This window comes from Hyaena hyaena, unplaced genomic scaffold, assembly GCF_003009895.1.
Source record: "Hyaena hyaena isolate Hyena2069 unplaced genomic scaffold, ASM300989v1 scaffold_589, whole genome shotgun sequence".
NCBI lineage: Eukaryota > Metazoa > Chordata > Mammalia > Carnivora > Hyaenidae > Hyaena > Hyaena hyaena.
Window position 1 is genome coordinate 374,033 of NW_024081220.1, and position 137,278 is coordinate 511,310.

The following is a 137,278-nucleotide window of genomic DNA, read 5'->3' on the forward strand; positions in this document are numbered from 1 at the left end:
GTCCCCTCAGTGACAGGATCTTGCCTTCCTAAAGGCTGTAACAAAGGGACAAATGCGGTGTAGGACTTAATGTAATCCTCAGGCCCCTGGGAGGTATACAAAAGTGCTTTATCCAGGGAATGGGTTGATAGTATTACAGAGTTCAGTGACTAAGACACTTGGAGAAACTGAAAATGTCAGGCCATACCTTGACCAAGGACAATGAATATGTGGAAGTCTCTTATTGGGGACTTTTTTTATTTTTTTGAGAGGCAGTGCCCACCTCAGCAGAGGCAGGACAGAGAATCCCAATCAGGGCTCTGCTGCCAGCCAGGAGTCCCTTGCCCCAGAGCTGATACCATGACCTGAACAGAAACAATACCGATGCCCATGGAGGTGCCCCTGGGGCCACTAATTCTATTAAAACTCCCAGCACGTGGATCGTGAATGGATACCAATTTCAGATTATAAAACACAGGTTTCAAACCACTGAGTAGTCATGAAGAAACCACACTTCTATCGCTAGCCTCTTGTAAATAAAAGGTCGGCCTTGTGAGTCTGTATAGAGGCCAACCTAGAATAAGGTGTGTCGGGGAGGCTAAAGACTGAGCCAGTGGCAGCTGCCCTGAAAATAGGATTTTAATCTGGGAGGTAGAGGGTCATAGCACGGTCCTATAAAACTCCTGTGCTCAGCGCGCCCGAACTTAACCAGTTGGCACAGAATACAGTGGCATTGTTAGAAACATTTTGAGTGATACTTTTTTTTTAATGTTTATTTTTGAGAGAGATTATGAGCAGGGGATGGACAGAGGGAGAGGGAGACCATCACAAGCAGGCTCCAGACCTGATGTGTGGTTCGAACTCCTGAACCAGGAGATCATGGGCTGAGCCACCCAGGCACCGCTTGAGTGACAGTTTTAAATCCGTAAGATTTCACTGTAGAGCGAAGGGCTAGTCAGAAAATTCTAGAAGCAGCCCTGGAGGCCAACTTGCAGAAGACCACAGTCAGGATAAAACAGAATCATGCTGTAGTTTGCTGCGCAGGTCCTGTGTGAGGCTGTTGAGCTATATTTTGCCTTTTAAGGACTTCAGCATTCTAGAATGAGATTATCGGGAGTTAACTAGCAACATCAGTAATCTACCATCCGTAGAACCAGTCAAAACGATTATCCGATTATCCGTGACCATGACAGGAGGCTTGAGAACACTCTTAACTCAGTATCTCAGGCCTGAGATACAAGCATAGTTGTGTCTGTTTCATGGTTGGAGATTTGCAAGGCTGATCAGTGGGAGGGTTTTATCCAGAACCCCAGCTCCCTGTCCATCCTTGCTCTTCCCACCAGGCGACTGTACATTTCCAATCTCAATAGCTCATTTTACCATGATCGGTATATGCAGCGTGGAGTGTGGGAGACCATGGGGCACACAACAGTCATCAGGAAGACATTCTGTGCTGGGGAAGCTGGTGGCCTGATAAGAGTGGAAGACCAGCACATGGCCTTGACGTGAGGCAGAAAGGAGCCAAGCCACCCGTGGCTTGGCCGAAGAGTCACAGGTTTTAGGGACTGGCAAATCTCCCCTACCCCACCCACATCCACGGGGGTCAGAGAAGGCTTCGTAATGGAGGTGGCATCTGAAGCAGGGTGTTCTAGTCAGACAGGAGTCAAGACCCAGAGGTGGGAGCACCCGGAGTATATGGCAGTCCTGAGGTAGGACCACTTGTCTGGAACAGAGGCCTTGTAAGGAGCCGGAATCAGTACCGTCTCACTCTGTGCCAGGCCTGTAAGGTGTGCAGTGGCCTGTTCGTGTAACAGGAGGGACTCAGCCCCCATGCAGAACATTCAGAGAAGTGGTAGAGCTGAGCCAGCAAGTAGGTGAGAAGAAGGAGCAGAGGGGAAGGAGGGCTGGAAGGTGTGAGGTCAGAGTGGGCTGAGCCGCGAGCCGAACCATTTAGATGTCAGCCTGCAAGAAGTCACCGGAAGATGAGAAGATGAGAAATGTCTCCAGCTCTGTGCTCTTGGCTTCTCTCCCGGGCCCCACCCCCAGTCTCCTCTCTGCCTCCTCACTCTGTCTGTCTGTCCTTCCCTTCCCTCTCCCGTTTCCTCCCTTCTCACCTCACTCTCCTGGCCCCAACCACAGGGACGAGCCGACACAAACCCAATGTTCCTTACAATTGTGTTAGCAAGACAAAATGAATACTGGTCAGCTAACACTGCACAGGAATCCACAAAAACTGCTTTAAAGCCTATTCAAAGTTTACCTATAACTAGGACAAAGAAAGATGGTGTATTTGGGAACCGAACATTTCTACCAGCTAGCTCTGGAATTGACCAGCTTCCTTGTTTAGCAGCCTGGGTGCTGCCCCCTTGTGGCATGACTGTCAAAACACAGTTTACTGTTAAACTGGCTTCGGAGCGAAGAGCTAGGTCCCTAACTTTTCGGGAGATGCACGTTGTTTCAGGATTAGCAAATTGTGTGAGGCTCTGGCCAGTTCTTCTCTTGGACTCTCTTCAATCCTCCTAGCTTAAATATTCATAAAACGTGCTGTTCTTGGGAAGCTTGTTAAAAATTCAGATTCCAGGGATGGCTCAGTTAAGTGTCTGACTTCAGCCCGGGTCATGATCTCAAGGCTCATGGTCTCAAGTCCTGTTCAAACTGTGCTGACATCTCAGGGCCTGGAGCCTGCTTCAGAGTCTGTGTCTCCTTCTCTCTCTGCCCTTCCCTCAATTGTATTTTCTCTCTCTCTCAAAAATAAATGCTTTTTAAAAGTTCAAATTCTAAGGGTGGCTGAGTGGCTCAGTTAAGTTTCCAACTCTTTATATTTTTTTAGCACTTATTTATTTTTGAGAGAGTGCTCGCTTCGGCAGCACATATACTAAAAATATTTATTTTTGAGAGAGACAGAGCACAAGCAGGGGAGGGGCACAGAGAGAGAGGGGCAGAGTATCTGAAGCAGGATCCAGGCTCCGAGCTCTCAGCACAGAGCCCAGTGTGGGACTTGAACTCATGAACTGCGAGATCATGACCTGAGCTGAAGTCAGATGCTTGACTGACTGAGACACCCAGGCACCCCATCTGAAGGTTGATCTCAGCTCAGGTCTTGATCTCAGGATCATGGCTAAAAAAAAAAACACTGAGATTAGAGGCCCCACCCAGGACAGCTAAGCATTTCTGGGTGTTAGCTGAACAACCTCCTGCTTTTCAAGGGCCTCCAAAAATGTCTAGAAACTGAAAGAAATTCATCATTTCCCAAATTTGACCCCAAAACTGCAAAACTCAGAACGAGTAAGTGTTTAACACTACAGAAGGTAACACCGGCTGTAACTGTAATATAATTCTCATAGAACTATATACGTAAATGTAATAAACAGTTCTAGAAAAGGAACAATATTATTTGTAACAAAACTTGGATTTGTAAGATTTATAAACACCTTTCTAAAAATACTAAAGAAGACATCTATTTAGCCTGTGGGTGCATTTTATTCACTTGGTTTGAGGAACCACAAAGCCCCTGTGGTCAGCAGGTCTGGCCCACAACCTCCAGGAAATGGCTCTGTCTCTAGAGCCAGAGCCTCTCATCCAGAGATTCTGATGTGGGGCCCAGGAACCTGCCTTTTTAACATCAACCAATTCATCTGGGAGTGCCATCAACCACACTGGAGAAACACTGCTGTGGCTAATGGGGAGCTATTGAGGAAACATGAGCAGGAGAGAAGCATTACCAGAGCTAAGCTTCAGGGAAAGAAATCAAGAGTATTCTATTTAAGGGGCTCCTGGCTGGCTTAGCAGTTGGAGCGCACGACTCTTGATCTCAGGATTATGAGTTCCAGACCCACGTTAGATGCAAAGATTTCTTAAAAATAAAATCTTTAGGGGGCGCCTGGGTGGCTCAGTCGGTTGAGCGTCTGACTTCGGCTCAGGTCATGATCTCATGGTTCGTGGATTCAAGCTCCATGTCAGGCTCTGTGCTGAAAGCTAGCTCAGAGCCTGGAGCCTGCTTCGGAGTCTGTATCTTCCTCTCTCTCTCAGGAATAAATAAAACACATTAAAAATTTTTTATAAATAAAAATAAAATCTTTAGGGGCACATGAGTGGCTCAATCAGTTAAGGGTCTGACTCTGGATTTCAGCTCAGGTTGTGATCTCATGGTGCGTGAATTTGAACCCTGTGTCGGGCTCTGCACTGACAGCATGGAGCCTGGTTAGGATTCTCTCTCTCTCTCTCTCTCTCTCTCTCTCTCTCTCTCTCTCTCCCCCCACCCCTTTCTGGTCATGTTCTCTCTCTCTCAAAGCTTAAAAAAATTTTTTTATCTTTAAAAAAAAAAGGACTATTTAAGATGGATTGAAAAGGCGGTGGCCAAGGGTTAGAACTTGGTTACCAGCATCTGGGAACCCCTGAGATTTTGGCATTTTCACATACGTGAAAATGTGCATATTTCTTGCAAGACTGCCCAGAGGTTTTATCAGAGTCCACAAGCGGGGGAGGGGCAGAGAGAGAGGGACACAGAAGATCCAAAGCAGGCTTTGCAGGGCTTAAACTCATGAACCATAAGATCATGACCTGAGCCGAAGTCAGAGGCTCAACAGACTGAGCCACCCAATTCCCTCCCTTTTATCAGATTCTTAAAAGAGCCCATTACCCAAAACAGGGGCACCTGGGTGGCTCATTCAGTTGAGCCTCCTACTTCGGCTCAGGTCATGATCTCACGGTTGGTGAGTTTGAACCCCGCATCGGGCTCTCTGCTGTCAGCACAGAGCCCACTTCAGATCCTCTGCCCCTCTCTCTCTCTGCCCCTCTCCCTCTCAGGTTCACCCTCTCTCTCTCTCAAAAATGAATAAACATTAAAAAAAAAAGAGCCCATTACCCCAAACACCTAAGAACCACTGGCCTGTGGTTTCCTCCCCAGGCTTATGAAGCCCCAGGGACTAACAAAGCTTTTCCAGGCACAGCATCACAAGCAGCAACGTGCCTCTTCCCGTATCGACTTTCAAAATTAATAACTATTTAAAAATATTTCTAAACAGCTCCCCGACCGAGCGAGCACCAGGCAGAAGGCACACGCGCCACTGCCGGGCTTCACGGCCTCGGCTGCCCTGAGTGTGACTCACTCACTCCTGAGCCGCTGTCGCCAGCCATCGCCCAGCCTCGGCTGTCTGGCTGGTTGCGCAGTTTAAATTGTCTTTAATCTTAGCCCTTGATGGTCAATTTATACTCAGAATGGACAAGTGGTTAAAAACAGGAAGCACGGGGAACGAAGAAGTCGAACATGTTAACGTGGAGCATAAAACACGACAGTCTTTTGCATGCAAGTCACTGGCTCTCCGTTTCTGAGGAACAGTAGAAAACAAGCACAAGGGCAAAGTCAGTGCAGAGAGATTGACTTAGCTAGGCTCCATGGTCCACTTGGGAGGCAGAACTGCAGCCTCTTGCTGCTCAGTATCCCCTGTGAGCTTGTTAGAATTTTAAGCCAGGTCCCAGACCTCCCAAACCCATCCTCATTTTAACAATCTGCACTTAGGGGTGCCTGGCTAGCTCGGTCGGTCATGCGTCTGACTCTTGGTTTCGGCTCAGGTGATGATCTTACAATCAGTGAGATGAGCCCCCTGTCAGGCTCTGGGCTGATAGCAGGCCAGGACAGCGTGAAGCCTGCTTGGGATTTGCTCTCTCCCTCCCTCTCTCTCTCTGCTGCTCCACTGCTTGCATGCATGCACTCTCTCTCTCTCAAAACTAATTTTATTTTTAAAAAAGGAAAAATAATCAACTCTTTAAAACAATCTGCATTTAACAAAGCTGATGAAGCACCCGTTTGCACCATAAAATTAGCAGACCTCAAACTGTAACTGTAAACTGGTTTTAAAAAGACAGTAACATTATGACTTTTAATATTTATAAGTACATTTTCCATTATGGTTTTATTTTTTTAATGTTTGTTTTTGAGAGAGAGAGAGAGTACACACGCAAGTGGGAGAGGGGCAGAGAGGGAGGGAGACACAGATTCTGAAACAGGCTCCAGGCTCTGATCTGTCAGCACAGAGCCCGACGCCAACGAGGTGCTTGAACACACAAGCCATGAGATCATGACCTCAGCTGAAGTCAGACACTTCACCAACTGAGCCACCCAGGCGCCCCTCCATTATGGTTTTAGATGTGCATTTAAAACCCACAAAAATAGTCAAAGTACAGAAAGCAACAATTATGAGCTGAATATGGCCTGAGTTCACTGCACCAGCTAAGAGGTGCAGAAGCCTGGCCATCACAGGGGATCAGCTGGGAAGTCCTTCAGTGAGTGGTACAGAGCCTGGGCTTAGCCCCCAGAACCTCAGGCCAGAACCACTGTGGGGGGGGCGGTCCATGAGTGATGATTATCTACCATACACCCCCATGGAACCCCATCAGACTCGCGGTTCCCATCCATCTAACTAAGAGGTCTCCAGAATGACAAAAACAAAGCTGAAGAAGAAAATATAGTGTTGGCTTGATCTAACTGGACTTTTCCTTCATTGGAGCCAAAGACAGCCTACATCTCTCATGTGCAATTTGCACAGAGCTTATATGTGAGTAGCCTGAAACTCTTCTATCACCCCCTAGGAAAAATAATACGAAAGCTAGAACAAATAGAAGGGGACCCCAATGAACGTTAGATTTGTTTAAATACACAATGAAATCTAAATCTGCATTTTAACATACATTTGTTCTCAGAACTGAACACGATGCAATGTCACTTTTTAATTGGTCTAAAGTCATGCTTTTTCTTCTAATTAAATCTAAACAGCGTTTTTGTCACTTTTTTACTGGGGAATGTCAAAATTTGTCTTTGAGGGGGTGCCTGGGTGGCTCAGTCATTTAAGCGTCCGACTTCAGCTCAAGTCATGATCTCGCGATTTGTGGGCTCGAGCCCCGCATCAGGTTCTGTGCTGACAGAGCCTGGAGCCTGTTTCAGATTCTGTATCTCCCTCTCTCTCCGCCCCTCCCCCTCTCATGCTCTGTCTCTCTCTGTCTCAAAAATAAATAAACATTAAAAAAATTGGCTTTGAATGGTATGATTATTACAGATTATATTTTAAATTGAACTTTAAAGAGAACCGATCATAATTTACCAACCTCAAATTATCTTTTACTTAAAATGCTGGGCATATGCATTTTCATATCGATGAAAAAGATCTAAAGTCCCCAAGCGGGTCATCTAGAACATTGATATGACAAGGAAAAGGATTTTGAGTCCAAAAAAGTGGAGACTCACTGAGCGAGAACTCAGCTGCTTAGCAGCTGGTTGCAGGACAGAAGACATTCATGTGGACGCCTTCGTGAAGAACTTGCCTGGGATTCTGACAATTCCCAATGGATTCATGTAACTGGGGGCCTCACATAACTCAGCACCATTCATACGTGGGCCCAGAGAATTATTTGTTGGGGAGGAGGGGGCTGACCTGTGTATCATAGGTCACTCACTCACCCACTACTCCTTCCCAGGCACGCTGGACAACCAAAAGTATCTCCAGATATTGTCAAATGGCCCTGGGGAGGGAGCGGTGGGCAAAACCACTTACCCCTTCTGAGAACCACAGGTTTAGTTCACCCTTTCCCTCCTGCTCTGCCAAATAGAAATGCAAAGGAAGGAGAGCAGATCATGATATCATAGAAGATAACTCTGCTAATTTTAAACTTCTTATAGGATGAACCATTCATTTATCCATCCAGTAAACATTTATTCAGCACCTTGTATGTGCCCAACACCCTTTGAAGCACTGGGGTAACAGCACTGAACAAAGGTCCCTGTCCATATGGAAGTTACATCCCAGCAGGGGAGAATGGACTGGTCTTGTATCTCCTTGTCCCCAACAATTGTTTCCTGCAGCATTTGGCACTGTGCACCAGCCCTCTTTGCTCTCTGATGGGGTCTCCTACCAGCTCCCCCGTCACCTCTCTACCTGCTTGAACCTTCCATCCCATCACTGACCAGTGCAGAAGTTCCAAAGAGACTAGGGCCATCTGGGTTTTCCTTTCTCTCCCTTGTGATCTCCCCCCCGCCCCCCGCAGTCGTGACTGATTAGGCCTTCAGGGTTCACCATCCTAACACTCTGTTTGCAGCTTCAACTTCTCTTTCAAGTGCAGAGGCCACTGCCAACTCTCTGCTGTGTTCATTCATTCATTCATTCACTCATTCATTCACACGTATGGAATACTCACTCGGTACGGGTGCCCACAAGGCATGTGGGTTCAGCAACGAACAAGGCAAAGCACACCTTCTTTCTCACGGAATCTATATTCTAGCTGGGGAGTCAGGTGCTAAACCAACCGCTGTACAAACAGCTGAACTATTTCAGTCACGTTTAGGCAAGGGGTCACATTCAGCCTGTGACAGGGAAAGGCACTCTTTGTCTGCTCTTTTTTTTTTTTAACATTTATTTATTTTTGACAGAGAGACAGAGTGCAAGCGGCAAAGGGACAGAGAGAGAGGGACATACAGAATCGGAAGCAAGCTCCAGGCTCTGAGCTAGCTGTCAGCACAGAGTCCGATGCAAGGCTCAAACCCACGAACCATGAGATCATGACCTGAGCAGAAGTTGGACACTTAACCAATTGAGCCACCCAGGCACCCCCTCTTTCTCCACTCTTTTTTTCCATAGCACTTATCATGGGACGCCTGGGTGGCTCAGTCAGTTAAGTATCCGACTTCGACTCAGGTCATGAACTCACAGTTTGTGGGTTCGAGCCCCACATCGGGCTCTGTGCTGACAGCTCAGAGCCTGGAGCCTGCTTCAGATTCTGTGTCCCCCTCTCTCTGCCCCTCCCCTGCTTGTGCTCTCTCTCTCTCTCTGTCTCTCAATAATAAATAAGTGTTTAAAAAAAAAAAAAGAGGTGAATGAATGAATGAGAAGTGAAGACATTAAGTCTCTGAGCTGCCAGGAGGGTCTGGGATGAAGGGCCACCATGGGGGCACTGAACTTGACAAGGCTGAATCCCCTCCAGTGACGGAGGAAAGCTAAAGAGGAGAAGGTGGACTCAGACAGCTGTGGTCACACAGGGAGAAGGAGGCTGAGGTCAGATGGCCTTGGGAGGGAAGGGAACGAGACTCACAAGGTTGCCAGGCAACCACGCAGCTGCAGACCATTAAGTTGCAACAGAATCAACTGGCCGCTGTCAAGAACTATCCTCTTTGAAGGGACGGGGAGACAGGAGCTGAGGAAGGGGTGGTGGCTGGAGGCAAGCCTGGCCGGTTCTGAAGCAGGACAGGGGCAGCACCCCGGGTGCACTGCCCATAAATGAAGCGAAACACCGTGGGGTCAGGTCGGGAGGGAGGAAAGTGAGCCCAGAGGGGGCAGGTGGGTGGTGAGAACGAAGGCAGGTGGACTGGCAGTCACGGCAAAATCAGATTCAGCGGGAGCTGGACTTCTGGAGAGAGGGTGGGCCACAGGCTGTGGCCCAGGAGAGGCAGCAGCACAGGCAGCCCAGAGAGTTCTGGCCGGGGGCCCAGCTCCGTGCCCTCCCCCGTCCGGTGTCAGGCAGCTTCACCTGGCCAACCCTTAACCCGAAAATGCACCTGAGGGCGCCTGGGTGGCTCAGTCTGTTGAGCGTCTGAGTCTTGATTTCTGCTCAGGTCATGATCCCAGGGTCATGTGAGGCTCTGCGTTGAGCGTGGAGCCTGATTAAGAGTCTCTCTCTCGGGGCACCTGGCTGGCTCAGTCAGTGAAGCATCTAACTTCAGCTCAGGTCATGATCTTGTGGCCCATGGGTTTGAGCCCCATGTTGGACGCTCTGCTGACAGCGCTGAGCCAGGAGCCTGCTTCAGATTCTCTGTCTCCCTCTCTCTCTGCCCCCTCTACCCCTTTCATGTTCTGTCTCTTTCTCTCTCAAAAATAAATAAAAACATTTTAACAATAAAAAATAATTCTCTCTCTCTCCTCTGCCCCTTTCCCTCACTCATGCTCTCTCTCTAAAACGAATAAGATAAAAAAACACCTGAGTAAAGATTCTTCTCACACTGGTGCTTTTAGCATTTGTTTCCCATTTTAAAACCACTGATAGTGCTAAACAAAATACTTTCTAATATTTTATTATAAAAATATTCAAATGAACCAGAACGTTTAATTTTAATGTAAAGACTCCTAGACCCACCACTGAGATTCCATAATTTATATTTTATTATTATTGATCTCATATCTATCCATCTTAATTTACATGCATTTCAAACTAACTGTACAATAATATGCTTTGACCTAAATACTTCCTTAACTAGACTTCAACTTTATTAGTTTTTTTTTAATAAAATATATGTACAATGGAGTGCACAGTCCCAAATGTGCTCTGCAAACAGAGTTCTGGTCTTGATTTTGATTGTTAAGCAAGACAATAGGCCCTGTCAGCACCTCATCCAACAGTGGAAGGTGTCATTATTAAGATATGGGAGGCAAAACAGACCCCAGAGGGAAGAGTAGAGAGAAAAATAATCAAGGAAAAGGGGATAGAGCATTCTGGAAGTCAGCAGGATGCAACAGCACAGATGAGGTGCAGGTAAGGCTGTGGTGATGAAAATACCAGTAATAGGGGTGCCTGTGTGTCTCAGTTTATCATCTGACTCTTGATTTTGGAACAGGGCATGATCTCACGGTTTATGAGTTCGAGCCCCACGTCAGGCTTTGCACTCACAGTGCAGAGCCTGTCTGGCATTCTCTCTCTCGTCTCTCTCTCTGCCCCTGCCTTGCCCGCATGCTCTCTCTCTCTCTCTCAAAATAAAAAAGTAAAAACTTTTAAAAATATACCAATAATAATAGCAGACCCTTACATAGAACTTACCATGCATCAGAGACCAAGTGAAGGCTACAGGTGTCTCATTCATTTCTCACCTTGACCCGCCCAGGTAGGTACGGGTAGCATCCTAAGTCTGCAACTCGCCTTAGATCACAGGTAGGAAGTGGCAAAACTAGGACTCAGCCCGGGGTTGCAAAGCCTCCTCGTTCTGCCCTTCCACACACACAAACACCAGTCCCGCACACAGATGCCAGCCACCGCCTGCGTCTCACCCCGGCTTCTGATTTGAGAAGACTTCTCATTAGCGCCCTGGGCATGGGGCTGGGTTTGGAGCTCTGCAGGCGATCCTAATGTGGGGTACAGGCTGAGAGCCACCGCTCCAAAGATACAAGTGGGCATCAGATGGGAAGGAGAGGGGGGCCAGGGAGAGGAGGCCAAGCCTGGAGTGTGAGGGTGCCCTCTGCTCTCCCCTCTAGGCAGCTGGGCAGCCACCTGGCCCCTGAGCTCATCCCAGGGCGGGGGGAGCGAGCACCTCTCCAGCTCAGCCTTAGAGCAGCCTGGTCCTGGGACAGCAGGTAAGGCCAGACATCATGACGCCACTTGCTCCTCCCCAGCCCCCCACCCCAGGAGGGACCACGCATGCCCATGCTACCTCCCGGGGGTCACTGTCTCAGCACCGTCACCCCCCCAAAGCCCCCTTGCCTGAGACAGAGTGACTAAGGCATCCCCAGTCTCTCTCTCGCCTACCATCAATAACCCAGGAGGAACCCCGGGTGACTGGTGGCTGCTGACAGCGGTCTGCAGCTGCCTGGTACTGCTATTTCCCAGGGCTGGCCCTGGCAGGGGGGAGTGGGGTCAGGCATGCAGAGTGGCCCCCAGGGAGTCTTCCCTCCCCTGGGAAAGTCCTCCTCACTGTTGTTACTATGTCTATTTTTTATGGGCCCCCCTGCCCTGGAATCTAAATGCCGCGAGGCCCTGACAGGGCCGATCACATCCACCTGTTACCCCCGGGGCCTGTCCCGGCCGTGGCTTACACAGGTGCTCACCACCTGGAAGGGAAGTGGGACAGAAGCATGGCCCGCTACTTTAACAAATGTCGCCTGTAACTGTATTTGAAAAATCACATGCAAATTCACACAGGGCCAGTTCTTTTACTTGATGATTTCTACAGAAAATTTCATGGGGCCGGAGCCCCTAGTACTGGTGGGCTGCTGCAGCCCCAGTAAATCACCACAAACTGTAGAAGCCAGTTCCTTCTCTGACAGTTCAGGAGGTCAGAAGCCCCAGGGGCGCGGGGCTCACTGGGCGGAGATGAAGGCGTCACCAGGGCTGCTCCGGGGATGAACCCAGTTCCAAGCTCATCCAGATTGTTGGCTGAATTCAGTCCTTTGTGGTCCTAGGGCCTCTGCTGGGGGCCTCTCCCAGCTCCTTAAGGCCACCTGAGCTCCTCAGCCCTCCCCCTCCGTCCCCAAACCAGCAAGGGAGGGTAGAATTCTCCTCGTTCCTCAAATCTCCGATTCATTCTTCAGCCACATCACTTCTGCCTTTAGGCAAAGGGCATTCGAGCCAAAGAACATTTTTTTATGATTATCTATTTTGAGAGAGTGTGTGTGAGTGGGGGAGGGGCAGAAGAACAGAGAATCCCAAGCAGGCTCCTCACTCAGATCCAGGAGCCCGACCCAGAGTTGGACCTCGCAATCATGAGATCATGACCTGAGCCGAAATCTAGAGACGGATGGACGTTTAACCCTCAGGTGCCCCCAGCCAAAGAACATTTTAACAGCGTATCTGATTAAGCTGGGCCCACTCAGGGGCGCCTGGGGGGCTCAGTCGGTTGAGCGTCCGACTTCAGCTGAGGTCATGATCTCACAGTTCACAGGTTTGAGCCCCTCCCCCCCTTTCAGGCTCTGTGCTGACAGCTCAGAGCCTGGAGCCTGCTTCAAATTCTGTCTCCCTCTCTCTCTGCCCCTCCCCTGCTCGCACTCTGTCTCTCTCTCTCAAAATAATAAACAAACAAACATTTTAAAAATAAATTTAAAACATTTTAATTTTAAAAAACTTGGGCCCACTCATACAATCCAGGATAAGCTCCCTACTTCAAAGTCTACAATTACATCTGCAAAGTCTCTTTTGCCACATAACCTTGTATATTCACTTGTCCCAGGAATCGGGCTGTGGGCGTCTTTGGGGGATGATCATTCTGCCCTCCACACCCCTCCTGGGAGGAGAAAGATCCTAGAACTAGGAGTTTCAGCCCAGGTCTCCTTGGTCCTCGAAACTCAGGACAGGGATCGCTTCACCTGCCTGAGCCTCAGTTTCTTCATCTGTGGAATAGGGACACACTAGTACTTACATGCAAGGACCATGGTGAAGAGCAACTACGTTTATTCATGCAAAGAGCTTATCAGTGCCCAGCACACAGCATTGTCAGTCTGGTGAGAATAAGGGCAGGGTCCCCGGGGGCGGGGGGGGGGCGGGTGCTGACTTTCAATATGGTCTCAGCAACTGGATTTTCTGGGCATCCAGCTAGTCAAAGTTTGGAGCCAGGAGTCCCCTCTGGCCTCACGGTTCCAAAATCTTCTGTACACCAGTTAGTGCTGGCCTCTGAGAGGTCCAGCTTCCGCAGGCTCCATCTCGGCCACCTCCTGCAGGGGAAGCCCAGGACAAGTCTCCCTCTGAGTCACGGCCAGCGGGAGAGAAAACCTTAGATTCACACATGATGCTTTTTAGGGAATCACCCTCCTTACGCCTTGGGAAAGGAGAAGCTCTCTGACATGTGCGAAGTGTGTGCATGGACCTTGTGATACCTCCCCGTCACAGCAGCCCTCTGAGGTAGGAATGAATGATTCCCATTTCACAGATGAGGCTACCTGAGGCCCGAAGAAGATAAGGAGAAGGAATAAGGTGCAAAGTCACTGTGCCCGGTGCTTTCCATACATCACCTTCACAAGACTCCTCCCACCCACTCCTGCACCCAAGTTATTTTCCCCATTTCTTGGAGAAGAAAATAGCTCTGAGAGGAGGAGAGATCTGCCCAAAGCGCAACATCTGGAAAAGGGCAGAACCAGGAAACCCTTTGCTTCCCCACTGGACACGGTTCCCTTGAAGGCAGAATATACAGTCTGGTGACTGTGAGCACCTTGGGGAGGATGTCGTCTCTCCACTCGGGACAGAGCCTGCCCTGCTTGCCCGCCAGTGTCCGCAGTTGCCTGTTGGGTGGGATACACAAATCCGTTTGGTGCTGTCCCCGCCCGGTGTGACCAGCCTGTGAACAGCCAGGAGGTGGGCGGAGGGGGGAGGCATAACCTCCCTCCACCCGAGCAGAAGTCTTGGGTTCTGGTGCAACCAAGGCTCTGCGGAAAGCTTCTAGTTTCCAGTCACCATGGCAACACGTTGCCATCCCTCTCTCATGTGAACAGAGCAGCTCCTCCCGCCACCCTGTCTCCCAAGCCCCCTCAAAGGCCCTTCCACCTCTAAGATCCTGGATTCGATCAATTGCCACCAATGCCTGTACTGGTTTTGTCATTTTCACTTATTCCGTCTGCAGAGTCACTGAGCCCTGCTCTGGATCGGAGTGGTTATTCACCAGAACATTCGGCCGCTGGTTGCCATGGACACCTCTGAGCCTGCTTCATCACTCGTTAATTTCTTAGCAAGGCTGGCTGTGAGCGTGGGTACCACTGCCCTTATCCAGGTCCCAACAGGCATCAAACTCCCCCGGACAAGCAGGGGCTGTGATGACGCATGAACAAGAGCCAGCACTCTAATACCAACTGTGGGAAAGTCAAGAACAGCCTAGAGCTAGTTACCTCTGTCCAAACCAGGTCAAGGCGGCAATTCATCACATAAGTCAACAAGCACGCTATTTAGTTTTCTGGCACATCTTGGGCAAACTCTTTAGTCTCTTTGCCAACCACTTTAAGATGTATTTCTATGGGCGCCTGGGTGGGCTCAGTCGGTTAGGCATCCGACTTCGGCTCAGGCCATGATTTCATGGTTTGTGGGTTCGTGCCCCACATTGGGCTCTCTGCTGACAGCTCAGAGCCTGGAGCCTGCTTCAGATTCTGTGTCTCCCTCTCTCTCTCTACCCCACCCCCTCCCCTGCTCATGCTCTCTTTGTCTCTCTCAAAAATAAACATTAAAAAAAATTTTTTAAGATATATTTTTATATTGAAAAGTGCCAAGTGCATTGTGCAAATTGCTATCTCCCCTTGAAAACAAAAATGAGCCTCCAAGTGCAGGAACCTGAGGGAACCAGCCCCAGGGGGGCGGGGGTCCAAGAGGCAGGGGATAAAGAGCAGACCCGGGATGGAGAGGAGGGGCAAGCTGAATCCAGCCAGCACAGAGGACACAAGATGGGGGCGGGGGGTACACTGGGGGTTTTCCAGGCAAAGGAGGTGAAGAGGCAACAGGATGCAGCCCCCAGGCAGAGAGCGGGGCCATCAGCCCACGGCCCATTGCCCCTGATAACTACCTCATGTCCTGTTTGCAGAGTCCACCGGAGGGGACAGGAGATCAATACATCACTCCACATGGACACACTCCCTGCTCTCCAAACACCAGCGTAGGGTGAAATATGCTTCCCCTGAATCTGAGGTCCCTGGGGGCATCTACCCCATCTGCCCCCCAATGGGACAAAGGGAGGGATGATGTCACCAGCGCTCTGAAGGACTGGGTGGGGGGCACTCTTCCCAACCCCAGGGAGCCTGTCTCCTGCCTGCCCCCGTGCCCAGCTGAGGAACTGCCCGCACCCTGCACCCGCCCCCACTGCTACGAGGTCCACTCCCCTCCCTTCCCCCATGCACTGACCTGTTGAATGACAGGGTAAGGCAGGGGTGATGTACCTGGGCCCACCCCCTTGTGTCTTACTGCGGGGGAGGCTGACCTCATGGGGGTTTGGGAGGGGCCTCAAGGGCTTTAAAAGGCAGGGCTGGAGCACCAAGCAGAGCAGAGCACCAAAAGGAACCAGGCCGGCTGCAGCATCACCAACCTCCGGGCTCTGCAGGTGAGAGCACCCAGGTAGGGGTGTGGAGAGGTGGGGAGAGGGCTGTTGAGACATCTCCCTGCACCAAGGGACCTTGGTGCTCTAGAGCCCACCCTGGAGTTCCCAGACCTTTCCTCTCCTGCTGCTTCCACCAGGGCCCTGACCTGCCCCTCTGCCTCCATGCTCACCCCGGTCCTGCAAGGAGAGAAGGACAAAGGCTATTCTCCCATCTCTGGGTGAAAAACTGAAGCCCAGGAGGGGCTGTGACTCGCCAAAGTCACACCAATCATGGAGCAGGGTTGGAACTGGAGCCCAGGCTTCTGGATTCCGTCTCAAGCTCTTTTCCACACCGGCACTGTCTGAAAGAACTTTCCATGATGCTGGGGACTAAATCTGCACCACCCAATATGGTACCCATGAGCCAAAGGTGCACCGGAAAGGTGGCTAGTTCAGAGGGGGAGCTTTTAATTTTAATTAATTTAAATGTAAATAGCTGTATGTGGCTAGCAGCCGCCATGTTGGACAATAAACGAGGCTAAGCTTGCTTCCTTAGCAGCAAGAACCCTTTCTCCTCCAAAGGAAACCTAACAGCGAGCTCCACTATGAAAAACAGATAGACACAGTATTTTATTCACATACATGTGTTCCTCCAAGGTAACATTTTTATAATTTACTTCTGATGAAGCCAGTCAGAACAAGGAGGCAGAAAAAACGTGAGTGCTAAGAATAGAATTTTAGATTTGAATTTTAGACTCGTTTGAGGATCCAGTTTATTTCTGTATGATGGTTTGTTTCCCCAAACTCAGCTCACGCTGACACAGAGGTGAAGTGGCAACAATTTAATTTTTTTTCATTTCTTTAAGTTTATTAATTTTTGAGACAGAGGCAGAGGACAAGTGGGGGAGGGGCAGAGAGAGAGGAGACAGAGAATCCCACGCAGGCTCTGTGCTGGTAGCAGGGCTCAAACCCATGAGCCACGATACCATGAAAAATCAAGAGTCAGATGTTCGACCAACTGAGCCACCCAGGTGCCCCTATAACAGCTTAATTTTTAACTGCTTAATTACAATCACAGGATTTTCCTCTTAAGCAAAAATGTCAAGAGAACCTTCTTTCTGAGAGCTGCACAGATTCGACGTGACCGACCACACAGCGAATATGCTGGTGGTCTCCAGACAGATCCCATACCATGCAGTCTGTAACGTGCCCTTGGGTATTACCATTTAACAGGGGCACAACCTCAGTCGGTTGAGCATCTGACTCTGGATTTTGGCTCAGATCATGATCCCAGAGTTGGGATCAGCATGGAGCCTGCTAAAGATTCTCTCTCCCACCCCCCGCCTCTCAAATTAAAAACAACAACAAAAACCTTTTGGTGGCACCTAGGTGGCTCAGTCGGTTAAGCATCTGACTTCAGCTCAGGTTATGATCTCACGGTTCATGAGTTCGAGCCCCACGTTGGGCTCTGTGCTGACAGCTCAGAGCCTGCAGCCTGCTTCAGATTCTGTGTCTCCCTCTCTCTCTGCCGCTTCCCCACTCTGTGTGTGTGTTTGTGTGTGTGTGTGTGTGTCTCAAAAATAAACATTTTTTTAAAACTTTTAATAAAAAATAAAAGTTCACTTTAAATTACAAGATGTAAACATCTACAGAGCCACTCACAGGGCCTCACATTCTGCACAAGTTTGGAGATCATTGCTCTAAGTTGTGAGAGAAGCCACTGCTGTGATTCGGCTAGGTGAGGAGGAAAGGGGCTGGGTTTGGGAGCTGCGGGGAGGTGGAGAGAGCCGGCAGGACTGGAGGAGCGAACTGAGGAGCAGCCCACACCCCCACATGGCACTGCACCTGCCAGCACGGAGGTACCTTGAGCCTATCTGGTCCAGGCCCCTGCCTTTGGGTGCCTGGTCGGCCCCGCCTTTCAACTCCACCCCTCTTTCCTTTGCAGACAAGATGCAGCGACTGTGTGTGTGCCTGCTGATCCTGGCACTGGCTCTGGCCACCTTCTCTGAAGCTTCTTGGAAGCCCCACTCCCAGCTGCAGGATGTACCCTCGGGTCCGATGGCCAGTAGGGGCCTGGAGCCACACTGGGTGGACCGGCAGGGCCCAGCCTCTCACCACCGACGGCAGCTGGGGCTCCAGGGTCCCCCACAACCGGTGGCAGGTAGGAGATGTGACGGCCGTCCCTGCTTGCCTCACCCAGCCAGTGTTGGCCCTGGCCTTCGTTTCTAGTGGCTGGACATCCTTCTCATATGCTCACATCCTGTCCCCTCTGACCCTCAGACCTGTCCAAGAAGCAGGGACCGTGGCTGGAGGAAGAAGAAGCAGCATACGGATGGATGGACTTCGGCCGCCGCAGTGCAGAGGACGGCGACGAACATCCCTAGAGCGGAGCTTCGGAGCCCAGCCCAGCCCCACGCAAAACCAATTAAAATAAACTAGCTTCCGACAGATTGCGTTGTGTCCAGTGTGGGGCGGGTGAGGGGAGCTGGTGGGGACACGGTTGAGGCAGCAGAGAGAACTGAGAACCCTCTTAGGGGCGGGGACCCGTGACTCATGCTTCTCGGTATCCCCAGAGCCTAACATTGAATGCGAATCTACTTGTGCAGGTAGAAGATGGTGGAAAGGTGGCAACCAGAGGCAGCTTTCTAAGAGAGAAATCAAACTGCGCCACTCCAGGTTTTCACCCTCTGATGCCTCTTTTTTTTTTTAATTTTTATTTTAACTTTTATTTATTTCTGAGAGAGAGAGAGACAGCGTGAGCAGGGGAGGGTCAGAGAGAGAGGGAGACACAGAATCTGAAGCAGCCTCCAGGCTCTGAGCTAGCTGCCAGCACAGAGCCTGACGTGGGGCTTGAACCCACAAACTGTGAGATCATGACCTGAGCTGAAGTCGGAAACTCAACCAATTGAGCCACCCAGGCGCCCCGCCCTCTGATGCCTCTTGTTGCACTTAGAATAAAATCTAAACTCCTTGCCGAAGCCCTAAGTCAGCCCCCGGTCCCCAAGGCAGGTGCCAAGTGCCTTCCGCTTCTCTCCCTTTCCCTAATGCAACGTGCCAAGCTCGATCCTGCTCAGAACTTTTGTCCTTGCTGTTCCCTGTGCCCCGAAGGCTTTTCCCAGGTGTAAACGCTGCTGGCTCCCCTTTTCCTCCCTAGATCACACCCTGTCACTGTTTCATGTGTTAGTTTATTGTCTGCCTCCCCCAGTTAGAAGGGAGACTGTAAGAGTAGGGACCCCGCGTCCCTCCTCCCTGCTGTCTCCCCAGTCCCAAGAACAGGGGGTATCCAATAAATATCTGTCAGCGAGGCAGGTGCATGGCTAACACAGGTGTTGGTGTTTCACCCATATTCCCTCGCTGTTCTGAGCCTGTCAGCAGCACCCTTCCACAAGCACCCTCGATTGGAAGATAAATACCCTAGTTTCCTCACCCCTTGGACAGGACCATTCTGTCTCCCAGAATTCCCTTGTAGGACTGAGCCCCTCCCTTCCCCCCAGCAGGAATGTGCTCCATGATATCCTTTGTTCACTTGCCTCCCTTCCCCATCTCACACCCTCATGGTCCCACTTGAGATCACCACCCAAATAAACCACTCACGCAAATCCGTATCTCCTAGTCTGGCTCGGGGCAGGGCAGGGTGTGTGAGGGGCACTCATCTGAAAACAGAAGAGTTTGGAAAACGACACTCTCACGGGCGCTTGGGTGGCTCAGTCGGTTAAGCATCCGACTTTGGCTCAGGTCATGATCTCACAGTCCGTGGGTTCAAGCCCCGCATCGGGCTCTGTGCTGACAGCTAGCTTGGGAGTCTGGAATGTGATCCCTCATGAGCCCACCTTTGCAGGGTGTTGATACCCGCTGGAGTGTTGGGGCAACCCTATGACTGAGATTCGCATCCTGGTGAATTAGGAGGGGGTACAAGTGGAAGAAGGCACACTGGCTTATGCAGTTGCTCCAGTGTTGGAGAGAGAAGAGAGGTGATGCTTTTGGCTGTGGCGTCAATTGGCTTCTGTTAATCCCCAGAGAATCTCCAGAGGAAGAAAATATTAGGCTCAGGTTAGCCAACCATTCACTCAAGCCCGAGGTCTGAATGTAAGAGCGCAGATAACAAAGGAAGCTGGAATTGGAACCCCAGCAAGTCTCCCCCCGTTAAAGTCTTAGAATGAGGGGCGTCTAGGAGGCTCAGTCGGTCAAGTGTCCAACTCTTGGTTTCGGCTCCGGTCATGATCTCACGGTTCGTGGGTTTGAGCCCCGCGTCGGGCTCTATGCTGACAGCTCAGAGCCTGGAGGCTGCTTCAGATTCTGTGTCTCCCTCTCTCTCTGACTCTCCCCTGCTCACGCTGTCTCTCTCTCAGAAATAAATTTTTTAAAAAAATACATTAAATTTCTTTTAAATAATTTTTTTTAAATTTTGAATTCCTGGGGCACCTGGGTGTCTCATTCAGTTAAGCATCTAACTCTTGACTTCCGCTCAGGTAATGATCTCATAGTCCGTGAGTTCAAGCCCCGCATCGAGCTCTCTGCTGACAGCGTGGAGCCTGCTTGGGATTCTCTGTCTCCCTCTCTCTCTGCCCTTTCCCTTCTCATGCTGTCTCTCTCAAAAATAAATAAATAAACATTAAAAAATTTTTTTGAGCTCCCATGTTTCTGAGAACCTTCTGGGCTGGAGGGAGTGCCTCCACCCTGTCCGAGGAAAGCAGGTTCCCTTTGCCTGGAGACCATGCAAAGGCCTCCTTCAGGAAGATCGCTTACAAACTGATGTTTCTCAAGATCCCTCCTGCCTCCCTTCAGGGCTTCCAAACCAAAAACTAGGGTCAAGTCTTAGGATGTAGAGAAGCACTGTCCCAAGTATGAGGGGGAAAGAATTGATTATTCAACCCAAATACTTAAGAAGCTGGATAATGTGTAGCAGCAGGGACCGGGAGAGCACGCACCGGAGGGGGTTTGGGAAGCAGGTGGACCAAGGAGGTGGGCTGGAGACTGGCACAGTGCCTGGGTAGGGGGAGCGTGTTGATACGGGAGAGGAGAGCAGTCTCCCATCTCCTGACAAGGACACACGAGCCCGTCCTAACACCTTGCTGGAAACGACTCCCTCAAGCTTGGACAAAGCAGTGGCCTATAGCAACGGAGCTGAAGTGCCCGAATTGTCCCAGCAGAGGACCGAGGAAGGAGTCAGAAGACGGCTAGGCATGCTGGAATGAGTTGTTATGGACGACAAGAGCACCCACCACATATTATGGTCCTGCAAGGGCACAGAGAATAGTCGTTTCTCCAAGGACATGAGGAACGAGTTAGCGAGGACACATAAGCACTGTTGAGAAGTTCGGTGGGGGGTGGCCTCTGCCAGCCGGGGCTGATGTAGGAGATGCTACCGCGGACGGGGCTACTTAACGTCAATGGGGATGACAGGATTGCAGGACAGGAGGGACAAGGCGGCAGCACTTAACCATCAGAGGCAAGGTGGGTGTAATTCCCATGAGTAGCAACACCGGGAGGCCTTAACCCACAGGATCTTCAGTGGCAGCTGACTGACCGCGGTGCCCCTAAACCTGAGATACATGGGTGGCCAAGAGGAACAGACCAAGAGCAAATAAGCTGATGTCACGGGCCAAAACACACGAAAATCATAATCCGCAGTCTGGTTGACGAATCTGCATTGGTTCTCAGAAGCAGCCATTAATCAGTGTCATTGTACACTGGCGGAGGAGGCACACTCAGATACTTCCAAAGCCGTTGTGTACAGGGCTGAGCTGACCCACCAGAGGACTCCAAATGTGGTCATGTCTCCATCCACGTCAAAGAGAGAGCGCAAGGAGGCCAGGTGACATGTGGTGGAGCCTGTCTCACAGCGATCCAAAGGGTCCTCCGACACAACCGTGGTCATCCTCTGGTTCCCGAGTGCACAATAGGGACGGATATAATTAGCAGCTCGCATTAATTCCCTGTCATGGGGAGCAAGTGTGACCACGGCGGGGAAGGCCAACTGAAGCTGCCCACCTACTCACCACACATTTTAGGTGGAACGGCAGAGGTCAGTGCCATCCTTCAAGACTGCAAGGGTGATGGACTCCATCACAAGACCCTTTGATTCCTAGGCATGACCCCTGAGGAGGCCAGATGGCCTATTGCCGTCACGGTTAACACTACAACTTAGCCAGTGATCACCTGATCGCAGCAGCGGCACCAGGCCGGGCGGCTTTACTAGGAGAGATGAGCACAACCTGTGCCACCTGACATGCTGCTGCTGCTGTGATGAACACGTTATTGCCAGTCTGAGTGCCTGGAACAGACGGGGGTGCACATTCGTGGTCTTGCCCAGCTCCGTGCTGACTCCCCAGCTCTCTGTCACAATCTGATCCGATCCAACGTAATCATCTAGACATTCTGCAGAGTGTCACTCCAGCCTGACTTAATGATGTCATCGTGACAATCAGAGCTAGAGAGCAGGAAGTGGCCAGCACGCTGGCTGTCCTGCTAAGATACATGTGCGCCAAAAGTCGGGGCATAAGGTCTGCAGAAAATTAGGAATCCTGGTTAAGTGTTTAGGGACTCAGTAGTTCAGGGCAAACCTCACCTCTACTACTGAAAAAAAGAGGCACAAGGCTTGCTAGGATTCTCTGGGTTTTTTGTTTTGTTTTTTTTTTTATTTTTTTTTTAATGTTTTATTTATTTCTAGGAGAGAGAGAGAGAGACAGCATGAGCAGGGGAGGGTCAGAGAGACAGGGAGTCACAGACTGAAACAGGCTCCAGGCTCTGAGCTGGCAGTCAGCACAGAGCCCGACGCGGGGCTCGAACCCACGAACCGCGAGATCATGACCTGAGTGAAAGTCGGACGCTTAACCGACTAAGCCACCCAGGCGCCCCGGATTCTCTGGGTTTTGAAATCAACACTGCCATACTTGGAAATACTGCTCCGACCCAATTATCAAGTGAATCAGGAGGCCGCCAGTGGAGCCCAAATCAAGAAAGAATTCCCAGGGGATGCCTGGGTGGCTTAGTTGGTTACGTGTCTGACTTCAGCTCAGGTCATGATTTCATAGCTCATGGGTTCAAGTCCCATGTCAGGCTCTGTGCTGACAGCTCAGATTCAGATTCTGTGATTCCCTCTCTCTCTTTTTCTCTTTCTGCCCCTCCCCTGTTCACACTGTCTCTCAAAAAAAAAAAAAAAAAAAAAAAGATACACAGTAAAAAAAACTTTTTTAAAGAAAGAATTCTCAGGCCAGTCCAGGCAGCCCTGCTGACTTAACCATACAACCTGGCGGACCCCACAGCTCTAGAAGTATCCGTGGTGGACAAGGGTACCATACAAAGTCTCTGACAAGTCCCGATAAAAGAGCTACAGTGCAGACCCCTAGGCCTGGCAAACTTTCTCTGAAAGAGCCAGATAGGAAATATTTTAGGCTTTGCAGGCCAAGAGGCAAAATCACGGATATGGTGTAGGCCTTCAAATAACCATGTAAAGTGTAGCCATTTAGGGGCACCTGGCCAGTTCATTTTACATGTGACTCTTGATCTCGGGGTCATGAGTTTGAGCCCCATGTTGAGTATTGAGATTACTTTTTGAAAAATTAAAAAATAAAATGTAGCCATTTAAAAATATCCATTACAGGGGCACCTGGGTGGCTCAGTTGGTTAAGCATCCAACTCTTGATTTCAGCTCAGGTCATGACCTCAAGGTTCATTGAGTTTGAGCCCCACGTTGGGCTCTGCATTGACAGTGCAGAGCCTGCTTGGGATTCTCTCTCCCTCTCTGTGCCCCTCTCCCCCTCATGATCTTTCTCAAAATAAATAAACTTTAAAATATATATATACATTCCAGCATGTGCTATCCATATTCCATTGGAAGCATTGGGATTCTGTGCCAGGCGGCTTGTCCTCACCCATGCACAGGGCACAGAGTGCAATATATCAATGCCCCCAAACTGCCAGTGACAAATGTGCATCGCCCAGCTTCCTCAGCCTTTGAGTAGGGTCCATCTTGGTGCGTCCCAAACTTCAATATACATGTGCCTTCCCCGGGGTCCTTGTTACCATGTAGATTCTGACTCATAGGTCTTAGGTGGGACCTGAGAATCTGTATTTCTGACAAACTCCCAGGAGATGTGGGTGACGCTGGTCCACAGACCACACCTGAGTTGCAAAAGGCTACACTTCTTCCCAGAGTTCCCTGCAGGATTAAGCATCGGTGCCTAGCACTCCCTTTCATTAGCTTCCTTCCGTTCTCAACTCTCCACTATCCCCAAGAGCAATTCCTAGATCATCTTCCAAACAAACTACTTGTTTTCACATGCTGTTCCAGGTCTGACTCCAGATCTGAGGGACATCTACCTAAAACAGTGGGTGATTCTCACCCATGCCTTTCCCCTCGCATTTATGGCACTGGGCCAGAATCCCTGGAGCAGAAAAATAGGGAAAGGAGCCTGTCTGAGCATGAGCTCCAGAGGCCTGAGGGTTTGGGTTCGCATCCCCGTTCTGCAACTAGCGGATAGACTGCCTGGACCTGTCTGTTTCTTCCTCTAACAACCATTTACCAGATCACCCACCACCCCACAGGGGTCATTGATGTGACTAAGTAATGTATGTAATAAAAGTCCGCGGCACAGGATTCAGCGTTGGAGCCCATCCTCTTTCCATGACTTTGCCCCAGCAAAGCCGCGTGCATGAACACACACATGTGCACACATGCTCCCAGAGAAAGACGCTGGAGTCCAGGCCAGGTTGTGCACAGGTCCTTTATTTCCTGCACCAGCAGGTGCACAGCCTGACATGCAACAGGAGAGTGAGCAGCACAGCAGGGAACAGGGCCAGACTGAAGTGGGGGCAGAAACACTCCAGCTGTTTAGATGTAGAGTGGGAAAGGGCAGAACATCTGGAATGTTCCGGCACCTGAACTAGCTTTTGCACCAGCAGCAGAACGAGGGCCCCCTATCTCTGCAAAGGGTCGAGGCTTGGGTCCTCAAGCCCCAGCCCAGGTTCATCAGGACAGAAGGCAGGCTGGTGACAGACAGAGGGGGTCCTGTTTGGGAGGATGGGAAGGAGGGTCTGGGGTAGGTGGGACTTGGCCAGGCAGCTGAGGGAGGGGCCTCAGGCTTCTGCAGGCTGCTGGGAAAGAGCAAAGCCTGAAAGAGAAGAGGAGTGGATGGTAACTGAGGGCTTGGCCAGCAGGCAGGGGCCGAGGCCTTGTCGCTGTATCAGAAAAGCAGCCAAAACTGATAGTTTTGCGAGCTGCCCACTGGCCGGCCAAGAGGTCACTGTTCAGTTTACAAACTACACAACCTTACATGGCCACCCTGATGAGGCTGCCCAGCAGTGACCAAACGGCCATTGGAGTGGGGGAAGTCCACGTATAATGGTAAGGCAACAAATTTCACAGCTGATAAACAGGCCAGGCAGGCGCCAGGACAGGGTCAGAGGGGAGGGACAGGCCAGGAAAAATTCTAGCAGAGTAGTGAGCAGAACAGGCTCAGACCCACGCTAGCTATGTGACCTTAAATGAGTTGCTTTAGCTCTCTGAACCTCAGTTTTCTCACCTGACAAAGGGGGCTGGTAACAGCTCGCTACAGGAGTGCGAGAACTAAAGGAAACAGTGCCAGTCATGAAATCACCTTTGGTGTGTCTGTGAGCTCCTTGAAAGCAGGGCTTGGGTCCTCAAGCCCCAGCCCAGGTTCATTGGGACAGAAGGCAGATGCAGCTCCCAAACCTTGGGGCTTCCAGCTGGGGAGAGGAGACCCTGACGCACCCCCCCAGCACCCTGGAGGAGACCCAGCCTATCTTCAGACTCACCCAGGGGACTGGTCCACCTGTGATCCTTGCTGGCAGAGGCCTTTGTCCCAGTGGCCTGGGTGGCCCCAGAACACCCCTCTTTCTCCCAAGCCCTGGGAGGGTGGTTGGCCCAGTCCTCCCCTAGCCTCTGAAAGGGCTGGATCAGCACCCGAGCTGCTGCTCTGAGCCTGCTCCCTATACCTACTGCAGGGCTGAGGAGCCTTGGGGATCCGGTGGCAGAGTGGGAGACAGGGAGAAGGGGGAAGCAGAGACCGGGAGGTGAGGCACAGTGGGGGACTGCAGTCCCTGGTCTTAACCTTCAGCCTTCATACCCTGGGAGAAAAAGGGGTAGAGATCTGGAATCCTATGCAAATTCTACAGAAATGAGTCCTGGGGCCATAGTTCCCACTGAAGGAACCTGGAGACGCCTATGCAAATAATATGCAAATTTCATGCAAATCACCACACTCGTGAGGCCAAGCTGGGGTAAGTGAGCACTTGGGGTGCTCACCTACCCTCACCTTTCATTGCTGATCTGTAGCTCTTCAGGCTGGCTGGAGGGCGGCCCCTGCGGGAGCACTCACCTTTCTGGAGCATCTTCTGCCTCAGCTGCCGACCATACCGTGCCTGCCGCCAGTTAGCCAGCTGCTGGAGGACACGTTTCATGTTTAGATGAGAGGGTCCCAAGCCGCTGGCCTGCAAGGCTGAGGTCACCATGGTCCTCTGCATTGCCTCATCCAGCTCCGGCTCCACCTCCTCCCAGGCCTCAGCCTCCTCAGACACCAGTTCTGCCTCTTCTGTCGCCCCCTCCTCAGCTGACGCCACCTCTTCTGTGGTCCCCAGCTCCTCCTCAGACACACAATCTTCCGCCACAAAATCCTCTGCTGTCGGCAACCCCTTCTTAGCCTCGAACCCCCGGTCCTGCTCCCTCAGGGAGCCTCACTGCAGCACAGCCTGTATCTGAGCAGGGAGACGGGAAAGTCTTTCTGTGCCTGCTGAGAGCCAACCCCAGGCAGAGTCCCCAGCCCCCCTCCTCCACCCTCCCCTAGGACATCTCCAGCCACCAGGCTTGAGGAGCTCTCCTGCTCTCTGTCCCAGTCTACACATAGATCTGATGGCTACTCCCCAGTTCTGTCCCAGCCAGGAGAAAAGGGAACTGGGTACCAGCCTCAAGGCTTCAAACACCCAGCCCAGACACCGGGTAGGGAGGACGGTCACCCCGCCTTCACCCTACTGCACAGAACAGACCAGCAAGAATAATATTCCTTCTGCTCCCCTCCATGATTTAACTGTTACAGCCCATCCCACAGCCAGTTGCCATAGGAACAAATCCATCTTAGTAAGGCTCAGACAGTTCAAGCCACTTGCCCAAGGACACACAGCCAATAAAGGGACCACGTTGGGACTCAGTCCCAAATGTTTCCAGCTCCTAGGCCAGTGCTCCTTTACTCTCAGCCTCTGTCAAGGTGAAGGAAAGGCTTCGGTCCCCACTTGGAACAGCCTAAATCACGTGGCCACCTATGGAGCAAGATCTGAAGGAAAAGGGAGCAGCCCCTTCCAGAACAACTCAGCCCAGCGGGCCCAGAGCACAAGGCCTTCTCTAGGGCAGCAGGACTGCAGGTGGTTGTCTGACTGCTGAAAAGTGAGGGCAGCTGACGGGGGGGCCCCTAGCCAGCTTACCCCAGCTGTGACATGTCCTCCTCCTCAGCTGTGACATGCCCTCCTCCTCAGTCGTTCCAGGATTCTTTCAACAGAGATAAGGGCCTTCACTGTCCCAAAGCAACATTAGCTAAAACCCCAAAGTCCCTGGGGCCCCAACATGTGAAAAACTCCTGGGAAGAAATGACGGGCCCAGACATGTGGACAGAGAAAAGGGGGGGAGGGGGAGGGGCTCGGGCTGCAAACAAGGGGCTCCAGGAGTGAATGAAGGTCAGAAGCAAACCCCCTCCCCAATCTGGGAAAGTGAGTGTGGGTCAGGCAAGGGCCCGGGGGCCCCAGCAGTGCACCTTTCCATAAAAAAACACCTGGTCTGAGATAATCCTCCTTACAGACCTCCTGGGCTCCCCAGCCAGGGTGTCCCGAAAACCAGGAAGGGTCTCCGTGGTGGAGAGAGGGGATTACCAGGGGATCCCCACAGAGCTCCAGCCCCCTACTTCCAGGCACAGAAAGGGACTAAGGCTGGAAATCAGCCAGCGGGGCTAAGGCACAAGCACACAGAGGCAAAAGGCGGGTGGCCGGGGGTCCTTACTAAAGGTACAGTGTATGTGCTTGGGTGACAGGGCTAGTGGACACCGGCGCTTGCTGGCGGAGGGTCTCCACCTCCTCCTGAGCCTGGGTCAGCATGTCCCCGTGCTCCGGGCACTTCTCCCGCAGGGCGTGCAGCTAGGAAGCCACATACAGGTTCCGCTGAGACCCAGGCCCACCCTTTCCCAAGGGGCTAAGAAGCGAGAGACCCAGACCCTGATGCGCATAATGACAAGCAGGGTGCCCCCAGGTAGGTCCCTGGACTCTACTCCACTCAGATGCCACCTGCCAAGTCCCGTGCCTGACGCTGAGAGTGTGCAAAGGGACAGACCCAGTCCCCCCCTTCCAGAAAGTCAGGCAGCTGACCAAGGGCCCCGAGCTCATCCCTGCGCTGGGCCAGGGTCTCTCAAGGGCCGGGGCAGGAGTCAAAGGGAGCCCCACCTCATCCTGGAGCTGCATCTGGATGACTTTCTCCGAAGCCAGCTGCTGCTGCCTTCTCGGTCTCAGCCCCATACTGGAAAGAGCCAAGCCTGGTGAGCACCGTACCCCCAAGCACCCCCTCACGTCTGGCAGGTCTTCCCAGGCACATGGGTCAGACTTTGGCAGCCCTTTAAGTGCGAAGTCACATAGAATGAGGCCACATAAGGGGCACCTGGGTGGTTCAGTCGGTTAAGTGTCCGGCTTCAGCTCAGGTCATGATCTCACAGTTTGTGGGTTCGAGCCCCGCGTCGGGCTCTGTGCTGACAGCTCAGAGCCTGGAGCCTGTTTCAGATTCTGTGTCTCCCTCTCTCTCTGACCCTCCCCTGCTCATGCCGTCTCTCTCTCTCTCTCTAAAAAATAAATAAAACATTAAAAATAAAAATAAAAAAAACCCTGCTGTTTATTTTTTTTAATTTTTTTTAATGTTTTATTTATATCTAGGAGAGAGAGAGAGACAGCGTGAGCAGGGGAGGGTCAGAGAGACAGGGAGACACAGACTGAAACAGGCTCCAGGCTCTGAGCTGGCAGTCAGCACAGAGCCCAACGCGGGGCTCGAACCCACGAACCGCGAGATCATGACCTAAGCGAAAGTCGGACGCTTAACTGACTAAGCCACCCAGGCGCCCCCAAAAAAAACCCTGCCGTTTAAAAAAAAAAAAAAAAAAAGAATGAGGGCACACAAGGCAGGAGAGTCACGTGGTCTGGTTTCTGGAACATCCCGTGACCCTCTCTGGGACCTGGTCTCCTCCCTGGGACAAGGGGGCAGAATGAGGACTCTCTGAGACCCCTCCAACTCAGACTCTGACGCAGAGATGGGTCTGGGGCCTGGCCTGAGCTCAAGAGCCCCAGGAGGCGGGGACAGGGAGGAGGGGGCTTGGGTGTTGCGGGGCCATGACAGGAGGGAGCCCTGGGCACACCCCGATGCACCGACCGGCAGCGTTGCTGCCGCTTCGGGACCCAGGCCTGCAGCTGGGTGACTTCCCTCTGCTGCTGGTCCTGGTTCTCCATCCTGAGCGCCAGCACCTCTGACAGCTCAGCCATCTGCTGGCTGGCCTCAGCTGGGGACAAGCGGGGACAGAAGGTCAGCGCCGGCTCCCTTGGCCTTCGGGGACCAGTCCGGCCCTCCCGACGCCTCTGTCCACCCCACCCCTCAGCTCCTGCGGAGGGCTCTGGGTTTGCAGGACTCACCTTCCTCACTCGGTCTTCTTTTCAGTAAATGTTTGTTGACTGACACAGAGCAAGGCCCTGGGTGATCAGTCTGCAGGACCTGGTTCCAGCACACACGGGGCTCAAGTCCAGTGGGGAAAGTGATGGGCAAGGAGACCCCGCCGGTGCGTAGCTGGGCTCTGAGGGAGCGAGTATAATGGGCGCCCTGGGGGTCGCAGCTGCGGCGCCCGGTCCAGCCTTACCAGGGCTGCAAAGCTAGGACCCCTGCAGGGCGAGCGGGCCTCGGCCAGGCACAGAAGGGCAAACAAGGCCCAGACGGGGTGTGGAGAGGCTTAGGGACAATCACAGGACACTGGGAGGGAGGGCTCGGACACTGGGCAGGGCCCAGATCGTTGGGGCTGTTGGGGGGGGGGGTGTGGTCTGAGGCTACCCTATGGCCAATGGGAAGCTTGGCGTTTTAAGCAGGTCAGGTGTGGTTTTAGAAAACTTATTTGGGCTTGTGCAGAATGACCCAGAAGGGCAGCAATCCAGGCTGGGAGACCAGGCAAGAAGGGGCCTGAGCTAGAGGCAGGGAGGTGAGGAGGAGGAAGGACACTTGAGCCTCTCTGAGGAGGCGGAAGCAACAGAACTTAGGAACCAGTTCCTATGTCAGGGGCCTGGGGACCCGTGGGGCCAAGGGGGGAGCTGAGGAGCCAGGGGGAAGGAAGGTCAGGCCTGGGGAGAGGGGAGCAGCATGAGTTCAGCCGTTGCCCTCTGTTGTCTGCATCTCACAGCCAGACCTGAGCTCCTCAGGGACAACACTGTGCCTCCCTCTTCTTCAGAAACTCCCGGTGGCAGCAGAGCCCTGGTCCGGCCCCAGGGCCTCAGTGCCTGGTCTCTGGCAGCTCCTGGTTTTCTTGCTTCCAGGCCACTCCTTCCCGTGCCCTAAATAACAAAAGGCCATAAGCTTGGAGGGGCCCCAGGGCCTCTGTAGAGCTTTTTACAGTGTACTCAATGCACTTTCTCAGCTGTGTCCCCGGAGAGGTCCACACTGAGAACGTACCTCCCCCTGCTAAAGATGAAGGTTCAGGGAGGTCAAGGAACGCGTCCAAGCTCACACAGCTAAGAAGTTCAGAGTGGGGACTCGAACTCAGACCTCCAAACTCTGAGCTCTGAGTTCTTCCCTCTTCCTCAAGGTACAACTTCACGGACAAAACCGCTCCACACAGTCCAGGATGAGCATCTGCTCCTCCTCCTCGAGGGTGTCGAGTTGAGAGGCCTGGAGGGAGGGAGAGAGGAAGGGGCAGGGGAGTCAAGGGCCCCTGGCCGTGGATGCGCCCTCTTCCCATATGCTCACCTCCTCTTTCAGCTGCTCATTCTCCTCCTCCTGCGGGGCTGCCCGCTGAGGGCAGTAGGGCAGCGACCCTGTCGCTGAGAAGTCCTAGGGGTGACAGCGATGGGAGTCAGGGTTCAAGGGGTGCGGGACCCAGGTCCCAGGCCACCCAGGGTCTGCCCACCCGGGCTCAGCGTGGTGCTCTCCATCAGCCTCAGCGATCCTGCCAGCAGATACACCGTCAGCGTTCCTGTTTGCAAACAGGGAAACTGAGGTACGGAGAAGGGGCTGCCCAGGTGACAAGGCAGGACACTCACGACTCAGGGGCTCCATAGGAATGATCATGCTGTGCTCTTCCTCTTCCTCCTCTTCTTCCTCCTCCTCCTGCTCCTCCTCAGAGTCAGAGTAGAGCTGAAGGAGGTCATCTCGCAAGCTCACCTGGTGTCGAGGCGTAAAATCTGGCAGTGGGGGAGAGGGACTCCGTTGGAACCAAGGTGGGGGCGAGCACAGGTCCAGGGACGGCGTGGGGGGCTAGGGGGGACTGTAAGTAGGTCTGAGATGACACCCCCTCCCCTCCTCCCCACTGGCTACCTCCTCCCTGGCTGAGCCGAGCACGGCTTCCAGTTTGCTGTTCTCCTCCATCAGAACACTGTTCCATCTCACCAGAGACCGGCCAATGCAAGCCGCTGTATTTAGGACCCACTCTCTCTGCAGAGGACCCCCCATCCATGGGGAATACTTTCCTGTTTTATGAGGTCCCCCAGACAGGTGGGAGAAGCTAGGGAGTACACAGGGGGCAAAGGGAAGCCAGGCCACTAGGGGAAACCCTCCCCACACCCTAGTTTTCCAGGGTACTAGAAAAGGACCCGCCATTGGCCCTCTGCGGGGCCTGACTCAGCTTCCCCTTCTGGAAAAGAGCAGATCAGACCAGATGGCTCTAAGAGCAGTTCCAGCCTGGACATCCTCCATATACCTGCCTTCCATAAGAGGGACCCCCAGCTTGGCCCCGAGAGAAATAATCAAGCAGAAAAAAAGATAAGACTCCTACCCCTCCAGGGCGGAATTAAAACAGAGGCCTGGCTCAGGCCGGCGGGACAGGGAAGTCAGTCCATGCCTCCTCTAGCAAATTTAACATCACTTTGACATCTTCTTGGGTGATCTTGACTGGCGGGGGTCGGTGGGGACACAGCTCTGCAAAAGCGGGAGTGGAGGGGGCGCCTGGGTGGCTTAGTCGGTTAAGCGTCCGACTTTCGCTTGGATCATGATTTCACAGCTCGTGGGTTCGAGCCCCGCGTCGGGCTCTGTGCTGACTGCCAGCTCAGAGCCTGGAGCCTGTTTCAGAGTCTGNCCCGCGTCGGGCTCTGTGCTGACTGCCAGCTCAGAGCCTGGAGCCTGTTTCAGAGTCTGTGACTCCCTCTCTCTCTGACCCTCCCCTGCTCACGCTGTCTCTCTCTCTCTCCTAGAAATAAATAAAACATTAAAAAAAAATTTTTTTTTAAAAATGGGAGTGGAGACCAAGTTGGGAAAAGGGGGGCATATGCTACCCCACATCCCACTGTTTCCTGCCTTGTCTCAGTTCTCCCTCAACAACAAGAGTCGGGGACAAGATAGCTCCCTTCCTGCCCCCGATATTCTCTCCAGACACCCCAGTACTCAGCAGCCGTTCCCTGCTCCCAGGGCCAAACGGACTCTTGTGCTCTGGAGGGGCCTGGGTGAGGTAAAGGGATCGCAGTCCTCCAAGCTCGGGTGGAAATGAGTTCTCAGGACGCCTGGGTCCCTGGCACTAGGGGAATGTGGCGGCTAGTGGAAGAACAGCCGCGGACTCATCTCCCCTCAGCCAGAGGGCCTCCTGGGTCACACAACAGACGCAGTCACCCACCCTGCACTTGTTGCGTGTAGTGACGAGGAAGGGACTCCTCCGGCACTGCATAGGGGTTCCTGAGCCTCTAGCCCTAATCCAGGGTCTCCCGAGACCCCGGAGAGCACACCAGGGGAAGAAAGCGGAGGCCCCGCCCACCCCTAGGCTGGGACTTGCGAGGCTCGGACACCCGCAGCCAAAAGGTCGACAAAGCCTTCCCTCCGCCCGCCCACCTCCCCAGCGTGGCGCAGGGGGCCAGCGCAGGCTCAGAGCGCACCGGGCAGCGCCCTCCCGCACCCCCGGCCCCCCAGGCACTGCGGCTGACTGAGGAGGGGGTCCTGAGAGCGCGCAGATCTGCGGAGCAACAGGCGCGCAAAACGGGGAAGCCAAGCCGGCGGGTGCGCCGACCTGACTCACCAACAGCAATCAGGGGACGACAGAAGGTTAGAGAAAATGGGCAAGAGGAGACCGAACAGGCACCGCAGACAGTGATATCGCAAGTGGGCGGAAGGGTGAGACCGAGTGCTAGAGGGGACGGGGCGCCTGGAACCGACGCCTCCCCCCCCAGAAATGCCCAGGTGCCACCCGCCCTGGGGTCCTGGGTACCCAATGTGCCTTCCTCCAGCTCCCGAATAAAGGCGGCGCGCTGGGGCCCGACACCCCAGGCTGCCGTCCGATATAGGCGGCCGGCGTCTTCCAGATGCCCGCCGCCTTTTCAGTCCCCAGGCCAGTGGCCCGGGGACCAAAGGGCCCTCGGAATATGAAGCGAGTCCACTGCGCGTCCGAGTTGCGGGGCACGGACTGGCTATTCCCCCGGACGGCTGAGAATGCGGGCGCGCGCGGGGTTCCTGCCGCGGGTCCAGCCTTGGAGGTCGGGCGAGCGCCGGCTGGAGGTCCCGAGACGGGTGGGGATCTGGATCCCGTTCCCTGTCGGGCCGCCAGTGGCTGCGCAGGGGCGGCTGCAGGCTGCGCGGAGGGCTCTGGAGCGGAACTGGCTGCAGGTGGGGGTGCGGGGTGACTCCCGCTGGATCCCCGGTTCTGGACCGGTGCCCCGCGAGGCTGTGCCCGGACTCTTGCGGAGCGCACCTTGGGTGCGCAGTCTGCGCCGCAGGCCTGCCTTTATAACCTGCGCCTGCAGAAGGCGCCCGTCGGGCCGTACCACGCGCGGGAGGGGGTCGCCAGGAAACAACCAGTGGTGCCCGGGACTGGGGGTCCCGCGCGAAGGGACGGAGGTGGCGGAGCGGAGCGCAAAAATTCAGAACAAGGAGAGAGTCGAGTGGCGGTTGCAGCCGGTTCCATGGGCTTGGTTCCGAGTTCAGGGTTTCTCCTCTCCTCTCCACCTCCGGAGAATGGTTCTGCTCAAAGTCGCAGCTCCCCAGGAATTCCGGCACAGAGACTTCGGAGGTCCCTACCTACGGGCAAGGCCTCCCTCAGCTCCCGCGGGGGTTGCCGGCTGCCCTCCCTGGATATGATCTGGGAAGTAGCGCAGTGCTGTGCTTTCCCCGGTAGCTGGGAGATGATTCCAGATCCCAGGACTCTTTGAACGCGGGGCCCAGTCAGGCGCGTCACACAGTGATCCTCGCGCTCACTCCCGCGTCCGTGCCCCAGCCGCTTGACAGCCCTCTTTCTTATTTCTACCTTTCCTGGTGCTTTACCTCCAGCCCTCATTCACTTCGCCCACCGCCTTCCACCCTGGCAAACACCTGTTCTTCCTGCAGACACAGCTTAAAGGTCTTCGGTGAAGACTCCTCCGACCTCGTCCCCTGTGGCCCCAGAGCGTCCCTTATCTGGTGGCCGGCAGTGCTCAGAGTGTGTCTACCTCCAATCCAGGACCTGCGCCCCTTCCGCAGTGCACCACGGGAGGTGGGCCCCAAGTCCTGAATGAGCTGGGCGGGGCAGCGGGGGGGGGGGCGGGCATTTCTGTGCCTTTAGACTGGAATAACCTGCAAGCCCCCAAAGAGATGGTAATGGCATGAATTCTTTTTTTTTTTTTATGCTTATTTATTTTGAGAGATAGTGCAGGGGAGGGACAGAGAGAGGAGAGAGAGAGAGAGAGAGAGGGGGAATCCCAAGCAGGCTCCAAGCTGTCAGCGTAGAGGCTGACAGGGGGCTCGAACTCAGGAAACTGTGAGATCATGACCTGACCAAAATCAAGAGTTGGATGCCTAATGGACTGAGCCACCCAGGTGTCCATGACACTAATTCATTTAAAACCTTAGGATCATTCTTGGTGCCCCAAGTTTTTTCCCTTCAGTAACCAACCAATCACCTGTCCTACTTAATTTACCTCCTAAATATTTCTCAAATGTGCAGTCTGCTCTTCAGCCCCTCTTGCTGAAGATTCTCATCCTCTCTTCTAGATTATTCTAGATTCATCCTCTTTTCTAGATTGTGGTGATACTCGCCCCTGCCCCCACCACATGAATCCATCTCTCAGGAATTCTGGGACCCCCTTCCCCACAGCCACCACTCCAAGCCTGAGCCCAGGACAAGGGCTTTCACCCAGGGACTGCACCTAGGACAGAGGTTCCTCAGGCTAACAAAGTGCCTTAGGAGCCAGGTGTCTGTGACACTTCACGGAACAAGAGACACAACCCAAGAAAGAAGAGCAGACTGCCCTGTCCCCAAGGCCTCCCAGGGAGAAGCATTGTGATAAGAATGTTTTCTTCCATCTGGGTCCATTCATTCCTTTGACGAATATTTATTGAGTGCCTTCTGTATATATCGGGCACTGTACTAGACTCTCAGACTAGAGCAGGGAACAAGAGAAGCTAGATCCTGGCTCTCCTGGAGTTTAGATTTGAGAAAGGGAAGTAAATAGATGAGAAAACAAGTAAGACAGTCATAGTGCGGTGAATTTTTTTCAAAACACACAGACAAAGAGCTATGAGGAAATTGGAAAGTACCTATCTGACAGGGTGGTCTGGGTGGGTGGGAGAGGAGAAATCATTAACCACTTAGTAATCTCCATCTCAGCCTGTGCCCCCAGCCTTCACAGCCAACTCCTGCCTGTCACAAGGCAGCCTCTCTCTCCTCAAGAGCCAATGTTTCTCATTCCTGATTGGAGAGTGAACCCAGGTGCCAGTTCACCTCCCTGGCGGGCCACCAAATCCTCCATGCACCCCCCACCCCCGTCAGCCCCATCGGGAATTATCTGCTTGTTGATCAGAGGGCCAGTCTTCATTAGTTATGTATGCTATTTCTAAAATACTGGCTCTACATCTGGCCCCCTCGGGGTAGGGGAGTAAGAAGTGGTTCCCCTGAGTTCCCCTCCCCCACCCTATGGAACTCAGGCCCCTCCCAACCTCTGCCCTCTGGCCCCCTGCTGCCTCCTTTCCTCCCCTCCTCCCACCCAGAGCCAACACTTCTCCCAAACTATTGAGGGGGTGCTCATGCCAGAGGCCTGGGATAAGAAGAGGAGGCATCCAAGATCCACGACCACCCCCACGTTCTCACGTGCTGCCCTGTTTCATGGTTCCAATCTCGAGCAACCTCAATATTTGTTGCCTTCATTTCTTCTCTCATCTCCACTGTTTAGTCCCCTAAATTATCCATCCTTATTCACTCAACAAACATATATTAAGCACTGGAAGCCAGGCACTGTGACAGCTGTTGGGGACATGCCCGTGGACAAAACACACAAAGATCTTTGCCCTCCCAGGGCCCACGTGCAATGGGCTGAACAATTACGGAACGAAGAAGCAGGGAACGAAGGGAAGGATAGGGCAGGGAAAGAGGGTGAGAAACAACAGCAAAAGCAAAGGCTTGAGACCAGAGAAGGAGGGCCTAGCGGCTGAAATGCACAGAGGATTGCAGGTGGTGGTGCGGTCAGAAAGGGAGCAGCAGACCCCGGGCACCGGACATCACCTGCGCCAGCAGAAGGCTTGTCATCAGAGTGGTGTCCTCCAACTTAAGTTTAACAGGACGGCTCTGGCTGATTGGCTGACAGTAGACAGACAGTAGGGGCATCTTAGTCCCCTCAGACTGCTTTAATAAGTTGCCATAGACTAGGTGACTTATAAACTGTTTCTCGGAGTTCTGGAGGCTGGAAGTCCAAGATCAAGGTGCCCGCAGATTCAGTGTCTAGTGAGAGCTCTGACTCCTGGCCCATAGACTGCTGTCTTTTTTTCTTTTTTTTTTTTAATGTTTATTTATTTATTTTGAGAGAGTGTGTGTGAGAGCATGCCCACGAAGGAGGGGCAGAGAGAGAGGGAGAGAGAGAATCCCAAGCAGGCTCCGCACTGTCAGCGCAGAGCCCCACACAGGGCTCTATCTCATGAACCATGAGATCATGACCTGAGCTGAAATCAAGAGTCAGATGCTTCACCTGCTGAACCACCCAGGTGCTGTCTTATCTGCCCACTGTGGTCGTCACATGGTGGAAGGGCTGTGGGAGCTCCCTGAGGCTTCTTTTAGAAGCCCACCGGCTCCCATGCAGGAGGGCTCCCCATTCAAGCCCCAATCACCTCCAAAAGGCCCCACCTCCTAACACCATCGCACTGGGGGTTAGGATTTCAACAGGAATTGCAGGGGGACACAAACACTTAGACCATAACAACCCTATCCCTCTCTAAAAACAAAACAGAACAACAATAACAAAACCCACCAGCTTTCTTGAGATATAATTCACATGCCATAAAATTCACCATTTAAAAGTATCCTAAGGCAGTTGGCTGGCTTAGTCAGTGGAGCATGTGACTCTTAATCTCAGGGTTGTGAGTTCAAGCCCCACGTTGGGCATAGAGATTGCTGAAAAATATAATTGTAAATAAAATAAAATAAAATAAAATAAAATAAAATAAAATAAAATAAAAGTGTCCATTCAGTGGTTTTTAGTATAGTCACAAAGAATAAGATTTCCTCTCCCTCTGCCCCTCCTCCACTCAGGCTCACCTGCACTCTCTCTCTCTCTAAATAAATAAATAGACATTTAAAATAATAATAATAATGGTGCTTGGGTGGCTCAGTCGGTTAAGGTCCGACTTTGGCTCAGATCATGATCTCATGGTTCCTGGGTTCCAGCCCCACGTCAGGCTCTGTGCTGACAGCTCAGAGCCTGGAGCCTGCTTCAGATTCTGTGTCTCCCTCTCTCTCTGCCCCTCCCCTGCTCATGCTCTGTCTCTCTCTCTCTCTCTTTCAAAAATAAACACCAAAATAAAATAAAAAATAATAACAATAATATTGTATTTAATCCAATATCCCCAAAATATTATCATTTCAACATGTAATCGACATAAAATTATTAATAAGATTATATTTTACATTTTTAATAATGAACTGAGTGCATTTTATTCTTATAGCACATCTCAATTGTGACTCAAATTCATTCTTCTCTTTATTTCCTTAAATATAATTTGTCTTTTTTCCCCCTGTGTACCTTTAAATTTTTTCTGTTCGGGGCACCTGGGTGGCTCAGTTGGCTAAGCGTCCAACTTCGGCTCAGGTCATGATCTCATGGTTCCTGGGTTCCAGCCCCACGTCAGGCTCTGTGCTGACAGCTCAGAGCCTGGAGCCTCTTTCAGATTCTGTGTCTCCCTCTTTCTCTGCCTTTCCCCCATTCATGCTCTGTCTCTCTCAAAAATAAATAAACATTAAAAATTAAAAAAAAAAAAAAAACTCTCTAAAAAATAAATAGATAGATACATTTTGTCTCTACATCACTGGATTTCATTAATTTAATCATGATGTATCTTAGGATTTTTCTTTTTATAAATTTTTTTTAATGTTTTATTTATTTCTGAGAGAGAGAGAGACAGCGTGAGCAGGGGAGGGTCAGAGAGAGGGAGATACAGAATCCGAAGCAGGCTCCAGGCTCTGAGCTAGCTGTCAGCACAGAGCCCTATGCGGGGCTCAAACCCACAAACCGTGAGATCATGACCTGAGCCAAAGTCGGCCGCTCAACCGACTGAGCCACCCAGGTGCCCCAGTAGGACTTTTCTTTATCCTTCTTGGGGCTGACTGAGCTTCTTAGATTTGAGGGTGTATAGCTTTGGTCAAAATTTGGAAAATTTTCAACTCATATCTTTTTTTAATATTTATTTTTATTTTGGTGGGGAGGGGAGAGCACAAGTCAGGGGGGGCAGAGAGAGGGGGACAAAGGATCTAAAGCAGGTTCTGCACCAACAGGCTGACAGCAACAAGCCCAGTGTGGGGCTAGAACTCACAAACCCTGAGATCATGACCTGAGCCGAAGTTGGACACTCAACAGACTGAGCCACCCAGGTGCCCCATCAACTTTTATTCTTTAAATACTTTTTTCTGAGCCCCACTTCTGGGCTTTCAATTACATGTATGTTAGGCCACTTGATACTGAACCACAGGCACTAAGGCTCTGTTCATTTTCATTTTCCAGCCTTTTTCTCTCTGTCCTTCAGTTTCAGTTGTTGCAATTGGTCTATCTTCAAGTCCACTGATTATTTTTTTAAAGACATTATTTTTCAGGAATCTCTACATCCAAATTGGGGCTCAGACTTACAACCCCAAGATCAAGAGTCACATGCTCTACTGACTGAGCCAGCCAGGTGTCCCTCCACTGACCTTTTTAAACCTCCTTTTAAGCCATTCAGGAACTTTTCATTTCTGATCCCATGCTAGATCTAGAGCCTGGATCTCTAGTATCTTCCATTTGTCTCCTCATTATACTCATATATTTTTTTACATCCTTATACTTAGCTGTAAGGAATTTTTAGAAGTCTTTCTCTGCCATCATCTCTGTCACTTATGGGTCTGTTTTTATCGACTGATTTTTCTCCTGGTTACAGGTCACATTTTCTGCATCTTTCATGCTTCATAATCTTTTGGAGGCTGGATATATTGTGGATGTTACATTGCTGAGCCACCATTTTGTTATCTTCCTTTGTTGGGTTTCCTCTTGCCAGGCAGTTAAGTTATTGTGGATCAGCTCGATCTGCTTAAGAGTTGTTTTTAGGGGCGCCTGGGTGGCTTAGTCGGTTAAGCGTCCGACTTTCGCTTAGGTCATGATCTCGTGGTTCGTGGGTTCGAGCCCCACATCGGGCTCTGTGCTGACTGCTACCTCAGAGCCTGGAGCCTGTTTCAGTCTGTGACTCCCTCTCTCTCTGACCCTCCCCTGCTCACGCTGTCTCTCTCTCTCCTAAAAATAAATAAAACATTAAAAATTTAAAAAAAATGTTTAAAAAAAAAGAGTTGTTTTTAAAGTTTTGCAGGGCAGACCCAGAAAGGTTTTTATTCTAGAGATATTTTAGCCCTATTAGGAAGGAGTAGTCTTTCCAGAGGGTCTACTGAATGCCCCACATATTCAATGAGGACTCTCCTCACTGGCTGAACAGAACCTAAACATCTCCCAGCCCTGTGTGAGCTCTGGGAATTCGCTTACAGCTTCCTGGGAGTTGTTCTTTCCCCAGTAGATATTCTTTTCAGCCTCATGGAATCTCACCCTACCCACCTACAGTTTTGTATTCAACCAAAGACTCAAGAACATTCCTCTGTAGGTTTCTGGGACTTGTTCAGAACTGCATGGCTCTCTCCTCCTGGGAAAAATCTGTTCCACAAATTGCAACCTCCCTGAACTCTGACCTCTGTCCCTGCAAGTCAGTGAGACACCAGAGTCTGCTTGGGTTCCCACTCCCTGTACTGCCTTTAGAAACTGCCTCTAGATAGATATCCAAGGGCATCATAGGACTCACCTTATTTGTTTCTCTCTGAGACCACAGTCCTGTGATGCTTATTGTTCAATGCCTTAAAACCGTTGTTTCAGGCATTTTATCCAGTTTTCTAGTTGTCTTCTGCAAGAGGGAAATGTGGTACCAGCTACTCCATCTATTTGGATAGACGTTGAATTGGAAGCCTAATCCTGAAGGTAAAGCCTAGGACTTGCTGAAGGATTGGATGAAGAGTGTGAAGGAAGGAGAAAAGTCAAGGATGACTCCAACTGTTTGGGCCAGAGAGAGCTGCCGTCCACCAAGAGGAGGAAAACTGAGGGAAAATCAGCTTTGGTAGAGAAAATCAGGAGTTCAGATTTATCTAAACATCCTTTTTTTTTTTTTTTTTTAGTAGGCTCCACATCCAATGTGGGGCTTGAACTCACGATCCTGAGATCAAGAGTCACGCGCCTTACCAATTGAGCCAGCCAGGTGCCCCAGGAGTTCAGTTTTAAATAAGTTGAATCCAAAATGCTTATTAAGTTATCCAAATGGATACACAACAAGTTGGGTTTATCCCAGCTTGATATATAAATATAACAACTGGATATATCAATCTGAGCGCAGGGGAGAAATGGGGGCTGGACACTTCAACTGAGGACTCATTGCTCTATGATGAGAATGTAAAATCATGGGACTAGGTGAGGTCCCTGAGAGACTGATTGTAGGTACATAAGGGGACCCAGGGTTAACCCCTCAGTATGTAGACGGCGGGAAGAGGAGGAAGAGTCATCAAAGCAACCGAGATGGATGGGACCGTGAAGAAGAGGTAAACCAAGGGAAAGCTGGGCTCCAGAGAAAGTGTTTCAAGGAGAAAGTGCCACCTGTGTTGATGAGGACACAAGATGGAGGCCATGGACAACCTTGGCAACCATGGACAATCTCAGTGGAGAGACAGCAGTGAGAGGGACTGAGAAGGGCGAAGAAGTAATGGGGGGTGATGGAGTGAGGACCAAGAATATAGAAAACTATTGAAGAGTTTTGCAGCCAAGGGGAGCTGAGAGAGAACAGTCACTGAAAAACAACACAGGCAATAGAGAAGGTGGTTTAAGGATGAGAGATAAGGGGCGCCTGGCTGGCTCAGTGGGAAGAGCCTGCAGCTCCTGATCTCAGGATCGTGAGTTCAAACCCCACGTTGGGTATAGAGATTACTTAAATAAATAAACTTAAAAAAAAAAAAGCATTTAAGGATGAGCAATGTGACGACATGTGTATGTGCTGATGGGGATGTCCCGGCGGGGAAGAGAAAACTAATGCAAAAGACAGAACCCAGAGCCCAGGGATCATCCTGAGATCATTGTGGGAGTGGACGAACATTGGTAACCAAATCCATTCTCCTCAGTGCTCCAGCATGCATATTTTCTATGGTTCCTTTGTCAGCAAAAAGTTGGAAGGAGACACAACCCAACCCCCAGGTTTGCTGTGGACGGTGAGACTGGAGAACCTCAGGAGTGGCCACGACAGGGTCACCTGTCCACACTTCTTCAGCTCTGCCAAGCCGCTCCCTCACTAGCCTCCAGCTTCCTGGTCAGTCTCACTGTGCCTTGGACATCTCTGCAGCTCCATGCACAGCAGGGAACATGAAATAGGGGCCCATTCCATTCCTGCTGAATGGATGTTTGCTGAGTTGGATTATCCCTGCCCATGAGACAGCAGCCCTGAGGCCCCTGAGAAGTTTGGGGTGAAGAAGAAGAAAGTGGAATGGAGGATACAGAGATGAAGGGGACCCTGCAGGCTCCCCGTTGACTGCACCCTCTAGGTCCCCGCACCAGTGCAAAGCAACTCTAGCTAGAGCCACCAGAGGGCAGTGTTGGCCCACATACCCCGTACCCCCATCCAGCCCTTCACCCGCAGATCTGTGACCCCACAAAAGAGGCAGAGTAGGGATGGTGACTTCATTTTACAGATGGAGAAGCCAAAGGTCAGCCCCCTGGTCACTCCACAAGCACTTTGGCCTGGCTGATGGACGTCTGCCACAGCCCAGGGCTGCCCAGGACACCCAGCAAGCCCCTCCCAGTGGTGCCAGTCAGCCTTGTTCCCCTCCACACCCTGCTGCCGCTCTAACCAGACAGGCCGGCAGAACAGAAACCCTAGACCTCCTGCCCTTCCTCCAGTATGAACCCACTGACCCCTGCTGAATCAGAGAGAGGACAGGAGGGGGCTCAAGACCCACCGCACCCATGAACTTGGAGGTACAGTCACTCAGACAGCACACAGGCTCAGGCCGCCTCCCCTAGCCTGACCCTGAAAATGAACCAAGGACAGGCTACCCCATGGCAAGAGCCCTTGAGAGTTGGCCTGGGGTCTGGACGAGGCCAGACACCAGGCCCACTTTCTGCATCAGACCAGGCACAGGGCAGAGGGAAGTGCCCTCAGAATGGGACAGGGGTGCCGCTTCCCCCCCTCCCCCACTCCTGAGCTTCTCCTGTTGTTCTCCCAGGGGCCCTCCTCTCTCTCCGGGTGTCTCTTCCCCACCAGTGCCCAGGCACCTCCACAATGTCAGGCCTCCTTTCCTTTACTCCTTCTCCCAGACCCTGCCCAGACTCCTAGGCACCGAGCCCCCTGAGCCTCTCTGGGGCCTGGGGTGAGGAAGTGTGCATGCTGGGGGCCTAAGCTCCTCACCTGGTGTCCTCTGGGTTCCTAGCCCCCCCCCCCCCCCCCCCCCCCCCCCCCCCGCTGGTTGGGACAGGGGAAGGAAAGAAGCCAGAGAGGCAGCAGAGAGGAAGTACCAGCAGTGATGCAGTGATGGTGGGGGCGGGGCTCTAGCCAGGTTGGCCGGGGGTCCTAGAGGATGGCAATTTCCTCCACTCCAACTTCACCCTACCCCCTTGCGCTCCCTCCCACCTGGGGGCTCCAGTCTTCCCCGACCACCCGCCGCTTGCTACCCACATAGGCTGCAGGCTCCCTCCACCTTGTCTCCCACTCTCCTGCTGAGGGCGCCTCCTCCTCTGAGAAGCCCTCCAGGCTCCCAGAAGGGATGTCTCTCCTGGCATCTTCCTGCCTCTCACTGTTCACAGTGTAAGATTCTGTTACTTATGAGATAATGATTTAACGCAGAGGGCACTTCTGTATCCTTAGGGCTCTAATTAGGGTAAGTAAGCATGCGGCATCTGTCGAGTGAACCATGATGGGTTCTCTGGGTGAGTCTGGGTGTGAGTGGGGGGCAGGGAGTGGTCCCCAAAGGCTCCAGAGAGACTTGCCCAGTCAGGGCGAGAGTCTGTGTCCCTGGACTCTGGACAGTGCTCCACACTCCCCAACATGAGTGGGCCCCACCAGGAAACAACCCAGGGGCACATGGACAGCAGACCCTCAGGGGGTGGGCCGTGTTAAGGGACTGCAGCATAGTCCCCTCCCCTCTTCTCGCTTAGAACCCCTCAGCTCAGCCCCCACTCACTTCCTCCAGGCACTAGCTCGAGGCCTAAGTGGGATAGGAGCTATCTGCAGGTGGTGGGTCACAGGGCCTGCCCTGGCCTGTGGGGGGCGGGGGTCCCCAGGAAGCAGCTGGGAGCCAGGTGGAGGGAGCCACAGCTCGCAGTGTCAGGGAGGGAAAGGCAACCAGCTGCGTCCAGCCTGCTGGGCAGACAATGGTGGCGAGCCTGGAAGACATTTTACTGCCCTTGGGCCTCCCTCAGCTGCCTCCAGGTTCAGGGGGAAGACCGAGGAGCCCTTCCCTGCCTGACTCCTGTCACCAGACTCCGTGACGCCTTCTGATCCTTGGGTCCATGTCTAGACTCTGAGACCTTCTGGGAACAATTCATGAGTCGGGAGACAGCACAGGAGGGAGAAACACAAATTCACTGAGCCCCAGCTAGTCTATGCTTCATATACGTTATTTCATTTTATCATCACCCGAAAAAAATATATATATTATTGTTTTATAGATGAGAAACAGGCACTTCTAGATAGCCCTTATTCTAGAAAGGGCTTCCTTGAGACTTCTGCTTAGAATTAAATCTTCCTCCTGGGGCGCCTGGGTGGCTCAGTCGGTTAAACATCCGACTTCGGCTCTGGTCATGATCTCACGGTTCGTGGGTTCAAGCCCCACGTCGGGCTCTGTACTGACAGATAGCTCAGAGCCTGGAGCCTGCTTCAGATTCTGTGTCTCCCTCTCTCTCTGACCCTCCCCTGCTCACACTGTCTCTCTCTCTCTCTCTCTCAGAAATAAATAAAACATTAAGAAAAAAAAAAGAATTAAATCTTCCTCTTTGTAATTCACACCCCCACACCCAATCCCACTTTCTGTTTCCGGCTATGCCCTCGAGGGATCCTCCAAATGAGGCTGCACCCTCTTGTGCTCTGTGCACACCAGACAGGTGTTCTGCTAGTTTGCTCTTCTCTGGGCTCCCCCTCCTCCAGCCAGGCCTGAACCCCACCCTCTCTGATCTCATGCCCCAGACCTGCCAAGGATGGTGGGCTGGACGCAGAAGGTGGAGGCGGGAGACGGCAAAGAGCCATGGGACTAAACGTCAGGCATTCTGCATCCAAATCCAAGCTCTGGCTCTCACAAGCTGTGCTGCCTTCCACACATCACCTAATTTCTCTGAATCTCGGCAGCCTCACCATATATAATTTACCTTCATTTTACATGCCTCACAGGGCTTGTAAGAGATTACACAGTAAAGCACTTAGCACCTACCAAGGGCTCAGCAAGTGACAACTGCTGATGTTCACATTATTACTAAAAATGTCACCTGGACGCCTGGGTGGCTCAGTAGATTGAGCATCCAACTTCAGCTCCGGTCATGATCTTGCCGCTCGTGAGTTCGAGCCCCACACCGGGCTCTGTGCTGACGTCTCAGAGCCTGGAGTCGGCTTCCAATTCTGTCTCCATCTCTCTCTGCCCTCCCTTTCTCATGTTCTGTCTGTATGTCTGTCTGTCTGTCTGTCTCTCTCTCTCAAAAATAAACATTTTAAAAAATTAACAATGTCACCTGAATTTCTTGGGCCTCAAAAGTAAAATGAGAGGCAAATATCTCCAACCTCAGTTGCCGTGAGGATGTCGCCTGGCACAGGCTCAGCACGGAGAAAGCTCAGCCAGTGATGGGTCTGATTAGGATTGCTAGGACGGCTGTGCCTGAACGACCCTAGGACAGAAAACCACACCCTTCAGGCAGGGTCACACCTGCCTTCCACAAAGCCCAACCCTTCTTATCCACGATCCAGTTCGTTCACACACTTTGCCCAGACACACAAAGCCCTCCACTCCCTGACTTTTGCCGCATTTTCCAGCCTGTTTCTCGCTCTCATCTCTCCAAGCCGCTGTCATCTCTCGAACTCTGTGCTCAGCTTTCACATCTTTGGCTGTTGCCACTGCCAGAAATCCGGCCCAGGTATCTTCCATGATGCCCATCGAACACCTCCTTATTTGAAAGGCAAGGCCACTCAAACATCGCCACGCCCTCCACGGGCTCGCTGAACCCACGCGGGCGCCTATGCACATGCGCACTCTGTGCTTGCCTTGCTTTACTGTGTTTCAACGGGAAGATGAGATGTGGGGCAGCTCTAGCCCCAGGGCCTTGAGCAAAGCCTGGCAGAGAGCAGGTCCTTAGGAAGCACTGGGTGATTGAATGGGCGAATGACCCATGAGTCTAGCCAATGGAGAGTGTTCTTGTTCCTTCCAGAGATAGGATGCTCCTATCAGTACAGACCCGGATTGCATTCGGACCTGTTTTCCACAGCTTCGTTGTACTAGTGATTATTGTGAACCGGGAGCCAACTGCATATCTCAAATCTTTCCCACACGTCCTGGGTGTTACCAAATTGCCCCATATTTTCTTTTCTATTTAAAAAAATTTTTTTAATGTTTATTTTTGAGAGAGAGAAGAATCCAAAGCAGGCTCCAGGCTCAGCTGTCAGCACAGAGCCGGACACGGGGCTTGAACTCACAAACTGAGAAATCACAACCTGAGCCGAAGGCGGATGCTTAATGGACTGAGCCACCCAGGTGCCCCTCCCCATATTTTCAGGGGGTGAGCCACCCAGGTGCCCCTCTACATATATGTGCGGAGATGTTTTTGGATCCAAACATAGGATTTAAGATTCCATCTAATTATTTCCCAGCTAGTTATTTTATCATATTGATTGTATCTTTTTAGCCAACTCACATGCTTTTGGGATGAGGTTGTATGGGCGTGTTTTACTTTTTTTTTTAGTTGTAACACATCATTTTTAGTGTTTTAATTATTTTTTAAAAGATTTTATGTTTAAGTAATCTCTACACCCAATGTGGAGCTTGAATTTACAACCTCAAGATCAAGAGTCACATGCTCCACTGACTGAGCCAGCCAGGCACCTCCTTAATACTTACTTTAAAAACATTTTTTTGTTGCTGAATAACTTTTTTTTAAATTGACAGACTGTATTTTTTTTAATTTGTTAATATTTATTGATTTTTGAGAGACAGAGACAGAGCATGAGTGGGGGAAGGGCAGAGAGAGAGAGCAAGACAGAATCCTAAGCAGGATCCAGGCTCTGAGCTGTCAGCACAGAGCCCGATGCAGGCCTTGAACTCACAAACTGAGAGATCATTACCTGAGCAGAAGTCAGACACTTAACCGACTGAGCCACCCAGTTGACCCCCAACAGACTATTTTTAAGAGTAGTTTTAGGTTCACAGATGATAACTTATTTTGATAACTTGATTTTTTTAAGATTGTTGGGTTTTTTTAAGTGATCTCTATGCCCAATGTAGGAACCAATGGTCACATGCTCCACCAGCTGACCCAACCGGGTGCCCCTTGAAAATGTGATATTGAAATCCACCGTAGCGGCCAAGGGCAGTCTGCCCCTAGATGGACCACTTGGGCATAAAGAGTATTTCGTGTTAAAAGTAATTAAAACCCAGCATGGAGTGTCAGGGTGGCTTCATCGGTTAAGTTCCCAACTTCAGGATCTGGCAGTTCAAGTCCCGCATTGGGCTCTGCACTGCCAGTGCAGAACCTGCTTGGGATTCTCTCTTTCTCTCTCTCTGCAACTTCCCCGCTTGACCGTTTTCTCTCCTCCTCTCAAAGTAAATAAACTTAAAAAAAAATTTTTTTTTAAGTAATTAAAACCCAGCAGATGCAGGAAAGGCTCCCAGCCTCCCACTCAGCTGCCAAAATTTGCATTAAAAAGGAGAGCCTGTACCAAAAAGAGAGCTTCACCTAAGAATCTTATCTGCATAATTGGGCAACCTTGTTTTTCCAAACATCTCCTCTCCCCTTCCTGCTAATGAGCGTTCTTCCCTTTTTACCCCCAGACCCTTCCTCTGTCCTCAGCTCAGATAAGCCTCTTGTTGCCTCATCAGCTTTGGAAGTTCATGTCTGAGGGGACTGCCCATACGTATAGCTATTAAATTTGATTTCCTGTTAATCTGCCTCATGTCAATTTGATTCTAAGTCGAGCTGGAAGGACCGTAGGGCAGAGGAAGGTCGTCCGCCGCAGCATCACCTTGTTGGATTCTGCCCCTCATTCTGGCTCATTGCCATTTGGGGGGGGGGGGGGAAGGGCGGCTTGGATCCGCCTCTCTTGCCTTCAGTGTGGCACTTGCTATTGTGAGAGGTGAGTGTTGGTTTCCACCGGTACTGTTGATACCAGGGTAGATCTGCTGAGTGTGGTGAGTGGCAGACACTGACATTCCCCTGACCACCAGAGCCAGGTTTCCGGTTCCTTGGCCGTGACTACGCAGTCAAGTCTGCCAGCATCACCTAAGCTTGCACTTTCCCTCCTGGGGGCCTCCTCTGCTGCAGCCCTCAACTCCTGTGCGCCCTCAAGTAAGCCTGCATAAAAGGAAGGGGCTGGCGGGGACAGCTGGTTCCGAGTCACAGCAGGCAATGGAGCTCTGCCCCTTGTCTTCCAGGCCTCCTTCCTTTTAGAACCCGGATTCCGATTGTATCTTCAATTTCCCAGCTTCCCTTGCAGCAAGGGAGGGTCATGTGGCAGTTTCCTGCCAATGTCTCTAGGGGGCAGATGACCCTTCTGGAAAAACAAAATGGCAAAACTCCTCTTGGGAAAAAAAAAAAAAAGACTTTTGCATTTTCCCCTTCTTCATGCCTGGACTGTGCTTGCATCGGTCTTCACATGCAGTAGGAGGAACAGGCCTTATCCCCATTTTACAGATGAAGAAATTGAGGTTCAGAGACATAAATTTAATTTTCTCGAGGTTACAAGACTCAGATAGCTCCTGCAGGAAAACTAGAAGCGCCAACTCATTTCACTGAGATTAACTAGCTTAACTTTCCCTTTTTGTCCAGGCTGCCAGGAAGCTCAGTGCCTATTATAAATATAAAGCTCAATCATGCCTAGTATTAACCCTTAACACTGGTGCTTTACTGCCCTTTCCCTTTCCCTTGTCTTCAATGCCTCTTATGAGACCTAAGAGGCTAATCCTTTCTTATAAGACGCCTCCTTCTCTTTTGGAAAGCTTGGGGTTGCCCAGCTTACCATTCCCTGGCCTCTGCAGATCTCTCCACTCTGCTCTGGGCAGCAGTGATGTAAATGGGCCACATGGATAGGTTTGATGGTTTTGGCTCCAGTTTGGCCAACAGGGAGCCTTGGTAAGAGGAACGAACTTCCCCATGAGGACCCTCATTCAGAGTCCTGACCCCAAGAAGCACTCGCTGCCTTCCTGCCAGAGGCCACGATCATCAGCCCAGGGTGCTACCCTCTTTCTTGCCGGTCCCTCTCTCTCTCCCTGCCCGCACCTCTGTAAACTGTCCCTGTACCAAATTCTCAAATTACCCCAGCTGAGTGGTTCTTGCCAGGGCCCCGTTAGGGCTGTCTGCATCCCCCAAATTCATACGTTGAAGTCTTAGCCCCCAGTGTGATATTTAGAGGTGGGCCCTTTGGGATGTAACTAGGTTTAGATGAAGTTTTGAGGGTGGGGCTCCATGATGGGATTAGCCCCCTTGTAAGAGGGAGAGATCTCTCCATGAGAAGCAGGCACCAAGGCCCCATGGGAACACGTCCGGGGGACGTCCGGGGGCGGCTGTCTTGTACCAGCCAAGCAGCAGGCTTTCACCAGGCATCTGCTGGGACCTTGATCTTGGACTTCCAGCCCCCAACCTGTGGTATTTTGTTAGAGCCGCCCAAGCAGCCCTGAACACAGAGCACAGAGGAAGTGCATTGTTCATAAAAGTCCTTGTGATGTCCCCTCCCCTCAGCGGAGCTCGGCTCAGCATCTCATCGCCTCTTGCCTGCACCCCACACCTGCCTCTCGGTTGGGCTCGCTGTCCCTGCCCCCAGCATATCCGACTTGGTGTCACAGGATCCTCTGAGGACGAGGCCGTGGCCTCCCTCCACTGCCTGACTTCCAGGTGCCAAAGGTTCTCAGACCGGGTAGGTGCAATTAGCTGTCCCCGGAAGGGGAATTCGGGGATGTGGGCGGGGAACCGTCACGTAAGCCAATGGTAGTGTGGTGGGTGACATGATGGTGTGCACGGGGCATTAGGGAGCAGAGAAGGGGCACCAGCTCAGCCTGGCTGGGAGCACCGTGATGAAGGAGGCAGCGCTCCTGGAGTGAGGGCTGAGCTGGACCCCAGGGAGTGAGCAGGGGAAGGCTTTCTGGGCAGAGGGACCAGCATGGACAAAGGACAAAGATCGGGAGGCAAGAACCAGCAGGGAGGATCCTGGTTGAGGGGACGGAAGGGAGGTGGGCACCACACACCAAAAGGGGGCCCAGACTCCGGCCGCAGGAAGTGTCCCGCCCAGGAGAAATCCACCAAATAAATGCACATTAAGGCTGGCCAGGGCAGGGCTGGAGGCTGAGGCCAGTGAGGAGGTCGCCCCTTGGAGAAAAAAGTGAGGCCTTGTGTCCCTGAAGCGGGGACTCACCTCCAGCCATCTCTTTGCCCCTCCTACTCCCTAAGGTTCCAACATGGCGCCCTGTGAGCGTGCAGTGCATCAAATCTACTCCAGATCCGCAAGTGCGCCTCTCTCCCTGGCTCCCCTCCCTGTGTCTTTCCCACACACGAGGTGGTCATGAGTGCACGTGGGACCCAGCTAAGGAGGCGTGGGGCTGCTGAGGGAGCCCCCAACTCCCCATCCCACCCTCGCCCCGCACAGCCTCACCTGGATCTCTGTGTTAGTTTTATTTCCTTTGCTTTGGTCTATACAAAAAAACCAATAACCAAAAACATAAAGCGATAATAATAAAACTCTCCGCTGAGACCTCCCGCAGCCCTCCACACCCACGTGCAGGGGGTGCTGGTGGGTTCGAAACAGGAAGGGGAAGAGAAAGCCCCTCACCGCACACCAGAGGGGTCAGTCAAGAGCACTTCTCAGGAGTCAGCTAGGGCGGTGGAGTGGGTGGGCCGGGGTGCCAGGGAGCTGTCCCCCGAGCTCCCAGGAAGGGGCCAGATCCGGTCGGGTGTCCTGGAGAGAGGAGCAGGCAGTGTCCTGGAGTGGGGGACTCACTCTCCGCGTCTCCATCCCATCTCCTTGTCGGTCCCTGAACTTTTCAAGACAAGCTTTGGATTCTGTGATTTGGGGCCTTGAACCTGGGTCCTGGACACCCCAGGGACTCAGAACAGTCGCTCGACTGGAGTCTGGTGAGAAAATCAGGCCCAGGTTAGGAACCAAAGCTCTGTGGGGCCCGGGTTGCTGGAGTCAAGCCGCCCGGGCTGGGGGCGGGAGTGGGGGGTTGGGGGTGATGGCCAGGTCGGAGAAGAGAGCAGGTGATTGTGTCTAAAGCTTTAGTGCCGGGGCCACAGAGGTGGGGAGGGGGTGTCGGGCCCTGGACCCACGGCCCAGGACAGAAAAGCAGGAGCAGATCACCATCCCAAGAAAGACCCTGCAGAGGACCTCTGGAGGCGTGGGGTTCGGCGAGAAGTCGCAGCCCTGCTCCCCTGGGCTCAGGCACTTTTCCGTCTCGCCCCATCGCCTGCACGGAGAGCCTCTCAGATGAGGAAGCGCACCTGGGGGTGAGGCAGACACAGGGGGGTCAGGGCAGGCCTGTGTCCCCCAGGAGCTTGCCCCCCCACGTCACCCCCCCACTACCCACAGAGGGGCAGGGCTCCTACCCCCGCAAGATAACAGAGTGAGGCAGGCCGAAGACACCTTCCTTGGCAGGTGCTCGACAGCAAAGGACCCACACTCATTCCTCCCCCCAGAAAGAGCCAGAATTTCAAAGGAAACATGAGAGGGGGTTCTGGTGGGGGGAAGCATGTCTCCACAGCCCGCAGACACGAGGGAGGGCGCCGTACTGGAAAGGAGCCGGCTAGGCCAGCATGTGGTCCGCGGCGGGGTAGGGGGGCCTGAGGCCGTCGCTGTAGGTGTCGATGGGATAGTCCCCGTCCATGTCCATGTGCATGTCCAGAGGGTCCAGGGGCACGTCACTTGAGTACATGGGGCGGTAGGTGGCATCCATATCTGGGGAAGAGAAGTGAGGGGGACCTTCTAAGGTCTGTAGACCACCCGGCTGGACAGCCCTCAATTCATCAGCAGGGGGCCTGACCCCTTCCTTAAACTCCCACATCAGGGGGCCCCCAGGGGATATCCGTGGACGCTATACGGTGTCTGCCACTGGAGACACGTGCCTCTCCTTCACTCACACCCACAGACACCCCGCGCCCCGGGCTCCTGGGGGTCGCTGAGGAACTCTGCACACACTTACCATCCGCGTAGGGTTCGTTGATGGGGATCATGCTCTGGGCCTATGGAGAGAGACAGAGAAACATTGGGGGAAGGGAGAAGGGTGGAAAATGTAGGCTCTGGGCTAGGGGTGGGCAGCTGGAGAGGGTTCTAGAATGGGGGCCGGGGAAAAACAAAGACCTCTTGAAGGAACAGAGGATGAAATGGGGTTATGCAGTGTCCCCATGGGCCCCTCCCCGCAGTCACCACCTCCTGAGCATGGAAGGTCCCACTGTTCATGCTTGGGGGCACCCACAGAAACAGAGCAGCCCTGGGGGCTGGGGGTGGACAAGTGGACCTGAGAGCGAGTACCAGGAGTGCCCCACCCAGGATCGGGGCAGCCTCTAGCCTACAGGGCACCTTCGTGCCAGTTAGAAAAAGGTTCCCTGCCTCAAATACTTATAATACATAGCGTGGACAAAATACAATGACCATTCTGGCAGGTCAAAATCAGAAAGATAGTTCAGCCTACCACTTCCACCTGCTAGAAACTGTCATCAGTGATCCAATTAAAAAATAAAAATCAGGGCGCTTGGCTGGCTCAGTTGGTTAAGCGTCGAACTCTTGATTTCAGCTCAGGTCATGATCTCATGGTGGTGAGATCGAGCCCTGCATGGGACTCTGCACTGAGCATGGATGGAACCTGCTTAAGATTCTCTCCCTCCCTCTCCCTCTGCCCCTCTCCCACTTGGGGTGCACATGCGCATGCTCTCCCTCTCTCTCTCAAAAATTAACTTTAAAAATAAAAAATAAGAAACTTAAAGAAACAATTACAAAACAAAAATCTATGAAGTTGACAGTATGGTAGGAGCCCCCTTAAAAGTGCTGTCCTTGTGCAGTGTGCAACTTGCAGAACCATACATTGCAGGCCCACCCAGGATACTCACGGCCTCCCAGGCAGCTGGGTCATGCTTGAAGAGGGAGTTGGTGAGCTCCACAGACACACGCTTACGGTAATCTGGGTTCTTGTCCTCGGAGATGCGGAACAGGACAGCAGCAGCATAGGTGGCTGGGCAGAGAGGAAAGGAAAGACCAGTTCAGGTGCCTGCCTCCACTCCGGCTAGAGGACCAACACTCAGCCCTCCTCTGTTACCCCCTTGCCCACAGCACAGCCCCGCACCTGTGCCCTCATTGCGAGAGTGCAGTAGCTCCATGAGTGGGGACGAGGCCCCCTCGGCATCAATGGCATCAGCCGCCTCCTTGTCCTGGGCCAGCTCACACAGCACCCCCGCAGCCACACGCTGGATGTTGTCCACCGATGAGTACAGGAGCTGGGGAGAGCGCGTGCAGGGTGGGGAAGGGGTAAGGCAGGCAGAGGGGGGCAGCCCGCCTCCCCTCCCTGTCCATCTCTGCCTCCCTTTTCTGGATTTAACACAAGCTCATACTAGACAGTGTAAAGTCTAAGAAAAGTATAAAGAGACAGAAAAGAAAACCAGCCATAATTCCCCACCCACACACAGCCTCTGTTAATACGCTGGCCTATTTCCATCAGATTTTTACCACAGTCCTGCTTTTTATCCATAATTTTAAAAAATGTTTTTTAAATGCTTATTTATTTTTGAGAGACAGAGTGTTAGTGGGTTAGGGGCAGAGAGAGAGACACACACAGAATCTGAAGCAGGCTTCAGGCTCTGAGCTGTCAGCACAGTGCAGGGCTCAAACTCACAAGCCATGAGATCATGACCTGAGCCAAAGTTGGATGCTTAACCAACTGGGCCATCCAGGCGCCGCTAAGATTTTGTTTTAAAGTAATCTCTACACCCAGCGTGGTACTCGAACTCACAACCCCAAGATCAAGAATCTCATGCCCCACCAACAGAACCAGCCAGGCCCCCCCCCCCCCCCGCAAAGCATATATTTTGATAGTTTGATTCCTGTTTGGTTGGTTGGTTGGGTGGTTGGTTGGTTGGTTGGTTGGGTGGTTGGTTGGTTGGTTTTTTTACCTAACATTGTAGCATAAGGCATTTTCCTACATTATTAAAAAACATTTCCTAGAAATCTATGAGTTCATACTGGTAAGAGAAAAAGAGAATGCTAAAAAGCAAAACAATAATGAAAACAAACAAACAAACAAAACCCTCAGTGATCACAATAGGAGGTCACAATGGTACCAATCCCTTACTCTGAACTCTAAAGGGAAAAATTCCTTGGGGCACCTGGGTGGCTCAGTCAGTTAAGCATCCAGCTTCAGCTCAGGTCATGATCTCACAGTTCACGGCTTTGAGTCCCCGTGTTGGGATCTGTGCTGACAATTCACATCTTGGAGCCTGCTTTGGATTCTGTCTCCCTCTCTCTGCCCCTCCCCTACTCATGCTCTGTCTCTCTCTCTCTCTCTCTCAAAAATAAACAAACATTTTAAAATAAATAACGGGAAAAAATTTCAAAAGCAAAAAATTCATTAACATCATTATATATGGCCATAGGATATAATGGGCCATTCTTTTTTTAACCATTCCCTCATCATTGGACATTCATTTTGTTTCCATTTCTTATAAGTGACGTTGCGATTGTTGGCCATAGGTATACATTTCTGCCACATTTTAAATTATTAAAAATTATTTCATAAGGAGAAAAGTCCCAGACTTGTAGTCAAAGGCTATGAATATTTTCAAGGCTCTCTACATAGGTTGCAGAACTGCCTTCAGGAGACGTTTTACCATCTTCTCTCCTCACTGGCAGGATATGGGACTGCCTCTTTCATCACGTCTTCGCCAGTACAGGGCACCCATTTTTTGTTGTTGTTGTTGTTGTTGTTGTTGTTTTTTCCTTTGCCAATTTGATAGTGGAAAATAGGATCTCACTGGGAATGTGAGCTTCACTTTTTTAAACTCCTGGGGTTGAGCACTGTTTGTTTATGAGCCACCTGGGAATTGCTTCTGCCTCTGCCCATCTAACCCCTGGGGTCTAGTATTAGTGAGTTCTTTTATATGAAGCATATTAGACTCTTGTCTATTGTAATACCTGCAAACATTTTCCCAATTTACTGTTGATTTTTTATTTTTTATTTTATTTTATTTATTTTATTATCTTATTTTGAAAAAGAGTATGAGTGGGGGAGAGGGGCTGACAGAGAGAAACTTTTTTTTAATTATTTTGAGAGAGAGAGAGAAAGAGTGTGTGTGCATGGGTGCACGCGCGTGAGTCAGAAAGATACAGATTGAGAGAAAGAGAGACAGAGACAGAGAGAATGTGTGTGTGTGTGTGTGTGTGTGTGTGTGCGCGCGCAAGTGGGGGAGATAGAGGGAAAGGGAGAGGGGGAGGCAGGGAGAGGGAGAGAGAGAGAGAGAGAGAGAGAGAGAGAGAGAGAGAGAATCTCAAGCAGGCTCTGCACTGAGCTTGAACTCAAACTGTGAGATCATGACCTGAGCTGAAACTGAGTCAGATGTTTAACTGACGGAGCCACCCAGGCGCCCCTGCTGTTGACTTTTTAATGCTTTTGAGGCTGTTTCTGACATAGATGACTGTAATGGTTACGTGGTTGTATCTTAAGCTACTTTTCCCACCTGTGATCTCTTCCCTTGCTTTTGAGCTTGGAAAGCCACTCCTATGCAGGGATTCGCTAAGCGGTCACTCGTGGTGGGCCCCTTTTCTCCCAGCCCCTCCAAAGACCTCTTGATACCTGGCCCCCACAGGCCGCCAAGCTTCCCCTTCCAGCGGTGGGGGTGAGCAGGGATTGGAGGGTCCTCTCCCGTCCACCTGTCCCAGACTCACCTGCACAAACAGGGGGATGGTGTTGAGTCGGAAGATCTCCATGCGGTTCATGGGATCCCGGGCGAGGATGTGCAGGGCTCCGGTGCAGCCCTCCACAATCTCCTCCATCCTCACGCCATCCTGCACGAGAGGTGGCGTTGGGACGTGGCAACCGATGACCCTCGGACACGGCCGCACGCCCCGCGCCCCTGCCCCCTGCCCCGCGACAATCGGACAGACCTCACCGGTCCTCGGAGTGCACCTCCACTACGACTTGCCTCCCCATCCACACACACGCGCACGCACATTCACAAAAAGGACGCTGACCCCTGGGGAGGGCGGTCGCAGGTGGCGCCAGCTCACTGACCGTGTACGGCTGCTGCGTGCCCGCAGCCACGTGGCGCTGGGCGTCCTGGTGAGCCTTGACCAGCAGCTGAACCAGGCGGGGAATGACGGCCGCCTCCTGCAGAGGGGCGTGGTTGGCTGGACACAGCGCCAGGTTCCTGATCAGGCCGATGGTTGCCTGCCAAGCACAAAGGACCACGGTCAGGGACACTTCTTGGGCATCTGGAGAATCCCGATTTCCCAGCACCCTCTCCTCCTTCCCTTGTCATCTTTCTGTCCACCAGGCAGACAAAGACACACTGGAAGACCTCCAGACCATGAGAGCACTCCCAGCCCACGTCCCTTACTCCATAGGATCGGTAACTCTAACAGCCCCTGCTAAAAATGAAACCCCATTCCGGAACATTCTACCAGACCCATGCCCTGACCCCCCCCTTGTCCCTTCTCTCAGCACCCCTTCTCCCTGAGATACCAGGGTCTTATTTACTTTCCTGGTAATTCCCAAACCCTGATTATCAGGAAGTCCTGGCCGTGGTTGACCCCCAAGCTTCCTGCTTTAGTGATGCTCACACTGTGATCAGTCCCCGGTGAGGCCGCTTTGGGAAAAAGCCTCCTCCCCAGGGTCCCCGTCTCCCAAGGGCCAGGTGCGCCTCCCAGAGTCCCTCGGGGTCTTACAAAGCAAGTTATCATCTCATCTGACTCTCGAAACAAGCAGCCAGGAGAGCAGAGATGAAAATCATGAGAGATGGGGATGTGACCACAAGGTAGATGACTTGTCAAGGTCACTCTGCCACTTAACTGCTAAGTCAGACCCTCCCCCACCTCTGGCTTGCAGCAGAGACCAACCCCCAGGAGGGGCTACCTCTTTTTTTCTCATTGTGGATTTTTAAAATTCAGCGTGTAACTACTTAGAGTCATTCTTATCTGTACTGTCAAAACTGTCTAAAATTTCGCCAGTGGGAGTCCCTTCCAGCTGGCCCTCCTCTACCCAGGCAGCATCCTGCAGAGAAGGCTCTTTGCGCCTTTAATCCCTATGGCCCTAAGTGTTCCCCAGAACCCTTTCTGGTTTTTGTCTTTCTAGTATCCCTTCTGAATTTTAGCAGGACGCAAGGCCTTCGGACATATGACGCTTTGCCAGCTTCTGTGTATCTAGATGTGGCAACGTGATCAAGTTCCAAAGCGCAAGCCGAAGCGACGTGTCCCGCGGACCAGCTGCAGTGCCTGGGAGCCCGTTAGAAATGCAGCATCTGGAGCCCACCCCGGCCTACGGACTCAGGGCCTCTCTGTTACAGCAGCTTTGCCTGTACTGAGACTACCCCTGACGGCAGAGAGCCCCTTCCCCTCGGCTAGCCCCCCACAGTGGCCACAGCAGGTACCTTGACCAGCGGCCACTGGTTGGGCTGGTTGAGCAGCTTGACAATGGCCGGGATGCCGTAGTTGAGGCGCACGGAGTTCTGGGCCATCTCAGCCTCCGGGTGGCGGCTGGTGAGGTGGCGCAGGGCACAGACAGCAGGCTCCGTGATGTCGTCCTTGTCGCCAGCACGCAGGATGGCGTGGATGAGAGCCTCCACGCCGCTGTTCTGGGTCACCAGCGTCTTGTTCTTGCTGTTGTTGCATGTCAGGTTGGACAGAGTGCCTGTGGCACAGGTGAGGACGTTGACGTCATCCACGCTCAGCTGGTTTACCAGGATCTTCAGCACGCTCTCCAGGCCCTCCTGCAGGGTGTCGGGGAGGTGGCAGAGACTGAGGGTCCCCCAAATATGTCCGAGGGGAGCAAGATGGTCGCACAGAGTCTGAAGCCCACCTAGCTGATGGCCGATGGGCCCTGCATGTGCGCCTGGAATCTTCATCCCTGTGATTCTGTGACTCCCCATGGGAAGGTGGTACTATCAGGATGGTTGATGGGCTTGTGCACAGACCCACAGCCAGGGGGCCAGCTCCAAACGTCGGCCTGACTCCAAGTTTGTGCTCTTCGCTCCAACCCCTCCTGCCCCTCTCTGCATCCTCAAAGCCAGGCAGGGCCAGGAGGAAACTGCAGAGGAGGCTACATGCCTTGGTGGCCCAGCTGACCTGTTTTCCCTGCTTCTTGTCTCTCTGGGCCTTCACTGCTGCCCCCTCAGTGGTTCCCCAGACCAAATCCACTTTCAGGAAACATCCCTGACCCAGAAGCCGCACTTCTCCTTGTGAACAGACGGCCCCCAGGCTCTGGGATGACAGTTCTGGGTTCAAATCTCATCTCTGCCAATTTACTAGCTGGGTGCAAGGGCCAATGCATAGACTCCCTGGGCCTCCGTTTCTTCACCTAACCAGCCGGGTCCCACATGCCACCTCCAGTTGTTGAAAGGGATGAGCGAGCCAATGTCCACGAGTGCCAAGCAGGGTCCGGCACGTGGTCAGGGCTGAGTGAACAGCCTGTTGATGGGGGGTGGGAGCCTCTTAGGAACGGTAGTCAGGTTGGAAAGGGAGACCAGGAGTCTTGTCCTAAAGCTGCAGTTTTCTTTAAGTTGTGTTTTTAGCCACCAGAGGCCCCAAGCTGTCTCTTGCTGTGTTATTGGGCCTCGCCGCCGGCTCTAGATCAAAACCATTACCCTGGTGCCACCTGGGAACCTGCGGCTTAGGAACATCAGTGCCTTCATCTCTTCTCCTTCCTGAATCTTTTTTTTTTAACTTGTTTTTAATGTTTATTCATTTTTGAGAGAGAGAGGTGAAGAAACAGAGAGAGAGAGACAGAGTGTGACAGGGGAGGGGCAGAGAGGAGACACAATCCAAAGCAGGCTCCAGGCTCCGAGCTGTCAGCACAGAGCCCGATGCAAGGCTTGAACTCAAAAACGGCGAGATCATGACCTGAGCTGAACTTGGACGCTTAACCGACTGAGCCACCCAGGCACCGCTCCTTCCTGAATCTTTAACTGATTAGAAGCTTAAGCTAAAGGGATGAGGGTCTGCAGTGTATTTCCAGCCTTGGCCACAGCAGGGGAAGATTGAGAGGCCTTAGGCCTCCCACGGCTCCTGAGGTCAGAGTCCCAGACAGGAGCCTGCATGTGGCAAGAGGGGAGGACAAGGTGGCTGAAGAGGGGGCCCCAGGCCCGAATGCCCCCCTCACCTGTTTGGTGGCCACGTCCGAGAGATTGCGCAGGGTCCAGAGGCAATTCTGTACGAGGCGGGGGCTGTTGCTTGTCAGGTGTTTGCCCAGGGCCTGCATCCCACCTGGGGCACGGGACAGGGGGCATCAGCCATGGGGAGCACAGCCAGCCAAGCCTGGCTGCTGGCCCAGGCCTCCACCCTGCCCCTCTCGGCCACATGGGCCACATCCCATGGCCATACTCACCAGCCTCCACAATGGCAGGCTTATTGCTGGGACACACAGACAGCACCTTGAGCACACGGCTCGTGGTCCAGAGCAGCTTCTCATAACTGTAGTTGCGCATGATCTGCACTAGGGCCTGGGGTCCTCCATTGGCCAGGATGATGAGCTGAGGCGGGGAACAGTGGAGAATAAGTGTGAGACAGACAGGAAATACGACAAGGAACAAGGAAAGGATTGGGAGTGGCAGAGCTGTCATTACTGAGCTTCAGCTAAAACCTGAATAGCTTTTGTGACTACTAAAAAAGCCAAAACTTTGTGGGGTGCCTGGGTGGCTCAGAAGGTTGAGCGTCTGACTTCGGCTCAGGTCATGATCTTACGGTTCATGGGTTTGAGCCCCGCGTCGGGCTCTGTGCTGACAGCTCGCTCAGAGCCTGGAGCCTGCTTCGGGTTCTGTGTCTCCCTCTCTCTCTGACCCTCCCCTGCTCACGCTGCCTCTCTCTCTCTCAGAAATAAATAAAACATTAAAAAAAATTTTTTTTAAAGCCAAAACTTTGAAAAAAGGATAATATACAATGCTGACAAGGATGAGGTGAAACAGTATGAATTTATAGCACCGACAGCGACATTGTAAAGAGTACAATCCTGGGGCGCCTGGGTGGCTTAGTCGGTTGAGCGTCTGACTTTCGCTTAGGTCATGATCTCGCGGTTCGTGGGTTCGAGCCCCGCATCGGGCTCTGAGCTGGCAGTCAGCCTGTTTCAGTCTGTGACTCCCTCTCTCTCTGACCCTCCCCTGCTCACGCTGTCTCTGTCTCTCTCTCTCTCTCTCTCCTAGAAATAAATAAAAAATATTAAAAAAAAAAAAAAAAGAGTACAATCCTTCTGGATTGCGATCTGGCAGTCTGGGTCAAAGCTCAGAAACATTAAAAATCCTTAGCCCCACTGATGAAAAACTGTTCTACTTCTTGGGAAGAGCTGTGTGCCCAAAGATGTTCATGACAGCACTGCTTATAAAGGTGGAAAATTGAGAGCAATCTAAATGCCCTCCCTCAGAAAGTCTCCGTCCTCCACTTAACGAAATGCTATTTGCCCCTACAGAGGATGGTTTTGAGGATGATACAGCAAAAACAAACAGAAAACCAGACGTAGGAAACAGATGCAAAGTTGTACATGTGCCATGACTACAACCACGTACAAACGTGCCCACGGGAGAGCACCGCAGGAAGCATGTGGAGACATCAGTGGTTGTGTTGAGGATGGTGCCTTTTTTTTCCTTTCCTTTTCCTAATCCTCAAAGTATTTCAGTTACATAGGGAAATGTACTGTACTCATGTATTTAACCTAAAACTGGTGAGGGGGCAGTGGCCGGAGGCTGGAGCTGGACAGAGGGCGATGTGCCGGAAGGCTGCGGGGCTGGGCCGGGGGCGGGGGGCAGCCCACCTTGCTCTCCTGGTTGCCGTAGGCCAGGAGCTGCAGGCAGTCGGTGGTGATGGCCAGGAACTTGGGGTTGTTCTTGTTAAGCAGGGGCACCATCTTCTGCAGCCCATCTGCCAGGCGCACCGCCATCTTGGCGCCCTCCTGGTAGAGTAGCAGGTTATGCAGCGTGGTGATGGCGTAGAACAGGACCGACTCCACGGGGGAGCTGGAACGGCGGGCAGCGGGTGAATGGGAGTCGGGTCCCAAGGGCCTGGCATAAATGCAAGCTAACCTCCCCCAGGAAGCCTTGCATACCAACACCCTTGTGGAAACAGCGCTTTACTAATGTCTCGTTGTCCCTTGAGCCCAGCCCCACTCTTATGCATGGAGCACACAGCACCAACCCCCTCCCCACTGGGAGGCCACGGCTCCTCCTGCTTCTGGGCTCCTAGCCCAGCACTGGCACATAGTAGGTCTCCTGGACATCTGTCTCTACTAAGTAACTACCATAGGGGAGGCCGCGTACTAGAGAACCCCACAAGGGGGCGGGGGGGGGGGGGAGTCAGAGAATCTCCAACCTCAAGGAATTCACAGCCCAGGATGGAGATAAGGGAAAAGGCCAGTCAACATTGCAAGGCTGGGAAAGATAAAGGTGGCAAGGGACTTTGTACATGTTGTTCCTTCTACCTGGAATCGTCTTCCCTTCATCCACACAGTCTGAACCCCACGCACCCGTCAACACCCTGCTGTTCAAGTGCACAGCTCCTCGCAGCTCTGATCAATCCAGACAGACCTCTGCCCTAGCCTATGTGTATCCTCCTAACTAACGTGCTAGTCACGTGCCTGCCTCCCCTGCCGGGCTGTGAGTAGCTGAGCACTGGGACTGGGCATGGTTCTGCACCTGGCACATAGTAGGGCCTCAATAAATGTTGTATGGAAGCCCAGGGAAGGGAGCAGGGGAAGCCGTAGTATCCCACAGCAAGTAGGGGCAGTTACCTGAGCATGCGGACCAGGGCAGGGATGCCACCTGACTTGAAGATGGCAAGGAGCCCCTCGCGGTGGTGGGAGAGGTTATGCAGGATGCTCGTGGTACAGCGGGCCGTGTCCAGGTCACTGGTGTTCTGCATGGTACGCACCACAGCTGCCACCAGCTGGGGCGAGCCCATCAGCGCCCGCCGCGACGCCTCTTTCTTGGACAGCTGGTTCACAATCATGGCTGCCTTGGTCACTACCACCTGAGGGGCAGAAGGAAGGATGGGACCAAGTGAGCAGATGGGCTGGGCTGGCTGCCCCGGGGAGATGGAGGAGCCAGGCGACCCCTCCACGAAGCTCAGAGGGACCCCGGTCAGTCTCTCCCCACTGACGAGGCCCCAGGTAGGGCCGTCCCCTGCAGATGCCTGACCCCTCCCCTCTCTGCCCTGCCCCCTCCCTGGCCGCGCCCCTCACAGACCGGGTCCTCATCGTTGAGCAGTTTGGTGAGTTCGGGCAGGGCCCGGGTGGCCAGCTCAGCGTCGTCCTGGTAGTTGATGAGATGCACGATGGCTGACTTGAGCAGCTGGGACGGCTCGGCCAGCCGCTGCAGGTTGGTGGTCTGCCCCTCCACCTGGGTGGCCAGCAGCAGTGAGCTGTCTTCACCTGTCACGCCAGGACACATGGCCTCTCGCACCCGCTTGGCTCTGGCCGTCGTGGACATCTGGTACTCCAGGTCACCTGGGGGCCAAAGGGTAGGGACTGAGCTGCAGAAGGTGGTTTGGGGGGGACACTGGGGAGCAGGGCAGGCCTCATGGGCAGCCCACCTAGGTTCTCTGGGCTGGCTCCCCGCCCCCAACCAAAGCCCGGGACACCACTCTCAGTCCTACCTCTAACCAGGGGGGAGGTCACCATCGCCTCAGTTACATCATCTGTAAAATGGGCTGCCATTCTGTCCCTCACAGGGAATTCTTATGGTAATTAAATGAGATAATAGTTGTAAACTGCTCTGCAAAGAAAGGATGTAGTGCAACTAACACTACAAAACTATGAGTGAATGTTACTATTCATAGGAATAGCTACCATGTTTTGGAGTATTTACTATGCGCTTAGCTGTGAATTAAATGCTTTTCTTATATTTTCTCACTTAATCCCACAACAACCCTACAAGATAAGTACTATTATTATCTCCACTTTACAGACAGGGAAACTGAGGCACGGAGCACTTATAGGAGTCCAAGCTGGGGTGTGAACTCAGACAGCCTGCCTCCAGAGCCCAAACCCCAACCCTAGGTCCCTCCCTTAACAATCGGGTCAGGGTAGCATGAGACAGCCCAAGTCTCCTTTCAAGTCTGAAATCCCATGACTCTAATTATATCCTCATCCTCTCCAAAAGAGGCAGCTCTCCCATTACACAGGCTAGCAAAGAGAGGCCCAGAGGGCCAGCCAGTATCACACAGAAGATCAGAGGCAAAGTCGGGAATGTGGGCTTCAGAAAGCAGGAGGTGGGTTCTCAGCTCAGACTGCAGGTTCCATCCACCGCTGGGTGGGTCCAGGAGTCCCACAGATAGGTGCCCACGCTTCCTGGGCAGCCCTGCCCTGGCAAGTGCCCCAGTGCCCTGGGGGGTGGAGAGAGGCGGAGGCTCCACCCTGCAATTAGTAGGGAGGGAGACACCACAGAGCTTTCCCACCTAGGTGCTGTATTTGGTGGCTGCCAACACAGTGCCTGGGCACCCCTGCCAAGCCTGCTGTCAGGGAGGAGACCCCGAGGGGCAGGGGCTGAGCTCCACCTTGCACAGCCCACCCTCTACTTTTCCCAGCTCCTGCAGCTCACCCTGCTCATCGTTCAGGGCCCCAGGGACACGGGCAGACAGCAGTCCGAGGGCCCAGATACTCCTCGTCCCCTGTGAGCCCAGCGCCCTGGCTGGTGCGGCATCCCCACTCCCCAGCCCCAGAGCCCAGAGCCAGGAGCCAGGCTGTCGCCCCACCACCTGGCCTCAGCCTATCTGTAGTCTTCTCCTACCCCCACCAGTACCCCGGTCTCCTCATTAAACTTGAGGCTCCTGGAGCCAAAGCACCACCTTCCCCTATAATCCAGGGGCCCCCGAGGGCAACAGTGATGCCTCCTCATTATACACTAAGTTCACTGAGGGCAAGGCCAACGCCTTCAGACTGGCGGTTAGAGTCTATGCTTCCCCCTCTGTAACCTGAAGTTCAAGGAAGAGGAATCTGCCTCCCTCTCAGATGGGGGTACCCTGAAGCAGCGGTGCCTCCTCCTTCAGACGGGAGCCCCCTAAAGTCTGCTTCCTTTGGCCCTGACTTCCCTCCAGCGTCCAGGCCGGTTTTCTGCCAAAATATTTCAATGTAACCATTTCCATGAAATAGTCCCCAGGGATCCTGACCTTGGCTCTGGGGCACCTGAGTGTAGGTGGTGGTCTTCTTGAGCGTGTACTGGCGCCCGCAGGCCTCATCCTCCTCCATGATGCCCTTGCTACTGACCGAGGGCACGCAGGTGTTGGCACCCGAGTGGATGCCGGAGTCATAGGTGTATGTCTGTTGCCACTCGGTCACCTTGATGGGCTGTTCGATCAGGTTCATCACCTCCATGGTGGCTGCTGGGGACACAAAGGCGGGGCAGGAAATCAGCTGGCTCCAGCGAGGCATCCCATCATCTGGCCCAGCCCCCAGCGGGATACCCAAGTGTGAGTCCTAGGCTTCGATCTCTGACCTCCAGCCCAGGGTGGAGGGAACCCCAGGGGGAGCAGGGCAGTAAAGGCAGATGTCACACCCCAGCCCTGGGCTCACTCACCTTGCCGTCCCTGCCCAATGTTCCCAGAGCAGGAGGCGCTCAGGGCCTCCAGCAGCTTCTGGGGCCCCGCAGACCCACCCCCACACACTGGGGCTCCCTGGGAAAGTCGGTGGCGAGGCAGCTACTCCCGCAGCACTGGACAGGAAGCGGGGTGGGGCGGAAAAGCAGTCAGACAGGTTTCTCGAGAGAGCCCCAGAGGCTGCTGGGAGCAGTCCAAGGCTCCGTTGGAGACTCCAGGATCTCAGGATCTTTCCTGAAGATGGAGCAGGATCCTAAGGGACCCCAGAGGCCCAAGCCCTAAGACCTCTGTCTCGCCAGCACCCCAGTTCCTGCAAGGCTTTTCCAGAATTCTGTGCCCCGCCAACCAGTTCACATAGCAGCCCCATACTACTGGGCCAATCCACCTCTCCGCAGAGTCCAGCCCTCGTTTGCAAAATGGGGTAACAGCAACCCCCCTCGCACTCTGTTGGTACAGGCCAGATTGGTAAAGCACCCAGCCTGGCGCCTGGCACGTAGTAGGTGCTCCGTGTTGGATCCATGGCCGTGTATCAGCGTTTCCTCTCCCATAGGGGTGTTTCCCCATTTCTGGTCCTCCTAGAACCCAGGCTGGAGATGAGGGGTGGGGCAGGCCTCAGGAGGGGTCACTGCCTTTCAGACACCCCTCCTGCTCTCTGCAGGAACCTGGGGGCCCCTGAGGCTACTGAATTGCTGGGCCCTACTCTGTACTAGGGTGGCGAAGTCCCACTGGGTCTACTTGGCTTCCCCTGTCTGGGGAGCGGATTCGGGAGGAAAGGCAAGGCAAGGTGGGCTCCAGTGAGGGCCCGCCTTGTGCCAAAGCTTTCACTAATGCCACCAGCCCCACAAGCAGGTTGTGAAGTGTATGCTCTGCCCCTGCCCCATTTACAGACAGGGAAACTGAGGCTCCCCGGGCGAGGTGGCACAGTGGAGAAACGGCAGGGCTGGGCCCAGGAACAGACCTGAGAGACCCCTAGGTCTGTGGCCTCTGCACACACAGTGTGGCCTCAGACAGCAAGCAGGCTACAGGCCGGTCCACCCATGATGGTGGACAGTACTCAGCACCTCAAACCCGTGGCCCCGTCGTGATGGGGGGGCCGGGTGAGGCCAAAGTGGTTCAGCTGGTTCAGCCTGGCTCCTCCCGCCCCAGGAACAAGGATCACCAGGGATACGTCCCCCCAGCGCTACCCTCCAAGAAGAGGCTGACTGATCCTTCAGGATGCCTTCTATGGAGACCCGGGCTCCTTCCCTGCCTGTGAGCACAGCGCACCTGGTACAGGCAGAGGCAGGAGCCGGCTCAGCTCCCAGCCGCCGCCTTCCTCTCCTCCCTTCACCCCAAGTGACTCAGAGTTTCGAGCTGACAAACAGAAGCAGGCCCAGAACACCAGACAGCGGGCTCTGTGCCACCAGATGCACCCAGCTGCTTCCCAGGCCCCGGCCAAGTGTGGCTATTTCAGGAGGAGCCCCCTCCCCCACCCCCGCCATACCCAGCACTCCTGCCTCCTGCCTTCCGGGGTGGGAGAGGGAAAGAATAGAGAAGTTTGGAGAAGCAGGCTTGTCACCAAGCAGCCACCAGAGAGGAGAAACCTCCAGGGAGGAGGCCTGGGACATCCAAGCTCTGCAGAAGGAAGGTAAAACTGTACCAGGATAGGCAGCTGCATTAACCCTGTAAATGCCACCCTGCGGGGGCAGATGAGCAGACATCTGGGCACTGAGCCTCAGTTGGATCTGCTCAGGACAAACTGAACATCTTCAGCCCTGATCAGTAAGATCCGAGCCAGGGAGAGCCCCTCTCCAGCAGAGACGGCCGCCTACCTCTGCGGCTTTGGGCCCAGGCAGGGGTGCACAGGCCTCGCCCTGAACCTCAGGAATTAAGCACCCTTTCCCCACCAGCCCCATATCCACAGGGACCACCAAGATCAAGGCTGGCCACAGGAGAAGCGTTTTGCCAGCAGGCCCCTCACCACCCCTCCCAGCTCAGGCTTGGAGCCAAGAGAAGCTGAGGGCTGGGCAGCTGCTTGGGGTCAGAGGGGTGGCCCACAGAGGTTAAAGGATCCACGGGGGTGGGGACACTGAGCTGCTTTTACTATCAAAGGAGTCTCATGCTTGCCTCAAGCCACTGGGCAGGCATTTTATTATTCCCCGTTTCCAGCTGAGAAGACTAAGGCACCAACACTGAGAAAATGGCAGTGCCCGGCTCAAATGCAGACCTGCCTCACTGCACACCAGCCCACTACACAGGGCCACTCCCCTGGCTCCTAACAAGGGACCTGGGGAATGAGGGACATCCCGCAGTCAAGGAGAGACGGCGTGGCTGGGGCCTGGGTAAAGCTGAGCCCCTTGCCAGGGGACAGAGATGCTGGTGAGACTAAGGGTGCTTATAGTTGAAGGCAGGACAATGGCTGTGAATTCGGGAGTTCCAGACCCTGGCCCCAGGCCTGGTCCCACACTTACAGGTGTCCTTAGGCAACTACCTTCCCTCTGTGCTTTGTCTACAGAAAGGGTGGCCCGGCTGATCTCGGAGGAACGGAGGAACGTTGATGTCTAAGCTTCTGGGAATAAGGAACCCCGCTCCCCACGACAAATGAGGAAGCTGAGAGGGTGGGCAAGGTGAGAATCGGGGACGCAGGTCAGAGCAGACACGCTCCACAAGAGGAAGGCTAGAAATCAGACCGCAGGCAGGATGGTCAACCCGCCCCACCTTTCTCCTCCTGCCAGGAGAAGCGGAGGAATTCTCTCATGAGAAACAAAAGTGCTGCTTTGGCAGTTCCCAGGGTGGAGGGGGCCACACCCAGCCTGGTCTCGCCCAGGACCTGGAGTGAGACCCGCCACAATGCCCCTGGACAGGGCCAGGGTGGAAGCTGGTGAGACAGACACAGCCCTGCCCACACACTCAGGCCAGCGCTGGGCAGAGCCAAACACAGACACGGGGCAGTTTTCTGAGTTTCAAGGGAGGCCTTTGTTGAGCAGTATGCTCTACTGTTGGCCACACAGGAGGCAGAGAAACTGGCTCAGAGGTCACAGGGTGGGGGACAGGACAAGGGAAAAGAAAAGAAGCCTGGGCCCTGGATGGGGAGTGCAAAAGGAGCCTCCTTCAACTGGTCTACACTGGGTAGGAATCTTCAAGCAAGCTTTGCCCATACCCTGCTCTTCATTCCTGCTTCCTCCCTAGCACAGCCAACCCGGCAGGCTGGCAGGAGGCACTCAAAGTCCAACATGGTCCTGACAGAGTGTGGTCCAGCCCTGACATTCAAAATAACTGGCATTGGCACAATCTCACGGTTCGTGAGTTCGAGCCCCGCGCTGGGCTCTGTGCAGACAGCTCAGAGCCTGGAGCCTGCCTCGGATTCTGTGTCTCCCTCGCTCTCTGCCCCTCCCCCGCTCACACTCTGTCTCTCAAAAAATAAATAAATGATAAAAGAAATAAAAATTAAAAACTGCCATCGGGGCACCTGGCTGGCTCAGTCAGTGGAGCATGCAACTCTTGATGTCAGAGTTGCCAGTTCGAGCCCCACTTAGAGTGCAGAGACTGCTTACAAATAAAATCTTTTAGGGGTGGCCAGGGGGGCTCAGTCGGTTGAGCATCTGACTCTGGCTCAGGTCATGATCTCACAGCTCATGTCTTCAAGCCCCGTACCGGGCTCTGTGCTGTCAGCGCAGAGCCCTCTTTGCATCCTCAGTCTCCCTTTCTCTCTGCCCCTTCCCTGCCTGCACTCTCACTTCTCAAAAATAAGTAAACATTAAAAAAAAAACAAAAAAGGAAGAACCTCCTTTTAAAAATCTTTTTAAAAAATTAAAAAACACAAAACTGTCGCCAGAGCAACCTCGGGCCCCGGCCACCATCAGCACCGCCATCAGTGATGGGCACAGCTGGGCTGCAGGACGCCAAGTGTCAGTAAAACACCTGGAAACAAGGACAGCAATGGCCGCCCAAGAAGCGTGCAGGAAGCAGGCTTAGACATACTGCGTGAGAGCCAGAAGTGCAGGCAGAGCCCTCCAGCAGCTTCTTGGGCCAGTGGCCAGCATCCTGTGCAGACTCTGATCACGGGCTCAGACGGTGCCAGAGGAAGGGGGCTGTGGGCAAGACAGGAGAGCATAGGAGTTAGGGAGGGGGACCCATCCAGCCCCACCGCTCACTGGCCGTGTGCCCGTGGGCAAGTCACCTGATTTCCTTAAGCCTCATATTCCTCATCTGCAAAGTAGAGATGGTCAACCCTCTCCTTTCTTCAGACCATGTGTGGATTGTGGATCTAGCATAGCCATGACTGTGGAAGCCCTCTGTTGATGGTCAAGGCCTCCTTCTATTAGCAAAGCAAAGAAACGGCAGAGGAGGAGGCAAGAAGAGTTGGGCCTGCAGTTTGGGACTCAGGACCCAGGGAGGGGATCTGTCTCCGGGCCCTAAGCCAGAGTCCAGCCAGAGTCCCGGGGTGGGAGTGGGGGGCTGGGCAGGAGGAGTTATATCCGGTCTGGGAGGGGAGGCCAGGTGGAGACATGGCTCTGCCCTCTCCCCTCTCCCCAGTCACATGTGCTGCTTCCTGTAGCCAGGGGCGGTCAAGCCAGTGAGGCCTGGACATTCCCCACATAGCAGTCCCAGGAGAGAGGCTGGGCTGAGCAGGGTCACCAGCCCCCACCCTTCCCCACAGTCTCTGACTCTGGCAGAGCCTTGGCCAGCCGTCCCAGGCACACAGAAACAGACCCTAAGAAAAGGACAGACAGATATGACTGCTTCCCTTGCGAGCCCTGTCTCCCTCGTCGGGCTAAGACTTCTCAACTAGGCCTCTTCCCTCAGATTGGGGGCCCCAGGAGGAAACCCCCCATAGACTAGAGGTTCCATAGCAGACAGTGAGGTCTCTCCTTTCAGGATGGCCTTTCCAAGCTGGCAGAGACTGAAACGGGAGCCACATATGGCTAGGGCCCCCCGGGGGGCCAGGACAAGACAGAGGAGCCCATCCTCCTGGATGCTTCCGGAGGAAAACCCTCTCTTCCGGTCTGGAGGCTGGCCCAGGCTGCTGCCCAGGACTGGCTGGGGGTGGAGGAGGCTCAGGTCAGGCCGTCCCAGCTGCCGTTTGTTTTCTTCCTTCTGGGCTCCTTCCCAAAGCAAACAAACCAGGGTGGGAAAATGAAGGGGACCTGGAGGAGAGGGAAATGCGGGGCCAGGTGGCTTGACCCTGGGAACCTCCGGGCTCCCCCTGGAAGAGAGGGCTCCAGCTGGAGCTCCAGTCCCTGCTGGGGACCCTCTGTGGACAAAAACCCAAACCAGTGGATGACCCCAAACCGGGGCTCCTGGGAAAGGAAAAACACGGCACCCAGCCTCAGGAAACAGCAAAGGGTGGACCTGTGCCAGGGACTGCCTGGCACACAAGTGCCCCTAGGGTGGGGACTTGGGCAGCCCTGACCCCAGCTGGTATCCTCTCCTTAGGGGGTGATTCCCCAGGGTTTCATTTTGCAGGGATCAGCCTAGCCCCCTCCAAGAAGCACAGGGAAAACCCAACTATCAGTTCCCTGTTCTGCATCTGCTGGAGAAAACTAGGATTCGGAAGAAGGTTTGGTTAAAGATTTGTTATCGTAGTCAGAGCATGAGATCATCGAGACTGAGGCTAAGAAAGGAGAGGATGCAAAGAAAAAGGGAAAGGAAAGAAATGTTCGTGGTGGGATTATGGGTGATTTTTTTCTTCTTTGGTAAACTTTTCTAAACTCTTTGTTTTTCATCATGCGCAGATACTACTTTGTCGATCGAGACGGAGGGGGATTCACATGGACCGAACTCCCCGTCACTCCCAAATAAGCAGCAGACTGATTGCCCAGCATCATCCCAACTCACCCTGTCCCTGTCCCTGCCACTCAGTCCAGTGTCCCCACAGTGGGGAAGGAACGCAGACCTGTTCAACCCCCACTCTGCAGGTCACAGAGGGCTGAACTTCCTGCCCTGAGGTCCCCCAAAGGTTGAGGTGCCAGGAGGCTGAGCAAAGAGCTTTCTCTTCAGGACTGGCCAAGGAAGTTTCTAGAAATTGGGACAGTCCATGCCCCCAGACCTCCACCAGATTCAACCACATCCCAAGAGAGAGGCCTCAAAATGTCACTTGCAGGGACACAAACCTGGGTAACCTGCCCCAGCCACACTTCTCTTTCTCTTCACAGGAGTCACGGGGCCAGCCGGCTCACGGATACCTGTCCCTCTCACTGCCAGGACTCTCTTCTCCCAAAAGACACAAGACTCAGAGTTTCCCCAGGGGCCCCTGTAGACCTCAGACTGGCATCAGAGTACTGACCCCTGCCTGCCCTCTCTCCTGGGCAGGACGGGCCCCCCTCCAGCTCCCACAGACAGAACCCTGCTTCAGCCTCCTCAGAGAAGAGTCAATTCTGATTTCTCTCACTCAGCAACGCAAGATCTCATCTCTAACAGACAGGAAGTCCTTCCTCCTGTCTAGCCTCCATTTCTTCGCTAAGAGCATCAGTCCCAACTGCTCTTGTGTCCCCAGAAGTGACGGAAAACTGCAAACCTGGCAGCCCCTTTGGAGCATCAGCCGGGGCTGAGATCATTCTCTTTCCTCCTCTGTCCCATCAAGTGCCTTCAGCCTTGTCTCCTCCAGGATCAATAATCCCCATGCCCAGGGTCCTCTCTCAAGGGATCCAGAAGCCCGGTGCCGATGACATCAGAGCCCAGGCTGTACCCACACAGATGGAGGCTCCATTTCCCAGGCCCATCCTGATGTCAGGTGCCAGGAACCAGGTAGGTCTGAGAGGACAGTGACGCCAGCGCCTCTCTCAGGGCGCAAGGCTCTGGCTGACCCCACCACCATCACCAGAAAGGCCCTCCTGGCGCCCCAGTCTCTCAGCCCCAGAGCAGCCTGGCAGCACTGACTGGTACAATCCGGCAGGACAGTGGCCCAGTCCTAAATCTGACTCTCATTTCTGTCTACTCTCCAGGGACCAGCCCCACCCGCCCCCATCTTGGCACAGATCCAGCCCCCAGCAAAGCAGGAAGCCCCACTTCCTCTACAGGGACAAAACCCAGGACAGCCCAGGGTCTGGCCCAGCACAAGCCGGAGGCGGCAATTTTGACCCCTGCCTCTTCTCTCCCCCACCAGCCTCCTCCATACATGGCCACTGCCCTGGCCTTGGGGAGATAGCACCCCCCCACACACACCGCTGCACCAGGAACTAACACCCAAGCCAGGGAGGTTTCGGAGGGCTGGAGGCTAGGACATGAGTCACCCCTTCCTGACCAACCTGCCCCCACCTTCACCACCCACGCATACCTTCCTGGGTCATTCAGAATTCTCTTCTCCAAAACTCCCAAGCGTAGGCTCTCAAAGAGTGGACGCAGATTCATTCCTGGGGTTTTGTGGGGCGATACAGCAGGATGGGCTCTGGGCTTGGAACCAGAGGACCCAAAGCCTAGTCTTGACCCTGTTGGGTCTCGCTGTGCAACCTTGGGCAAGTTAACTTCCCTGAGTTTCAATTTCCTCATCTGATGAATGGGGTAATGATACCTGCCTCTAGGGATAGTCAAGAAGTGAGGACAGTTGGGGCGCCTGGGTGGCTTAGTCGGTTAAGCGTCCGACTTTCGCTTAGGTCATGATCTCGCGGTTCGTGGGTTCGAGCCCCGCGTCGGGCTCTGTGCTGACTGCCAGCTCAGAGCCTGGAGCCTGTTTCAGAGTCTGTGTCTCCCTCTCTCTCTCTGACCCTCCCCTGCTCACGCTGTCTCTCTCTCTCTCTCCAAGAAATAAATAAAAATATTTAAAAAAAAAAAAGAAGAAAAAGTGAGGACAGTTGATGAAAGTTCTTGGTATCTATAAATTCCTCCCTCACTCTTTCAGTCACCATTCATCAAGTACTTAGTGGATCGTAGGTATTATTCCCATTCTGCAGAGGTCACTGAGGCTCAGAGAGATGAAGTGACTTGACCAAGACCACACAGGTAATGAGTGACAGAGCTGGGATTCAAACCCAGCTCAGTGCACGCCCAAATCACTGTGCTCAGAATCGCCTTACTGTGACACCTTCCCCACTGAACAGCCCTTCCATGGACAATCACCCCATCTCATTCTCAGGTGGATCCTCTCCCCACCCCCTCATGAGTACCTCCCCGGGGAGGGAATCCTTCCTCCACACAGTCTCGAAGCCCAAAGAGAGGTTCCAGAGGGCTGGAGTGGGGGCAGGGCTGGGACTGGGTAGAGGGCTCCTGTCACCCAAGCTAGGGCTTGACCTAGCAAGAAATGACTAATAGGGTCCCACCTTCTGCCCCCTCCACCTCCCGTCCAGTGCATCGCCAGTTTCCACCAGGCACCCCTAACAATACTTCCTCAGTTACATCTTTTCATCACAGCCACAAACCAGATTAGCTAAACTAATCATTTAACCGATGTAATTACAATGCCTGCCCCTCCTCCACTTTGGCCCACAGAAGAGGGAAAACAGGTCTTTTTGCCCAAATTCCATCTCCCTGTGGCTCCCCAGAAGTACACAACCCACTGGAGCAGAAGAATAGGGTTCCCTCAGCCTCCCCCTAACCCAGGGCATTCTACGGGGGCTGCTTTGACCCCTCCCCACTGCCCCAGCTACAAACACCGAAGAGGTGGTAGGTCTTTCCACCCGAGTTAGGCCAAGCAGCCCTGATTTCCCCCAATACTCCCTTCACCCCAGGACCAAGGGAAAGCCTGGCTTTTTATATTTCCCCTCTGTTCCCCATGAGGCTGCCGTCCAAATCCCTACAAAAAGACCATACTTTATTAGATTTTTAAAAACCAGTGCTGAAAGCCTGGTGATCTCCAACTCTGCCCAGGGAAGGGGTTCTCAGGAAGCCGGGGCGAGGGCGGGTGCTCATGTTGCTCTCCTGACCCCCTCCCTGGCAAGCCTTCCTCCTGTCCCACTTTTTCCCCACGCAGCTCTCTCAGGAAGGGGTGATTGGGGAACTGACTGCAAAAGCCTCCAGAAGGAATGCACCTTCAAAATCCAGAAACCAAATGGAAACCAAACCCCAAGCTCCACACTCTTCTGCCTCAAAAACCAGCCAGCTATATAACGCGCGGGGGGATGGGGAAAAAAGGCCAGAACAATCGCTGCCCCCACCCTCGTCAATTTGGCCCTGCCCTGCCCCACCCCCATTCCTGGGGAGGGGGGCAAAGCTGGGGAAAAAGCCACCGACGCAGGCCTCAAGCGAGGGGGTGTGGTGGTCCCCGGAGGCAGGAAGAGAAGGAAGAAGCTGCTTCCCCTTTGGCCCACCCCCCCCACTCCTGCCCTCTCGGGCCCCAGGGGCCCAGCAAACAGGATGGATGTGGGGGCAGGGAAGACAGGGTCAGAGCTCAGGCACCGGCTCCGGTTCAGCTTGGTCAGCTGGGGGAGGGGGCCTTGCCCCGAGACGGCCCCCCTAACCCTGGGGGAAAGCCCTTGAGCGAGGAGGCAGGAAAACCCGCAGAGAAAGCTGCCGTGAATACTTCCTCCTGGAAAGTTTGTTTGGGGTGATTTTTCCGACAATAAGAGGTTAGAGAAGACGAGTAGTCCCGGTCCCCTATGGACACCCTGGAAGCAGCAGCTACTGGAAACTGGGCCAGTGAATTTTCTAGCCATGCACGACCCCTGCGCCCAGACCCCAGTCAGAGCCACGGGTGCCAGACACCAGCTGGGTGCGGAGCCGGGCCCCGCGCCAGTCCCGCTGTCATCCCATCCCACCTCCGCCGGCGCAGCCCTAGCACGCCACCCACCCGGGCGAAGGGAGGCGCCGCAGGTACAGTACCGACGAGGCCCGGGAGCTGGAGGGCAGGGCCTCTGGACTCCGTGTGCTCACCTGCTCCGCAGGTGGGGCCCGCGAAGCTGGGAAAATGTGAGCTCAGCCCCCACAGTTGGGCAAGCCGGGCGCAGACAATAGGGCCCCACCCAGGCCTGGGGGAGTAGAGAGGGAGGGAAAGCGAGGATGACGCGTGAGGTGCGGTGAGAGTGGCCCCAAAGACACCAGCGGCAGCAAGTTTCCCGAACTGTACATTCCTGACTACAGAGTGAGCCTCGGGACGCGGACGAGCAGGGCAAAGTCTCCCTCGCCAGAGTCGGGGCGAGAGTCGGGGACGCGGCGTCGGGCGAGCTCCAAGGGCCCCAGGTCAGGCGCGACCCCACAGCCACCTGCGCTCATCCCTCCCCGCCCTTCTCAGATCTCCAGCTCACGCAGCCCCCAGCGCAATTGGCCCGAACCTCGCGCCCCCTAAGTGGCCGCGCCCAAGGACCCCAGCGCGCCCCCTGCCGCCGGTGCAGGGTGGCGTTCCCCGGCTCGCGCCCTCACCTGCCCCGTGACGGCGGGGATCGGCCTCTCGGCCGCTTGCCGCCCTTCCCTCGCCCCAGCGATCCCTGCCCCGATCGTCCGCACCTGCGTGTGGAGCCTGGCCGGGCTGGGTAGGGGTCGGGCCGGGCTGGGAGCCGGCGCGGGCAGCGTACTGAGCTCGGCGCGCTCGGGCGGCGGCTGCTCCGGACTCTGGCCAAGGCAGCAACTCAGTAACCGAACAAAAGGCGAAGGGACCTGACAGCCAAGCCACGCCTCTCGCCCCCTCGAAGCTCCGCCCCTAGGGGAAACGCCCACCCGCTGATGAGGGTTCACTGGCTGCCTCTCCCGACTGTCCCGTCGAGGGGCGGAGCCTCGCGCCGAGTCCCCTTCCACCGCCGCCTCTGTTTATCCGCTGGCCATTGGCCCCAGGGACTGCTAGTCGGCTCTGGGGACGGCCTCCAACTTGAGGTTCCATCCTCACTCCGCACCTATTGGCAGACAGAAGGTTACTTCCTCCTGATTGGATAAGGAATTGTCAGTAAGACTGAGGAAAGAGCCAATGGGAAGGATGGGGTGTGTCTTGCCCCACCCTAGCTCTGAGCAGGTGAGACTCATTACTCTCCCCCTCCCCCTACCTGTCCAACAGGTGAGTCAGGAGGCGCCATGGGAAAGGACAGACGCCTTCACAGGCCAACTCAGCGTCAGGCATGATGCTTCTTTGGGCTTATTCACCCTTGCCACAGAGTGGTAATAACATATTTGTATAGCGTTTCATAGGCTTTTTTTCTGGGTAGAGATTTTTTCCCCCAAATATGGAGTGCTCATGAGATTTAGCATTAGAAGGCCTGGGTTTCAGTTCTGCCACTTAGCAGCTATATGATTGCAGTCAAGTTACTTAATCTTTCATCCTGTTTCTCCTCATCTGTAAAATGGGTACATTAGCTGGATCTCTCTCATGGTGGGGGGAATAAAATTAAAGTTTGCAAAATCACTTGGACGACTGCTAAATGTTAGAATTTAAGGATATGGGGGGGTGGGGTTAGTTTATTTTTGAGAGGGAGAGAGAGAGAAAACCAGCCGGGAAGGGGCAGAGAGAGACGCGGGGACAGAGGATCTGAAGCGGACTCTTCGCTGACAGCAGGGAGCTGGATGCGGGGCTCAAACTCAGGAACCGTGAGACCATTTCCCGAGCCAAAGTCTGAGCCGAAGTCGGAAGATTAACTGACTGACCCCTAATGATATGGGGTTTTAATTTTTTTAAGCCTGTTTATTTATTTTTAGAGAAAGAGTGAGCAGGAGGAAGGCAGAGAGAGAGGGAGAGAGAATACCAAGCAGGCTTCACCCTGACAGCAAGGAGCCTGACTCGGGGCTCCAACCCATGAGCCATGAGATCATGACCTGAGCCGAAACCAAGAGTTGGTCGCCTAACTGACTGAGTCACCCAGGTCCCCCTATATGGGTGTTTTTTAATTCTCATGACAATTCTGAAAAAAATAAATTAGGACGACAAAAATGAACCTCATCTCAAAGTTGAGGAAAGTGAGGTTCAGAGAAGTCAGAAAACAAGAAAGTGGCCAAGAACTCCATTCTTCTAATTTCAAGACCCACCAAATACACGTTCTCCTGGCAGAATAATAGCATAGACATAAAATGTGAAAGCAGCAGGGAGGGTTGGGGGGAAAGGCAGAAACGAATATTCTGGGCAGAGCCAGAGAGCAATGATTTGGGTCAAAGAGAAAGTATTGGTGAATTTGGAAAAAATCAGGCAGTAGATCTAAAGCAAATCAACACTGGCATAACAATACGGCCCCCTCAGTGGTAGGAGACTGTGGGTTAGGTATCAGAAAGGATGTCCCAGTAGCAAGTTAGGAAGATGAGGGTCTTTCCTTTCTGTGGTTAGATGAATGCCCTCTAGGGGGTGGACAGCATGCTGAGTGCACCAGAGGCATTCACTCATCAACACTTAAATCCTGAGTACCAACTATATGCCAGGCATCGAGTTAGACCCTGGTAACACAGAAAACCAAAATGATCCGAACCCTCAAAGGGCTCCCAGAGGGCTAAGTGTAAACAGGTCACCTTAGCCACTCTGAGTGTGTGGGAATTGGGCGTGGGTGGGGGGGGGGGGGAGGCGGGCTGTTCGGGAAAAGGTCCTCCTTCAGACAAGTTGTATAGTCCCAAAGTTAGCACCCAGGGTGGGCTGGGTCAAGGCACCCCACTTGACCACTTTCCCACCACAGAAAGGGATGACGTCCAAAACAGTCTCACTTCTGAAGCTGTACCATCCGAGAAGCCTTCCTGGAGGAGGCCAGGCAGACGTGAACATCCTTAACCAGGTACCATCCCACATGCCAGGGCCACTCCCCTTTCCTTAGTTTCCTTGACCCTCCCTCCTCTTGCTTTTCTATGTGTCTTCCTCCCTACCTTACCCCTGCCCCCCCCCCACCTGCTCTCCCCTTCCCCTGCTCCAGCCAGGCAGTAGTGGCCAGCCCTCAGCCTGGGATAGAGCTCCCAACCCTAGGGCTTCACTTCCTTCCTCTCCCACCTCTCCACATCCCCTGCCCACCTCCCCACAGCCACCCCTGCACGCAGACACACACACACACACACACACACACACACACACACACACTCCCCAGACCCAAGCCTGGCTTAACTCCTTTCTTCCCCCCTCAGCATATAGGCTGGGAGGACTGGTTGACTACAGAGGGGTGGAACAGAGGGGCACAAATAGGGCTTCAAAATAAAGCTGCTCTGTGTGTGTGTGTGTGTGTGTGTGTGTGTGTGTGTCTCCCTAGAATATTCCCTACGTGTCAGCCTAGAACATGCTGCAACACGCTGGCCCCAAAGCTAAGCACTCAGGCTGGGACCGGGTGGAGGCACCACCCACAGCAGCAGGGAAGACTGGAATAAGAGCTGTGTCTCCTCCCAGATCAAGGGATTTTCTGCACATTTATTAAGCACCTACTATGTGCCCACCAGGCACTGAGGATTCATCTGTAGGATACAGAAAAGAATTAGAAAATGATGTTTGTTCCAATGAGCTGTATGTGTAGGGGATTTGATCTCAAGGGGCGAGGAGGAGCCAAGGGACAGGGATGAGAATCACTGTGGCCACAGTCTCGTCAGTAGCTTGAACTTGAAGGGAAGGCCACAAGAACATCTTACCCAGTCCTCTGCCTCCAAGCCTTTAAAGGCAGGAATTTCTCCAACAAACCTCCAGGAAGGGAGATTCTCCAGCCTCCCTTACATGATATACATGAATACCCTAGTCTCCTTATTCTAAGCTCCTTCTTATGGCTAGCTTCACTTTGTATTCCTGAATTGTTTTTTAATTTTTTAATGCTTATTTATTTTTGAGAGAGAGAGAGAGCTCTCGTGCACGCCAGCACAAGTGGGGGAGGGTCAGAGAGGGAGGTAGACACAGAATCCGAAGCAGGCTCCAGGCTCTGAGCTGTTAGCACAGAGCCCACTGCAGGGATCGAACCCACAGACCTCGAGATCATGACCTGAGCCTAAGTTGGACACTTAACCGCTTAACTGACTGAGCCACCCAGGCTCCTCGACGTATTCCTGAATCTTAAAATTATTTTTCTTGCCCAGAGTTCAATGGTAGCAGAGTTCTTGAGATGCTAAGAAACAGAAATGGTTCATTCAACCTTGCAGCTCCGTGGGTTCTTCAAGTAAAGAAGGAAAGGGCACCAAAGTGGCTCATCCCAAGTTGCCCCAGAGATAGAAGTCACTGGCAAAGAAGGGTCTGATGAGGGTCCAGTATTGGGGTAGGGGAACTGGTGAGGGGCAGGGGGCAGGGAGGTGCTTCCCTGGGGGAAGGTAAAGGATAACAGCCAGGACACCTTCCTCAGCTCATGCTCCACAGGCCTCCAGGCCATAGAACGAAGTGGAAGGGATGCTGTTGTCTTCTCGGCCTCTGTGGGAGCCCCTTCCCCACATGGCGGCAGGCAGGGACTTACATTTGCACATACCATCTTCTGTACTCACACCTCAGAGATATGCATTGACGGCATAGATTCAGACCCACAAACACCAGGCATGTCAGTGCTCTCTTCTCAGCGCGCGTGCGTGTACACACACACACACACACACACACACACACACACACACACGCCATGCGCACGCGCGCACATACCCTTCTCCCCGCCTCTTCTGCCTACGGTGGTCTCAGGGATGGCCACCTCCATAAATGAGGATGGGGTGAACAGATGGGTGGCTAAGCTTTGGGCTAATGATGTTGCCTTTCAACAGCAGGAAAGAAGCTGCTGGAAGTTATTCCTAGTGGGGCAGACTGGAATCAAAGGGAATGTAAAGAGCTAGCGGCATTTTGAGCACGGGCCTTCTCTCAGCCCTAGGGCAGAGCCATCCCTGGATGTGGGGAAGGGGCCTCTGCCTCTGCTCTCGTCCTCCCGAGGTGGGGGCGCACCCCTCCACACAGGAACTTGGGGAATGATCCTACACGGCATTCATCCCTCTCCCCTCTGAGACCACACTCTGGACCAGAAACTGGAATTCCCTACCCACAGCTGACCCTGCTTTGGGAGCCTGTAGTTCTCTCATTCTGGCTCCTTCTCTTTTTTTTTGTTTTTTTTTGTTAAATGTTTTATTTATTTCTGAGAGAGAGAGAGAGAGACAGCGTGAGCAGGGGAGGGTCTGAGAGAGAGGGAGATACAGAATCCAAAGACAGGCTCCAGTCTCTGAGCTAGTTGTCAGCACAGAGCCCGACGTGGGGCTCGACCCCACGAACTGTGAGATCATGACCTAAGCCGAAGTCAGACGCTTAACCAACTGAGCCACCCAGGCGCCCCTCTGGCTCCTTCTGACAGTGGACAGCTGGAGCATGCGTGTTATGTGCACACTTAGGCAAAGGGGTGACAAGGGGTAGTTATAGGGGAAGGACGGACACAACCCAGGCATGCAGCTGGGGTATCAACACACATGTGCTGGAAGTTCGTGGCAGCGTGCTGGATGTGGGGAGCCAGAGCTGCAAATGGAAGGGCAGGTGGTCCAGGAGCTGGGGCCAGGGAACATTCTCTCCAGGCTGCTGTGTTCTGAGAAGGAGTTGAAACTCTCAATTCCATTCCGGCCTTTCAGATCCCCCTTGCAGATCGTTGTGGGGCTATACTTGTCAAGGTACATCTTACTTAACAGTGTGTTAGCTTGGTTTGTCATTAATTGAGATCTCTGTACGTGAGCCTCCATTTGCCCTGCGGCCCCCTGCCTGCTGCCGCTGGGGTGGGGGGACTTGCTCACTGTGATCCTTCAGGGCTGGGGAGAGGACACTGGCGGCAGAGGTGCCTCTAGCTCCCAAGTGCATTCTGAGAGCAGGAGCACATAGGATACATAGGCTGGTGCTTGGCCCTGGGAGGGGGGCGGTGATCACGATTTTTTATGCTGCCCTTTGTCCAGGGGAGGAGCCTAGAGGCTGGAGACTGCCTACAGCCTGGTCCTGAAGGTGTGTGCCCAGCCAGCCTGGGGGAGGGCTCTTAATTATAGAGGTAGCTCCCAAAAGACACATCACTGGAAGGCGTGTGGGTGGGGATGGAATGTCAAAGGGAAAACAGTGAGACAAGAAAACAGAGATAGGATGGCTAGAAATAGCACAGGCCAGGGTGAGATACCAGGGGCTGGAGGTGGTGGTGGAGGGAGAGGTGGAAGAGAGTCGGGACCTCTCCAGGGGATGACTATGCTCAGGCAGGTACTCCCTTACTTACCCTAACCCCCTACCCCTCAACAAGTTACAATTCCAGAATTTCAGGGACTCAACAGGGTGGGCTCCAAGCATCAGGATTGTATTCTAGAGCTGTGTCTCCCTGGCTTTCTGAGCAACCCCTCCCCGTCCTGAGAGTTTGGGGGCAGGGGACGCAGCAGGGTGGGGGGAGCTTTGCCACCTGAGTCACCCTCTTGCTGTTCCTTGCCTGGGCGACTCCTGGAACAGGCTGACACAGCTGAGGCCCCACCCGCCTGCCTGCCGGCCCCTCCCTCTCCCAACGAGCCAGGAGAGATGCCTGCCCCGACAGGCGCCCTTCCCACGGAGAGACCACCCCTCCCCTGGCGCACGCGTGTGCAAGCCCGCGCGCGCGCGCACACACACACACACACACACACACACACACACACACACACACACACCCTGATGGCAGGAATTTCTGCCCTACCTGTAGAGAGTCCTTAAGAAGAGGAAGAAGAAACAATCAGAGCCTTCTTTATATGGGGAAACTGAAGCTAGAGCCAGGAGAGGAACTTCCCAAGTCACCCAGGCAAGGCATTTAGGACTCCAACCTGGTCTCCTGCCCACCAGCCCTCCAATTTAGGTCTCTTCCATCTCAACCAAGGTGGGGTGCAGTGTGTGTGTTGGGAGGAGATGAAGACCAATTTTGTGGGACGTCAGTTCAAAGTGGGACTTCAGGGGGGAAATGTGCGGATTCAAGAGCCAGGGCTGGGGGGTGGGGGCGGCGTGCTGTTAGTGGGGATTTGCTAATCCCAGGGGTCAAAATCTGTAACCTCTGCGCACTGCCGTGGAAACCTCCCAGCCAAGAGGGCACCACCCAGAGGCACAGCTGAGTACAGTACAGAAACCTTTCCCCCACCTCCCCAGTCTCCCTGCCCCAGACTCCAGCAGGGTGGGGACTGGGGCCAGGGCTTGGAGGCCCCTGACCCTGTACCATAATGCTGTCTTCCCCAAGCCCATGCTGCGGCCACCAGGGAATTTGAGGATTGAGATCCCTGAATATTTCATTAGCACTTCAGCCTCCCGTTGAAGACACAGCCAATGTACAGCGCATGGATAATTTATGGCCCCAGCAGGGAGCCTGGAAGTAAGTGGTGGGAGGGAGGGGCGGGGAGTGTGGGGGCGGGTGAGGCCTGAACTGCGCTGAAGGTGCAGGACAGAAGCCAGATCCATCAAAAGTGTGTGTGTGTGTATGTGTGTGGAGAGGGGGTGCTCCAAGGCCGGGACATTTCCATTTGTGAGGATACTAATGTAGTACAAAAACAAAATAAAACCAACCACCACCACCAACCAGGTCTGTTAAAATAATTGTGCTAAAGGTTAAAGTCATAGGGCAAGCATTTTCTGACTTCATTCCTACCCTGTGTCTCTGTAACTGTGAGCATAACCTCATTTGGAGATACCAAAAGCTTTCTTCTTCTTTTTTTTTTTTTTTTAAGATTTTATTTTTAAGCAATCTCTACCCCCAGAGTGGGGCTCAAACTTACAACCCTAAGATAGAGTCACGTGCTCTACTGACTGAGCCAGCCAGGTGCCCCTCGAAAGCTTTGAAAGGTATGTCCTTCATGGCCATGAAGACCCCTGCTCCCCACACCACCACGGCCAGGGAGAGAGACCAGATTCGCCACTAACACTGGCTGAAACTTCCTCCTTCCTAGCTTCCTCCAGGAAGGCTGCCAGGATTTGGCCAAGTGGTCAAGGGAAAAGAAGGCATCTCATGTGGCCACTCCTTACTTTGCCCCAGGAACATAATATCCCATTCTTCTAAAAGGAAGGATAAGGGGCTCCTGGGTGGCTCAGTTGGTTAAGCCTCTGACTCTTGATTTCGGTTCAGGTGATGATTTCCCGGGCCTGGTAGCAAACCCTGTGTTGGAGCCTGCTTCAGATTCTCTCTTTCGATCTCCCTCTGCCCCTCCCTTGCTAGCACACACACTCTCTCAAAAAATAAAAATATAAATAAGTATATAAATAAACAAAAGGAAAGATGAAAAAGGTGACCCAAAATGGAAAATGTCAAGTCCTCCTGGATTCTTCTTTGGGAGCGACATACCTTAGTGAGTTCTCCCCTGGACTCAGAGGATTAAGGGATGTGTGTGTGTGTGTGTGTGTGTGTGTGTGAGAGAGAGAGAGAGAGAGAGAGAGAGAGAGAGAGAGAGAGAGAGAAACAGCAGGTATGTTCTCCCCCTGACCTCAGTTTCCCCACCTGAGTCATGGGTGCAAGAGGTGCTCCCACCCCAAGGGCTGTTTAGGGGACAGGAGAGAGATGTTATCCCGGCACCCTGGCGCCAAGTGGGACCCAGGCAGGTGGTGATTACAGGTGATGCGTCCACAGGCCGGCCTGGGGTTTGCACTAGGGCTGGCTCTGGTGGGCAGCCTGGGGCCCCAACATACTTATCTCATCCCTGAGTCATCTTGGGGCCAGGCCAGCCTTCTAGCCTCCCTGGGCCTCAGTTTCCCCATCCATGAAGGTAGAGCCATCTGCCAGGGCTGTCCTTGGACAGGAGCTGCAAAACCCGGATGAAGACCCCAGAATAGGGAAGCTGCAGGGAGGTGGGGGTGCTCGGGACCTCTCCTGTCAGGTCGTACTGCTGGCACCAGTGCCTACTGGACACAGCCTTCTGACACAGGGAAGGGGTCACTCGCTGTCCCCAGGGGGACCCTACTTTCCCAGAGAAAGGGAAACACCAGGGCAAGACTTCAAGAACTGTTTCTCCAACCTAAGGGGGGAATTTTTTCCATGGGAATTTATTGGAATTTTGGAAGAGCCTGTGGGATTTTCCCCCTGCACTGGCCATCACTTCTCAGGATTCAAGAAGGTGCTGGTCTAAATGACCCCCCGCGAGTCTGTCCCCAGGCTCCCTAACTTGGACCCAATTCCAGGGGGCTGCCAATGGTGGGAGTGGGGGCAGGCTCAGGAATCCAGGGTTGCAGATGGGATGCAGGACCTGCCTGCCAGCTCTTCCTTTCCCCTTCCCCACCCCTCTCGGAACTCCTTGCCTCCCTCCTTGGAGGCTTTGTCTGCCTATCTGGCCCCAAAGCCAACACCTTTCTCTTTCTCTAGCAGCACTGATTTATTTTCCAATTTATGTTTATTTTTGAGAACGAGGGAGACAGACCACTAGGGGCAGAGAGAGAGGGAGACACGGAGTCAGAAGCAGGCTCCAGCCTCTGAGCTGTCAGCACAGAGCCCAACACGGGGCTCGAACTCACAAACCATGAGATTATGACCTGAGCCACCCAGACGCCCCAAGGGGAGAAAAGTTTCAAACCCAGCTCAGCCACCACTCAATTTGAGGAACCTTGGACAAAGGGCTTTGCATTCCTCAGCCTCACCTGTAGCAGAAGGAACTGGTGATCTATGTCACAAGACCATTTTGAGGGTCGTAAAGAACCTGCCAAGTGCCCAGCACGTGGTAGGTACTCAATACATCATAGTCGTGATGCTTGCCTTAGGATGGGATCTTTCTGGGTCTGGGCACCTCTGTGGCATCTGTCTGGCCCTGTGGTGTGAGGTCATCATCCCCAGTGCCTTTTTGGCCTTCCCTAACCTGCTACCTACCCATTATGCTACAGATGCTGTGACTGATGAGGTGCTGGGTGGGGTGTTGGGGGGGTGGGGTAAGGAAGGACCAGGTGAGACAGATGTGGCAGAGGCGAGGGCGTATACATTGGGTGGGGTTGGTAGACTGGGCTGGAGGGCCCACGCTGGGACTCGGTCTCACCGGTTTGGGGAGCTGGTCTGGCAATGGGGAGACGCTGGCATCAGGGAGAGGCGGGAGGGGCTGGTGGCTGCCTAGGAAAGGAGAGCTGAGTAAGGGACATGAGGCTGTGGGGCCTGGGCAATGGCCTTGATGGGGGGGAGCATCTAGGCAGGAGCTGGGGACACCCCCATCCCATAAGCACCTGTCTCCCCACCACACACTCAGAAGAGCCACTCGTAGATGCACACCTAGACACATGCAACACACTTTTTTTTTTAATGTTTTATTCATTTCTAGGAGAGAGAGAGACAGCGTGAGCAGGGGAGGGTCAGAGAGAGAGGGAGTTACAGACTGAAACAGACTCCAGGCTCTGAGCTGGCAGTCAGCACAGAGCCCGACGCGGGGCTCGAACCCACGAAATGCGAGATCATGACCCAAGCGAAAGTCGGATGCTCAACCGACTAAGCCACCCAGGCGCCCTGCAACACACTTCTTAAATGGCAACCCCTCAGGTCTCCCCTTCCCTCCTACCCAGCTCTACTTTCCTGTCTGATTTATCAAACCATAGAATCTATTTATTATAACACGTATTGCTTATTGCCCACTATTGTATGCCCAGCACCTACAGGGGGCTTAGCACATACTAGGTGCTCCATAAATTTGTGCTGAGGGGCGCCTGGGGGGCTCAGTCAGTTGAGCATCTGATTCTTGATTTCGGCTCAGGTCACGATCTCACGGTTTGTGGGATCGAGCCCCATGCTGGGGTCTGCGCAGACGGTATAGAGCCTGTTTGGAATTCTCTCTCCCTCTATCTGCCCCTACCCTACTTGTGCACGCGCTCTCACTCTCAAAATAAACAAACTTAAAATAAATAAATGTGTGCTGAGTGAGCGAACCCCTCTAGAAACACATTCATGAATGCACACACTCACGTGCAGACACACCCTCAGTCACCCCCCCAGGCTGCCACAGACATTCTCACACACGGGCATCCAGGCTCACACCCAGAGTCACACAGCCACGCAGCACACAAGACACAGACCTTCTGGCTCCGGCACACACACCCTTTCAGACGCACGCCCAGCTGTCCAGATTCCAGAGCTCCTACTCACAGCAGGCACGCTCTGGCGCATCCCAGCTCCCCACCTCCCAGAGCCAGCCCCAAGGGCAGCCCCTCCCCGAACCAGGGGGCGGGGCCTCGGGGAAGCTGACAGCACAGCAGCTAGAAAGGCGTGGGGAGGGGTGGGGAGGGGCAGGGCGCCCCCGACATCTGGGAGCTCTGAGGAGACGCTACCGCTGCTTTAGGCCCACCTACGTGGAGAAAAGGAGTGAGGTCACCGGTGCCCTCAGCCTTGACCCAGCCCTGCTCCAGACTGACTCTGGCCTTCCCGTCCTCGTCCCCACCAAAGACCCAGGGGAGGGGTTTGGGGTGAGGCAGAGAGTCCTCCTGGGCACAGAGATGGGCAGAACAGGTCCCCTGGCCCGTCTGTGGGGAAGGCGGGGGGGGGGGGGGGGGGGGGGGGGGGGGGGGGGGGGGTGTGGGCAGTGAGAACTGGGCCTTCCCAGCATAGGCTCCGCCCTCCAGCAGGAAGAGCCGCCTCCTATAGCACGCTGCCCCCTGGGAGGCCTGAAACCTAGGAGTCGGGTGGAACTATTACCTGCCTGCCCCGGGCCCAGGGTCCCTCTCCCGGGAGGCCCTTTCTGCCCCCATCTTCCCACTGTGGAACATGGGGGGACACTGGTGAGTGACAGAGCTGAACAGTAGCCGCCTGGCATCATCCTTACCTTCCCAGCTCTGGACTCTCTGCCCCCTGGAGCTGATGCAAGATTGGGCGAGGGGATCTTGTCCCACTACCACCACTAGGTCTCATGTTATCAAACTGTATCCTGTAGGGGCCCTCTGGCTGCTCAGGTGGAGCCCCAACCTATGCTGAGGAATGGGAGAATGGGCAGACAGCAGGGCAGGGCACGCTTGCTCAGACCCTAGAGAACCTGGGTCAGTAAATGCCTGAAAGTAAAAACAGGAAGTAAATGTCCTTAGCCCCCTCCCCATGCTCCCCACACCCCCGAAGGGGAAGTAATGCTGGACTAGGAAAATACAGCACATCCCATGTTAGAAATGGGAAACCATTTTCCAGGGACCAGGAAAGGAACTGCATGCTCACGCCCCCTGGCGGCAGATCTGCAGTTGCACTGCTCTCACATCTGCCCAGGGTCCACTGAAGCCAAAACTGTGCCCCCTCGCCCACCACGTATTTACAGATGTGGGGAGATGGACGCAAAGGGAGGGAAGGAAGGACCTGCACCCTCAACCCAGGGGAGACTGGACCCCAGGTGCTGCAATTCATTCAACAAGAAACATTTATTGAGCACCCACTGCCAGTGTGCCAGGAACCGCTGGACTCCTGGTCCAGTGCTCTTCACAACACTGGCTGCCCCTCTGCTGTCTCTGAAATTCAGGCTGAGACCCCTACTTGGAGGAGCAGGAACCTTCTCCTTCAGGAGACTGTCTGGGTGAGGAGAGCACGGGGGAGGAGGTTGGGCCATCAGCAGCTGTAGCACCACCAACTTGGGGTCCAGAGACCCAGAGAGGAGACAGGAGGAACCTGGGGCACAGTGCTCACAGGTGGGATCGGATGGGGCCTGGTCAGCTATGTCCATTTTGCATTTTTAATAAATAGTTCTTGCTGCTGCGCAGGCCGGTGAGGGCGGTACCACTGCGCCTAGGTGTCCCCAGTGCTGCGTGGTACAAGGGTGGCTCTCTTCTCATGCCAGTTCAGGCTCCAGCTCTGAAAAGGAAAGGAGGGAGCATCAGTGAGTCCCCCGCCCACTCCCAAAGAGCATCTGGGGGCAGGGGGGCAGGCAGGAGGAAGGCTCCGTAGGACAGGTCTTGGCTGGTCCTGGCTCTGAGAAGGATGCCATCCCCTCACACACAAGGTGGGACAGGGTGGGTTAACAAGCTAGAAGACCCCAGAGGAGGGGTCCTGGCACTCCACCTGCCTCTGCAGCCCAGTACGTGGATCCTTCTGTGGCCAACCTCCATCCCAGCTCCCACCCCCGCCCTCCACCCGGGCTTGAGTCACTGACCAGCTTCTGCCTCATCACCCTTGGCGTCCGGCTCCTGCCACCAGTCAGCATAGATCCCCTCCTCGTAGTCCCCCTCTCCCTCGAACTCGGCATCGGATGGGGGGTCCTTGGGCTCCACAGGCAGCACTGTCTCTTCCAGCTCCATCTACAGCAGCCCCAGGGGAGGGAAAGACACAAGGTCACAGCAGGCAAAAACCCAGACCTGCTTCTTTCCTGGCCGAGGGGCTCCCCCATCCCATCCCAGTCCCCAAAGCTCCTCCTTCCCCAGTCTCGAGATCCCACACAGGCCTCATCTGAGGGTTTCTCCCACAAGGTCCCGTTCCCAAACTGCTGCTCCCTGCGCCAATGCACGGGGCTTCCCAGGCAGAGATTCAATGTCAGCATAAGCACTGCTCTCTCCAACGCCATCCTTTTAAGAATAAATTCCACAGTGGATGCTGCTAGTCCATGCATGCTGTCAGCTCATGCAATTTCTTGGCCAGAAACACAGTTACCCCCATCCCCCACGCTGTGCCTGGATCGCTCTCACTGACTCGCCAACGCCAGGCATCAGCTCCAGGATTTGGCCCTGGCCCTGGCCCTGGCTGGATCTGGAGCCCTCCTCTGGTGCCCAGTGCTGACCTCTCCCGAGCACTGTTTGTGCCTCCCCAACTAGACTGTGAGCTGCTTGAGAAGGGGACCATGCCTTTCATCAACTTACCCAAGCTCCACATACTGTCAGGCAAACAGCAGGCCACAGATAACAGTAATCAAAATGGCTACCATTCACTAAGCACCTGCTCTGGGCCAGCTCTGTAGAAAATGCTTTCCATACTTGATCTCATTTCATGGTCACCGCAATGCTATGACACGGGCATTACCCTCCCCGTTAGAGATGCAGGCACTGAAGTTCAAGAGCTACCTAAGACCTGCCTGGAGGCTGCCCAGCTGGCAAGTGGAGGGGCCAAGTCCAGAGATCACTAAAGCCTGGGTGCAAACAGTGTAGCCCCTCCCCCCATGCATCAAGAGCAGGGACATGGGTGAGTGAACAAAGGCGGGGGATGAATAAATAAATAAGTCCTGAGCAGCAACACCTCACAGAAATTCAGACTCCCGAACCCTCATTCAGGATCAGGGTATCACACTTCAGTCCTTCCTTCCTGGCACCTGCATTCATTCATTCACTGGGTCATTCAAACTCAGTTTCCCAATGCCAGCTCTGTGGCAGGCACTGTGGAAAAGCTGGGAATAACCTGGTCCCCATCCCAGAGCACGAGCCTCTGAGAGACTGGCTGGAGAAGGGGGCCGGAGGAAGGGAAACGGATCAGGGCTGCAAATAACTCCAGGTGCAGGGAGGCACAGAGGGTCAGAGTCGGTATTGCAAGCCCAGAAAGCAGAGCCAGGACATGCAGGGAGGACTTCCTGGAGGAACTCCCATTTGAGCTGGGCTGGGGAGCTATTTGGCAATATTGAGACACGTGAGAAGGAGAAAATGAGAACATGGAGTGGGGAGCGAAGCGCAGGTATAGGTAAGGGACAGCTGACTGCCAGGAGGTAGGGTTGAGCTTTGGCACATAGGTCCGCTAGGAAAAGATCAAGGGTCCCCTCCCTCCCATGGCCCAGCCTTGAGAGCAGGTGGCCACTTACCTCGTCATCTGACTGCAGGTACATATGTGCGAACTCCAGCAGCTCCCGGAGCTCCGCCGTCTGATTGTGGTAGAGCATGGCCTCCTGAGAGGAAGGGGGAAGAGTGAGGTAAGCCAGAGCCTGCTGCCAGATGGTGGAGGAGCCGAGTTGCTAAGATCTGGGTCCTCCCACCCTTCTTCAGATCAAGGAGCAGGGAACAGGTATCAGCTCACATGCTGACTGAAAAGTCACAGCTGCTTGGAGTGGTTAAGGAGGATTCTGAAGGCTCTGATAGAAAGAGTTCCTTAATCGATGAGCAATGCCTGCCACCAGTAAGGAAATCGAGGGTGCCCCTGGGGGTTTCCTTAGCTGGTCCAAGGTAGGGGGTCCCTGGGAAGGAGGGCAAAGGCCAGCACTGAGAGTGGGGAGGGTGGGAGGGGAGCAGGTGGGAACGGATGGGCGTTCCTGCACCTCCCACAGCCTGGGTGTTGTGCCGTCACGGTAGGCAGTACCACTCCCTTTCTGTAGGTGAGGCAACGTATTCACAACCCATCAGTAATGTTCCAGGCCCGTTCGGCTGGTGGGGCTGGCTCTGAACCCAGGACTCCAACCACAGCCCCATAGTCTTTCTTTTCACTTCCCACCCTGCCTTCCAAAGAAGCCAGCATTTTTTTTTTTTTAAACCATGTGTCCCGAGAGTGTCTCTGAAGGCAGTGCCCACCTCGCGGGGCTGGAAGTCCTCCTCTTCCAGGCCCCAGCGAGCCCGGTGGAAGCGGTAATACACCAGGTTCTGCTGCATGACACTGTCGTCAGGGTCGAAGAGCATGTAGCTGGCGGCGCTGCGGGCAGCCTGGCGCACATCATTCACTGCGGGCAGGACAGGAGTGAGGGGTAGCCCTGGCACTTCCCCGCCTTCAGGAACAAGCCCATCCCAGAGCTTTCCCCTCTCCCAATTCAGTCCAGTGCTCCTGGCTCCCCAGCTGCACCCCCCCAAATATCTTTTGGCCATATCGCCCCACCCAAATAATAATGCAAGCTAGAATGTACTGGGCAATTACGATGTGCCAGGCCCGTGTAACTCATTTCAGCCTCACCATTATTATCATTCCCATTATATAGACAAGAAACCTGAGGCACAGAGACGTTAGGTAAACTGATCAAGCCCACCCAGCCGGAGGATAATGGCACTTGGGAATGAGAGCCAAGCAGCCTTGCCCTTCAATCTCTTCACCAACTGGACCCATGAAGGGTCTCCTGGGCCCTTGGTCCTTAGCGCCTCCACTCCAACTCCAGCCTCCATCTGAATCTTGGCATCTTTGCATTGTAGGAACTCTGGAGATGGACCATCCCAGCCCCAGTCGATGCCAGACTCTCCCCCAGATGAGGAAAGTCATAAATCCTGGTGCTGCTTGTCACTGGCCATGTGACCAATGGCCCCTTGAGCTCTCTGAGCCTCAGTTTCCTCATCTGAAAAATGGGTCCAGTAATGTCAGCCACAGGGAATCAGTGAAAGCATCAAGTGAGATAAACAGATGTGGGAGGGCTTTGTAAACTGTCAAGTGCAGTGCTGTTGTTGGCTCCCCATTTACCCAAGAGGTCCCTGAATTCTCCTAAGGTTGTTCCTTGCTCCTTCCCACCCTCTCACCTGTCTGCCACCCCCCGGCCTTCCCTCCTGTTACATACGAGGGACAGCTCCCCACGTCCCCATAACACTTCCGTCCCCATACCACTCCCGTGGTGGCGCTTTCTCCCTGCACCCCCTCCCAAGCCCACCAGGACGCTCACACTTGTAGTAGGCAAACTGCAGGTAATGATACATGGTGGCCACAAACTTCTCCACGAAATAGCCGCCCACGTTGGGGGTCAAGTTGGCCTCACAGTCCACCTTGCACTGCAGGGACTCTGCAAAGAGATCTAGGGGGTGGGAGGCAGCGGTGAGGAGCTGGTGCCTGGCCAGCAATGCCATCACAGGAGGTAATACTGGTAAAGACTCTGCCCAGGATACTAAGGGCGACTACTGTGGCCTGGGCTGTCTTGTCACCCCCACAGCTCAACCCCCACCCCCAAAGCAGAGGGAGGTGGGGCATCCTGAGGCAGATGAGGTTTGGAGGTGGGATTGAAGCCCAGATAGAAAAGCTCAGGATAGTTCTTTCTGGCCCCGCTGAGGTGCCCGGTGGTTAGGGATCCACACACCACCTTGGCACCTCTGCACTTGCACTGCCCTCTGCCTGAGGTCTGTGAAACCAGCGTCCCCCAGCCCCTTTAGGGATGTCACCACCTCCCTGCACCAATGCCCAGCACCTTGGACACTCAGGACTGTAGCCTGTCTTTTTCACTGACTGAAGGCTCCCAGGGCAGGGATAACAGCTTACTTCTGTCCACCTCCCGAGAACTTCCTGGGTGCTCTATACACGTGTATGGGATGAACACTTATGAGTTAAGAGGAATTAGGAGTTATGGGAAGCAGGGCTCTGTGGGTGAGAGGGATGCCCACAGGGGCCTGTAGGGGGAGGGGAATACCTGCTATGGCTGGGTAGAAGTCCTTGAAGTCCACTTGCTCGTGGGCCCCCTCGCAGCCAGCCAGACACCGGGCAAAGACGGCCAGGTACTCGGCCAGGGCCCGCTCCATGTCCTCCGTGCTGCCGCGGAAATCCCCGCTGTTGTAGAGCTTCACAGCCCTGAGGAACACGGCCTGCAGGGGCGCGTCGTAGGGGTCAGGGAAACTCCCAACACCTCCCCTCCAGTACCAACCCTGCGGTGGGGTGGTCAGCGTCAGGGCCAGCCCTAGCCCTCCACCCCACCTCGTAGGGCTGCGCCTCCAAGTCGGTGAGGGGCTCCTCGCCGGCATCTAGCATCCCCCGGTAGTAGCTCAGATACTTGGCGGTTAGCTCGTGCTTCGGGTTCCTTTGGAGGAAAGTGTAGGCCGCGGCCGCCGCCTTCTCCAGCCGGTTAGCCTGTGGGACAGGGACAGAGAGGGTCGGAAGGGCCAGGGACCGCAGCCCTGCGTGCGCAGGAGGGCTTGGCTGTCCTTGGTTGTGCGATCATGCTGCTCCGCGACCGGACGGAAGCCGACGCCGGCTCCGAACCACGCGCGCCGGGCGCGCCCAGGGGACGAGACGGGGCGGGGGCGCCGGGGGCAAGGGGCACCGGGCCTAGGAAGCGAGGCGGGTCGGGGGCTCCAGGACTGGGGGCGCGGCCGGGCTGACGGAGGGAGACGCGGGGGGTGGGTAGGATCCGGGACTCAGGGTGCCGGGGTGGGATTGGTGGGTCGCGGCGGGGCAGGGGGGTTCTGGGACTGGGGGCGCCGGGGTGGGGCTGGGGGGTCGCGGTGGGACGGGGCGGGGCGCCGGCGAGGGGCCCACCTTGAACAGCGCGTAGTGCAGGTACTGGTAGGGCAGGCGGCTCTGGAAGTCGCGCAGCAGCTGCCGCGGCGGGTAGGGCACCTGGAAGGCGGGCAGCGTCCGCTTGCAGCGCCGCAGGCAGGCGGCGCGTTCCAGGACGTGGCCGAAGAGCCACAGCTCGCGGGCCCACTCGTCGCCGCGGCCGCCGTCGGGGCCGGGCTCGGGCCCCGGGGGCGAGGCGGCGGGCGGCGCGGAGCCGCTGCAGTTGGCGTGGCAGAAGGCCTCGCTGTCCCGCAGCAGCCGGTGCAGCCGCAGCGCCGCCTCGAGGTAGCGCGCGCTCTCGCGCCAGCTCTCGCCCTCGTACTGCTCGAGCGCGTGCCCGTAGGCCGCGGCCAGGGGCATCAGGTCCTCGGGCGGGAAGCCCCGGAAGCTGTACTTCTCGTACTGCCCCGCGGCGCTGCCCAGCAGCAGCCACAGCAGCCCCCACGCCGCCCGCCCCATGGCCGCGCCGCGCCGGCCGGCTGCCCCGGGCTGAGCAGGCGTCCAGGCCCCGCGGGCGGGCGGGGGCGCCGAGGGGGCCGGGAGGGGGCGCCCGCTGGGTCTTAGCGCCGGGCAGCGGCGTCAGGAGGGCGGAGTCGAGGTCTGGGTCTGCTCCCCCGAGGGGCAGAGGGCCCCCTAGTACCGACTCCACTACGTTGGCGACCTCCTGCCCTTGGGGGTCTTCCCCTTGACAGACTGTAAGTGGGTGGAGGAACGCTTCGCGCAGAGATGGGGGCCCGCAAAGCTCCTCCCCACACAAAGACAGTCCCCCACTTTAAGATCAAGACATTGAGGGAACGCCGCCTCCACCAATCTGTCCAAACCTTGGCATCTAGTTTTCTTTCCATTACAGAGTCCCTTCTGCTCCTTCTCCGCCCCTAGCCCTGAAGAAGTCGCTCCTAGTGTCCCCTCCCCCCCCCCGCCACTGTCCGTGACGCGAAGGCGCACTCCTGGCTTCACCCTGCACACATCACTCTCGCTGCCGCCCACCCATGTCCATCCCCGCGCGGGATCGTCGTGACTGTCTAGCTTTTGCGGGACCACGCAGCTCGATCCTGGAGAGGCCATCCTTGAGACAGTGGGGATGCAGGGCGGGGAGAGTACCCAACACCCCCTCAGATTCTGGGGCCTCACCAGCCACCTGAGAGGCCTAGATTTGGGGGTGCCAGCGAAAGAAACAGGGATGCCTCAGCCCGGCTTTAGGACCCGGGAGCTCCGGAAAAAAAAGACACTGAACTTTTCTTTTTTCTCTTTTAATGGGAGTCAGCTCCGACTTCTCTGCTTTCCCGAACCTCCCTCCCAGGCCAGGGCCCCAGGACGCTGAGTCCCGGGAGATAGGGAGGGGGGGATCTGGAGTCCTTTGTGGTGCATTCCTGGACTCCAACACTCAGCCTCACCCCCTCCTCCTATTCCACCCTCCGTCCCCCGCCCCGCCAGCTCGGTCTCCCCTGCCCCCATTCCACGTGGACCAGCCAGGGCGGGGGTGGGGACCGAGGACAGGAAGGGGGGGAGCCAGCTCCGGGAGGAGGGGGAAAGGAGGTTGTCGGCGGCTACTCCCTCTCTCGCCCTCACTGTCGGCGGTCCCAGCTCCAGGCACGATGTTCCCCGCGGCGCCCAGCAGCCGCTCCTTCCTCCGGCTCCCCCTGCTGCAGTTGCTGCTGCTGCTGCTGGTGCAGGCAGTGGGGAGGGGGCTGGGCCGTGCTAGCCCGGCCGGGGGCCCCCTGGAAGATGTAGTCATCGAAAGGTACCACATCCCCAGGACCTGTCCCCGGGAAGTGCAGATGGGGGATTTTGTTCGCTACCACTACAACGGCACTTTCGAGGATGGCAAGAAGTTTGACTCGAGGTAATGGGTTGGGTGCCCCCAGACTCGCCACTCCCCTCGGGGCCAGGCTGTCTTCATCCTGGGGATCCTTAATTGCCCTTTAGGCTGTGTCTGCATCTCCTACTTACTCCATGATCTTCTAAACCCTAACACAACACCCCGAGGATGGCGGCTCCCAGACCTTCCCAAAGACAGCTCTGCCTTCAATTTCAAACCCTCACCTCTTAACCCCAGTTTCTTTCACAACAAACTCCCCACATTCCCCAAAGTGTCTGATGATCACGGTGAAATGCTCTCTTTACTTACCAGTGTTTTATTTAAAGACATGGCAGGGAGGAGGTTCTGGTGTCCAGGGTTGGGGGGGAAGGGCATGGTCCCTGCTCCCTGTGAATCCTCCAGTGGTCTCAGCCTGGGACCCCCTCCCTTTCCACCCAGGCTGAATCCCTTCTGGTTCCAGCCCCAGGTTTCAGTGCCTTTGTAACCAGAGAAGAGTCAATAGAACTTTTTTAGAGGCGGTGGGGGTTATGAGCAACTAGCATGTTAAAGAAGGGTGATCATTATAGACAGCAGGATGGATCTAGGAGTGTAGGGCATAGCTCCGTGTAGGACAGATGGGGACCCTATCTGTCTACGTGTCACATGGTTGGGCATTGACCCCCTGGGCTCCACTGAGGGTTCTCATACCTCCCTTTCTGGGTCTCCCTGCACCCCCCACCTCCCTCCATCTTCGCTCTATCAGACCAGGGCAGCCGCCCATCTTGCCAGGCTTGGGGTTTGAGGGATGGGCTTCTGATCTGATCGGGCCTTTTAGTCTGGGCAGGGCTACACGTCAGCCTCAGTTAAACCTCAGGTCCCAGTCACACACCACATCCTAAGAAGTCAGTCCCTCTTAGACCCTTTCCCAAAGCACACAACTCAGCCCACAGGGAAATTAGTGGCCATGGCTTTGGAAGGCAGGCAGTTGTATTAAGAACATGAACTCCAGAGTCCAAGACCCTGGGTTCAAATCCAGCCAAAGACCATGGAGAAGGGATTATGTGTCTTTAAGCGTCATGTCCCTTATCTGAAAAAATGGAGATTAAAAACAATCTGAAAAATTAAGTCCTCCCTTCCTAAGGCTGATAATAGGGCTCAAGCAAGATGATGAATGAAAGAACTTCGCATAGTGCTTGAAAATACCAAAGCAAGTTCAGGGAACATTAGCCTTGGCTCTGGGGAGGACTGGGTGCCCTTATCATGTTTAACTGGTAGGAGCTTTGTGTAGTGCTTGGGCCCTCACAAGAGCACTGTGAAGGAAGCAGCTCAGTGGGCAAAATTAGGTATGCACGGTGGCCAGGAGCACCGCCCAAGTCAGGGAGGGGTTGGAAGCAGAGGATGACTTCCTTGGTGGGATTCTAGAACCCTGGCTGGCCCCTGTTCATGCAGTGCTGAGCTTGGAAAACTTTTCCAACCCCATAACCCCTTTGATGAAAATAAAAATCTCTCAGGGCACCTGGCTGGCTCAGTCAAAAGAACACGCATCTCTTGATCTTGGAGTCATGAGTTCGAGCCCCATGTTGGAGGTAGAGATTACTAAAATATAAATGAAATAAACCTAAAAAAATAATTTAGGGGTGCCTGGGTCGGTTAAACGTCACTTCGGCTCAGGTCATAATCTCACGGTTCGGTTCTTTTTTTTCATGCTTATTTATTTATTTATTTATTTTTGAGAGAGAGAGAGAGAGAGAGCGCGTGCACGTGTGAGAGCGAGAGTGAGAGAACGAGGGGGGGCGGGGGGGGAGGCGCAGAGAGAGAAGGAGACAGGATTTGAAGCAGACTCTGTGCTGAGAGCCCGTCGTTGGGCTCAAACGAACCATGAGATCATGACCTGAGCCAAAGTCAGAGGCTTAACCAATTGAGCCACCCAGGTGCCCCTCATGGTTCAGTTCTTGGAGAGCCCACTTCGGATCCTCTGTCTCCCTCTCTGCCCCTTCTCCCCTCCCTCACATGTTCATGTTCTCTCAAAAATAAACAATTACAAATATAAAAAATAAAATAATTGAAAAAAATTTTAGGGGCTCCTGGGTGGATCAGTTCGTTGAGCATCCGACATTGGCTCAGGTCATGATCTCATGGTTCTTGAGTTCGAGCCCCGCATTGGGCTCTGTGCTGACAGCTCAGAGCCTGGAACCTACTTCGGATTCTTTGTCTCCCCCTCTCTCTCTGCCCTTCCCCCACTTGTGCGCACTCTCTCAAAAATAAATAAAGAGTAAAAAACATTTTTTAAATAAAAATCTCCCATCCTCCCTAGCTTCTGAAAACTTAAAACTGTGACTAAAAGCAAATAAAAGCCCAGGGTGCCTGGGTGGCTCAATTAGTTGAGGATCTGACTCTTGATTTGGGCTCAGGTCATGATGCCAGTGTGGGATCAAACCCCATATCAGGTTCTGCACTGAGTATGGAGCCTGCTTGAGAAGCTCTCTCTCTCAAATAAAAGCCAATAAAAGTCAAGAGATACACACTTCCAATTATAAAATAAATAAGCCATAGGGATATGATGTATAGACAACAGTATTGTATTAACTTTGTACAGTGACAGATGTTAATTAGACTTATTATGCTGATGGTGTATGTAAATGTCAACTCACTACGTTGTACACCTGAAACTAAAATAATCTTGTATGTCAATTATACTGCAACAAAAAATAATAACTAAAAGTAAAATAAAATAAAAACAAAAGCCATGGCAATTTTAGAATAGGCCTTTTCAGAATTGGAAACCAGCCCCTACCCTCTGCCAGCTGTGCTTCCCCTTCTTTTCCCGGGATGGTGAAGTGACACGAACACGGAGTTCAGCAGACCACAGACTCGCTGTGTGACCTTGGGCAAGTCATTTAGTTTCTTGTCTCAATTTTTGTCATAAGAAAAGTGAAACCAGGGGCGTCTGGGTGGCTCAGTTGGTTAAGCGTCCGACTTCAGCTCAGGTCAAGACTTGCCTGTCAGCCGGGAGCCCACTTCTGATCCTGTCTCCCTCTCTCTGCCCTCCCCCACACGTGCTCTGTCTCAGAAATAAACATAACATTTTTTTTTTTTTTCAGAAAAAGGAAAACAATAATGCCCATTTCCCAGGGGAAAGAATTAAGCAGGTGATTGTAAAAGGCGAGCGTTTATCTGGCACACCGTAAATCCACAATAAATGTTCCGCTTCCCATTTGCACCCCTTTGCTGTCAGCAGAGAGTGGAGGTCCCGGGCCTGCAGGGACGTCCCCGGCCCCCACAAATAAAAGCTCCTGGCCTCCTGGGGGGCCCCTCCTGTGTGACAGCCCATCCTATTAAGGTGGGAGTCATGGCTGACATAGGAGGGATGCTTGAAGAGGAGACAGGAGCACCTGTGTATAGGGAGGGGGATTGAGTGTGTGTGTGTGTGTGTGTGTGTGTGTGTGTGTGTGCATGCACACGTGCACCTGTGCATGTATGCGACCGTGACCAGAGGCCACCGTCTCCCATCTGTTTCCGCTCTCCCCCAGCTATGACCGAAGCACCTTAGTGGCCATCGTGGTGGGCGTGGGGCGCCTCATCACCGGCATGGACCGAGGCCTCATGGGCATGTGTGTCAACGAGCGGCGACGCCTCATTGTGCCTCCCCACCTGGGCTATGGCAGCATCGGTGTGGGTGAGAAGGGTTGGGGCACAGGCATGGGGACCGAGGAGACCAGGAATCAGAATCAAGGACCCCAAGGCCAGAAAACTGAAGCTCAGAGAGGGAGAGTGACTTGCCCAAGGTCACACTGCATGTGCAGTGCGAATAGTGGCAGGTCTGGGAGTGGGATTTCAGTCTCCTGTCCCTGGAGTTGGGGGACAGGGAATGACAGGGCCCTGGGTGGAATCAAAGCTTGACTAGGGAGAGGGGGCACTGGGAGTGGTGGAGGAGGGGCCAAGCAGGACGTTCACGTGTCCATTCCACCTACCACCTTTGAGACCACGTGAGGGCTGGAGGGAGTTCTGGGCCCCCAGGGACTGTGGCATGGTGAGGGGTCTGGGAGAGCTGCACCGAACATGACTGTGGCTGCTGGGCCCTCACAGCGGGGCTCATTCCTCCGGATGCCACCCTGTACTTCGATGTGGTCCTGCTGGATGTGTGGAACAAGGCAGACACTGTGCAGGTGAGCACCCTGCTGCAGCCAGCGCACTGTCCCCGCACGGTCCAGGACAGTGACTTTGTCCGCTACCACTACAACGGCACGCTGCTGGATGGCACCGCCTTTGACACCAGGTGAGGGCTGGAGGGAGTCCTGGGGGGCTGGGGACTGTGACATGATGTGGAGTGTGTCCGAGTCCCACCGGCCTCTCCCACCTCCCACAGCATCACTTCTACCTCATTCTCCGCAGCTACAGTAGGGGTGGCACTTATGACACCTACATTGGCTCCGGCTGGCTGATCAAGGGCATGGATCAGGGGCTGCTGGGCATGTGTCCTGGAGAGAGAAGGAAGATCATCATCCCTCCATTCCTGGCCTATGGCGAGAAAGGCTACGGTGAGGACAGACAGGGACTTGGGGATTCCTCAGAGGAGGGCTGCCACATACAGTTGTTCAGGTTGTGTGCTGCACAAGGGCACTCAGCCAAGGAGGCAATGAAATCTAGCTCTTGGTGATGACCTCACTAAGAAGGGGTGCTTTATTCTGATTCACACAATCATTTAGGATGGGCTGGTGGTGGCCCTGGGGAAAATCCAGCTCACACCTTACAGGAGGAGCAAGAAACAGGGCTGCTGAGGGCAGGCAGGGGTCTCTGGAGAGCAGAACTGGCACCTTTTTGCAGGGTGCCCACATGGGCCTTCCTGAGTCAAGAAGGAGCCCTGGTTGTACCACTCGTATGGTTCAAGTCTATCCCTTCCCCAGGGACTGTGATCCCCCCACAGGCCTCCCTGGTCTTCCACGTGCTACTGGTTGATGTCCACAATCCGAAGGACACCATCCAGCTGGAGACGCTGGAGCTTCCCCCTGGCTGCCTTCGGAGAGCTGTGGCTGGAGACTTCATGCGTTACCACTACAACGGCTCACTGATGGACGGCACCCTCTTTGATTCCAGGTGTGTGTTTGGGGGGGGGGATCTGGAGGAGGAAGTTGGGGCCTGGGAGGAAGGCACAAGAAGCTGAGGCAGGGTCTGGGGTCACCCCGGCCCACAGCTGGAAGGGCAGGGGCTCCTTTGACCCCCCCCAGCCCGCCCTCCCTGCTTTGTCTTGCAGCTACTCCCGCAACCACACCTACAACACCTACGTGGGGCGGGGTTACATCATCCCCGGGATGGACCAGGGGCTGCAGGGTGCCTGCATGGGGGAGCACCGGAGGATCACCATCCCCCCCCACCTCGCCTATGGGGAGAACGGGACCGGTAGGCATGTCCCTGTGCTCTGTGCTCAAAGTCACCGCCTCAGCAGCCCCACAGACCCCCTCCCGACCTCCCCACCGAGGGCCATTCAGCCGCCGCTCTGCCCCTCTCACCACGAAACCCATCACCCACCCACCTCTGGCCACGCGGACTCCATCACTTTCTCCAGGGGCTGCCCCCACTTCTCCCTTCCATACTGGAGAAGGGCAACCGACTCCTGAGTTGGGGAGGCGGAGGTGGCTATGGAAGGACAGAAACAGCGTAGCCTTAGGAAGCAAAGAAACCTGGACCTGAGACCCAGCTTTGCTGGAAGCCTCAGCGTCCTCACCTGTAAAATGGGACTAATGACATTGGCCGCCAGGGTACATTACTGGGAGGTTGCAAGATGGTGTGTGTGGAGGGCTTGCTAACCGGCATGGCCCTCCCCTCCGCTGCCCCTCTCCCCAACAAGAGGTACTGAAGAAGAATTGACCCTGGGGACAAACAGCCCAGCCCAGCCTCATTTGAAAACACAGGGCAGGGGAGGTCTAGGGGCCTCCGTGGAGGCCTGAGCAGTCCCTCCTGGATTCTGAGCCGATCCACTCCCCGTTCTGGCCCCAGGAGACAAGATCCCTGGCTCCGCGGTGCTGATTTTTGACGTCCACGTCGTTGACTTCCACAACCCTGAGGATCCTGTGGAAATCAAGATACTGTCCCCGCCCCCGGAGACCTGCAACGAGACCGCCAAGTCTGGGGACTACGTTCGCTACCACTACAACTGCTCCCTGCTGGATGGCACCAAGCTCTTCTCCTCGTGGGTCCGGGGCAGGGCCAGGGCTGGGCAGGTGGGTGGGCCCAGGCGCGGGGGAGTCCTCCCGCGAGCACCTCCACATGTGCTTCCTTCCTAAGTTCCCGTCCAGCGAGCAAGGGGTGGGGCACGAGGAGCTGACACTTTACCGGCGGGACAGGGAGGGCAAAGCTGGCAGTCGAGGGGGCTGCTGGCTCTGTCTGTGGAGGGGACACCAAAGCAGGGAGAGGGGAGCCCTCCAGGCCACCCTTCAGGATGAGGACGACGTCGTGGGTCTCGCGCTCTGCTGCATGGGGCGGGCACCAGAAGTGACTGGGAACCTGGGCGGGCTGGGCCACGCTGGGGTGTGAACTGGCACGGGGACGAGGATGGGTGCTGAACCGGGACTCTGCTCTCCCCCCAGCCACGACTACGGGGACCCCCAGGAGGCCACTCTGGGGGCCAACAAGGTGATCGAAGGCCTGGACACGGGCCTGCAGGGCATGTGTGTGGGGGAGAGGCGGCAGCTCGTGGTGCCCCCGCACCTGGCACACGGAGAGAGCGGAGGTGAGGGGCACACTGGTCCTTTGCCCCCCGCCCGCCTCGGGCCTGCGCAGACGGTGGGAGGAGTGAGGGAAGCCTTCCCAGTGGTTCTGGAAACACCCCATGTGCCCAGTAGGGGAGACTGAGGCGTGTGGGCTGCGGGGCACACTGGGCTCAGACCCTGACCTGACGGGGCCGCTTCCCTTCTGTCCTCCGTCCCTCCAGCCCGGGGTGTCCCTGGGAGCGCAGTGCTGCTGTTTGAGGTGGAGCTGGTATCTCGGGAGGAGGGGCTGCCCACAGGGTACCTGTTTGTGTGGCACGAGGACCCTCCCGCCAACCTGTTTGAAGGCCTGGACCTCAACAAGGATGGCGAGGTGCCCCCGGAGGAGGTGGGTGAGCTCACTCCCAATAACCATTTCCATGCGGTCACCCCAGCAGAAGCCACCACTCTGCGTGGTGGCATCCAACAAACAGTATACATCTGTTGTCCTGTCTGTGCCTGCTTCTGCCCCTGCGCTGGGTCGCTCGCTGTGCCTTCTTCGTGCAACCCTGCCCACCTCGCCCCTCCCACCATGCTGCTGACCTCCACACCCACTCAGGAGGCTCTTCTCTCTGTGCCTCCCTGTGCCCCAGGGCCCTTCCCAAGGCCACCCACTCAGGCGAGACCCTCACTCCCCTCTCCCCTTGCTCTCTTGGCTCCTAGTTCTCCACCTTCATCAAGGCCCAAGTCAGTGAGGGCAAAGGACGCCTCATGCCTGGGCAGGACCCGGAGAAAACCATCGCAGACATGTTCCAGAACCAGGACCGTAACCAGGATGGCAAGATCACCGTCGAGGAGCTTAAACTGAAGTCGGACGAAGACCAGGAGCGCGTCCATGAGGAGCTCTGAAGGGCAGGCGCCTGGGCCCAGATGCAAAGGCCCACTTCTCGAGGGGGTGGGGGGACAGTGGGCGGTGGCGCTGACCTTCCCAGTCACCCTCCCCTGTGCCGGCATGTGCTCTAGGAGCATCTGAAAAGCGGTCAGAGATGACTCTGGTCTTGCCACCAGCCCGAGTACAATCCACAGCACAGACCTCTATTCAGTTTTTCCCTTCCCAGCCCACAGCCCTCCCTTACACGTTTTTGGAGTCACAAAGCCAGTCGGTGATTGGTGGAGTCTAGGGGTGGGATGGGGCCACTGCCGGCCCCTGGCCCATGACCCCCTCCGCGTCACCAGACGGTGAACATGGCCGGCCGAGCCCATCATTTCTTTATTTCCCCAATCTTCCCTTTTATCCGTACTTTTCTTTGCCATCCCCAGGCATCCCCTCCAGCCCCCATTCCTGTGTCAAAGCGGCTCCCAGGAGCATGAACCAGGACTCACCAGGCCCTCAGCCTTCCTCTCAGCTCTGGCTGGCTTCCAGGGAGGGCAGCCCCCCGACCTGCCCCATCCCCCGTCACCTGTCCCCCCACACCTATCCCATCCCCCCTCGCTACATCCAGTAGTGGCCGAAGGCCCCTGGGGTGCCGCAGTCAGGTCTGGGCTTGGCATGGCCTTTCATCCCTGAAGAGGGCTGCCTTCTCTAAGGGGCAGAGAACAGGAAGGATACAAAGGATCCTGGGATGGGTCTCAGGGCTGGGAAATCCTTGTTTCAGGATGGAGTTAAACTCAGAAGAGGGGCTCGTGTGGGGTGGGCAGCGCTCTGCACACTCAGGGCTAAATTGGTGTCAGATCCCTTTCTCTCCTTTGTGCCAAATAAAAGACTAAACCAAACACCTCAGGCTGTGCTGTCATTGTGCATATGGCGGGGAGGCCCTTAGACCCAAAGACTGGGGAAGAAAGGGGAACAAAGCAGGTGGTCTCTCCGCACCTCATCAGTTCAAGACCCCGTGTGCCTAGGTCTCAGCCCCCTGCCTCCTGAGGCCTAACCAGGGCCCTGCGCAAGGAAAGGGAGCCCCAGCCTGCCGGAACCATCCCAGCTGACCGGAAAGTGGCGGTCTCTGACCTTAAACACGATGTATGGAACTCGGGTTATATCACACTGCACAGGGCACAATCCTCTCCTCCATGCAAACTGGTCCCAGTACCAGGCTAACCCTGCATCTCCGTGCTCCTGGCGGCCAGCCTTTACCACCTGCCAGATCTGCCCTCCTGTCTGAGGAAAGGTGACAGAGTTCCAGTCTCCAGTGTGTTGAGGGAGGGGCTGCTCAGCTGGCGGGCAGGCCGTCTGCCCCTCCCCCACCGGGCCAGTGCAACAGAAATGACCTGAGCCAAGAGAGGATGGGAGAGCAGGGCAGTCTTGGGAGAGAAAAAGATGGTGCTCAACTTTTTGAAGTTTTTGAAGGGAGACAGGAAAGAAGCTAATGATGCAAGATGACAGCAGAACTCACTCCCGCCTCACTGTCACAGAGCGCCTTCTCCGTTCAGGTCCCGGTCTTGACTCTCCTTAATCAAGTCACCCATCTTAGTGGCCCCGGATCCCTTTGGGGGTCCATAAAGAGGGAACTCTGCAGATAGGATTGGCCAGACCCAACTGATCGTAACGGAATTTCAAGTTTAATGGATACCTCAGCATAGAGTCAAATGATTCCAGGTCAGAAACACACCCTTCCAACCCTGCCTGCCCACCCTGATCCCCAGGCACATTCCGGCTGTGCTCAGAGGGCCTTGTGTGTGAATTCACTGCTGCTGTTTTAAAGATTTTATTTTTTAAGTAATCTCGACACCCAACATGGGGTTCGAACTCATAACCCCGAGATCAAGAGACACACGCTGCACTGCCCGAGCCGGCCGGGCACCTGTGAATTCGGTGGTTTTGAAATTCTGTGCCATAGAGCCCTAGTGACTTCCTGGAGATTCCTGCTCCTCCCAGACTGAGAGGCACGGGCTCTGCCCCGCACCCCCTGAATCAGAACAGCTGTTTTTTCCCGTTTTTATTTGGATCTGTTTCACACATGAGATATGAAGAATGGCTCTCCATGTTTAAAAATCCAGGGGGGGAAAGAACCCCTGGACTCGATGGGCCCTGGTTAGGGTGCTAACACCCTGCAGGTGCCATGTTCACCTGGTGGCCCCCTCCCCCACGGAGCCTGGCTTCGGGGAGCCTCGGCGCTGGGAGGGTGAGGGAGGGGCACGGGCTCAGCAGCTGCACCACCTGGACTGTTCTCTGCCCGCACTGGGAGGAGCAGCGCCCTCTGCAGGGCGGCCTCTGGGCGAGGCTCCCTCCTCCCCACAGCCCCCCACCCCGCGCCTGCACTCAGGAGCCCTGCATCTCCATCCAGTCCCCGCGGTGCAGGATATGCTGCAGCAGCCCGTTGACCACGTCCAGCGTCTCGTCCTTCTCCAGCACGATGTCATAGGAGTCCATGTAGCGTTCCCGCCGCTCTTCCACCTGCCCCGGGGAAGGGAAGGTCCAGAGTCCCCAGAAGGCCCGGACTTCTGCCTCTGCCTCCCGGATACCCGGGGCAGGAGAAGGAGGGCCTTTGAGCTGCAGCGCCCCGTTACAGGGACCTGCCCTTTGGATGGCTGTGGGTACAGGTGCCACAATGAACCCTTGGCTCCGTGTCCAAAGGACAGTGCGAGGATTAAAATGTAAATGCCAGACGTTACTTGTAACCCATCTGGACTGCATTTTCACAAGGCTCAAGCACTCTGGAGGTCAGCCCCTGCTGGCTGAGGGGAGGCCTGGGGGCCTTCTAGCCTGACCCCATACCGTGCCCCCTTCGGACCCTAAGTTTTCAGCCCCTGTCAGCCTCTGGCCGGTCCTTGTGTTTTTGTTCTCTACACTGTAAACCCGCCTGAATCCTGACATCTCCCATCTCACTTATACCTTACAGGTGGGACCTAGAAGGGCTGTCATCAGCTCTACCGGATCCTAAACTATGTCACCTTGGGCAGAGTAACCTCCTTGCCTCAGTTTCCCCATCTGTAAAACGAGGCCTATCGGTGTCTACCTCACAAAGTTCCTGTAGGGATTAAATGGGCTAAAATGCCTGGCATGTGGTGGCACTAAAGAGTAAGTGCAGGCTCCGGTGGCCTTATCTCTGAGTCCCACCATCATGCCACGTGCCGAAGGCAGCCGTCATCGTGGAGTATCTCTTTTGTTTTCCTGTGAATGTGGCTTGTAGCTTTCCTTAGTACCTCTGGTACTTGACAGTGACTAGCAGGCAGAAGGTGTTTGCTAGGCATTTGTTAACAGGGATTGAAAATGAAGGAAGCGGGGCGGGGGGTGGGGGCGCCTGGGTGGCTCAGTCAGTTAAGTGTCTGATTCTTGATTTCAGTTCAGGTCCTGATCTCGTGGTTGGGTCGAGATCAACCCACATTGGGCTCTGCGCTATTAGCAGATTCTCACCTTGCCCCTCCCCTGCTCAAGCTCAGAGACTCACATGCGCTCTTTCTCGCTCTCTCTCTCTCTCTCTCAGAATAAATAAACTTAAAAAAAGATTCAAAAAGACAAAGAAGCAAGCCACAAAGATAAGGTCTGGTCCCATACCCACCTTGTCATTTAGGAAGCCAATCTTGAGAATGTTCTCCACACCAGGAACCCCATCGGCCATGGTGAGGTCCCCCATGGAGTCCCCCAGCAGGAGGATGTTGGTTTTGCCCTGAAGCTGCTGGAAGTACCCAGAATTCTCACAGACGGAGCTGTTCTTGTTGTAGGTGTGTATGAGTTGGCCCTTGAATCCCTGTAGGAAACCCTAAACAATCAAGAGACAGACAGAAGGGCTAGAGGGACCCGGCTAGAGCCAGTGTCCCACTGTCCCTCTGTCGCAGAGGAAAGGGAACCCTGGAAGCCACAGAAATGCCAAAACCTCGCTGTGGTCTACGCTAGGGGGCAGCAAACTGGGTCCTGTAGGCCAGATTGGGCCCATTTTTCTAATTTACGTGTTACTGGAATACAGCCAGGCTCATTTATTTACGTCTTGTCCGCGGCTACTTGTTCTTTCACAGCAGAGTTGAGTAGTTGTGACAGAACATAAAGTCCACCCCACAAAGCCTAACATATTTACTGCCTGGCCTTTTACCAAAAAAGTTTGTCACCCCTGATTTAAACTAACAAGGGCCGTCAAATATTACTGATCGCCTCCTCTGGTGGAAGCACGAAGCCCATGAAACAGGCACTGTCAGGCTACATGTGTGCTACTCCTCAGCTGTGGGTCACGTCCTTGCCACATGTTAAAGGATGAAAATTCCAGCCACTGGTTTTCAGGGGAAGAAGTCAGAGCAAGGGTGAGTCGGAGCAGCTGACCTCTGGCTCCAGGAAAACAAGTCCAAGTCTAAGTCCTTAAGTACCTAGGATGGCACAAGGCCTGGGACAGTGACATGGGGCCTGGCTGTCGGCTGTCAGCCAAACACCAAAGGGTAGGTCCTTCAGAAGTAACCGTCTCTAGGGGCGCCTGGGTGGCTCAGTGGGTTAAGCATCCGACTTTGGCTCGGGTCACGATCTCACGGTTTGGTTCATGAGTCTGGGCCCCGTGTCAGGCAGTGCGCTGACAGTTCAGAGGCTGGAGCCTGCTTCAGGCTCCCCCTTCCGGCCCCTCCCCAACTTGTGCAAGCGCACACGTGTGCTCTCTCTTTAAAAAATAAAAACAAACAAAAAATGAAGAAAGAACTGCCTTGAACTGGCATAAAGAAAGAAAGAACTGCCCAAGGGCAAGAAGCCAGCATACTCTCCCTCCCCAGATCAGGGTTAACGGTGCGGGTGCGGCCCCCAGGGCTGGCGCCCCCCCACCCCTCTTCCATCCCCAGCCTAAACAAGAGCGGGCTCACATCTTCGTCAAAGTCCATGTAGTTAGACACAATGTGGATGTTGGGGTGGAACACCTTCATCTGTCGGATAATCTCCTCTAGGATGTCACCAATGCCCGCAGAGAAGATGAACAGCGGAACATTGTTCTGGTAGAGGGTGTTGAAGAATGTCTTGTATCCCTCCCTGAAAAGAGATGAATGGATTCTGCCTCTTCTTCCGGTTTTTCTTTTCTAAGGGGTGATACAGTTTTCAATTCTTTCTTTTTAAAAACATTTTATTTTTTTATTATTTTGTAATGTTTTATTTATTTTTGAGAGAGAGAGACAGACAGACAGCGTGAGCAGGGGAGGGTCAGAGAGAGAGGGAGACACAGAATCCGAAGACAGGCTCCAGGTTCCGAGCCGGCTGCCAGCACAGAGGCCGACGCGGGGCTCGAAGCCACGAACCGTGAGACCATGACCTGAGCCGAAGTCAGACACTTAACCCTAAAACATTTTAAAGTGACGTATAAAATATGTATAGTAGGGGCACCTGGGTGGCTCAGTCGGTTAAGCGTCCAACTTCGGCTCAGGTCATGGTCTCATGGTTCGTGGGTTCCAGCCCCGCGTCGGGCTCTGTGCTGGCAGCCGGCTCAGAGCCTGAAGCCTGTCTTCGGATTCTGTGTCTCCCTCCCTCTCTGACCCTCTCCTGCTCACGCTCTCAGTCTGTCTCTCTCAAAAATAAATAAAACATTAAAAAAATTTTTTTTAAAAAGGGTGGGAAATCTTTCAGCTGTATCCAGAGGGGAAAAGCAAAGCCTTCTTTGCATCAGCCACTCATGGTGCTCTGTCTCTTCTGACTCTCCCAGCAACTAACTCCCCTCCACTCCTTCCTAGACTCTTTTTTTGTGAGCAAACCAGTTTCAAAGAGTTTCCAGGGCAAGAAGCTCACCTAAGCATTGCATTGGACTCTCTAACCACCTGGGCGATTTGAAATTTCTGAATCTTCTGCTGGCACAGGAGATCATGAGCTTTGGTCCACCTAAAAAGGACACCCCACAAAAGACCAAGTTCAAATCACTAAGTAAGTAAAGTGTCCTTTCTCTTTTCAGGGCCAAGTGCCCTTCTGGAAAGATTAATGGAGGCCTCATCCTATCCCCCCAAGTCACTTCCTGAAGCCTGTGGCTGTCCTTAAAAGGAAGAGGGTAAGAAAGCCACACTACAGCCACAGGAACAAGGGTTGGGTGAGCTAACTGCTAAAGTCACAGCCCTTCTGAATCCCTCCCTCGGTGACCCCCACGTTCTGGGGAACTGGGGCTCCGTCCAGCAATACGGGTTCCTACAGGAGAGTTATCTCCCAAAGCACTTGTCCCTCCAAACCAAGGGGCTTCGGCCTCATTCCAAGGACTCTCAGTGGGACCCCACTCTAGCAGCAGCCACAGGTCGCCCCACCGTGGCTGGGCAGTTTGTTCTAATAGGTAGACCAGTCCACCGCGAGGGCCAGGAGCGTTCCGTCACTTACCATTCCACCATATGAGGTAACTTCTCTTTGATGGTCCGGTGTGGGTCAATCTCAATTGGGTAATAGTGGTGAAGGAGCGCGGTGAGCTGGACACCCAAATGAAGACAAAAGCCGTTAGGCCGCATTGAGTTTTCCCCAGCAAAGTCCCACAGTTTAGCGTGAGAACATAATCACCTAGAAGACGCAACTCTGTGTAAGGGAGTGACCGATCTGCAAGGCTGGTCATCCCTTTGCACTCATCCTTAGAGCGTGAGGTCTAAGAACCAAGACCTTGTGCTATTAGGTGAGAAGTTACTAGGATTTTGTTGTTATCGCTAACTCAGCCAGCAGGGTTTAACCAGTAGGAAGGGATCAATGTTATATTTCCCCAAATGGGATACACTTTTTCAGGGGGTAGGCAAGGTAACTTTAGGGGATATGTGGATAAACACTTCTCGTTTTAGTAGTTTTAGATTCATTGTAATGCATATGAAGGAAAAAAAAAAAAAAACCTAGCATATCAAACTCATGCTTTCGCAAAGATTGTTTCTTCTCTAAGTGAACTGCATTCAGATTTTTATTTTTATTATATGTTTTTATTAAAAAATTTTTTTGATGTTTATTTGAGAGAGAGAGAGAGAGAGAGACTGCAAGCGTGCAGGGGATGGGCAGAGAGAGAGGGAGACACAGAATCTGAAGCAGGCCCAAGGCTCCAAGCTGTCAGCATAAAGCCTGACGCGGGGCTCAAACCCATGATTTGTGAGATCATGACCTGAGCCGAAGTCCATCACTTAACCCACTGAGCCACCCAGGAGTCCCCTTTTTAAATTTTTTAATGTTTATTTATTTTCGAGAGAGAGACAGAGCACAAACTGGGTAGGGGAAGAGAGAGACAGAGTCACAGAATGTGAAGCAGGCTCCAGGCTCTGAGCCATCAGCACAGAGCCTGACACGGGGCTCGAACTCACAAGCTGCGAGATCATGACCTGAGTCGAAGTAGGATGCCCAACTACCCAGGCACCCCTCGGATTTTTAATAATAGGCCAATTTAAAGTAAAATATGTAGTAAAAATCACCAAGATATGGGAAAAATCATGGAAGTGGAAGTAGAAATATCATGGAAGTCAGGTTTGGGCCATAGCGTGTTAGCGGATACCCATCACCATGCCAGTGTTGGGTGGACCACGTCACAAGTGCTTACATGTGCCTCCTCTTACTAAGATCTCCTTCCACAGGCCAGGACCTTTGACTGGCTAGGGAGGCCACTTTGGGGGCCATGTGTGACACAAAGTCCTGTCAGTAACAGTTCCCAATAAAAATGGGAACTGCCTGGGTAAAGAACTTTCATTTTAATAGATGCACAATCTCAGAATACTAAGAGATCAAATATGGAGTCCCTGACCACAGTTCCAAAAGAGACTTAAATATGAAGATCACAGACAAAGGGAGAAAGCTCCCGAAATGTATTGAGGTTCTCAATGTATGTGTTTTTTTTGGGGGGGGAACAACATTTTTCTAAAAGCATAAGAGAATTCAACAGAATAGCATTTTTAAAAAAGAAAAAAGGCTTCATCCATAAGCTTTGCTTCATGACTTTTTTCAGGAGGTCCTCAGCACCCAGAATCTTAGTCTTCCCTGGCCTCGTTATCCTCGAGAGGGTACCCTGCTGCCTTATTTGTGCTTTAGGGAAGCTGATAAGATCAGACATGTAGAAAGCACAAAAAGTGACTTGCCAAAGGTAATCGGTGCTGGCGCAAGAACTTACATTAAGCTAAGAAGAGTGCATCTCCAAAGAGACAGGTTTTAGAAAAGTAAGTTAGCTATAATTTGTTGCCCATCTTAATAGCAAGTAATCATGACAGAGTATTGAAAGAGCTGACCAATGACAGACCGACTGACCACTTAGTATGCAATTCAGTGAATTTTTTTTTTTTTTTAAATTTTATTTATTTCTAGGAGAGAGAGAGACAGCGTGAGCAGGGGAGGGTCAGAGAGAGAGGGAGTCACAGACTCTGAAACAGGCTCCAGGCTCTGAGCTGGCAGTCAGCACAGAGCCCGACGCGGGGCTCGAACCCACGAACCGCGAGATCATGACCTAAGCGAAAGTCGGACGCTTAACCGACTAAGCCATCCAGGCGCCCCAATAATGCAATTCAGTGAATTTTCTAACGAAGTGAAGCTAAAGGATAGAGTTATTTGGCAGCAAGAGCTCAGCAAACCGCAGAGAGACGTGCAGCCAGCCTGGCTCAACTCTTCATATCATCAAAGAAAGAGCACAATGCAGTGAAACGTGTTTGGGACAGAATCGGATCTATGCGAAAACCAAGCTCTCCATGTCTTGCATATGACCCTTGGAGGACTTGCTTATTCTTTCCAAGCCTCTGTTTTCTCATCTGTTAAATGGAGGTAATAACGGTTCTCTCCATCCCTCAGAGCTGCGGGAGGATGAAATAGAAAATGTTGAAGTCCCTTGTAAACTCCACAGCTAGCAGGAGGCAGAACATCTATATTCTAACCACCAATCATCACATGTCTTGGACATAAAGGAAACATATAAGAACAGCAATTTTTTAAAAACTAATCTTCGAAGGTCTCTATCCTGGAGTCTTTGGTCCTGACCGAGAACCATCTGACGTAGTACCTGAGGGCCATCTCTGAACAAAGAAGGGGAGTGACGTACCTCATTCCGGCACTCCTCACTGATGATCTTGCTGTTATCCAGAATGTCTGCAAAAACACAGAACTCCTTTTATTTGCCACTTAGAATCCACCATCTTGTCAAGCCCAACAAAGCAAGCTAGGATGTGACTTACTGTAAGAAGAAGGGCATCGCTTTCCGTTATATGCAAACCTGCTCAAGGTCATGTCAAAATCAGAAATAACCTAAAATGCAAAAGAGAGATGCCATCTACACAGGCTCCTTCCAGTGTAGCCCTGTCGGGGAAGGGGGGGAGGGGGCGGCGAGAAGGGAGGTTATGCAAGGCAAAACAGCTCAGTGCCCAGTCTGTGGGCAAAGCCCTGCAGGAGTCCTGCAAGGCCAGAGGGGGAAGGCAGAACTCATCCCAGTTAGTAGCCTGCTAAGCCGGAGGAGGCCCAGCCTCTTGCCAGAGGCCGCAGGAAGAGAATCAGGACTCTGCCTCTTGCCTTGCCATCTCTATGCCCTGGGTCCTTCCCAAGGTGACCCATCACCACATCTGCAACTTCCTGGGGAGCCCGCTGACCAGGCTGGTGTGGAAATAAGGCCCCGAGGCCTGGCGCTGGGTGCTTTCGACCTAATTAGAGGAAGCAGCAGCAGGTCAGGGCTGACAAATTCGAAACCTAGGTTTCCCCGGCAGGTGGGCTCTAACCCAGGGCAAATGAGGCGGAGCAGCTTGCTTGCTCCCAGGCCGCTGGCCGTTTCTAGGGGCAGAGGGCGTGCAGTGTCCGCAGCAGCACGGGCAGGCCCCCTGGGCAGGTCACCTCCCCAGCCGCCCCACCTCGCCCCGTACCTGTAAGCGGTCTCCCCCGCCCTTGCGGAGGGCGCCCACGATCTCCTGCACCCGCCCGGGCTGCCGCATCAGGACCGTGGCCTTCATCAGGGTGCTCACCTGTCCCGAGACCCGAGAGAAGCGCTGACCCCCACGCCGCGCTGGGCCCACAGGGAGCCCGGGGCGGCTCGACAGCCCTGCGAGGCCGGGCGGGGGCGCGGGGAGCGGAGGGGGGCTCGGCCTGGCCCGCGGCGCCTACTGGCCGCGATGGCGCGGCGGGGCCCAGGCGGCCCGCTGGGGACCTCGGCGCGCCCCGGGGATCGGGGCCCGCCCCACGCCGGACGTTTCCCGCCTCACCTCCTCTGCCATGGCGCTCGCAGCCGGGACGACAGCGCCGGGACGACAGCGCCGGGACAACGACCGCCCCGCGGCCGCACTGCGCAGGCGTCGCCGGCTGCCAGGGGCCTAGGGACCCGGGGGCCGGAGGCCGGGCAGCAGGCGGGGTCGGGAGAGGGCGGCGCCCGCGCTGGGGCACCCCAGGGCTGGGGACTCTGTGTTGAGGAGGCTGAGGGTCCCAAGAGTTGAGGTTCCCGGGTACTACTGTCTAGAGCAAAACCCCTGGCCAGAGAGGTCGTTTCCTGTCTTAAAGTTTGCATGACAAGCCGCAGGAAGGGAGCGGATCTGGAAGGAGCCATTGAGTGAGTTCTGGGAGACACCCAGAAGGTGCTTAACTGGGCTGCTCATCACAGAAGAAAATGAGCGACTGACGCAAGTCCACAGGGCAGGAAGGCCCTAGACAGCTGGGCCAGCGTGAGCTCTGACCAGCTTAACTCCCTTCTGCCTCCTCTGACTTGGCTTCCTGGAAGGCAGTGTCTGGGGAGTGGAGTGCCCAGCAATGGAAGAAGGTGGCTTGACGCTACACTCACACGGTACTGGACAACTGAAGTGGGCAACAGGAACTAGAATAAATAAAAACTCATATATGGTGTGGGTGATCACAGTCCTATTCCGGATTCAAGGGCTCGGAAGGTGTGGGGTGGTCTTCAGCCTGAATGGTGGGGGAGGGGAGAAGGAAGGAGGACAGGGACAGGAGAGAGTTCCAGAATCTAAGAGCACAATCCTGAGAGTGAGCTCACTGCGGGCCCAGAATTCTGGAACTTGGGCTGCCCGATGGGCCCTATATGAAAGATGTAGTAGGGAAAAGGAGCGACAGCAGGCTAAAGGGACCCCCCACAACCCTCTCGACACCCTAGGAGAGCAGCCTCTCTCCGCTGGTCCCAGGGTGGCATGGAGATGGAGAGCATGGCGGCCTCCACACGTTTCCACCAGCCTCACATGGAGAGGAAGATGAGTGCGATGACCTGTGAGATCTTCAACGAGCTTAGACTAGAGGGCAAGCTCTGCGACGTGGTCATCAAGGTCAATGGCTTTGAGTTCAATGCCCACAAGAACATCCTCTGTAGCTGCAGTTCCTACTTTAGGTATAACAGGGTTACCAAACTAAGCGGAAGGGAGACTTGGGCTTATTCTGAGACATTCTGGTTCATTTCATGTTTCCCAACCCATCATCTTACCTTAGGGACATGGTCACAACGCCAGGCCACTGTAGCCTGGTTCCTTTGTCTTCTGAAGAGGCACACCTGGGGTCGGGCCTCTTTTCTCTGGTTTGCAACTAGATTTCCACCAACTATTGGTGGGCCAGGTGCTTTTTTCCCTTTGAGTCTCAGCCTAGCGTACCTTTGGGAAGGCACCCATACTGGATTTCCTACTTAAACCTAGAGGACAGTGCCCCTTCAGCCGCCCCTTGTGCCCTTATCCCAGTAGAGATGATCTCAAACAGGGTGATACATTAACAAGAGTTGAGGAGTCGGGAAGGAGGATGTGGGAAAGCACCAAGGAAATACTTAACAGAAGACAAAGGGAATTTGGGCCACCACCATTGTAACCCAGGAAGTGGCAGAGCTTTTTTGTTCATGAGCTGAAAATGTCTGAGTAGTCGATTCCAATGAACATTATGATAAATGTGTCCCATCTGTTGCCAAAAGTGCTCATTCACCTAGACCTACAGAAGGGTCTACAAAAAGACCAGATAGTGAGTATTTTAAGCCCTGCAGGCCATACAGCCTCTGTCACAATGACTGAACTCTGCCTTTATAGTGGGAGCGCCTCCACAGACGATACTAAATGGAAGAGCATGGCTATGTTCCAGTACAATTATTTATGGACACAGAAATTTGAATTTATTACAATTGCCAGGTGTCACAAAATCTTTGTATTCTATTCTCCCCATTAAAAAAATGTAAAAAACATCCTTAGCTTGTGGGTGCTACAGAAAAGAAGAGGTGGGCCGAAATCTGGCCCAGAAGCTATAGGTTTGTAGACCACAGCTCTCATACATATTCCCTGAAACCACCTAGAAAAAGGAAGCAAAACTTTAATAGGGCAGGGATTTCTGTTTTAATCCACAACTTAAAAAGTACCTAGCTATATAGTAGAAGCCCAATAAATAGTTTCGGGAGAGTAGTCATTTGTTCATTCAATAATTATTTATTGAGTGCCTGTTTTGTGACGGCCGCTATTCTGGGTACTGGGAATAATGAATAAAGAGATGCACATTTCTGTTCTCATGAAGCTTATCTTCTAGTAGGAGGAACAGGCATTCAATAAATAAAACACATAGCAGATTAAGTGCTGAGGGGGAGAAAAGGAAGGTACAGAGAGGAGGGTGGTGATTTTAAATAGGATGATCTCTTTGCTGACAAAATGACATTTGAGCAAAGACTTTAAGGGAATGTGGGAGTGAGAAATGAGGTCTGCGCCAGGGGAGCCTTCCAGGCAGCGGCAACAGCATGTACAAAGGACCAAAAATGAAGCGCCTCTGGTGTGTTCAAGGAAAGCAGGGCGAGTGGGACTGGAACGGAATGGGGGGGGAAGGTAGGAGGAAGTGGCCAGAGAGATATTACTGGTCCTGATCTCAGAGGACTTCAGTACTCCCTGAGAAGGGCTTTGTATACCGCTCTGAGCCAGAAGGGATGTCAGTGGAAGGTTTTGAGTGGAAGAACATAAGCTCATAAGGAGGTCGGGTTAGGACTGTAAATTCTGGAGGCACCAAGGGCCGAAGCAGGGGGATCAGTTAGGAGGTTACTCCCAATCATCTAGGTAAGAAATGATGGTGGCTTGGACCCAGGAGATAGCAGTAAGAGGTGAGGAGTGATCAGATTCTGGGTTATGTGTCGATTTAACAGTGCTCATCAAAAAGGCCTTATTGCGCCAGCTTAATTTCCTGAAGGAAGGAAGAGTTCGGCTGGGACTTACTCGCAGGTCTAAATTCCAATTTTTCCACACACAAAATGGGGGAAAGTTTTAGTTATCATGAAGATGAGAAGAGTGTCCAAAGTCAAAGTTCTTGGCAAGGTTCTCTTGCCCGCGTATAAAGCTCACACTCTGCTCTCCCCTACCCTTCCTCATGCCAATTTGTTTCCAGCATAACTTACCATGCACTATTTGGGAAATTTCCAAACCCCTCAACAAACAAAGGTGGGGGAGAAACTGGAGAGAAATGTTTCAGTGGCTACTTGTTTCTTTCTTTCTCTTTTTTTCCAGAGCTTTGTTTACGAGTGGCTGGAACAACACTGAAAAGAAGGTATACAACATTCCTGGCATTTCCCCTGACATGATGAAGCTAATTATTGAATATGCATACACCCGGACCGTCCCTATCACACCGGACAATGTGGAGAAACTGCTGGCTGCTGCAGACCAATTTAACATCATGGGTATTGTCAGGGGTTGCTGTGAGTTCCTCAAGTCGGAGCTGTGTTTGGATAACTGTATTGGCATCTGCAAGTTCACAGACTACTACTACTGCCCCGAGCTGAGGCAGAAGGCCTACATGTTCATACTGCACAACTTTGAGGAGATGGTGAAAGTTTCGGCCGAGTTTCTAGAGCTCTCAGTCAGTGAACTGAAGGATATCATTGAGAAAGACGAGCTCAACGTCAAACAAGAAGATGCTGTGTTTGAGGCCATTTTAAAATGGATTTCTCATGACCCCCAAAATAGGAAGCAGCATATTTCAGTTTTGCTTCCCAAGGTCAAGTTTAGCTATTTTTTGTGGGATGCTTAATTGCTCGTTTGGTTCACTTATCCTGGAGGGACTGTGCAAAGAGCCATATTCAGATGCTTGGGAGATTCTGGGGCTGTATTTACATACACTTACATAGAAGGCATCTCCTACTATTCTGTAGAACTGTGCCATTTTCTTTGCTCTTGGCATTGCTAGTTCCTTCTACCTGTTATATTCTTTGGCCAAAATTCTCCTTGGTACTTGGGGGAAGGAGACAGCAAGGCCTTCAAAAGAATTCTAAATGGCCTTCCTTTCACCCTTTCTTATTGTGAGTTTCCCCAAAACCCAGACAGAAGTGGGACTAGACACCAAACCATGAGTATTGTACACAATTGTAGCCATCTGGTGCTAATTTGTGTTATTTTATACAGAGAAATGTAGATATTCAATGACGGTGCAATTGCCACAGCCTTTTCTGGTCTAATAGAACTGTCCAGTGGCCAAGGAAGGGGCTAGCTCTGTGACCATGTGAGGTGCCTTCTATCTAGCTCATTCTCGGCATCCAAATGTATACCACATCCAAAAAACAAGTATTTAAAACTGTGAGCTGTAAATTTCAAACCCAAAGTAAACTCGGACCCTGCAGCAATTCAAAGGCAGACTGTAAACAGGGAGCTAAGGGTAGGGGTTTCCCAGGTACCTTCACCTCATCTGACTTTCTGTGTTTCCTTCTCAGGTTCGCCTGGCCCTAATGCATGCGGAGTATTTCATGAACAATGTTAAGATGAACGACTATGTCAAAGACAGTGAGGAATGCAAGCCGGTCATTATTAATGCCCTCAAGGCCATGTATGATCTAAACATGAATGGACCCTCCAATTCTGACTTCACCAACCCACTCACCAGGCCCCGCCTGCCCTATGCCATCCTATTTGCAATTGGTGGCTGGAGTGGTGGGAGCCCCACCAATGCCATTGAGGCATATGATGCCCGGGCAGACAGATGGGTGAATGTCACTTGTGAGGAAGAGAGTCCCCGTGCCTACCATGGGGCAGCCTATTTGAAAGGTTACGTTTATATCATTGGGGGGTTCGACAGTGTAGACTATTTCAATAGTGTTAAGCGTTTTGACCCAGTCAAGAAAACGTGGCATCAGGTGGCCCCGATGCACTCCCGTCGTTGCTATGTCAGCGTGACAGTCCTCAGCAATTTTATTTACGCCATGGGAGGATTTGATGGCTATGTGCGTCTTAACACTGCTGAGCGCTATGAGCCAGAGACCAACCAGTGGACACTCATTGCCCCCATGCACGAGCAGAGGAGCGACGCCAGTGCCACCACCCTCTATGGGAAGGTAAGAACTGGGAGGGGGCAGGGCAGGCCCGGAGGTACTTGTTTGGGGGTCAATGGAAAATAGATGTGGCAGCACTCTGCAGTACTGACTCCGTCCTCAAATGACTCAGTGCCCCTTTGTAACTATCCTTTTAGGTTTCACTCACTAAAAAGCAATACTTGCAGGGAGCCTGGGTGGCTCAGTTTGTTAAGCGTCCGACTTCGGCTCAAGTCACGATGGTCATGATCTTGCAGTTCATGGATTCCAGCCTCACACTGGGCTCTCTTGTCAGCATGGAGCCCGCTTCAGATCCTCTGTGCCCCCTCCCATCTCTCCCTTTCTCACGCTCTCAAAATAAGCATTAAACAAATAAAAAAGCAACGCATGCACACATGGGAGAAAGATACTCAGATTGTGCAGACTGGCATCAGAAGGGTCCCTTCGCCACCACCATACGTACACGCTTTCTTTCTGCTCCCCAGAGGTAATGATTTTAATAACCTTGGGCCTCTCATCACACAGGTCTACATATGTGGTGGTTTTAACGGAAATGAGTGCCTGTTTACAGCGGAAGTGTATAACACTGAGAGCAATCAGTGGACAGTCATAGCACCCATGAGAAGCAGGAGGAGTGGAATAGGCGTAATTGCTTACGGAGAACATGTATATGCGGTGAGTTTATCTTGTACCACAAAGAAATGATAGCTCTAGATTTTTTGTTCGCAAATAGGTTTACCCTAGTATCAGTAAGCATTTGAAGAGCATTTTTTTCCACGGAAAATAGTGGAAAGTGGGAGGTATGAAATCGCTGGTTCATCCCCACCCCACCCCCAACGAAGGCCTCTTCCTGGTGAACAGAAGCGATGGCTAACAGTCAACTATGTTTCCCTTGCTGTCCATAGGTAGGTGGCTTTGATGGAGCAAATCGACTTAGGAGTGCGGAAGCCTACAGCCCAGTAGCTAACACGTGGCGCACGATACCCACTATGTTTAATCCTCGTAGCAATTTTGGCATCGAGGTGGTAGACGACCTCTTGTTTGTGGTGGGTGGCTTTAATGGCTTCACTACCACCTTTAACGTGGAATGCTATGATGAAAAGACAGACGAGTGGTATGACGCCCATGACATGAGCATCTACCGCAGCGCTCTGAGCTGCTGTGTGGTGCCAGGGCTGGCCAACGTCGGGGAATATGCAGCTAGACGGGACAACTTCACAGGATTAGCACTGCGAGACGAAGTAAAGTACTCCGCTTCGACAAGTACCCTACCTGTATGAGCCTCTTCATTTAGCTAATAAAGAGTCTAAGCAATAAGAATTACCTTTTTTTTTTTTTTTAAAAATAAATGCAGTGTTTAAACTTGTAAGAGTACTGGAAAATGTTCAACTTAAGGGAGCCAAGGGTTGGATGGATGAGGGAGTAAGAGGGACGGAAGAAGGCATCTGTATCCAACAGTGCGTCATCAAAAAGGGAAACTCACACAGTGCCAACCAGCTCTAAAGAAATATGTTTATTTAAAACTTACGTTGAGACAACTGATAGCTTCAACACAGAACAAGATAGCTTTAGGAACATAAAACAAGCTATTTTACAATGTAATGTCTCAAAGCGTCCTACATACTACATCTCCTCTGCCTTAAAGGGAGATAGCCAAGATTATACTTCGAGTAGAGTAGGGGCTTGGATACTGATAGCCCAACAAACTGTGTATCAACTTGAACTACATATGTATTTTACAAAAAACTCAATGAGCCCTAGCACATGGACCATAATCTTCAAACATCTAGCAAGCGTAAATTCTCACAAGTGCATTATGCAGGAGGATTGAGTGAGTAAGTGCTACCACGTGTGCTCTAGTGTCAGACATTTGGAGTGATGCTCAGAGAGTAAGACAAAAGCCCTACCAGGTAATCAACAAAGAGCAGTTATTTGGCTATCTAATGAAATTCCTCGAAGCAAGATGACTACTATATTAAGTTATTGTAATTGTATTAAGTCACTCAACTATGAGCTGTTTTGTTTCCAATGACCAGAACACGTTATAATGTAGGCATTATAAGAACAGAAATGGACTATTCTCAAGAAAGCAACAAACTGGAGTGACGGACTGTGCCAGAATGTTTGATAATTAAAGGAGAGACAGAAGTGTTTCTCAAATATTCTACAGTTAAATGGCAGCCGAAAAGTACCCTATTTTGCTAATGGAGGCGGAGAACTTGCTTCACAATTCTGTAGACTTTCAAAAGACAGGAAATGTGGCCAACATACCCGTTTAATATAAGCTTAATTTGAGGAAAGTACAAAAAAGTCCCTTTATTTATGTTTGATTAGGCCAAGGAACTAAAAAATACATTTAGTTTACTTGTCTACCTACAGTATAGTGTCTTATTAGAATTACGAAGCAGAGAATGAAGTATTTAAACGTATGACATGCTACACTAGTCAAGAAACAGAGAAAAAAGTGTGACCTAGAAACCGCCTTACCAGGAGCCTGAAGAGTTTAAAAAGCAAAAGCATACAAATCTTCGACACTATTTCCAGCTTCAAACTTCTGTTCTATAGATTTAAAAAGTCAGTATTTTAAAAGTTTTTGGTCCCAGCAATACTATATAAAACTAAGGGATAAAAACAAAATGGATGTCAATGAATTTTGATTCTTTTTAGCAAAGTATTTTTGAGTTGGCACAACAAAAGCAAAGTTGGATATACAAGATATACAAGACACCATGCAGACGGCTGCAAGTGAGATGTATTACTTAAACACGAAGCTCATGACTGACATTCTCAATATATACCAAGGGTTTGTTTTTTTAAAAACCACAGTGGGGTAGGTGTAGTTCAAGGACCTCCATTCTAAGGTTTAAGTCACACTAGAGGTTACATAAAGGTATTACTTTTTGGTATTAATCAATTCCTCTCTTATCCTTCCACAAAACAAGACAAAAGCAACAACAACAACAGTTTTGCTTGAATACATGTTAAGCTGTCTTTTTAAAGGCTTAAACGACCAAACACATTCTTTAAGATTTCATCAAAAAGAAAATTTCCTTCCCAAAGGGCCATTTTAGGCTGCTTTCATAATCAAAAACCTTTCCAAATACTCTGGAAGTTATTTCCAGTTTAGAACTTCAGAATGTCAGCCTTGAACAGATTTAAGCAAATCTGGTTTTCTTCCCTATTAACAAGTTAGTTAGGATATTTCAGAAACACAAGTTATTGATGTGAAGTCACACATGTGAATTCAAATACGAAAATTAGAAATTCAGGAATCAGGAAAACCTGCACACATCATCATGCAAGGAAGGACTTACCCCTGCTTCTCAGCCATGGCCTAGGCTGCCTGCTGAGTTAAAAAACAACAATTTCAATCAGGTTTACAAAACCAGATTATACCTAAATCTTATGAGTTATAATTTGCTGCATCATGTGAAAAAAGACCACCCTCCAAATAACTTGGCAGTGGCAGTGTCAGAAGACAACTCAGAGATAAGATCCAAAAACCTTCCATCACACCTTCTGGACAGAAACTGCCATCCTGGCGAGCTCCTGAGTTACTTCAGGGCTGCGAGGAGGAGGTGTGCTAGGCGGTACCGTCTACAAGAGGTGAAAACATCACTCAACAAGAGCTTCTCTGCCTCACCTGCACAGACCTCTCACAACTAAGAATTAGCACCTCTCACAATTCAAATGGCTTTTATTAAAATCACTACAAGCGGAAATTGATAAAATGGTAGAGGTGGTGTAGGATAATATATCCTCATACAGAAATACGACTTGAAGTTTACTGCCCCGACTCCAATCTAAACTAAACAGTTTTAAAGCAGATTTCCAACACATTTATTGAAAAACTCTGTCCTAGGCAAGGACACCAATTTAGAAATTCCAGGAAAGTTCTCAGTATAGAGTCCAAAGGCTAGATATTAATTAATAGTCTTGCAGCAAACTGAGAACCAAAATTTCTGGTTGTGCTTTTTTCCTTTTGATGTTTGATACAATAAGGAGGTTAAGTATAATGGTCTAGGGAAAAAAATAATCACTGCGCTTGGAATTCAACTTCTAAAACAGTATCCTGGAACGTCTTAAGAAGATGACATTCTGAAAGAAACCAGAAATATATATAATGGAGCCCTTATGCAAAATATTAGAGCCGGAGTCCTTTATGTTAACTGCGGGCTCATTCGTATCAAGTTTGGGAGTGTGTTAGAGAATTGGAAGAATGCATAAAAATAAATAAAAGACAACAAAAGCAATACATTTTTAAGAGCATTAATTATGCACCTAAATTTGATATTCGAGGCTCAGGCAAAGTTTGAATAAAAGTCTAGGGCAACTGGATAAACTACTAGGATAGTCAGGGATGAGAAACAGTAAGGCTTCTCTTACATGACGTTTCTCTCAATTGTCACTTTCTTCCCATTTTGAGAAAAGTTTCTTTCAGAAAGTAATGAGGAGGATTCTATACAATATACTTTAGAGCACAATTTAAAACTGAAGGCATCGAGTATTGATTGTCATAGGCATTATTTACACTCATTAACTTATCCTCAAATACGCCTGCAACTCCTGAAAAAGGTGTTTACATGTTTTAATGCCTTTGATTGCTCCGTCTACCCTAATAATACTATTTTTCTTCTTAGAGAAACAAATTTCATATATATAACTTCCTCTGTATTAAATCAATGAGCTAAAGATCAATACTCTTGCCAACTACCATCATCTCAGAGTGATGGCTCCAAGTCTAGAAGAGTTGCTGAAGAAATGGAAAATATTCAAAAAATAATGAGCCAATCACAAATTTCTCACCAGGCATCTCTTCTAAAAATAAACAAAATAGCATCTCTAGATAAACACATACAACAAAACATCAATGCAAATATTCAGAAATCATCTTGCCGAAATATTGTGCTTTTCCCTTCCAATCTCAGTCTCACTATTGCACACACCTCCTGCAGATGAGGGCTCAATGCCTAAGTTCTGCTCTTTTCGAAATCACCAATCGTTCAAGAAAAAAATTAAAAGGAATATCAAAGTAAATGTGCAAATAAAACTGCTGCTTAAAGCATGTTCGGAAACATTAAGTCCCTAAGACAGAGGGGTTTGAACCTGTTGGCAGAACAGCCAAGTAACGCTACGTGGTTCTTCCACTTGTCATTACTAAGCTCTAACTTGGCTAGCACATCCACACAAACCAATGACAGACGAAGACTGCAAAGCAACAAAAATTACCACAGAGTAAATTGTGTTTCCCACTCTTCAGTTTTTAACTGTGTTTCCTTTATATGGGGCAATAATCAGGTTAGGTGGAAAATAAGTTATCGACATACTTTTTCAAGTAACAGTCTGGGTGGGGATCCTCAGCCTCACAAGGCAGGTACAACTGTTTTTAAGCCACATCTCTTTGAGCACCTAGCATTCAATCTGAGAGCTTGGCACTCTTCGCATGTTTAGGGCGTGCCGATGTATTTCTTGCATCTGCCTGATGCGGTCCTTCTGCCACATTAAGTTTTGAGGCATAGGGTATCTCTGTGTGCCATGTAAGTACCGGTACGGGATCCTCACGTGGCAAGCAGTGGCTCTACAACGTGGCTGTGGCATGGGAGGAAGAAGCATCCACCGCTTTCTTTCAGCACAGTATCGGTAGGCTTCTTTGCGGTACTGTTTGTCGATATCATCGCTGTTTTTCCAGCCTCCAATGATGAAAACGTCATCTTTGTAATAGCAGATAGCTGCTCCTTCGATGCTCAGGACCTCAGGCGGTAAGCTCTCAAGGATCTCATCGGAAACTTGGCTGGCAATTTTTCTTACTGCCTCTTCATTTTCTAAAGAATAACTCTTGGGACAGCATGATGCCGTCTGGTAAAAGTTTGAATTGACCACAGACATTTGGAAAAAGCAGTAATTGTCAATAAGGGGCAAAGATTCCACATCTTGCCACTGCCGAGTCTCCGTATCATAGCAAGTAATTACTGCCTTTAAGCCATCTTCGGTGTCCCGGTCCACGGGAGTGCGGGCAGCGATGTACACAAACCGGTCTTCAATGGCTAGCGCTTTGACATCTCGAAGGATCTTTGGTGCCGATTCCAAGTTGTGCCATTTGTCAAGCTCAGGATTATAAACGGTCACGTCTTTGAAGCCAGGGCTAAAGTTACCATGTCCTCCGATGCTGTACAGCTTCCCTTTGACTTCTGTTAGCCCAAAAGAATGCTTCCTTGTCATCAGACTACAAACATGTTCCCACGTATTCAAATTTGGGTTGTATCTTTCCACAGTCTTAGCAAACCCTGGCTCCATTGATCCAGCAACATACACGTAGGACTCTGTTACTGCAACAGCATGTCCATCAAGATGATTATGAATATGGGGCAGATTTACCCATCTGTCCTCATCGACAAAATATCCCACACATTCACTTAAATAATCCCCTCCTTCTGACACGCCTCCAATAACCATGATCACATCCATGTTTTGCCCATAGCGAGGTAATAGTGAGACATGAGAGGCAGGATGCTGGAAGGTGCCAGACTGTATGTTTTCAGCTCTCAGAGCATGCCTCTCCACTGCATCGGCCACTAACTTGACGCAAACTTCATTATTGGCCACCAGCCTCTCTGGTTTGACATGCCGAGTAAGGTAAGTAGGTTTCATCTGGGACAATCTGAGCAATTTAAAAAGTTCTTCAAAGTATCTCTCTCTCTCTTCAGCATTTCTCTGAACCCACTTCAAAACTGTTTCAAAGAGAACCTCTTCGGAATCAACCGTAATTTCCAAGTCTGACAGCCAGTCTCGAATGAGATGGAAAGGTAAAGTATAAAATTCTTCATCCTGAATTACTTTGTGGAAATTTCTCCGTATCATATCTGCAGCTTTCAGAGCAAGCTGGCTCAGGGTATACATGTGAGCTAAGCTATGAATGGCCACACAATTAGAGAGATGCAGTTTTTTCTTGAGAAATTCTCCACAAAATTCTTTTAAACGAATTAACAGGAACCTAAAATCAAGAAAAGGAAAAAGAATTTTCAAATGTGCATATTTAATGTGACTGCATTTTGGGAACATCTGAATTATATAAATCGAAATGGTAAGTTTCATCTCACTTTATGCCCAACATCTGCAAAAAGGTGAAGCCCCCCCCCCCAAATTAAAAAGGATAATGCTGGAAAGCAAACTTATTGTTTAAATAATTTTTTAAGTTCATTTATTTATTTTAAGAGAGAGAACAAACAGGGGAAGGGCAGAGAGACAAGGGGACAGAGGATCCAAAACAGGCTCTGTGCTAACAGCAGAGAGCCGAACGCAGGGCTCAAACTCATGAACCGTAAGATCATGACCTGAGCCGAAATCAGATGCCCACTGACTGAGCCCCATTATGCTGAAAAGTATATTTAAAAGCATATATAAAGCCATCTTTATATATATTTTAAGTTACGTATATTATATAATTTATATTTAATTATACATGACACATGTAACATACATACAATGGAGCTTTTCATTATGTAGGGTTTTCTGGAACATATCCTTTAATAAAGTACAACAGTCAGAGAAAGACAGATACCATAGGATTTCACACCTATGTGAAATTTAAGAAACAAAACAAACGTGCAAAGGAAGAAAAAAGAGAGAGACAAACCAAGAAACAGACTCTTAACTACACAGAGCAAACTGATTGGGGTGTGTGTGAAATGGATGATAGGGATTGGGGAGTATACATTTTTTGTGGTAAGCACTGGGTAATGCAGACTTGTTGAATCGCTGTTATGTTATACACTTGAAGCTAATATAACACTATATGTTAACTATACTGGAACTAAAATTAAGAACTTAATAAGGGTGCCTGGGTTAAGCGTCCGAGTCTTGGTTTCAGCTCAGGTCATAGTCTCGCGGTTTCTCTAGTTCGAGCCCTGCATCAGCCTCTGCGTGGGCAGCACAGAGCCTGCTTGGGGTTCTTTGTCCCCCTCTCTCTGCCCCTTCCCAACTTGCGCTGTCTCTGTCTCTCTCAAAAACAATTAAATAAACTTAAAAATGTTAACAAAAAATAAAGCACAACAGCTCCATAGTTTATTTTTATAGGCAAAGGCAATTCCCAATCCAAACTTGTCTATGCTATTCCTGTCCGAATCCTTTGTCAGTCACCAGCCTTTTCTTTGAGGCAGGGTCTCAGTAGAGACTTTATTAAGCCTTGACTAGATGGTACGGGAACTGTGGCTCCTGGGAGGCTCTGTCTGTTCAAATATCAGAAGGAAGAGCAGTGAAGGCCTTGTGTTGAAGGTTTTAATCTCCTCTTCACCAGAACTTTCTCCTTGAGCAGCAGATGATGGGGGGAGGGGATGGCAAGGCAAACTCAAACAACAGTAACGAACATATGAAAGGGGTTTGGCATGTCACTGACTAGCAGTTGTCTGCTCACCTAAATTCATTTGAAGTTAAATACCACAAGTTTCAGCTAAATCCATAAATCTAGCAGAATTCAGTCCCAAGGATGGCAACTTTGAGACCATGGCTGTAACAAGAGTAAGTCCCCAGAACTGAGTCTATCAGTCCAGGCCCCTCAATTCAGTAACCATTTGTTATTACGGTTATCACGCTTAGTACCTATCTAACTAGGATATGAAGATGAGCAAGATAGGCTTCCTTTACCATCTTTAGGGAACATACCATCTTAGAAGACAAAGACAAGGCGGAGTGGTTAAGAGCTCTAGTGGCTCTCAAAGATGTCTAGGTGCCCTGGGTCACTAGATTCCCAGGCTGCTCCCACCCGCTCCCTGGAGCTCCTATCTCTGGCATGGCACTCCAAGTAATTCTGACACGTATTCCCCTGGATAGGGTGTTTAGAAACATTGCTCTATGAAAATAATAGCTAATGTATACTCGGCATGTGCCATGTGCTCGGCACTTCCTATCATTTCCTTCTAAGTGCCTTGAAGATAGGTTATGATCAACATACAGAGTACATGGGCGGTAGGGAGAGGGCTCTTGCCTCAGAGCTGATGGGTGAGGTTAGATATGATGGTTGCAAGGCATTTAGTGCCCAACACAAGGCAGCTAGCTGCTCAAGCAGCAGACAGATGGACAAAAGTTCAACTGCCTGAGGTGTTCTCGCCTAACCCCCAACTCCCCTACAAAGCTGGAGCAAATCTGAAAAATAAGCCCACGTGACAGACACAAATATAGCCTGAGTGAGTCCAATGACCCTTCTCTACTCACTTTCATTCAACAAACCTCCCTCTCTCAAATCTACACCTGCCCCACCCTACCACACCCTCTCATGAATTACCCAAACTTGGGCTATGAGAAAAGAAGCAATCAGAAACTTCATCCTACCACCACCCAGTATGTCTGCAGCTGTACCCTATACTCTGCCTTCCCGGTCCAACTTTTCCATTATTAATACAGATTCTATCTCCTTCTTGATTTCAAGGACTTTGCTCTTGCAAGAATTCCCCCACTCCTGTAACATCAAGTCCTCCTCTTCCACTGACTCGTTTTTCTTCAGCACACAAACAAGCTCTAGTATCTCCTATCCTAGGGGGGGAGAAAAAGACCTCCCTGGACTCTCCTCCAAACATTTCCATGTGTATCATTATTGTGACCCTCTTTATAGGAATACTTAAATGGCTTCTGTGAATGCCATCAGGACCTCTATATTGCCAAATCCAGTGATCAGTTATGGTTGACAGTTGACAGGATGGGCTACTCCCTCCTCTATGCTTTTTTTTTAGGCTTCCTGTGAGACACATCTCCTCTGCTGGTTCCTCTTTAACATTAAAAAAAAATTTTTAATGTTTATTTTTGAGAGAGACAGAGACAGACAGAGCATGAAAGGAGGGGGTGGGGTGGGGTGGGAGGGAGAGAGAGGGAGACACAGAATCCAACGCAGGCTCCAGGCTCTGAGCTGTCAACACGGAGCCTGACAAGGGCTCGAACTCATGAACCATTAAATCATGACCTGAGCTGAAGTCCGATGCTTAACCGACTGAGCCACCCAAGCACCCCCTCTTTAACATTTTGGAACCCTAGGGCCCAATCCTGCCCGTTATCTGTCTACACTATCTCCCTAAGTAATTTTGCATCCAGTCCCATGGCTTTAATTACCATCTCATATGCCGTACTCCTCCCAATGTTCTTCTATCCAACTGACTACTCAGACACTTCCTGGACCAACACCAAACTCCTGATCTTCCCAAACTTGCTTTCCTACACTCTTCCACATCCTCATAAATAAATAAATAACTCCATCTTTCCAACTGCTTGCATCAGAAACTAGCAGTCTTTTCCCTCACACTGTTATCAAATCCACCAGCAAATTTGTCCCCTCTACCTTCAAAACACATCTAAAACTGAATCACTTATCTTTACTTCTCCTTCTTCAATCCAACCCTCTATCACCATTCCAACAACGCCCTAATCTTTCTGCTTCTGTCTTTGCAGCCCCTTACTGCGCCATCCTTTTCTCAAGACAGCAGAATTCTTCAAATCAGACGGCATTATTCCTCTGCCCCAAACCTTCCTGTTTCATTCAAAATAAGAACTCAAGTCCTTCGCCAGGCCAACAACCCCTATGGAATCCGGATCCAACCCCATCACCACCCTGGGGCCTCTCCCACCCCTCTCAACCTGCATCCATTTGATCCAGCCACACTGCCTCCTACTATTCTCTAACATCCAGATAAGCCCCACCTCAGGCCTTTCCACCTGTGTCCTCGACCTCACCTCCTTCAGTTCTTTGCAAAATGTCTTCATGAGGCATTCTCTATCTACCCAATTAAAAAACACAGCTCCTTTCCACCAGCACATTCTATACGCTGTATTTCTCATCAAAGCTATAACAATCGTCCAACACGCTATCTACGTTATTTATTGCCCATCTACCAGTGTGAGTGCAATGAAGAAAGGGACTTTTGTCTGTTTTGTTCACCACTGGAATTCCCAGCACCTTAGAACCTAGTGTCTGATCTGATGCATTAACAGGCACTCAATAGGTATTTGTTAAAATAATGTACCTGGTAACATAATATTGCCAAAAGAGAGTCCTCCACGTCTCTAAAGATGGCATTCACCTGCCTCCTAACCAGTCTCTGAAGCATCTGTTCCTGCTCCGTACAATCCGTTTTCCACTGCAGCAGCATCCTCTTTTAAAATAATTAAATCAGAAAGTTTCTTTACTCAGCTCCTCACCTCACAGTAAAAAACCAAATGCCTTATTCTAACACATTTCACAAAGCCTTCACCCACTAGACCCAGCTCCACTGGGTATTTCCTTCAGTTCTTTAAGCGGAACTGGATCCTGACTGAGGGCCTTTGCGCTCTCTGCCTGGAATGTTCGTGCCCCATCTTTGCAGGTCCAGTTCCTTCTGGCCGTTTAGAGATGGATCTAAACGCCCCCTCCTCAGAAAGGTCTTTCCTCTACCCAAGCACTAGCCTTTCAACCTTTTTAAATGTCAACACAGCGCTGATCGCAGGCCGACTTTCTTTTTCATTGCCTTTGTCCCTCCACCGGGATCTGAGCTCCCTAAGCGCAGGGCGCCCCCGTCAGGCCGGCTGCATCCCCAGTGCCCCGCGCAGTGGCTGCGACACCCCCTCCCACCCGGCACACAACAGGCGCTCAACAAGCATCAAACAAACGCATTTCCTACGGGCTCCCCCGAGTCCCACCCGCAGGCCCTGCCCCGCCCCCTCCCCGGGATGCGGCCCTCAGTGAGCGAGCATCTCCACGGCCCCGCTCGCGGCCCTCCGCATCCCGCCTACCTGTCGGCCAACTCCAGCACCTCGTGCACGCTGCCCGTGCTGACTCGGATGCGCCCGGTGTACATGTATTCGATAACGGCCTCCACGGTGTCTGGCTCGGGCCCAGGCTCGGAGCTCCACTTGCGCATCTCCACCCTGCCCGAGCGGGACTCCGAGAACTGGCCCGAGAGCAGGGGCGTGAAGTACTCGGTGGCGGCAGCCAGCACCGAGCGGTGGGCCCGGAACTCTCGGCCTCCCGCGCCGCCGAAGCACAGAGTAATGTCGCAGAAGAGGCCCTGGCGCCGTTGCTCGTTCTGCCTCCACGACAGCTCCGAGCAGTGAGAGCTGCACTCGAAATCCTCGGCCTCCGGGCCCGGATCGCCCCCGCTCGCCTCCATTGCAGATATGCCAGGCCCAGACCCGAAGTCAACAGTGCCGCTGCCTCGGACCTCGGCGGCCAGCCCTGCCGAGCCGGCGGCGGCTGTCTCCATGCTCTCCATCTCCAGCACCTGAAGAGATGCGGCCGCCGCCGCCGCCGCTGCCGCCGCCACCGCCGCCGCCGCCATCTTGACGACGCCGCGCCCGACCTCCGCAGTCTCGGAACGGTTCAGCAGTTCTGGTGCGACACAGAGGAATTCTGGGAATAAATAGTGGGCGCAGGGCGGAGCTGGGCGCCGCTGGTGTGCGCACGCGCGGCCGCTCCCGCCCTGAGCCGCGCCACGGTGGAGGGTGGTTAACACTGCGCCCCCCTGACCACTCTCCCACGTCTCGGGTCTCCTTCCCGTCAGAGTGGCACGCTCATCGTGGTCATTTTGTAGGACAAAAGCCACCCTGGACCATCACCCGTTGTTAGTGTCTCGGGTGGCGACAGTGGATTTTTAAAGATTTCAGATGGCTTTGGAGTAAACAGTAAAAAAGACTTAAGACCGAGCCCCAGCTAAGTGGACGAGGGCGAGCAAGTTACTTGGGGTCTCTGAACCAATTTACCTTCTATAAATGGGATGGTATCTGTTAGGAGAGCGCTTAGAAATGCTCGTGTTTCACCAATGTTTGGTCCATAGTTACTGTTCCAAACACTTGTTTAAAAGACAAATAAGTCACTCTGTGGCTTTAAGCAAGGGAGTGGCTCAATTAGATGCATGTTTTAAAATATCACTGGGGGCTGGAGAAATAATGAAAAAGTGGAAGTAGGGGCATTAGCATACAGATAGATCAGAGGAGTAATGAAAGGATGAATGCATAAGATGTGACAACCAGAAGTGGAAGAAAGGAAGACTCCTGAGTGTTTGGCTTAAGCATTTGGGTAGAGCTTTGGTTCCTATTCACTGAGAATGGGACAGGTAAAGATTCAGGGGAGAAGATAGGGTGTTTTTTTTTCCCCCCAACATTTTTAAGAAGTTTATTTTTTTCAGTAGTCTCTATGCCCACTGAGCCAACCAGGGGTCCCGAGGCCCCCTTGTGGGAAGGGAGGGTTGAAGTTAGTGTTTTGATTAAGGGGTGTGTGTGTGTGTGTGTGTGTGTGTGTGTGTGTGTAGAGATGGATGAACATTTTAAAATGACATGTAGTGAAAACTATTAGAGAGCATGGTTCGGAGGAAAGGACATGGAGGACATGAGACAGTAGTGTCTTCATTGTTACTATATAGTTTATTGAAACCAAACAGATAATACAGAGAAGAGACTGAGGTGGCAGCTGCCAGAATCATGCTGGCTTACAGATGCGAACTGGCTGGAGACGAGTCCTTGAACCCACACTTCAGTAACAGACTGATAAATCAGTTGCATAAATACAGAGAACATGGAACAGGAGACATTTCACAGCTTTTTGCTTTGTGTTTCCATTTTAAACATATGTATGTTACAACTTTACATTTTAAATTACTACTCCACGTATTTTGTGACAATAGCTAGGGATGCAATGGTTCCATCCCCCTGACATAAACAGAGTTTGGTCTGCAACACAGAACATTCCAGTGAGATACCAAACAAACCCTTAACACAAAATGTACAAAAAGATCTTTAAAAATCAGATTAACACAATGCTCTTCAGGTTCTATGAGGAGGAAAGCAACATGGAAAACTAACACATTGGGGATGCTTTAATTGATAGTACCTTGAGGTCTTAAAAGTTTCATTCCCTTCCTCCAAGGGAAAAAAGAATTAAAGGAAAAAAGAAAGCAACGTCTTAACACCCTACAATTAGGAACACTATCCTTACAGTGCTTAGATGCTTCCATATAATAAATACAGCAGGTAGCAGAGCAAACGTCACAAGTATTGGCTTGGTTTTTATTTCTATGCTTATAAAAAAAAGTACTGAGCTTCCTTGTGTGGAATGAACAGTGTTAGCCTGTGGGTGTCTTCAGTGCCTGTACATCAGCGTCTGTTTACATTCCAGGCCCGTTCTCTAGCAAGTTCCAGTGCTAGCTGTGCGCACGCTACTTCCCAGGGGAGGAGTTCGGGTCTTCACTTTACTGCGATACGGTTCCTGGCTCAGTTACATGCTCATGTGTTCCGGAAGAACATATGAAATATCATCCCAAGGGTGACGGTACAGCCCCTGCTTCAGCCTCTTCTGATCAAGATAGTGTCCTGAAATGTGGCAAAGGCATCTTTTTGTTAAGATCTGGGGAGTCTGCTAAAAGTCTGGCAAGTAGAAGAAGAGGAGGATGGAAACTCTCATACAAAAAATAAAAAATAAAAAATAAAAAATGAGGAAGTAAACCCAGACCCACTGCACGGGCAGACACCAGCCTGGCTAAAAGGCAACTGATGGATTTCATTGTTTTCATGGACTAGCAATCAGTCATTTCCAAGAACAAAGGAACCGTGGAACAAAGATAAAGGGGGGAGTTAAAGTAGGAAAGAAAGGATTAGGAACAACAATGAAGGTCATGTGAGATCTTTCTCGTAGAATAAGGTCCTACAGCTGAACCATTGGGGGTGGGAGGGGGGGGAGAGGGGAACCAAACCAAACCAGATTCTTAATAACAGCAACAACTACCAACTCACCAATGAAGCCCATACTTCTTCCCAGCACAAAGATGCCATTGAGGGCTCCGATGTCAATATATTCATCAGCCTCCTCCCTGCAACACACAGTCAACCTGTGGTTTTAACACGGCCCATGGGACCGCCCCCCCTCTTCCCCATAGACACTACAACTTCTGCCCAGGAACAAAAAGCTAGATCTCTTTAGTATCAAAGTAGAAAAAGGGTGCCCTGGGTGGTGGGAGTAGAGACAATTTTTGTTTTCTTCTTTATACCTGTCCATGTTTTCTAAATCCTGTGTAATGAGCACGTATTGCTTTTAGAACTGGAAGGGAACAGCAAGCATCAATAAATGTAAAAAAGAAGAAAACTGAGGGGGGGGGCACACCCGGGTGGCTCAGTCAATTAAGTGTCCCACTTTAGCTCATGTCGTGATCTCACAGTTCTTGAGTTCAAGCCCCACATCAGGCTCTGCTTGTGGTTGTCTCTCTCTCTCTATCCCTGTCCCACGCCCGTTCATTCTCTCTTTCTTTCAAAATAAATAAACTTAAAAAAAAAAAAAAAAAGATGAAGAAAATGGCCACAGAGCTCACCGAGTAAAGGAGCCACAGTTTCTAAGCATGTCTACAAATGCAACTCCAATGAAACCATCTACGTTCAGGATAAGATTTGGTTTCTGGAAAGGCAAAACATTCAAAACACTTATCACTATTTCTCATTTTTCCTTTGTAATTTTCCACAATTACTACTGCTAACAGAACTACAAATTCTGACCACAATTTAAAAACCTCCCACCAAAACATCCCAGCTTGTTAGGAAAGAAAAAGTCAGCCCAGCTCCCAATGTTTAGCAAAGAACCCAACCCCTAGTAGGAACTTAGTATGTATATCTGTTGAACTTAGTAGTACAACATAAATAAAAGTTCCCAGAACACCAGGTTTGATTTTGGCTGCACAATCAAAAGGTAGGCTGCCTCTTCTGTTCCCCAAGAAATTCACCCACAGCTACAATTTGGGAATTAGGGATATTTTCTCTTTTACCTTCGAGGTGGTAATCTTCTCGACTTCCAGCGCATAGTCAAGCAGGGGGGTGGCGGGGAAGTGCTGTTTGACATAATCTTTGAGGATCTGCACTCGCATGTCTGGGTTGTTTATCTAGAAAGTGACACAAAGTTACAGAGGAACCCACCCTGACAGCCATTAAGAGACCTGTTGGGGGTGCCTGGGTGGCTCAGTCAGTTAAGTGTCTCACTCTTGGTTTTGGCGCAGGTCATGATCTCACAGAGGATCGTGAGTTCAAGCCCTGTATTGGGCTCGGCACTGACAGTGTGGAACCTGCTTCGGATTCTCTTTTAAAACTTAAAAAAAAAAAAAAAGATGACATGTTGGTGCTCCTGCCACAGATGGACTCAAATGTTTATATTTTATCCAGGAGGTGTGTTTCAGGGACCTGATCCCTGTATCTTGATTCCGTGAGGCACAGATTGTGACCCTGCTGTGGGGCTTACGGTTTCTAAAGTCCTCTTGAATCTCAATTGAGCCTCACAACAACCTTTCTAGGTTCTCTCTTTTATGTTACAAACAAGGAACTGAGACCTGGAGATGTTAACTGAATTCTACAACAGACCTCAGTTTAAGCAGGAGGCGGCCAGAGCTCACCTACTCTCCAACCAAAAGTCTTAGGTTCTAGCCACGAACCATGCCGCCCACGAGTTCAGCGGCCTCGGCCTCCTCCACCTGGAACAAAGTTCTACAGAGTTCTTAGTTTTTAGACTTGTTGGCGTGGGGCAGTGAAGCACCCCTGAAATCTCCAGAAAAGCTCCGGACCTTTTCTGCTAAGAGACCCACACTAAACCATCATCAGTCAGTGGGGCAGGGAAGTGGTTCAGGTGTCAGCCGACTCCCAGTACTAAAGTGACCTCAGTCCCCTGCCCAGCTCCCACGCAGATAGCACCGCTCCAGTCCACGGTGCAGGGCCTCTTTCAGACAGTTTTGTCTGACCTGTACTGCCCCACTCAGGCTTTTGAGTTCCTTCCTTTCTGGAGCCCATACTGACCTGGCGTGTCTCTTTGCTAAGGGAGGAAATGACTGTGGCTGCAAAGCCTGGATGGAACATCCCTCAGAACTGACCGTGATCCCTGGTTCGCATGGAAAGCTGTTTGCGGGCGTTCTGTATTATAATGGAAAAAGAGCTGCCTGATCTTTGACATCTGTCAACACGGCCAAAGCTCTGCACACTAAGAGTCAAGAGCCTGGGTGTTCCCAACTAAAACAACGCCTCCACCTGCAGGTCAGTCCTTAAGGGGAACCACAACTTACCGATTTCACTCGGTGACCAATGCCCATAATCAGCTTTCCTTCCTTCTTCATCTTGTTCACAAACTCCATAGGGATGATGCCGCTGTCAAAGGCCTTGCTGAACATCTTGGCAGCTGCATCCAGGGCACCCCCAAACCGGTCCCCCTGTAGGACAAGCAAGCCCATGTGCCCTGAGCTGGAAGAGACTCCCTCGGCTTCACAGACCAACCCAGCATGCCCTGAGCCGCCCCAGCACCGGGTTTTACACGCTGAGGCTCCTTCTTGAACCCTTTGACAGCCAAGTGCGTGTCACTATAACCCGTGTCCCCTGCGGATCTCACCTCCCAGGAGACCAGTACTCACAATAGTGAGCAGCCCTGAGGTGAGGCTGGAAACCAGGTCCTTCCCAGCCCGAGCACAGATGATGGTGTTGTGAGCCCCCGACACGGCTGGCCCGTGATCTGCCGTCACCATCAGGCACATCTCGATGAACTGGCAGGCGTACTTGGGCAACCTAGAGGGGAGGAAAGGGGCACCAAGAGGAGGGTCGGAACAGAGGTGACCTGCAGAGCCAAGCTCCTGCTTGCTCCCATCTCCTGAAACAAGCCACTCACATTCAAGGAGGGCAGCAACTTCCCAACCCATGTCAACTACTGTATCAAGCAACTCTCGAAGCAAAACTTCCGATTCTTGAGCAGCTCCTAAGTTGCTGATACCAAACACTTTTATTTAATTTTAATTTTTTTAAATGTCTGTTTATTTTTGAGAGACTGAGAGAGACAGAGCATGAGCAGGGGAGGGGCAGAGAGAGAGGGAGACAGAATCCAAAGCAGGCTCCAGACTCTGAGCTGTCAGCACAGAGCCCGATGCAAGGCTTGAACCCATGAACTGTGAGATCATGACCTAAGCCAAAGTTGGACGCTTAACCAATTGAGCCACCCAGGTGCCCCCAAATACTGCTTTTAATACAGAGCTCGCCACCAGGGTTTGACAATCTCTTTTTTAGACAATGGCTTTGAGCATGAGTCACTGTAATAGAATTTAACCTGTACTTATGGCTTCCTTCTATGTGCCAGATGGAGAAGTGAGATTCCTGTCCTATTCCCAGTGTACGAAGCCCCAGGTCTCCTGCAGTGTTCAACCTCTCAACTGAGATTAGGAACGAAGTCTGGGAGTGCCTGGGTGGCTCAGTCGGTTAAGTGTTCGACTTCGGCTCACGTCATAATCTATTTGTGGGTTCAAGCCCCACGTCGGACTCTGCTGTAAGCTCAGAGCCTGGAGCTTGCTTTGATTTCTGTGCCTCCCTCTGTCTCTGCCCTTCTTCCACTCGTGCTTGTGCTCTCTCTCTCTCTCACACAAAAATGAATAAACACTTAAAAAAATTAAAAAAAAAAAAAAAAAAGAATGAAGTCTGGAGATACAGGGACGCAAGAACAGATGGGGAAATCTACAGAGGTATTACAACACCGTGAACTTCTGCCAGGAAAGGCCCCAAACAGGACCAAGATCCATCTCTACAGCTGAAGGCACAACATAAACCAAGACACTGACCTGGGCTTCTGCCCAGTGCCGCCCCAAGCCAGGGCTCTGTGAATTAGGTCTCGCTGGCCCCCTTGCCCAGCTATCAGTCCCGGGGGAGGGCTATGTTCGGGAGTTGCAGAGAAACCAATTTTTTCTAACACTCGGGCTGATAAGAGAGAGAACCTAATACAAGGTATTTCATGGCTGTTTAGCAATTCTACCAGGCCTGTACTCTGAGCTACCAGACCCATCCAGATCTTTCTCTCAAGAGTCTTACATTTACTCTCATTTCTTTAAGAGTCCCAAGGACAGGGGCTCATCCAAGATCCCTGATGAGGTCATCACTTTCTACTTAGTTCAGACTGGCCTTTCTGTCCTTCGAAGACCTAGGAACAGCCAGTATCTCTTCCGACCTTGCAATTGATCTGTGGCCACAAAGATTAGTCCTGGACGTATTTCCCCAAGGCTACTCCCCCCACCCCCCTTATCAGGGGAAAATCCTTAACACCGAGTCACAGATGGCAGGGTCCAGCCATCTTCTGACCTCCACACCTCACCTTCTCTGGAACCAGAGGAGGCCGAGGACCCCGCCAATGCCCATCTCTTCCTTGAAGACCTCGGTGATGGGCATGCCCGCGTAGATGAGCTCCTGTCCTCGCTCATCACAGATGCTGGTCATGAATGAGGCAGGTTTGCGGATCAAGCCCAGCTCCTGAGCAAAGATGGGGGCAGGGGAAGCGGTAGGGTATGACCACAGAGGTTTTTCCACGACCACCTCACTGTCTGCACTGCCAGAACCAAAACCAAACTCCTCCCAAGAAAGAAGCACAAAAAATCCTTTCGTTGGATCACTTCAGTTGCAGAAAATAGGAGCGCTCTGTGCAATTTCCACCCACAGGTTTGTTTTCACCTCACAAAGATGTCCCATCAGAAACAAACCCAAGCTCACCTGGCTTAGAAATGCAAGAATGAATCTAAAGGGAGATTTTTCTAGCATTCCACATTCAGCTGCCAAGCCCCCACCAAAATGTAATAAGCAGGCAGCTGTGCAAACAGGGGATCCCCTCGAGATGTCCCACACCCAAGTGAAGGGACTGAGCTGAACTTCCGGGTTGGGAAGTACAGCTGGGGCATCATTGCCAACTCTGCATAACTCCGTTTCTCCAGTGATCCCCGACCAATTTCCGTTGTAAAATGCCTTTTTGCTTCAGTGTTTGTCAGTTTAATGGGCATCTGTCTGGCCTTTCTTTCTCCACTTTTACCTATATACATAGATACACAGAGAATACATAGTGTTTTGTGTACAAAGGTTTTTCATAATGATATATTGCCCCATAATGGTCTGTAATTTGCCATTTACTCAATGAATTTGAGCTCCGTAAATGTCGACACATACATAGATCTGGTTCATTCCTTTTAACTGCTGTATGATAACGAATCTTATGGCAAAACCACAACTTAGCGGTTCTTCCACTGATAATCATCAAGTGGAAAAATCTTGAACACATTTCTGTGAATGTGTGAGCACGTCCCCGAAATAGCTTTCTAGATATGGAATTGAGCCATCAGGTGTGAGAACTTTTTTTTTGTAGTAGCCTCTACGCCCAACCTGGGGCTCGAACTCACTATCAGATCAACAGGTGAACTATCAGATCAACAGTAGCACGCTCCACAACAGAGATAGCCAGACACCCCTGGGTGTGATCACTCTGAAATCTGAGATTACCCAATGGCCTTTCAGAAAGGGTGGTGCCAAGTCCCACCCCACCCCCAAGGAACAAACTCACAAGCTTCCTCACCCCCTTACAGACACAACATATTATCAAAGAATTGTTTTCTTCCTTGACTCCAAAATGGGAAAATTGGGATCACAGCTTTTAATTTGGCTCCTTTTTATAATGAGTGCTATTGTGCATTTTTTCACGTTGAAAGGCCATTTCCTACCCGTTTTTGTAATGGTCTTTTAAAAACTGATTTCAGGGGCAGCTGGGTGGCTCAGCTGGTTGAGCGCCCAACATCGGCTCAGGTCACAATCTCAC

At 52.5% G+C, this 137,278-nt stretch overlaps 9 protein-coding genes across 14 annotated transcripts in view; 3 read left to right on the forward strand and 6 right to left on the reverse strand.

The window, feature by feature from the left end:
• The first annotated feature begins 15,706 nt into the window (after positions 1-15,706).
• GAST (gastrin) lies at positions 15,707-18,093 on the forward strand. Of its 2 annotated transcripts, none has more exons than XM_039256719.1 (3): positions 15,707-15,733; positions 17,655-17,870; positions 17,990-18,093. In XM_039256719.1, exons 2-3 carry the CDS (start codon positions 17,660-17,662, stop codon positions 18,091-18,093), a joined length of 315 nt encoding a protein of 104 aa, XP_039112650.1. In that variant the 5' UTR covers positions 15,707-15,733; positions 17,655-17,659. The 2 variants fall into 2 exon arrangements, with proteins under 2 accessions (XP_039112650.1, XP_039112649.1); XM_039256718.1 differs by lacking the exon at positions 15,707-15,733 and adding an exon at positions 17,535-17,568.
• Positions 18,094-24,430: 6,337 nt separating this feature from the next.
• HAP1 (huntingtin associated protein 1) lies at positions 24,431-50,025 on the reverse strand. Its single transcript, XM_039256741.1, is given in 17 exon segments — positions 24,431-24,822; positions 25,987-26,403; positions 27,146-27,209; positions 27,472-27,561; positions 27,785-27,787; positions 28,151-28,202; positions 28,204-28,223; positions 29,117-29,247; positions 30,548-30,614; positions 30,693-31,126; positions 31,253-31,406; positions 31,408-31,446; positions 31,783-31,859; positions 33,142-33,174; positions 33,177-33,539; positions 33,542-33,598; positions 50,016-50,025. Coding segments are annotated over 17 exon segments (2,046 nt in total). The 3' UTR covers positions 24,431-24,787.
• A 232-nt stretch (positions 50,026-50,257) lies between these two features.
• LOC120248435 (junction plakoglobin) lies at positions 50,258-74,855 on the reverse strand. Of its 3 annotated transcripts, none has more exons than XM_039256792.1 (15): positions 74,718-74,855; positions 63,939-64,148; positions 62,018-62,277; positions 61,564-61,802; positions 60,592-60,793; positions 59,176-59,320; positions 58,951-59,054; positions 57,224-57,562; positions 55,870-56,025; positions 55,524-55,643; positions 52,933-53,083; positions 52,700-52,821; positions 51,796-51,835; positions 51,386-51,551; positions 50,258-51,097 (listed from the first exon to the last, which is right to left on the reverse strand). In XM_039256792.1, the coding sequence occupies exons 2-14, from the start codon at positions 64,141-64,143 to the stop codon at positions 51,400-51,402; spliced, it is 2,235 nt and encodes a 744-aa protein (XP_039112723.1). In that variant the 5' UTR covers positions 64,144-64,148; positions 74,718-74,855; the 3' UTR covers positions 50,258-51,097; positions 51,386-51,399. The 3 variants fall into 3 exon arrangements, with proteins under 3 accessions (XP_039112723.1, XP_039112722.1, XP_039112724.1); XM_039256791.1 differs by having other exon boundaries at positions 63,939-64,151; XM_039256793.1 differs by lacking the exon at positions 74,718-74,855 and adding an exon at positions 74,634-74,710 and having other exon boundaries at positions 63,939-64,151.
• Positions 74,856-86,399: 11,544 nt separating this feature from the next.
• Positions 86,400-92,787, reverse strand: P3H4 (prolyl 3-hydroxylase family member 4 (inactive)). The gene is made up of 8 exons (XM_039256717.1): positions 92,111-92,787; positions 91,550-91,702; positions 91,269-91,440; positions 90,534-90,662; positions 89,470-89,615; positions 88,770-88,853; positions 87,144-87,288; positions 86,400-86,845 (listed from the first exon to the last, which is right to left on the reverse strand). The coding sequence occupies exons 1-8, from the start codon at positions 92,588-92,590 to the stop codon at positions 86,823-86,825; spliced, it is 1,332 nt and encodes a 443-aa protein (XP_039112648.1). The 5' UTR covers positions 92,591-92,787; the 3' UTR covers positions 86,400-86,822.
• An 882-nt stretch (positions 92,788-93,669) lies between these two features.
• FKBP10 (FKBP prolyl isomerase 10) lies at positions 93,670-102,380 on the forward strand. The gene is made up of 10 exons (XM_039256715.1): positions 93,670-93,974; positions 97,460-97,605; positions 98,016-98,205; positions 98,322-98,467; positions 98,834-99,023; positions 99,181-99,326; positions 99,924-100,116; positions 100,514-100,656; positions 100,858-101,021; positions 101,336-102,380. The coding sequence occupies exons 1-10, from the start codon at positions 93,727-93,729 to the stop codon at positions 101,519-101,521; spliced, it is 1,752 nt and encodes a 583-aa protein (XP_039112646.1). The 5' UTR covers positions 93,670-93,726; the 3' UTR covers positions 101,522-102,380.
• A 772-nt stretch (positions 102,381-103,152) lies between these two features.
• On the reverse strand, positions 103,153-111,737 carry NT5C3B (5'-nucleotidase, cytosolic IIIB). 2 transcript variants are annotated; one of them, XM_039256817.1, is made up of 9 exons: positions 111,665-111,737; positions 111,329-111,427; positions 110,654-110,723; positions 110,521-110,567; positions 107,862-107,947; positions 107,292-107,381; positions 106,382-106,544; positions 105,109-105,309; positions 103,153-104,003 (listed from the first exon to the last, which is right to left on the reverse strand). In XM_039256817.1, the coding sequence occupies exons 1-9, from the start codon at positions 111,674-111,676 to the stop codon at positions 103,869-103,871; spliced, it is 903 nt and encodes a 300-aa protein (XP_039112748.1). In that variant the 5' UTR covers positions 111,677-111,737; the 3' UTR covers positions 103,153-103,868. The 2 variants fall into 2 exon arrangements, with proteins under 2 accessions (XP_039112748.1, XP_039112749.1); XM_039256818.1 differs by lacking the exon at positions 111,329-111,427 and having other exon boundaries at positions 111,428-111,689.
• A 741-nt stretch (positions 111,738-112,478) lies between these two features.
• KLHL10 (kelch like family member 10) lies at positions 112,479-118,020 on the forward strand. Its single transcript, XM_039256782.1, has 5 exons — positions 112,479-112,788; positions 114,911-115,400; positions 116,110-116,727; positions 117,229-117,378; positions 117,609-118,020. The coding sequence occupies exons 1-5, from the start codon at positions 112,595-112,597 to the stop codon at positions 117,981-117,983; spliced, it is 1,827 nt and encodes a 608-aa protein (XP_039112713.1). The 5' UTR covers positions 112,479-112,594; the 3' UTR covers positions 117,984-118,020.
• A 181-nt stretch (positions 118,021-118,201) lies between these two features.
• Positions 118,202-129,791, reverse strand: KLHL11 (kelch like family member 11). The gene is made up of 2 exons (XM_039256768.1): positions 128,452-129,791; positions 118,202-123,694 (listed from the first exon to the last, which is right to left on the reverse strand). The coding sequence occupies exons 1-2, from the start codon at positions 128,994-128,996 to the stop codon at positions 122,113-122,115; spliced, it is 2,127 nt and encodes a 708-aa protein (XP_039112699.1). The 5' UTR covers positions 128,997-129,791; the 3' UTR covers positions 118,202-122,112.
• Positions 129,792-130,054: 263 nt separating this feature from the next.
• ACLY (ATP citrate lyase) overlaps positions 130,055-137,278 on the reverse strand; it is a 42,959-nt gene continuing 35,735 nt past the window's right edge. For both annotated transcript variants that reach the window (XM_039256730.1, XM_039256729.1), the window contains 7 exons: positions 135,797-135,951; positions 134,082-134,232; positions 133,740-133,883; positions 132,462-132,575; positions 132,015-132,097; positions 131,443-131,519; positions 130,055-131,022 (listed from right to left, as the gene is read on the reverse strand). In XM_039256730.1, the coding sequence (XP_039112661.1) occupies positions 130,928-131,022; positions 131,443-131,519; positions 132,015-132,097; positions 132,462-132,575; positions 133,740-133,883; positions 134,082-134,232; positions 135,797-135,951 (819 nt within the window). In that variant the 3' untranslated portion in view covers positions 130,055-130,927. The remainder of the gene's footprint in view (positions 131,023-131,442; positions 131,520-132,014; positions 132,098-132,461; positions 132,576-133,739; positions 133,884-134,081; positions 134,233-135,796; positions 135,952-137,278) is intronic.

What these genes read in the sequence shown, in the direction of transcription:
- GAST (XM_039256719.1), top strand. Translation starts at nt 17,660, where the DNA reads ATGCAGCGACTGTGTGTGTGCCTGCTGATCCTGGCACTGGCTCTGGCC. An exon ending in TCCCCCACAACCGGTGGCAG is followed by an intron (nt 17,871 to 17,989) that starts GTAGGAGATGTG and finishes TCTGACCCTCAG; the next exon opens with ACCTGTCCAAGAAGCAGGGA.
- LOC120248435 (XM_039256792.1), bottom strand. Translation starts at nt 64,143, where the DNA reads ATGGAGGTGATGAACCTGATCGAACAGCCCATCAAGGTGACCGAGTGG. An exon ending in ACGGCAACCAGGAGAGCAAG is followed by an intron (nt 59,321 to 60,591) that starts GTGGGCTGCCCC and finishes TCCCCGCCTCAG; the next exon opens with CTCATCATCCTGGCCAATGG. An exon ending in CTCTCGCAATGAGGGCACAG is followed by an intron (nt 52,822 to 52,932) that starts GTGCGGGGCTGT and finishes CTCTCTGCCCAG; the next exon opens with CCACCTATGCTGCTGCTGTC.
- P3H4 (XM_039256717.1), bottom strand. Translation starts at nt 92,590, where the DNA reads ATGGGGCGGGCGGCGTGGGGGCTGCTGTGGCTGCTGCTGGGCAGCGCC. An exon ending in CTTCTACCCAGCCATAGCAG is followed by an intron (nt 90,663 to 91,268) that starts GTATTCCCCTCC and finishes CCCACCCCCTAG; the next exon opens with ATCTCTTTGCAGAGTCCCTG. An exon ending in GCAGTTTGCCTACTACAAGT is followed by an intron (nt 89,616 to 90,533) that starts GTGAGCGTCCTG and finishes TCCTGCCCGCAG; the next exon opens with TGAATGATGTGCGCCAGGCT.
- FKBP10 (XM_039256715.1), top strand. Translation starts at nt 93,727, where the DNA reads ATGTTCCCCGCGGCGCCCAGCAGCCGCTCCTTCCTCCGGCTCCCCCTG. An exon ending in GGCACCCTCTTTGATTCCAG is followed by an intron (nt 99,024 to 99,180) that starts GTGTGTGTTTGG and finishes TTTGTCTTGCAG; the next exon opens with CTACTCCCGCAACCACACCT. An exon ending in GGCACACGGAGAGAGCGGAG is followed by an intron (nt 100,657 to 100,857) that starts GTGAGGGGCACA and finishes CCGTCCCTCCAG; the next exon opens with CCCGGGGTGTCCCTGGGAGC.
- NT5C3B (XM_039256817.1), bottom strand. An exon ending in GCGGGGGAGACCGCTTACAG is followed by an intron (nt 110,724 to 111,328) that starts GTACGGGGCGAG and finishes TTTGCATTTTAG; the next exon opens with GTTATTTCTGATTTTGACAT. An exon ending in GAGTCCAATGCAATGCTTAG is followed by an intron (nt 106,545 to 107,291) that starts GTGAGCTTCTTG and finishes ATCTCTTTTCAG; the next exon opens with GGAGGGATACAAGACATTCT.
- KLHL10 (XM_039256782.1), top strand. Translation starts at nt 112,595, where the DNA reads ATGGAGATGGAGAGCATGGCGGCCTCCACACGTTTCCACCAGCCTCAC. An exon ending in AGCTGCAGTTCCTACTTTAG is followed by an intron (nt 112,789 to 114,910) that starts GTATAACAGGGT and finishes CTTTTTTTCCAG; the next exon opens with AGCTTTGTTTACGAGTGGCT. An exon ending in ACGGAGAACATGTATATGCG is followed by an intron (nt 117,379 to 117,608) that starts GTGAGTTTATCT and finishes TGCTGTCCATAG; the next exon opens with GTAGGTGGCTTTGATGGAGC.
- KLHL11 (XM_039256768.1), bottom strand. Translation starts at nt 128,996, where the DNA reads ATGGCGGCGGCGGCGGTGGCGGCGGCAGCGGCGGCGGCGGCGGCCGCA. An exon ending in GTGCTGGAGTTGGCCGACAG is followed by an intron (nt 123,695 to 128,451) that starts GTAGGCGGGATG and finishes TCTTGATTTTAG; the next exon opens with GTTCCTGTTAATTCGTTTAA.